The following is a 102,580-nucleotide window of genomic DNA, read 5'->3' as shown; positions in this document are numbered from 1 at the left end:
TGGGGCAGAATGAGATGGGGCTTAAAGGCTGCAGCATGAGATTCAAATAAAAGCAGTTGCGATAAGGAGCTCGTAGCTGTTGTCTCAGTCTGTTCATTACACTTGCTCGCAGCATGCTACTTTGGTGACCCTAACGAGTCTCCACGTCCTGAAGACTCGCAATAGTGGAACACGCAGCTGTAGGTGTTGTTGCATTGAAGCTACTGACTTTCTGGGTGAACAGGCCCCGCACTTGGTTCGGCCAAGCAGAGGCCCAGTTCTAGATCAAACAGATAACCTCTGAGTTAACGAGATGCTTCTACATCGTCAGCTTGCTCGACCAGGAAGCTGCCTCATGAGTCGATAACCTAATTCAAGCGCTGCTGAAGGAAGGTAAATGCATAGCTCTGAAAAACCTCATTAGCATGTACGGCTTCTCATGGCACGAGCGAGCAGCCAGGCTCCTGCACTTGGGTCACCTAGGCGATAGGACCCCCTCTGCCCTCGTGAATGAGATTCTCATGCTGGCGGAAGGGCACAAACCCTGCCTCATTTTTGAGCAAGTGTTCCTCGAACGGGTGCCTGTGGACATCAGGCTCCCCTTGGCAACCCATGCAAAGTTGTGGCGTGGGCAGATTTTATCTACCGTTTGAAACGCGAAGCCATCGACTCGATCATCCGTGTTTCGAGGACAATGCCCAAATCTAGTCCACCATGTGAGCAGGCCCCTCCCCTGTCAGAGGACGGAGAGGCCCGATCCCAAATGGTGTTTACCACCAACGTTGAGGGGCCATCTGCCCACAGATGCTGCCAGTCACGTTGGTTTCCAGGAAACGATGTGGCCAGCCACCATTAGTGGCTTTCTCCATATCTAGGACGGCATCTGAAGCTGCAAGGTCATCGTGGACATGGGGGCGGAGATTAGGATCATACCCCACTATGGCTTTTGAAACGCACATGGGACCCCATGGTCTTTCCCTTTGGGCTGGCAATAACACTGCCATCCGAACTTTTGGAAAAAGATGAATTCCTGTATGTTTTGGCAACAGCACATTCCAATGTGCAGACTTTCCCTCCATTCTGCTACCACAATTCACGGTGGCCATGCCCAAACATGGTGTCCAATGCCAAATTGGTACCACTGGTCCACCATTGCATTCACATGCCCACTCCTGGCCCCAGACAAACTCAACCTCGCCAAGAAGGAGTTTAGATGCATGGAGGAGCTGGGCATTATCTGTTCTGATTGTCCATGGGCCTCACCCCTCCACTTGGTGCCTAAGTCCAATAGCAGCTGGAGGCCCTGCAGTGATTACAGATATCTCAACGACACCTGACCTCTACCCAATTCCCCATATCCAGGATTTTGCAGCAAATTTTCACGGTGCAAAGCTTTTCTCCAAAGCTGACCTAATACGGGGATACCATAAGATCCCTATACACTTAGATGACATCCAAAAGACTGCTATCCTTACCCCGTTCGGCCTCTTCGACTAACTATGAATGCCGTTTGGTTTTTTTAAAATGTGGCACAGACTTTTCACCGCCTCATGGACGGGAGAGACTTGCCTTTCCTTTTCATCTACCTCCATGACATCCTGGTAGCCACCAGTTCGCCTGCAGAACACATGACGCACCTCTGTCAGCTAATTACTCGACTTGCACAGTTTGGCATCACCGTTAATCCAGAGAAATGCAAGTTTGGCCACACCGAGCACAAACTCCAACGGCCCAACCCGAAGGTTCAAACACGTCCATCTAGACATATTCAGACCCCTGCCTGTCTCCAGTTGATCCCGCTACCTACTCACAGTGATGGACAGATTCACTCGCTGGCCAGACAGAGGCCATACCCCACCCGGACTCCTCCACAGAAACATGCGCCAAGGTTTTCCTCTCCACCTGGGTCTCCCGTTTCAGTGTCGCGGCAGAGGTTATGACCAACTGGGGAGCACAATTCACCTCTGCCCTGTGGACACAACTCTTCAGACTCCTGGGCACCCAGCTGCTCTGTGCCACAGCTTACCACCCTCAAGCCAATGGAGCATTTCCACTGCCACCTCAAATTGGTGCTGATGGCACCCTTGATAAGCCCAACTGGGTGGACGAGCTACCCTGGGTTCTCCTGGGCATTTGCACAGCGCTCAATGATGACCTCGGGACCTCCTCAGCTGATCTAGTCTATGGAGAGACCATTGCAGTACCTAGACAATTCCTCCCCCCAGCAACCATGCTCGACACTAACACTGCTGTCATCCTTGAGCAGCTTCATGACAAACTAGGCTCCATCACACTGCCCCCGCCATCACGACACAGTCAACCGCCCTGCAACTACCCACTGGGACGTTTTCCTGTGAGTATATGTGCAGAGGACTCCCCTTCAATGGCCTTAAGAGGGTCCATAGAGGGTGCTGCACAGAAACACTTCAATGTTCACTCTTGACATTGGGGGCAAGAAGGAGGTATTCATGATGGACCATTTAAAACCAGCGCATGTGGACTTGTCTCAGCCAGTACAGTCGCCCCCATGCCTCTCCCATGATGCATCAGTGCTAGTTCCTTGGCGGGGTGGGGGGGGCAGGGGGGGAGTTGGAAGGTTGTGTGGTGACTCTCATTCTTGTGTTGGTGAATCAGCCTTGCTTGCTGCTCGTCATGTGCGGTTAGGGGGGCAGTAGCAACAAGGATGGCACCACGGGACCATCTCTTCCGGTCCAGGCTGGGTGCAAATGTCAGGATGTTGGGGGCAGAACGAGATGGAGCTTAAAGGCTGCAGCACAAGATTCAAATTAAAATAGTTGTGATACTGGAGCTCACAGCCTGTAGTCTGTCTCTTCGCTGTGTTCACTCCAACTCGCTACAATGGGATTAATTTTTTTTATTGGGTTGAAGATTTTTTCAAACTGGGAAAGAGAAATCAAGTTTGTTTCGAGTTGAGTGAAACATGAGTCTGCAGATGCTGTGAATCAGAATCAGGATTTATTGTCATAAACAAACATGAAATTTATTGTTTTACAATAAATCACCTTATAAAAAAAATAAATAAAAATAGTGCACAAAAAAATCAGTGAGGCAGTGTCTTTGGTTTGTTGATCATTCAGAAATCTGATGGCAGTGGGAAATAAGTTGTCCTTGTGCCGTTGAGTGCTTGTCTTTCAGCTCCTGTACCTTTTTCCTGATGGTAGCAGAGTGAAGAGGGCATGGCCTGGGTGGTGAGGGTCCTTGAGGATAGATGCTGCTTTCTTAAGATACCATCTCTTGTAGATGTTCTTGTTGGAGTGAAGACTGATCCCTTGATGTCACAGGCCGAGGTAAACCCTCTGGAGTGTTTCTTGTCCTGAGAGTTAGCACCTCTATACCAGACTGTGATGCAATCGGCCAGAATGCTCTCCACGGTCCACCTGCAGATGTTTTTGAGTGTCTTTGGTGACTTAATTTCCTCAAACACTTCCCGAAGTATAGCCACTGGTGAGCTTTCTTCATTATTGGAGTAAAAAGACAAAATATGCTGGAAGAGTTCAGCAACCTTACAGCACCTATCGTAGGTATATCAAACCAACATCTTGGGCCTGAGCCCTTCAATGTATGAGGAAAAGTCAGGTAGGTGCCTGGATAAAATGACTGGGGACAGAGGGGTGGGGGGGGGGGGGATAAAAGGGCAGGGAGATGGGCAAAAGGTGATAACTGAATGTGCATAGGAGGAAAGGTGAGAATTGATCTGGGAAGTGGGTGGCTCTGAATACAGAGCTGGTGGAAAGGAGACAGCGAAAGGGAGAGAGATTTTCAGAGAATGAGGGAGGGGTGCAGAGGACAAAGGTAATATCTCTGGGTAGGCAAATTGGCCTTACCATGGGAGGAACTGTTGATGTTGTCTGGTTTATTACTAATTATCTTGTCACCCATCTCACAAGGAATGTGAAATGTTTGTCAGACCTGTAGAAAATACTGTGTCAGTGCAGTGAGGAAAACTTTATTCATATTACAAATGGATAACTTGCACCAAAACAGAGAAATCGAGTTACCTGAAATGGTTGAATGCAGAAGACTGCAATATGCCCAGTTGGAAGATGTTTCGAGCTCATGATGGACATTGATGGGAGTCATAATTAATGGTATGGGCAAATTGATGCTTAGGGACATTCTTGTAGATTTTGTAGAGACCACTTTGTAGAAGACTTTCTGGTAAGTGGTCACTGCATTGACAGAGATCACATTGTGAATGCTGAAATGAAATATTCTATGAAGAAGCAGTGAACTGAGAGACCACAGCTTTAATACTGGAGGAGACCATGAGGATGGGATCAAAGAACTTGTGACCCAAAACTAGAAACTGAAAGTTGCCCCAGTGGATTTAATGGGCTGCGAAGTGGTTTATTAATTGAGGTGTTTAAGATCCCACAAAGCAAACTCGTCAAAAAAATGAAATCTTAGTTATGGAGAGATACAACATGCAAACAGACCCATTGGCCCATGGAGTCCAGGCCAACCACCCATTTACACTGATCCCCAAATACTACCCTTTGCCCACACACTGGGGACAAATTTACAGTAGGCTAATGAACCACCATCCTGCAAATCTTCGGGGAAAGATGGAAGTGTTTATCATCAAGGGATAAGGATTGTGGGATCCAAAAGGCAGGTTGGGAAATCAAGTATAACATTCCACAAATCTTCCTCGCAATGGATTTCCATGGAATTCTCCTGATTTAGACAAATTTTGCAGATGCTAATAAAAGACCATTTTTTGATGAAGAGGGTAGACGTGGCAAATTAGAACTCTATCCAGAGTATTGATCAGGTAGACAAATGAGGCAAAGGAATACACAATACAGGTAGACCCTGAGTTGCGATATTTCAAAGTTACGATGATCAGAATCAGTTTTGAATAAAGGAAAGATGGGGTCGACCTGTATCAACCTGGGGTCGACCTGTATCAACCTGGGGTCGACCTGTATCAACCTGGGGTCGACCTGTATCAACCTGGGGTCGACCTGTATCAACCTGGGGTCGACCTGTATCAACCTGGGGTCGACCTGTATCAACCTGGGGTCGACCTGTATCAACCTGGGGTCGACCTGTATCAACCTGGGGTCGACCTGTATCAACCTGGGGTCGACCTGTATCAACCTGGGGTCGACCTGTATCAACCTGGGGTCGACCTGTATCAACCTGGGGTCGACCTGTATCAACCTGGGGTCGACCTGTATCAACCTGGGGTCGACCTGTATCAACCTGGGGTCGACCTGTATCAACCTGGGGTCGACCTGTATCAACCTGGGGTCGACCTGTATCAACCTGGGGTCGACCTGTATCAACCTGGGGTCGACCTGTATCAACCTGGGGTCGACCTGTATCAACATGGTTGCTTTTCTTTCTCTGAAGGAAATGCTTCCATCCAATCAGTGCATGCAGATTACTTCCCACTGCCACCACCACCACCCCCCCCCCCCCCCACCCCCAAGATGATTTGGAATGCATGTGCAGGTTAATGGAGGGAGGTAGCAATCTACACGTGTTCCAAATCACATCAAAGGTTGTGAAGTGACACCACTGCCCCTAGTTACCAGATGCCATCTCCGCCTACCAGCAGGACCAGGTACGTCGGGTCAGCCTCCTGGCTGAAGCGGCTCAGTAAACTATCTATACAGGTAGACTCCAACTTATGATATCTTCACCTGCGACAGATTGTTATATTTTATATTGTATATAGATATATTTTAAAGGAGAAAAATTGTGGCATATTTTTTAGTGTAGGTCACACACACACACACACACACACACACACACACACACACACACACACACACACACACACACACACACACCGCAGATCTCATTTAAAATGCCAGAGCTCTGCTTAAGCCAGACAGTCTAGGCTCCGAGTGCCTTTGCAAAAACTTTAAAGAATGCCTATAGAGACCTCAGAAGTAGGTGTCAATTGGGCATGCTGTGGAGTAATGGATTTTCTCTCTCTCTCTGAGCAAACCACATGATCCTCTTAGAACAGCAAACTGCATTCAGGCAGACTGCGGCACCGGACCCAAACTTCCAAGTTCGCTCTTCTCTTTTCCGAGAGAGAGAGAGATCAGTTCTACAGATCAGCAGCAGGCTGGGACTGGAACAGGACAAGCTGGCAAACTTTGAAGACTGGTTCTTGGTTCAGCCCAGTCAAAGCCCTTGTGGTCCATACAAGAGGAGAGGACTTGCTGTATAATGTTTCACTTGAAATGAGGGAAACAAAAAGGAACTCTGGTGACCTGGATGAAAGGGGTATCATCTGGAAAACCCTGATGGAGCAAGTTTCTTCGGCAAGACACTGAAGTGTCTGATCAGAAGGAATCAGTTATGTGAGTCCAACAAGCAACAAATGTCTGAAAACCAACAAGAACCTTCCTGAGTGGTAACCATTTACCTTTCAAGCACCAAAGCCTGGTGAAGATTCATAGATGTTAAATTCTGTGCACAGTATAAGAATTAGTAAACTTGGAGGAGTGAGAAGTGAGATTGGACTGTGAATTAAAGAACTTTTCTGGACTTACACGCACATTACATACATGTGAGCTTAGAATTAGAAGGGGGTTAAGTTAATAGTAATAAGTTAAAGTTTGATCCTCTTTTCATGTTTAAAGATAATTAAAAGCAGCTTTTGTCCAAGTAAGCATTTGCCTTGGTAAATTTCTATTGCTGCTTGGTTTTGAGGTCCTCTGGGCCCATAACAAACCTTGCAATGCGAGTCATGAACTGGAGTCTACCTGTATATGGTTCAAAGTGTTGCGAGGACTAAGGTCCCAGAATTGTCTGAAGATAGCTGGCCAGAGAGATAAAATAGCTAAGGTAGCTTGTGGGATTATTTTATTGGCCAAGGGTCATAACGCAAGGAATTCAGATTGAGCCATAGTCTGCGTACAGTTCCCTTTGCCACAGAAAGAATTGTTCTGGAGCAATCAAAGAAATGTCAGCATGCAGTAAGGAGGGAGAATTTTAGTGACTAGAATGTTCAGGATATTAGAGAGGTTTAAGGGAGATTTAATAACATGGGTTTTGATAAAATTAGATGCTTCATGATTGGGAAGATCAAAAAAATTTAAATTTCAGATGATTCATATAAAGAGCGGAAGGGACATGTAGGTCTGACTCATGGGTTTCTTTTTCATAAAATGGGCAAAGATTGGATGGACACAATGGTCTTCCATAACCTTGGATCCATAGTTGCTTGTACTTGTGTGGCTCCTTTCTGCATCTCTTGAATTAGTACACCCAGACAGATCGTTCTGAGCTGCCAAATTTACTTGATTTCATTTACTGACCCACCCTCTTACATTTTCATTCTATTCACTGTGGATCCCATGCAACTTCTGAATCCAACTCCAAGTGACTTTGTCAAACATCTTACTAAAGTCCATGTACACAACATCCACTGCCCTACCCTCAATAATCTTTGTTACCTACTCAAAAAAAACAACTTAAATTGGCAAGATATGACCAGAACCTTCACAAAACTACTGCGACCAGACTGAGAATGAAAGGGAAAACCTATCCCAGGTTTTACACCATCTGTTAATTAAACATTTGTTTGGCTTGTCTAAATCTCTTTGCAGAGCCTTGTGATTCAATTTCCCATCAGAGGGTGGTGATTATATGGGATAAACTGCCAGAGGAATTGGTAGACGTAGGAAAGGTTTAGACTGAAATGGGCTGAAACACAAGCAAATGGAACCAGCCTGATTGCCATGGAGAGGTTGAGCTTGAAGGGACTGTTTCCAATAAATTCTGAACTGCTAACGCATTTACATCTTTTCTTAAATACGACTGAATAGTTGGTACTCCAGGTGTTTGAATGACTGCCCTGTACAACCGAAGCATAACTTCTCCTTTTGCAGTCGATTCCATGAGCACTTAGCAGTCTTGTTCTGTTAGGTTTTCTAATGACATATTTGCAAATCGTGCACCAGGGCATCCAGACCCCTTTTCAATCTGTTCCAAAATGTATTTAAAGCAATCTACCACCCTCTGCTTTCTACTACCTAGCCAAAGTTGTGCAAAAATTCTGATGCAGGGTCTCGATCTGAAACGTTCTCTGTCCCTTGGCCTCCATCTGCTGCCTGACCTGTTCTTTCACCAGTTCATTTTATTTGCTCCTTATTACATCTGCCCATGAGATGGGCGCTGCCAGTTTGAGGGAGATTTTAGGGTGCCCCCTCAGCCACACTTTTAGGCAACTTGTGCTGCCATGAGAAGACAGTATTGCATAAATAGCAAGCTACTTTTGTTCTCTGACTGAAAAAAACAGTTTTGACATCTTTCACAAGGCCTTTTGTGCTGCAGTCTGCCTGAATGTACTTTGCTGTTCTAAGAGGGTCATGTGGTTTGCTCAGAGAGAGAGAGAAAATCCATTACTCCACAGCATGCCCAATTGACACCTACTTCTGAGGCCTTTTGAGCACAGTGATATACAGCACAACGTTTTTGCCCATCAACATTAATACCATTTGCTTGCACGAGCACCATATCTTCCTCTGCCTTGCCTATTCAGTATCTGTCTAAATGTTCCTTAAACATAGTGAATGTATCTGACTTCACCCCTTTCTCTAGCGGTGTGTTCTGGGTATCACATCCTCTGATAAAATTCTCATTGTGTACTCTAAAACATCTTTTAACTTTTAAATCATTTTTGTTTTTGATGCTCTAATGTAGGAAAAAGATTCTATCTTTTTCTATGTCTATTTTGTATGCTGCCTGCTAGAACACCCCTCAGTACTTTGGTCCTGGAGAATGCAAAGAGTTTTTAGGCCAGAGTGGTAGAATAGAGAACCAGAGGACATGGGTTTAAGGTGAAGGGAGAACATGAGGGTGGTGTGTGTATGAAACAAGCTTGTGGTGGAGATTGTTGAGGCAGTTACGATTGCAACATTTGAGAATCCTTTGGATGGACAGACGTGTGAATAGGATAGGTTTAGAGTGAGTATTGGCCAAACCCAGGCAGGTGGGGCTAGTGTGTGTGAGAACATTGAGCTTAAGGGTTTCCATTGCTTTATGACCATGAGCCTTTGCTGGGCAATGCTGCACCTCAGCAATGGCAGATTTTCAAAGAGTGACAAAGATTTTTGCATCCCCTCTAGTGACAGGAGCTAGAAAGTAACTAATGTTTGTTCAAGATGTGGGGAAAAAAATGAAGCAGGAATTTCTAGTTCAGGAAGAATCATATCAGTTGAGGGAAATTAATGGAAAGGACACTTCAGGATAGGATTTGTACACATTCAGAAAATCATGTTCAGATAAGAGATTTATGCTCTTCCTGGCCTGTTCTGAAGCCTTTAATGTCTGGATCCTGGCGAATGATCTTGGCTAATGGCTTCATGTTCAGAACAAACAGCTGGAGAGAATGAGCACCCCTGTCAATTTGATCTTATCAGTGGGAAGGCTGGGGAAATTTGTCCATTGGTCACATCTTTAGCCTTGGGCGCATGGTAAAGTGCCCTTATCCAATTTATAAAATTTGTTCCTAGCCCCAAATTTCCCAGCACTTTAAATAAAAAGTCCCACTCCAATCTGTCAAATGCCTTTTCTGCATCCAGGGCAACAGCTCAGCCCCTCTCATCCCTGCTTTGTGCCAGAGATGACACTCAACAATCTGGCAATGTTATCTGCTGCCTGTCTTCTGTACAAAGCCTGCTTTGTATTTATTAGCTTTAGCAAATGTTCACCAATCTAGTTGCCAAGGCTTTGGCCATTATTTTGTAATCTGTCTTTAACAAAGAATGGGTCAATAAGAAGAGTATTTTGATGATTGCTGCAGAAAAAGATTCTGGGATGATTTTGGTCTCCATTGCGTTGTCCACCACCTCCATGTAAAGAGGCATCAATAAATCTTTCAATTCTTTATAGAACTTGGGTGGAAACCCATCCTATCCTGAACACTTAGTTTGCAGTGAATTCAATACTTATCTCTTCCTCTGTAAAGGGAAGATCTAACCCATCTTTTTCTTCTGGATCTAAACTTAGCAGTTCCTATTTAGATAGGAACTTACTAGTTTTATCAGGCCCTCCCGTAAGTTCTGATTTGGTTTATACAAGATCCTGCCAATCGCAGTTTGCATTGCCTGTTCTGTCCTCAGCTGCCAAGAAAGGACTTTGTGGCCTCTCTCCCCCAATTCATAATATTTTTGTTTTGACTGCGTTATGGCATTTTTCTATACTATACATATTGTACTTTCATTTTTGTAACTTGTTCTAGACCTGCAATGGTCCTCTGTACCTGGTTTTTGGAAGTCTTTTTCTAAGCAAGTAATCTCCTGTTCTAATTCATTGACCACCTTCATATTTTTTTTAACTGTTTTAGTGTCCCCAATTATCTGGTCTCTCAAGTATGCCTTGAGCATATCCCATAAAAGAAACATCTGGAGTAGAGGCACAGTTGGTCTCACAGAACATATTTATCTGCACTCTTACAAAACTACAAAACTCTGGCTTTTTTAACACCAATGTATGTATACCATATTGTGTTTGTCTGACATTTCTATTGTTAATAATAGGTGAATGGTCTGAGAGGAGCCTCACTGTTTACTCAGCTTCTATGATCCTACCCTCTATATGGGCTGGTCAGGAAAAAAATTATTCTAGACTAGGAATTATGTTGCTTTGAAAAGAAAGAATAGTCCCTCTCCCTGGGATGCTTTCGCCTCCATACATCCATCAGATTCATCTCCTTCCTACAGCCAATGTTCGCTGCTTTTGTTTTAATTATTTTCTTAGTTGATTTATCGAAGACAAGGTCCAGACAAAAGTTAAAGTCGTCCTCCCCCAACCAAAATATTCTCCTTTCCCTCTGCCAATTTTAGGAAGGTATCTTGTATGAATTTTTCGTTGTCAAAGTTAGGGGCATAAACTTTCACTAAGGTTCAGGGTTCTGAATATATCTGACAGTGTTCCATGGCCAAATGCTGCCCTCTCACCAGAACATTTCTGCCTATCAGGATTGCCACCCCTCTTGCCTTTGAACTGAACAAGGAGCCTATTACCTCACCCACCCAACATCTCTTTAGCTTTTGGGGCTCTCACTCCATCAAATGCATTTCTTGGAGAAAGGCCAGATCTGCCCCTTTTTTCTAATATGTGCTAGGACTTTCTTCCTCTTAACTGTTCCATTCAGGCCATTAACATTAAAGCTAATGTATTTTACACTCTTAGCCATCGGGACTCCCAGACTGGTGTCTCCACTGTACCTTCACCATCCCAAGTTCACCCCCTATCCAACATTTTTTATTCAGCCCGTGGTTCCTGCCCGCCAGGCCCACAACAAACCCTGGGAAAGTTAAACAAACACAAAGACAAAAACAATAATAGTAACCCATGATGTTATCCCAATCCCCAGCCTCTCACCATGTTTCCTTACCCTATCCCTCCTCCTAATTCTCCCCTTCGTGAATTTATTTCCTGCTGCCGGCATGTCCCTCCATTACTCAGTGCCTGTGATCCACGACTCTCTCATCCATCTTCCTCTCCTTCTCCACTCCAGAGTTCTCCAAGATCCCTTCTCCCATTCCCATTACACATGTATCATTTTTTTTAGTCTATATTCGTACCCAAATATTTAGTTTACAACAACTGTTTACAATGCCTTGCATTAGTCCCCATGTTTGCTCTTGCTTTTCTTTTTCTTGCCTCACCCAAGCATAGGTAGCTCTCTGGCAAACTATTGTGCCTTACTCAGCTCTGATAAAACTTTTCTTTCCCCCAAGTAATAGAACTTTCAGGGTGGCAGGTCTTGACACACTCATACCCTTTTTGCTTTACCCGTCTTTTAACTGGCTCAAACTCTTTTCTTCACTAAAAGCGCTACACTAATATCAGGGTAGAAGAATATCTTGTTTCCCTCTATTTCCATCGCGTCCTCCCCTCTTTTCCTCACTCCGGCTGCCGCTGCCCCTAAATTTTTCTCCCTTTCCTGGTAATGTACCAGTTTTATTAGAACCGAACAGGGTTTTTGTGCAGTACTGGGCCTTTAAAGGTGTGTCCTACTTGCTTGCTCCACCTCTACCTTTTCCCCCAGTGTATCCTTTCCCAGTACTTTGGGAATCCATTTCTGGAAAAAGTCTGCTGGGCTTCTCCCCTCAGCCCAACAACTTTAATACTGTTCTTGTGACTGTAATTCTCCAAAGCACCTAGCTTCCCCCAGACTCGCTCTCCTTCCCATATCAGGGCAGCTAGTTCACCTCCACCCTACTTAACATGTCTTCACTGGTCCCCACTCTGTCTTTAACCTCCATGATTCTCCCCATTGAACCTGTGAGGGTCCCTTGCATAACATTTAATTTCTGGGCCACGTCCTGTGCTCTCCTTTCCACAGCCTGAAATAATCTGCCATCCATATGTCCCAGGGCCTCCAACATGTCTCATTACTGGGTCCCCTGGCCTAGTGGCATCTGCCATTACTGCCACCTCCGTTTCCCTAGCAGATCTGTCGTTGCACCTCCCACTGCTGCTCGTCGCATCTGTGGACCTGATACTGGATCATTTTGGGCTTTCCGCCCTGCGCTTCCCAGCCTTTCGCTATTTATTTAACTCACGCAAAAATGCCCGACCTTGTGCCCTAGTCGTGGGGGTGGGGGGGGGGGGAGGTGTTCTCGAGTCTCCTCTCCCCATGCCATTTCATAGGGCTCCTACCGCCTGCTTGCTGATCTAGGCCTTGACTCTCCTGGGCATGCTCTGTTGACTGTGTAGACTGGCCAGCGTCTTCCACGGTCCTCGAGGCGGCCGCACCATTTTCTTCTTCACGAGGCTCCTCGATTCAGTCCCCTATTTTTGGAATTGAATCCTTGCTTTTTATTTGTGGCCACTTTATTTTTCTTTGTCACTTTCTTCGTAGTTTCTTCCCACACCACTAGGAAATATTTTAACTGTTTTTTCATGCACTAGGAAATATTTTAACTGTTTTTTCATGCTCTCTTTGCTATTTGATCTTAGACCCTCTGGGGTTCTTATTCCACTCGTATCATGTGATCCGCTCAAATGGCCTGTGTGTTGGAGCAATAGGTCGGGTTTCCTTGAAGGGTCCAAAATTTGCACGAAGTTGGTTCCCTTTTACTTTCTGATGCAAAAATAAGTGATGTTTCAGTAGTACATTCAGACCATTTGGTTCCAGAATTTTTTATGGTTGGGGAGGTTTAAGAGCTTGAGAGCTGGTGGGGGGGGGGGGGAAAGAACCGTTCTTGCATCTAGAGGTGCTGGACTTCAGGCTTCTGTACCTTCTGCCTAAAGGTAGCAGTGTGAAGAGATTATGACCAGGGTGCAGGCAGTGTCTTGGTTATTGATGAGGAGCTGGAATCTCAGGACAGGATCAGGTAAAGGACTGTTTCAGCTTCACCAGTGTTGGGGCCACAGATTGTTTCAGTGGTGAACTATCTTGAATCATTCTGTGTCCCTAACGTGGCACAGAGATTTCTGACAAGTTGAGTGAAAGGCCTAATATTAAAAACAAAACACTTTCTTTCTTGGCAGATTCTGCACCCTCTGTAACACAAACCAGCAGGTGCAATGCCTTCTGATCTGGCCAAAAAAAAGGCAGCTAAGAAGAAGGAAGCTGCAAAGGCTCGTCAGCGAAGGCCTAAAGCCACTGAGGAAAATGGTGACGTTGGCACAGACGAAGTGGAGAATTCTGAAAGGCCACAGATCAATGGATCTTCTAGGCATGATGCAGGTAGGGAGTCTGGTCGGAAGAGCCTCCATTATACTGGAATTAAGGTTCACAAATATTAGGAAAAGGTTTGTTTGCAGGAAATTGTTAGTAGCCAGGCTGCCATTTACTTCCCATCTCAAATTGCCCTGTATTGAACTGGCTCATTTATTTCAGTGTAATGACTCAACTGCCCTTTGGATCTGAGTTGCATACAAGTAAAGGTGACAGAATATCCTTCCCTGAAATGATTGAATCAAATGTGTCTTGGCATTTTGAAAATGTTATTAAATTTTTTTTTCCGTACATGTAATTAATAAACTTTCAAATAAACAAATATTGATTTGAATTTAAAATTGCAATGATTACATGCTCGGTTTACTCCACCCTTGCCCTCCCCTCCCTCCCTCCCTTCTTATACCCCCCACTCAGAAATACAAAAAGAAAAAAATTATATAAAATATAGAAAAGAAAGAAAAATAGTTTCCTGGATTGCACGAAGGGTCGGTTCACACACTGGAAACCCATAGTGTTTGTACAACCTTGGAGAAGAAGACTGGAAGTACAGGTCTCGAGGCTGGAAGAACATTTTTATATATCTACCCCTAAACTTTGCATCTATGGGTTCCAAATTTGTTTTACAAAAAAAGAGGGCAGGATATTTATTTATTAAATTATCTGTAATTTTTCTCCAAAGGAGTTCAACTTTCAATTTCTGCATTCCATCTCTCCATACCTCAATATGCATCGGATTTCCAAGTCACTGCAATGCACTTCCTTGCCACCGCTAATGCTATTTTAATAAATTTCACTTGATAACATGATAACTTTAACTTGGGTCTTGTTGCTTCTCTATTTCCTAATAAAAATAGGTCTAGATTTTATGGAAATATGGTACCAGTAATCTGTTCTAAAAAATTTCCGAAGTCTACCCAAAAAGACCTTACTTTGGAACATGACCAAGTCCAGTATAAAAAGATTATCTCTTCACCGCATCTAAAACATTGATCTGATAAATCTGATTTCATTTTATTCAATTTTTGCAGCATTAACTATAATTGATGCAGATAATTATTGAACTAATCTATGGGTTACATTTCTAGTATTTGTCATACAATCTTGACAAAGAATCTGATCACCTTTATTCATCAGTTGTGATATTCAGATCTGGCTCCCATTTCTGTCTAGATTTATGGACTTCCTGTTTAATAGTGCCTGCTTGTAATCAAAGGTATTGCAGAGATAAATTTCTTAGTATTACCTCTCCTGTGAAGAATTTCCAGCTCACAAGCTGGTAAGAACATTGTTGGACCTAACTTTTCCTGCAGATATCCTCTCAATTGAAGATAGCAAGAAAGTTTATTCTGGGTTATTCCATATTTATTACTTAGTTGTTCATAACAACCTTCTACATTTTTAATTCCATTATGAAATCAAATATATAAACATTTTTATCTTTACTAAAAGGTATGAGATTATTTTGAATCAAAGTGTTCTTAGGTGGAGGAGTCATGTGATGGAGTAGTGGCCGGTAGGGGAATTCCAGCCCTCTCCAGAAAAGTTTAAAAAAAAGGTAGAGAAAAAACAAAGTCACTAACATAGAAACCATAACAAAGTGAAAGTATGGAGAAAATGGCAGCAAAGAAAGAAAAACCAAAAACAACAGGAAGAAAAGAAGAAGGAAGGATGTCGGAAGAGGAAGGTGAAGGCCTTACCGGGACGAGGAAGCCCACCCTGGAGAGAGAAGCCTGCTCCCTGAGGTCAGTGGAAACCCCGAACTCAGGACTACAAAGATGGCTAATGGAGCCAAACAAAAGTGCGCAACTGAGCATACGCGAGGATTCACGCATGCGCGATGCACAAGACAAAAACAACACCGACGGGAGGGGGGACCAGCTGAGGAGTAAATCTCCACAGCCGAAACAGATGAGTATAACATGACAGCAAGACTCTCAACGGGAGAACATAGAAAATAACGGGAACAAGAAGGAAGAGAATAAAAATAGGAAATCAAAGAAACAACAAATGACCAACCCAGAGGAAGAAGACCAACACCAAGACACTTCTAATAAAAATAAGAAGAACAAAAATACCCAACAAAATAAAACAAACAACCCAACAAGAGAACCAGAAGAGACAGAGGTAAAGGACACAGATCCTGGAGTGGACTCAGAAGAAGAGGAGGGAGAAATGGAAGATGAAGGGAAGGGCAAGTACATGGATATATTTTTTTTAAAGAATATATGGAAACAGTAAAAGAATGGCAATCACAAGAATTCAGTGAAATAAAAAGAAGAATAAAAAGTACAGAAGAAAAAATGAATAGAATAGAGATGATCATGACAGATATAGGAAGAAGAGTGGACAAGGTGGAAGAACGAGAAACAGTCGTAGAAATGGAAGTAGATGACTTAAAAAAGAAATTAGAAGAATCTGATAAAAAAGTTAAAGAAACACAGGAGCTGTTAGCTCAGAAGATAAATATAATGGAAAATTATAATAGAAGAAACAATATAAAGATAGTGGGCCTTAAGGAAGATGAAGAAGGCAAAAGTATGAAAGAATTTATAAAAGAATGGATCCCCAGGGTCCAAGGAAGACCAGAATTACAGGAAGAAATGGAAATAGAAAAGGCACACAGAACATTAGCCCCTAAACCACAACCACAACAAAAACCAAGATCCATTCTAGTAAAATTCCTAAGATATACAAAAAGAGAAAATATATTGGAGAAAGCAATGAGGAAAATAAGAGAAGACAAAAAACCACTGGAATACAAGGGTCAAAAAAAATTTTTCTATCCAGATATAAGTTTTGAACTCCTGAAGAAGAGGAAGGAGTTTAATGCAGCAAAAACGACCCTATGGAAAAAAGATTATAAATTTATGTTAAAATACCCAGCAGTACTTAAAATAGTTATCCCGGGGCAGCAAAGCAAACTATTCTCGGATCCGGAAGAAGCACGAAAATTTGCAGAACAACTACAAAACAGACAGAAAGATGAAGAACAAAAATGACCACGAACTATATGTATGTGTGTATGTAGGTATATATATATATATGTGTGTGTGTGTGTGTGTGTGTGTGTGTGTGTATAAAAAAGAGTATATATAAGAACTAAGAAAGGGAAGAAAGGAAGTAAGGAGCGAATTAAGAGAGTGACCTTTGTTATATATGAAGATTAAAATCTTTTCTGGGGGGGGCTGGGTGGGGAAGAATAACAGTCACTGCAAAATCAGTTGACGCTTGCGAGCGGATTCGCAAATCCAAATGGAGAGGGGAGATGTGGTTGCCCGACAAGGGACAAAGGGCAACTCAGAAATGGGAGGGACTATTGGGGTTAAAGGAATTTTAGATAGGAGAATAGTGGAAATATTTTATGTTTTAGAAATGTTGTCTTATAATGTGTTCAAAAAAAGAAAGCAGAAATGGATAGGAAGGGAAGGTGGTGATGAGGAAACGGAAAGGAAAAATAAACAAAGTATGAAATGACTATGTTGAACTATATGAATTTAAATATTAATGGAATACATAACCAAATCAAAAGGAAGAAACTGTTAAATTTACAGAAAAAAGAAAAAATTAATATAGCATTCGTACAAGAAACACATCTAACTGAAGTGGAACACAAGAAATTAAAGAGAGATTGGATAGGACATGTAACAGCAGCGTCGTATAATTCAAAAGCCAAAGGAGTAGCTATATTAATCAATAAAAATGTACCAATCAAAATAGAAATAATAGATCCAGCAGGAGATATGTAATGATAAAATGTCAGATATATTCAGAATTTTGGAATTTACTCAATGTATATTCACCTAATGAAGAAGATCAAAAATTTATGCAAGATATCTTTTTGAAGATAGCAGATACGCAAGGGAACATACGAATAGGAGGGGATTTTAACCTTAATTTGGACTCAAACATGGATAAAACTGGAAAAAAAACTAACAGAAAGAACAAAGTAACCAAATTTATAATTAAATTGATACAAGAAATTCAACTTTTGGATATATGGAGGAAACAACACCCAGAGGAAAAGGAATATTCATATTATTCGGGTAGACATAAAACATACTCAAGGATAGACCTATTCCTGTTATCAGCTCGCATGCAAGACAGTTAGAAAAACAGAATATAAAGGTAGAATATTATCGGACCACTCACCCCTGATATTGACAATAGAGTTAGAGGACTTCCCACCAAGAATGTATAGATGGAGATTAAACTCCATGCTACTTAAAAGGCAGGATTTTAGAGAATTCATTGAATGACAAATTAAAATGTAGTTTGAAATAAATACGGAATCAGTGAAAGATAAGTTTATACTATGGGATGCAATGAAAGCGTTCATCAGAGGGCAAATAATAAGTTATGTAACTAAGATGAAGAAGGACTACAATCGGGAAACAGAACAGTTGGAAAGGGAAATAACAAATACAGAAAAAGAATTAGCAGTGAAGGAAGATACAACTAAAAGAAGAGAATTGGCAGATAAAAAAATAAAATATGAAACACTACAAACATATAAGGTGGAGAAGAACATAATGAAGACAAAACAAATATTATGAGCTAGGAGAAAAAACGCACAAAATTCTAGCGTGGCAGCTTAAGACAGAACAAACTAAAAGAATGGTATTGGCATTAAGGAAAAAGGACAAACAAATTACATATAATCCAACGGAGATCAATGAAAAATTCAGGGAATTCTATGAGCAACTATATCAAACTGAAAACGAAGGGAAAGAAGACAAAATAGATGAATTTCTAACTAAAATTGAACTACCAAAATTACAAACAGAGGAGCAAAATAAATTAATAAAACCATTTGAAATAGAAGAATTACAGGAGATATTAAAAAAACTACAGAACAATAACACCAGGAGAGGATGGATTCCCAATAGAATTCCATAAAACATTTAAAGACTTATTAATTCCTCCCCTCCTGGAAGTAATCAACCAGATTGATAAAACACAAAGCATACCAGATTCATGCAAAACAGCAATAATTACAATAATACCAAAGACAGGGAAAGATCCACTAACACCAGCGTCATATAGACCATTATCTCTACTTAACACAGATTATAAGATAATAGCTAAACTATTAGCAAACAGATTGGCCGACTATGTACCAAAAATAGTAAAACTAGATCAAACTGGATTTATTATAAAAAGACGAACAACGGACAATATCTGTAAATTTATTAACTTAATTCAAGCAGTAGAAGGAAACAAAACTCCAACAGTAGCGGTTGCTTTAGACGCAGAGAAGGCCTTTGACAGAGTAGGATGGAATTATTTATTCAAAGTACTACAAAAATTCAGCCTACCAGAGAAATATATTAATTGGATTAAAGCATTATATAAGGGGCCATTGGCAAAAGTGACAGTAAATGGATATATATCAAAACAATTTAACTTAAGCAGATCAACAAGGCAGGGATGTCCACTATCTCCCTCACTGTTCGCGTTAGCTATAGAACCACTAGCAGAACTGATAAATACAGAAAATAAAATAAGAGGGATAAAAATAAAAGAGAAGTAATATAAAATCAGTCTATTTGCAGATGACCTTATAATCTTCTTTGGCTTGGCTTTGCGGACGAAGATTTATGGAGGGGGTAAATGTCCACGTCAATTACATAGGAAATTGAAGGAATATGGAGAAGTATCGGGGAACAAGATCAGCGCAAATAAAAGTGAAGCAATGCCAATGAATAATGTGGATTTCAGAAAGTTTAAGAAAGAATCACCATTTTGATGGCAAACACAAGCAATGCGATACCTAGGTATACAACTAAATAAAAATCTCGGCCATCTATATAAACTCAATTATCATCCATTAATGAAAAAATTCCAAGACGACTTAGAGCATTGGAAAGACTTACCACTAACACTGATAGGAAGGATAAACTGTATTAAAATGAACATTTTCCCAAGGATACAATACCTATTTCAGTCATTACCAATTCACCTAACAGAGAAATTCTTCAAGGACCTAAAGAAAATAATAAGGAAATTCTTATGGAAAGGGGGGAACCGAGGATAGCACTAGATAAATTAACAGAATGGTACAAACAAGGAGGCTTACAACTACCAAACTTTAAGAATTATTGTAGAGTCGCACAATTAAGATACCTATCAGATTTTTATCAAACAAGGGAAAAAACCAGATTGGACGAGATTAGAACTAGATAAAATAGGGGAGAAGATACCTGAACATATGCTATATAAATGGGATGAAAAATTGGTGCAACGTAGGAATTCACCAGTATTGCATCATCTGCTCAACATTCGGAAGAAGATTCACGTAGAAAGGAATAAAACAAATTACCAACTACCAAAACTAATATTGACGCAAAATCAACTAATCCCTTTCACAATAGATAACCTTTCCTTCAGAGAATGGGAGAGAAAAGGGATCAAAAGAATAGAAAATTGTTTTTCGGGAAATAAATTATTATCCTTTGAACAAATGAAGGATAAATATATAGCTCACGATACAATGTTTGCAAACCACCAACTGAAAACCTACTTGAAGGACAAATTGGGAAACAGTCTGAGGTTACCAGAAGGAAGCAATTTTGAATATGTGATTACAGACACAATGATAATTAAAAAATTTGTAACAAACATGTACATCAAACTGCAAGAAAAGGAGAACGAGGAAACAAACGGTAAACCTAAACAAAAATGGGAACAAGATCTAAACATAAAGATAAAGAATGAAACGTGGGAGAAGCTATGCTCTGGAACTATGAGAAATACAATAAACATGAGGTTACGCATGATACAATATAACTGGATACACAGGCTATACACCACACCTCAAAAGTTAAATAAATGGGACCCAACAGTATCAGACAGATGTTTTCGCTGTAAAAAGGAAACGGGAACAACAATTCATGCAATTTGGACATGTTAGAAAGTGAAAAAATTTTGGGAAGATCTAAACCAGATATTAAATAAAATCACAAAAAGCAATATACCAAAAAACCCAGAGATCTTCCTCCTAAGTAATATAAAAAACAAAGAATTTGGACTCGATTTGTATGGAGCACAAAAAAGATTTGTTAGGATAGCCCTAGCTGTAGCAAAAAAATGTATTATGTCAGCCTGGAAATTAGAAGATAACTTTTAGAATACAACAATGGTACATAGAAATGAATAAATGTATTAAATTAGAAAAAAAATAACATAATTTAAGAAATAATATTATAATATTTGAACAAATATGGGAGCCATACATGAAACACAATAGAGAAATCCTACCATGAACCTCCATCACCTAAAATGACAGAAGGAGAAGACAACGAACAGATGTGACTCAGTAAAATTTCTTGTTTATTTTTATTGAGTGACAACATTGTTTAACGGGTTTAATGTATCTTATAGATTGAACTTCAAATAAATGGGGAGGGGGATGAGGGAGGGAGGGGGGAAAAGGGGGAGAAAATGATACTATATATTCAAGAGAAAAAATGTCTGTATGTATCTTGGTCAATATGGTTTATAGTGTGGAAAAAAAAATTAATTAAAAAAAGTGTTCTTAGGTGATATACTTTCTGTTCCAATTTTGTTCTTTATTTTATTTCAAGTAATAATCAAATGTTTTAACAATGTGCTTCTTCTGTGCCAGTTATTAACTTTGAATCCCATTTGTGTATAAATTCCTCTGCTATTTTCCCTATTTTATCCAACTCTATTTTGACCCATGCCGATTTTCCTGATCCCTCAAAAAAGAAGCAAGTAATAGCATTTGAGCCACTTGATAATAATTCTTAAAGTTAGGAAGTTGTAAACATCCTGATTCATATTTCCACATTAATCTTTCTATAGAAAATCTTGACATTTTACCTTTTCTTGTATGTTTATTTAATTCTTGAAAAAACTTTTGTGGTAATAGTATTGGTGAGGTTTAAAAAATATATTGTGTTTGTGGGAAAAATATTCATCTTCATCCTACTAACATTATTGGGAGGTTGTCCATTTTAAAAAAAAAATCGTTTTCAACTTTTTTAAGTAATGATGAGAAATTCCGTTTATGTAAATTGTTTATATTATTATATATCGGGATCCTTAAATATTTAATTACCTCTTTTGGCCAACAAAGGCTATAATTTCCTTGTGTAAGGGGCATAATTTCACTTTTGTCCCAAGTTATTTTATAACCTGAAATCTTACCATATTCTTACAGATTTGGATGTAATTTCCGTAATGAAGTCTCCGGTTCTGTCAGATATATTAATACGCCATCTGCAAATAAACTCATTTTATTCTCTTCCTGACAGACCTTCAACCCCTTAATTTCTAAATCACTTCTAATTACCTCTGCTAGTGGGTCTATAGCTAAAATAAACAGCTAGGGATTAGGGACAGCCTTGTCTGCTAAACCTTGCCAATTGAAATGGAGCAGACATTTGTCCATCAGTTTCTACGGGGCACTTTCGCTTTAGAATTATTATATAGGGCCTTGATCTAGTGTATAAAAGTTTGACCAAACCCAAATTTATTTAGGATTTTAAACAATAAGTCCCACTCAGATCTATCAAATGCTTCTTCTGCATTTAGGGCTATTCCTACCCTCATCTTTCCTTTTTTTTGTGCTAAATGTATAATACTAATGAATATAGATAGCCATGTTGTCTGTCAATTGTTTCTTTTTCACAAATCCTGTATGATCCATGTTTATTAATTTGGGCTATAATTTAGTAATTCTATTCATCAATATTTTGGCAAGTATTTTGTAAAATACGATGAAGGTTTTAAAGGATCTCTATCTTCTGGTATCACAATAATTATTGCTGTTGAAAATGAGTCTGGAAGAGTATGAGTTGTTGATGCTTGGTCTAATGTTTCCATAAAAATAGGAATCCATCCATCTTTCAGCATGTGCAATATTTTCCTTTTGGATATTCTGTGGTACTTTGGGTCACTTCATTTGGAACATAGCAGCAATTCATAAATTTATATTTCAAAAATTAAAAATATACTTCCAGCTGCTTAATTCTAGATTAATTTCAGTGCAGCAATTCCACATTTTCCACGTTGGATTTGAACCTGTCTCTGGCTGTGGCTACATGCAGTAATGTAACCACCGAGCTACTTCACAGCAGCCAGAACACCCTTTTTGAAAAGATGAATGGATTTTAAAGTTTGAAGGGTGTTGAGGGATCCTAAAGATTTCAAACTTTAATTTTTTTTTAGACATAATTCACAGTAACAGGCCATTTTGGCCCATGAACCCATCCCGCCCAATTAACCTACAATCCCGGTATGTTTCAAACGGTGGGAGGAAACTGGGGTCCCCGAGGGAAAACCCACGTAGACTCTGGGATAACGTGCAAATTCTTTACAGTCAGTGCAGGATTTGAACTCTGGTCCTGATTGTTAGCGCTGTAATTGTATTGTGCTAACCGCTACGCCATCTGCGCTGCCCTTTTGCAATGGTCTGAACTAAGAGTCTTCAATGTTATCACAAATTCCAATACGCAATTCATCAGAGCTTAAATCCAGAGTACTGGGAAAGTGGCACTTGCTACTGTGGGAACTGGTGGTGAAGCTGGTTCAGAGAGAAAGAAGTTGAGGGATATGTTAAGGGGGAAAGAAGAGCAAGGGGGCATAGACCTGTTGAACTCGATGGCTACTCAAAAATCTAACATGATGCCATTTTAAAACGTGCAAGTGCCCAATTCTTTAAGAATTAACTGCCAACTCATCAACCAGTTTTGAATCCTCCAGGAGCTTTAGGCCTTAACCTTCCTTGGTTAACAGCACTCCTCCATGTCTTGTAATGCAACTTCTCTTTTTACAGATTTGGCGCAGATTATCAATGAGTTGGATGAGTTTGAGCTGAAGAAAGCAGCAGCTCGGGCAGTCACAGGGGTACTGGCCTCTCATCCTAACAGTACAGACATTCATATTATTAACCTATCGCTTACGTTCCATGGTCAGGAGCTACTGAGTGACACCAAACTGGAGCTGAATACTGGCCGCCGTTATGGACTGATTGGTCTCAATGGCACAGGTAAGATCATAGTTGGTCAGAAAGTTGGGACAAGTTCCTGGAAAGTTTTTGTAAGTCTGAAGCTCAATAGCATTGCTGAATTCAAGGTTGCTCATCTCTATTTTATAGAGTTTTCAAATCCAGCAGTTTCCAAGTTGGTTTGTTACAGGGTCTTTGCTGCAATGTGTCAACAACCTTTTGGGAAAAGGCTGTGGTCTTTTCCATAATGGACTCCACTATGTGCCTGGCTACAATGGTGCAGCATGTATGTGATTTGTAGGAACCTCCAAAGTCATTGAATCAAGTCTTTGGCCATGCTGGGGGTGAAATATGTAATAATTGAGACGTCGGCATCTGAAACTTGTCAATTGAAACTGAAACCCAATAAATAAAGCTAGAGTTACTTTTTCAGATCTCCCAGAGCTTGTGAACCTTGTTCCCAAAGGGAGCGACAGATTTGCCAGTTTAGGATAGGACATCACAACACCGTACAGGCCCTTCAGCCCACGGTATTGTGCCGACCTATGTAAAACTACTTCACAACTATCTAATCCTTCCCCACCTCTATCACATACGTGTACCTGTCAGTCTTTTGAATGTCACTTATGTAGCAGTCTCCATCACTACCCCATGCAATGCACTGCAGGGACTTGTCTGTCTATGCCCCTCAATCTTGTATCCCTCTAAGTTACCTCTTGTCTTTTGTTGCTCCAAAGAAAAAACCCTTAGCTCAATCAACCTTGCTTCATGACACATTCTTCAATCCAGTCAACATCCTTCTACATCTCCACTGCTCCCTCTCTGAGACTCCTACATTCTTCCTATAATGGGGCAACCAGAACTGAATGCAATGCTCTAGGTATGCTCCAACCACATTTTTATAGACCTCCAACATTAACTTCATGACTAACACTTTCCTCTAACTATAATCAACACCAATATACCATATGGCTTCTTATCCACCCTACTTGTGTAGCAACCTTGAAGGATCTGTGGACCTGGACCCCAAGATCTCTGTTCTTCCACACTGTTACGAATCCTGCCTTAACCGCTTGCTCCACATTCACGTTCCACTTTCCAAAGTGCATCACTTCATACTTAACTGGATTGAACTCCATCTGCCACTTTTTTGTATCCTGGACAATACCCTGATGTGACCAATGACAAATTTGCTATCAACAACCCCTCTAACCTTTGTATCATCTGCAAACTTCTTTCTCCAAGTCATTTATACAAAGCAGATTTTGCACTTTGCTAATGTTGACCTCTCTCTCCCTTGCAGGCAAATCCATGCTGCTATCTGCTCTGGGTCAACGGGAGTTGCCAATACCAGAACACATCGACATTTACCACCTGACACGAGAAATGCCGCCAAGTGACAAAACTCCGCTGGATTGTGTGATTGAGGTTGATAAGGAGCGTGTCCAGTTGGAGAAAGAGGCAGAGCGCCTGGCCCATGAAGATTGTAACTACCTTTTGGCTTTTGCTCCAAATTTTGTGTTGGTTATGATAAAAGTTGAATCAAAGAAATCTAAAATGGGCAGAACAGTTAGCGTAGCAGTGCAACGCTGTTATAGTGCAGCAATTTGGGTTCAAACCTGGCACTGTCTGTAAGGAGTTTGTACATTCGCCTGTTATTGGTGTAGGTTTGCTCCAGGCGCTCAAGTTTTCTCCCAACGTTCAAAACGTACCAGGGTAAATAAGGTGAATTTGAGCAGCATGGGGTTGTGAGCCCGAAGGGCCTGTTGTAGCGCTGTATGTCTAAAACAAATTGTTGACTGCACTCAGCAGGTCACATGGCATCTGTAGGGAAAAATGTTGACCTGACATTAATGTAGGACTTGACAGCAAAGTGGCACAGCAGATAATGCTGCTGTCTCTTTAGCTGCAGTGAACTGGGTTCAGTCCTGACATTGGATACTGCCTTGTGCAGAGCATGCTCTGTCATTACACCTGGAACCATAGAAATCTATAGCAATATAACAGTCCCTTTGGCCCATCGAGACAGTTCTGAACTGTTATTTTTATGGTCCCAATCCTTTATACCTCTCCCAACCCTGTATCCAAATTTTTCTTAAATGCCAAATTGGAGTCCACATTCACCACTTCATCTGGCAACTCATTCCACAAGTATCCCTTAGATGCTCTGGCTTCCTTTTGCAACCCAAAGTTATGCTGATAAGTTAATTGGATACAGCAAGTTGCCTCTATATTGTGGAAGAAAGAATCTTGGGGAGTTGATGGCCATGAGGCAGTAAATTTCATGTGGCTTCAGTGCTGGGCAGGTACAGAAGTGTAACATGTTCAGCCAGGGCAAATATTTTCAAACCGTTTTTAAGTCTTTGTGACTGTCAGCAACACCGGACGTTGGCAGTTACCACTCAGAACTTTTCTGCATAGACTGGCCACCTGTTTAAACAAATTCCATGACCCGAATCCAAGCTCCAAGAGCTCCCTGGCATAGTGATATAGTCATCATGTTGTGGTGAGACGAGTTCATGTGCTATGCAGCCTTGACATAGCCGCTAACATTCAGAAGGTATCAGTCTGTCAGATGATTAGCCTTTTGCTGTGCATGTTTAAATACCAACTCGTCGGTTATCCCAAAATATAAAATTAAAATTTTATTTATGACATGAATACATGTTATAATGCTTGAAATTGGTGTCATAGATAATCAGGGTTATAAAGAAAGCTTTTGGCATCTTAGCCTTCATAAATCAAAGTATTGAGTACAGGAGTCAATTGTTTTAAGATATTGGTGAGGCCAAATTTGAAGTATTGTGTGGAGTTCTGGTTGCCAAACTACAGGAAGGATGTCAGTAAGATCAAAGGAGTGCAGAGAAAATTTACTGGGTCTCAGGAGTTGAGGTACAGGGAAAGATTAGGACTTTACATAGAATAAGGGGAGATTTGATAGAGGTTTACAAAATTGAGGGGGTCTAGAGTAAATATGAGTAGGCTCCTTCTACTTAGATTAGGTACCTTTAGAGTGAAAGGTTTAGGGTTTAAGAAACCCATTAGGTTTCTTGGTGAATATCTATTGCTGCTGGGTTTTGGGGTCCTCTGGGCTTGTAACAGTACAAACTTCCTTACAACACCGGATTTGAACCTGGGTTGCTGGCATTACAATAGTATCGTGCTAACCCTAGTGGGATCATAATTGGGATTACTTGTCATCCAGTGTGACTTTTTGAGATTCAATGTTTCTTTCCTTTCCCGACCTATCCAGCTGAATGTGAGAAGCTTCTACAAATCTACGAGCGCCTGGAAGAATTAGATGCAGACAAGGCAGAAGTGCGAGCATCGCGGATTCTGCACGGTCTTGGGTTTTCGCCCGCCATGCAGCGGAAGAAGATGAAGGATTTCAGTGGAGGCTGGAGAATGAGAGTGGCACTTGCCAGGTAAAGGAAAGGAGGGATTGAGACTTGGTGCCTCAAAGGCTCGGGTAGCCCATCTAAGATAGATGAGGCATAAATCTTTCTCTAACGGTCGTGTGGCTCTGGTCTTCCTCAACCTTGTGGAAACAATGGCAGAGGTAGGTTTTTTGATGAGGAGAGGGAAAGGCCACTGACATTAGATGAGAACGAGGTTGCAGTTGGTGAGGGGCACATTGCTCCATGTGTGTGTTGATTAACTGTCATTGAATCCAGGCTTTCCAGTTGTGAAAGATCCTTTAACATCCCAGACTGGTGTTGTGGCTAGTGTTCCTCCCTCAGTCATGAAGTTCAAAAGCATATAAACTGCTTGTTCAATTCAAAACAATTTGTGATGTGTTAATTTTTAAAAAAAAAAGTTGGTTCCACTCAACTCTAAAGCGCTTGTTGGAATTTGAATTGATGTGTAATGGGGATGGGCAGCATTTGACCGTTGGAAGCCTATGCTCCAGTCTTGTGCAGTTTCTCCTAATTGAGTTTAGAATTACATCACCTTTCATCTTATTAAACAACAGAGTTGAGGGGCCAGGTAACCTTATCCAGCTCCTGATTTTTAATTGACAACCCTTTGTTCATGTCGATAAAAGGCCATAAGATTTTGGCCTAGAAGTAGGCTCTTTGACCTGTGGAGTCTGCCCTGCTATTCCATCAGGAGCTGATCCATTTCCCACTCAGCCCCACTCTCCTGCCTTCTCCCTATAATCTTTGATACCTTGACTATTAAGATACCTATCAATCTCTGCCCGAAACACACACAACAACCTGGCCTGAGGCAGCAAATTTGAAGTTCACTACCTTCTTGTTAAAGAAATTCCTCTGCATCTCTGTTCTAAGTGGACACCCTTCAATTTTTAAGTTTTGCTCTCTTGTCCTGGACTCCACGGCCATGGGAAACAACTTTGCCACATCTATTCTGTCCAGGCTTTTTAGCATAGGAAATGCTTCTTTGAAGTTCCTCCTTTTGAATGCCAAGGAGTACATAAGAACATAAGAAATAGGAACAGGAATTGGCCACCCGGCCCATCGAGGCTGCTCCGCCATTCAATGAGATCACGGCTGATCTGATCATTGACTCAACTCTGCCTTTTCCCCATATCCATTAATTCCTTTTTTATGTAAAAATCTATCTGAACCTTAAATATGTTTAATGAAGTTGCCTCAACTGCTTCCCTGGGTTGAGAATTCCATAGATTCACTACTTTGGGAAAAAGTTTTTCCTCATCTCAGTTTTGAATCTACTCCCCTAAATCTTGAGGCTGTGTCCCCTAGTTCTGGTCTCGCCTACCAGAGGAAACCATTTTCTTGTTTCCATCTTATCTTTCCTTTTCATAATTTTATATGCTCCTATAAGATTTCCTCTCATTCTTCTGAATTCAAATGAGTATAATCCCTGACGATTTAGTCTCTCCTCATAGGTCAACCCCCTCATCTCTGGAATCAACCTGGCCTCCAAGGCCAGTCTATCCTTCAAGTATGGAGATGAGAAGTGCACGCAGTACTCCAGGTGCAGCCTCACCAGTACCTTGTACAGTTGCAGCATGGACCCCCCCCCACTTCTGCTCTTGAATTTAATTCCTCTAGTGATGAAGGCCAGCATTTCATTTGCTTTCTTAATAACCTGTTGAACCTGCAACCCAATTTTTTGTGATTCATGCACAAATCCTTCTGCACTATAGCATGCTGCAGTTTTTCACCATTTAAATAATAATCGGCTCTTCTATTTTTCCTGCCAAAGTGGATGATCTTGCATTTACTAACGTTGTACTCCATCTACCAGACCTTTCCCCACTCACCTAACTTAACTATAACCTTCTGCAGCCTCTCCACATCCTCTGTCCAATTTGCTTTTCCACTCAGTTTAGTATCATCCGCAAACTTGGCTACACGACCCTCTGTCCCCTCTTCCACATCATCACTGTGAATGGTGAACAGCTGTGGGCCCAGCACTGACCCCTGCGCCCCCCCCCCCCCCCACTTACCACTGTCTGTCAATCAGAAAAACACCCATTTATCCCAACTCTGCCTTCTGTCAGTTAACCAATCCTCAATCCATGCCCATATACTCCCCCCCCCCCCCCCCACTCCATTCATCTGTATCTTATTGATGTCTTTTGTGCGGCACCTTATCCAATGCCTTCTGGAAATCCAAATATACATCATCAACCTGTTCCCTCTATCTATAGCACCCATTATATCCTCAAAGACAGCAAGTTTGTCAAACAAGACCTGTCCTTTCTGAATCCATGCTGCAACTCACTGCTGTTCTAAATGTTCTTTGTTCTAAATGTCTCACTATTTCATAACCGCTTCAAGCATCTTCCCAACTACAGACGTTTAACTGGCCAATAGTTACCTGTCTTCTGCCTACATTCCTTTCTAAAAAATGGCATGACATTTGCTGTCTTCCAATCTGCTGGGACCAGCCCAGAATGCAGAGAATCTTGGTAAATGACTACAATGCATCGACTATAACTCCTGCCATTTCCTTCAGTACCCTGGGATGCATCCCATCAGGACCAGGGGATTTGTCCGCTTTCAGTTTTATTAGTTTGCTTATCGCTATCTCTTTTGTAACAATTATTTTATCGAGGACTTCGCATCCCTATCACCACTCTTTGGCAGGCTGGATGTGTCTTCCACCATGAAGACTGACAAAAAATATTTGTTCAATGCCTTGGCCATTTCCTCATTACTCAATATCAATCTCCCTTTCTCATCTTCCAAGCGACTTGTGTTGACTCTAGCCACTCTCTTCTGCTTTTTATATTTATAAAATGTTTCGTATCTGTTTTTATTTTTGTGCTAATTTACCTTCAGAATCCTTCTTTCCTTTCCTTATTTCTTGTTTAATTGTCCTTTGATGCCTTTTAAAGTTTTCCCATTCCTTTATTTTCCCACAGTACAACTGAGAGCCGTCAAACATTCCTCATATACTAATCCATTCATTCCAGGTGTTGGGAAGAATCCTGCCCTCTGCTGGACATCATGACACCCACGTCATGATGTCACTCTTCCATATTTAGTCCTGTGTGTCAGTAGCCATGTTAGTCTAATAGAAGTAAAGGATGAGAAAGCTTCATGTCTCCGAGTCTTAATTGTGTGAGTGCATACAGAACAGCAGGAAGGAAACAAACTACACATACTACTTGCACCAAGTGTAAGAAGGAAAACAACAGAATAAAGGTAGAAAGTGATTACCTAACAACCCCAACAAATTTCCACCAACAGATCAAGGCAAAAGCACGCTAAGATGGTGGAGAGAAAGTGTAGGGAATTCAGTGAAGTAGAAGAAAGTTGGGATAATGACATAGAACAGTTTAACCACTACTGCGTAGCCCACAATATTGTGGAGGTCTGCAGCTCTGAAATGGCAGAAGAATTGTTCCAAGCACTAAAACGGAGGGCAAAAATTCACAAAATTAGATTTGTCACGAGCATATCAACAGATAGGAATTGGACAAAAAAAATCAAGGGAATATGTGACAATCAATCCCCATCTGGGACTATTCACCAATACACAGATGCTTTTACTGAATTTCAACACCACCTGTTTTTTTTTCAAGCAACAATGACCCAAATGACTACATGTTACCTAGATGATATCATCATCACGGTCCGAAACGGCAGTGAATACGTACAAAACCTTCAAAAGGTTTAACCAGACTACAGCAGGCTAATATATGATTATGAAAGGACAAATCTTCATGCACCCCTCAGTAACATACCTTGGGTTTGCAATCGACAACAAAGGGGTGTGAATTAATTCCAAAAAATCAGAATTACCGCCCTTTCTAGGACTTGCTCATCACTACTGAAAACATATCCCTAATATGTCTACACTACGCAGCCCGCCGTACCAATTACACCAGAAAGATCAAACATGGTATTGGAACACCGAAACTAAAAACACAGTGGATCAACTAAAGGAAATACTAACGTCAACAAATAAGGTGCTGATCCACTATGACCCTAGTAAAGAAGTAACACTCGCCATGGATTCTTCACCAGTGGGACTAGGAGCGGTACTATCCCAAATCACAGAAAAAGGTCGCGAACATTAACCACAAGCGAACACAATTACGCCCGACCAGAAAAAGGATTGACAATTTTTGCAGTTTTTTTAAAAAGAAAAATCCATCAATATCTTTATGGAAGAAAATTCACCTTGATCACAGACAACAAGCCTCTTAGTTTAATTCTGGGGCCACACAAAGGTAGACCAGTATTAGCTGCAGCCACAATTCAAAGATGGTCCATGCTACTAGTGGCGTATAAACCAAGAACACTCAACAGCCAGACAGATGCCTTATCACGCATACCGCTACCGAGACATAACAACGAGAAGAAATTATTAAATGGACAGCAGAGTCGGCAACCATCAACTTCAACAATTGCCTGTTACAGCCCAGATGATCAGAAAGGCAACCCAAAAAGAGGCAACATTAAGCAAAATCCTATACTTCACCCTTAATGGGTGGCCTGAATCTGAAGTCATCCCAGAAGATCTAAAGCCTTACCACACACACCACTATGAACTATCAGTTGAAGAAGGATGTTTACTATGGGTTACCCGTACAATTATTCCAGCCAAATGCCAAACTACCATGTTATCAGAACTGCACCACAACCATCCGGGAATGGTCCGAATGAAGGCACTGGCCTGGATGCATGTTTGGTGGCCCTCCATAGACAGAGACATTGAAACAACAGTGAGAGAATGCAAAATATGTCAGTCAATGCAGCCAAAAATGCTGCAAGCCGAAGTAAACCCACGGAAATGACCATCCAAACCCTGGGCATCAGATATATGTAGACTTCACTGGAGCATTCATGGGTGCAACTTTCCTAACAGCTGTGGACGCACACTCCAAATTGCGAGTAGTTTCACAGCTGAATAACACGAAAGCAGATCCCACGATTGACTGTCTACGAGCTATCTTTGCCACTTACGGGTTGCTTCATGAATTACTTATGGACAATGGGCCTCAATTTACATTTGAACATTAAAAAAAAATATTATGGGTGACAACAATATGAGATATTTTGTCTGTACCCTATCACCTATCACACAAAATTGCAGATTTCCTATTGGGGTACAGAAACACGCCGCATTCTACCACAAAGTGCACCCCAGTAGAACTAATGTTTGGCCGCAACCTGCGGACCAGGCTGCCCACAGTTCATCCAGATCTGGGTCTCTGATTGTTTTAAAAAAAAAACCAAAAAACAAACAAAGAAAACAAAACAGCATCATCACAAACCTCAGCTAGAAGATTGGAAGTGGGCAAGACAGTTCTGGTACAAGATTATAGACATTACAAAGATCCATGGGAAGAACATTGGAAGTGGGCAAGACAGTTCTGGTACAAGATTATAGAGAATACAAAGATCCATGGGAAGAACATTGGAAGTGGGCAAGACAGTTCTGGTACAAGATTATAGAGAATACAAAGATCCGTGGGAAGAACATTGGAAGTGGGCAAGACAGTTCTGGTACAAGATTATAGAGAATACAAAGATCCGTGGAAAGAACATTGGAAATGGGCAAGACAGTTCTGGTACAAGATTATAGAGAATACAAAGATCCGTGGGAAGAACATTGGAAGTGGGCAAGACAGTTCTGGTACAAGATTATAGAGAATACAAAGATCCGTGGGAAGTACATTGGAAGTGGGCAAGACAGTTCTGGTACAAGATTATAGACAATGCAAAGATCCATGGGAAGAACATTGGAAGTGGGCAAGACAGTTCTGGTACAAGATTATAGAGAATACAAAGATCCATGGGAAGAACATTGGAAGTGGGCAAGACAGTTCTGGTACAAGATTATAGACAATGCAAAGATCCATGGGAAGAACATTGGAAGTGGGCAAGACAGTTCTGGTACAAGATTATAGACAATACAAAGATCCATGGGTGGTAAAGGTAATCTTACAAAAATTGAGCCCCTGTTCTAGTAGGGGACAGATTGTAGAAGCAACACATGGACCATTTACATGCATTAACTGACACTAAGGTCCATGAACTTCCTCATGAACTGGAGGAAGTGGAACCAGACCTGCTGTGGCCTCCCCTGACTACCCCACCCCTCAGACCGGGGTGGGGGGGTGGGTGGGGGCAGAGATGGCCACGGAGCTGAGGAGTCCAGTATCTGAGGCAGCCAGGAGGCAACAAAGGCGGGCAGTTGCCGCCGACTTGACCGCTGACCCGACTACAGGTCCCAAGCAAAGACCCACACAGCAAACCACACCAAGACGGTCCAAAAGAGAAAGACCACCACCTTTTAAGGATTGTGTCCTGATTATTATTAAATACTTTACCTTTTATAATTACTGATGAGTGTATGATGTCACCTTCCATATATAACCTTGTGTGTCAGTAGCCATGTTAGTCTAATAGAAGTAAAGGATGAGAAAGCAGCATGTCTCCGAGTCTTAATTGTGTGAGTGCATACAGAACAGCAGGAATCATTCTTGTGACTCTTCTCTGACCCCTCTCCAATGCTAGCACATCCTTCCTTAAATAAGGAGCCCAAAACTGTACCTGGGCTCCAAGTGAAGTCTCACCAGTGCCTTCTAAGCTCTCACATCACATCCCTGGTCTTGTATCCTATTCCTATAGAAATGAATGTCAACATTGCATTCAATGTTAAATCAACCTAGAGGGTCGTGTGAATTACAATGTTTATTCCAGTACCATTAATTTGAATTTAGAAAGGATGTGGGAATGATATTACCATGGACCTCAGTGTCTCCTCTTCTCACACCACCTGAATGGTATGGTGTGAAGGTGGTGTAACCATGGTGCAAGTTGAAAACACTGAACCATTTGTTAGTTCACTATCTGCAATCCATCATTGCTAATTGCTATGCTTTTTACCATGTTCCAGGGCGTTGTTCATTAAACCCTTCATGCTGCTGTTGGATGAGCCCACCAATCATCTTGATCTGGATGCGTGTGTGTGGCTGGAGGAAGAACTGAAATCGTAAGTTGAGTTTGTTATTTCCCTGCAGATCTTGTGTGAAGGTGCTTCAATGAAAGATGATGCAGGTTGCATTAGTGACAATGTGTAATGCTGGGCAGACTTGGAGTAAATACTTACCAGGCAGAGGCGAGACCGTGAACATAAGATGCGGTTCTCCCAGGACAGGGCTATCCCATTGCATTTCAAGTGTGCTGATGCCTGCAGTGTCCAAAGTATGGGATACCCAACTGCAAGGAAAAAAAATTTGGGAAAATAAATAGGGATCAGATGTTCTTGGGAAAACGCATAGAAGTGATATGGAAAGTGTTTAGGGACCTCTTGCGTGAGGTTATGGATAGGTTTGTCCGTCTGAGACTGGGTAAATAGAGTAGAATACGGGAACGGGAATCGTGGTTGACAAGAGGTGCCGTCTAGTTCTAAGGTTCTCGTGAGGGAGTGTTGGAAAGGACAAATGTCTGATAGGTTAGAGCCTAATGAAAAAGTATAGGTTACAAGTTGGAGAGGGTACTGAAGGCTTCTTAATAGCCGCTTTCAGGTGCATTCTCTGCCAAGAATGCGGCTGCAGAAGCAGATTCAGACCTGTGGAATGTTCGTTCAGGTGGCAGGGCTAAAAGTGCAGCGCTGGCCACCTGAAAAGGACAGCTGCACGGGAGGCGCCTCGGAGTGCACTCTGGCTCCTGTCCCTTTGGGATGTCAGGGTTGGGGCAGCTGGCGCGGGGCGGCCGACGCCGGACGTCCCGCCCTTGACATCCTGCGGGGGGGGGGGGTAGGGGGCTGTCAGGCGGTCACCAGCTGATTGTCATCCCCTTAGTAGCCGCTTTTAGGTGGCTGCATTCAGGTGCCTAGGGGGACTTCAGTGCTCCAGCGATTATCCCTCTTATAGGAGGGTTGGAAAGTGCATCTCAGAGGCACCTCCTGCTCTTTCAGATGGTCTCCCGACAGCCGCATGGGGGTAGTACATGTGGCTTTACGTCGGGGTATTTTGGCCACCTGAACGTGCCCTATGACTCCTGATTTGTCCTTGGAGGTGGTGTTTCAGTCCATAAATTTACCGTGTGAAAACAGTTCCTTTGGCCCAACTCAGCAATGCTGATCAAGTTGTTCACCAGAACTTAATTGCATTTGGCCCATATCCCTCTGCATTTGCCTTTTAAACTATAACCATCCTCTCCAAACACTTCATGATGAAGGGCATTTAGCCCCATTATTAATGCTTTTTAGTACTGGTATGAAGATGACCTTGCTGAGCAAGTGGAGACTTTAGCTTGTTGTACAGAGAGATAAAAGTTGTCTGACTCCATCCACTAGTTATCTGTGCGGGCACTCTGCTCGGGTTACGGTAGTCACTTACTTCAGGTTCACCTGCTGGCAGGCCACCTTGACTTAGCAGGGTGTGACATCGTTTGTAGTATTTGATATGAATGTTGCCTCATTGCTGGTTCCCTCTTTGAAGTGAGCATACAACGTTTAACTCATTACAGTGAGTTGCACTCCTTCAGACTTTGCTTTCCACTCTTAGTGTGCATGCCCTGCCATAGTTGCTGTGTTGGTGAGGGCCTAGACTTAGTGTTGTATCATTTCTGACCTTGCAGAGATTGTATTTGGATTTCTTGTGGAAGGTCAGGTCTCCTGAGTTGAATGCCCCTAACCGAGGTAGTATAGTTTGGGAGATTTTTTCCATTTTGAAAGATAAAGCAAGAACACACACATTTAAGATGAGGATAAAGAGATTTAGAGGGAGAGAGTGTGAATACGTGGAATATGCTGCTTGAGAGAGAGGTGGGAGCAAGGTCAGTGACAGTATTTGTGTATTGGTGAGCATAGAGGGCTGGGATCAACAGATGGAATTAATGTGCATGGATGCCCATTGTGAATTTGTGGGATGAATGGCCTGTTACCGTGCTTTATGACTGTCCAATGTAGTAGGCAGAGCTGATAATGTTTGGTAGCCAAGACATCGAGGATTGCAGACTCGATGGGAACAGTGAACCAGTGCAGGGCGATAGATGGAGAGAACACCCCCTCCACCGAAGAGAAACTGGAAGAAAAGAGAAGCAGTGAACTGGCATGGTTGAACGCTTCACACCAGGCCTTGGATGCAGAATTAGCTTGAGGGTAGGAGTGAGTGATGGTAAAGGGCTGTTATTCAGACTGGAGGCCTGTGACCAGTGGTGTCCTGCAGGAATGTTGGATCCACTGTTTGCCATTTTTGTTAACATCTTGGATGACAACGTCATGAGCATTGTTAATAAATTTGCAGATGAGACTAAAATTGTTGGTATAGTGGAAAAAAGTTATTGGGGTTTGCAACAGGATCCTGATCAACTGGGTAAATATGCTAAGGAACAGCATCTGAATTTAACTTGGACAGGTGTAGGGTATTGCACTTTGGCAGGTTAAATCAGGACAGGGCTTGCACAGCAAACTCCTAAGGCATGGAGAGACTTGCAGGTTGCAAGCCATGGCCTTTTAAATGAAGCAACACTTCAATTGTGTATTCGCAGGACTGACTTATTGCATTCGGTGCTCCCATTGGGCCTTCTCGACATCAGAGAGACTGGGCCCAGATTGGGAGATCGCTTCGCTGAGCACCTTCGCTCCATCTGCACCAATGACAGAAACCTCCCAACATTTCGGTTCTATGTCACACCCCCACACTAAATGTCTGTCTTTGGTGTTGTGTACTATCCCACCAAGACCACCCACAAATTCAAGGAACAATACTTGATTTTCTGTTTGGGCACTCTCCAACCAGATGGCATTAACTTCGACTTTCTGCTAACCTGCTCTCCTCTTCCTTCCCCCCCCCTTCCCCTTTCCAGTTCTCCTTTCTCCCTTCCCTTAGACACCCCTCCTCCTCTTGATTGCTGCAGTCCCCTCCCTCCCTTCTTCGCCTATCACCTCTTCCCTTTGCAACTGTCTACTCTTTTATTCGGACGCCTGCTCTCATTTTTCCATACCTTGATGAAGGGCGCAGACCCAAAATGTTGATTATGTATTTTTACCTTTGCTATATAAAGGACACTGTTTGACCTGCTGAGTTTCACCAGCTTTGTGTTTTTACTCTAAGCACATAGATCCTTGAAAGTGGTGGCAATTTAAAACGGAGATTTGTAGGTACTTGTGATGGTAGTGAATCTCTGGAATTCTCCACCATAAAGTGTTGTAGAGACTAGATCACTGGGGGATTTGAAGTAGTTACATTTTGAAAAATAAAGGAATTGAGTGCTGTGGTGAATGGCCCCAGAAAAGGTAATGAAGCCTGGGATAGATCAGGTGTGATCACAGGTACCGAGAAGCTGCCTTGTGTTTGTGTGACAATTCTTGCAAAATGGGAAGCCGATGAACTTGCTAGTGGATGTCTGAATGCTCAGGTTTTGGGAATTGGGGAAAAGAATTAACTCTTTTTAAAATATTTTTATTGGGTTTAATAAAGAACCTAACACACAATAATCTAGTAAATGGTATAAGATACAGAAATTGTAAATCGAAAACACGACCATAATTCTTAATTTAATCTTATCCAAAGCCTTAAATCTAGGATTGGATTGAATTAACAGTTAACACATTTTTCATAATGTATCTAAAGATAATATTGAAAAGAAAAAGAAGAGGGGGAGAGTAAATAACCCAATAAAACATGAGACAAAGATATACTAAATGTAAGTTATAAATAAGATTTTTAAGAGAAATTATCTAAGTCGAAGATAATGTTTACAATTCTCAATCAAACACACACTTAGATAATTTCTCTTAAAAAAGACCCTCCCCCTTAATAATCAAACCCCTCCCTCTGTACTAACTCTTTTGGAATGAAATTTTGGTGTCTTGTTTTGCCTTCAGGTTCACCAGGATACTCGTGTTAATATCGCATTCACAAGATTTTCTCAACGGAGTTTGCAATAATATAATTCATCTGCATAACAGAAAGCTCAAATATTACACAGTGAGTCTTTGAAGATATTTTTAAATTAAGGTTCGCCTATTCATATTGGGCGGATTTGTCACATTGTACCTTGTACAGTGAGAATTGTTCTAGAAGATTACACTAAACCTGGCTAAATGGAGATGGTGAAGGGGTAGCTGTACTCTGAATCTAGTAAAAACACAAATGCTGGAGGAACTCGGATGCTGCGAGACGAAATGTGTTAATTCAATCCGGTCTTAGATTTAGGTAAAGATATATAACTGGTGATTCAAGAAGGGCTCAGTCCCAAAACATCGGTTCTATACCTTTACCACCTGTCGATGCTGTGAGACCTGCTGAGTCCCCCAGCATTTGTCTTTTAACTGCAGTCACAGTGTCTGGTTCACTTTACTCTGCATTTACCGATAACAACTCCTGATGAGAGTGAAAGTGGACAGGACTGAGTACCGGAAAAGAAAAATGCTTTCTCTCCCCCCACCCAGCGTTGATACCATCACTTTGAGAATGGGATTTTTAAAATGGGAAATGTGACCTGTGATTTTAAAATGGAGGCACATTCATTTTGCCATGGATGGCAGGTAGACCTATTTTCAAGAAAGTTGTGCTGAGCTACGCTCTTTTGAATGACTACAGTTTGGGAGATGAAGGTGCTCCCTCAATGCGAGTTGGGAAATTTGAGTCGTGTATAATTTTGTTTCAGGGTAACTATGACCAGTATGTAAAGACCAGGCTGGAAATGGAAGAAAATCAGATGAAACGATTTAATTGGGAGCAAGATCAAATCACTCACATGAAGGTGAGTCTTGGGAGAGGTGGGAGTGGTTCTGTCACCATTGGACTAGAGGAGATGATAAAAATGAAGTCACTCAGAAAATGCACGAGTTGGATTGGGCTTCCTTTCCTGTAATTACCCACATTACTTCAAGAGATTCAAGATTCAATTTATTGTGTAATAAAAAAGTGTCCTATTACATGAAATTGCCTTAGACAAAAGGCAGATTTGTCATCGACATTCAGTGACAGTCCGTGGATTCGCTTCTGATACTCCCGCAACCACGCAGAGTCCAGGCCAAACCATTGGCAACCTGAGCGCCAGATTCGAACCTCTGATACGATTAGGAACCCTTCAGCTTCCTCAGCATCCTGTTTCTGATACCTGGTACCCCTTCAGCCAGTCTCTAGCAGACTGCAGCCTGCATGGGTTCCTCACCTCGTCACCAATAGCCCACTACCTGTGTGGATCCTTCAGCCGCAGAACCCCTTAGTGGTTCACTGTTCTGTGGGTTGTCTCTTCTGCTTCTCCTTCTCTGAATGGGGGTGGGTGGTCTCCCTGTTTTTTGGTGCCCTGCACTAATCGTCTGCTCCCCTGGAGTCTGCAACCCCTTGTGGCCACAACAGATCATTAAGCACCACCGTGGTTGTGGTATTTTAAATAAAACTAATGTCAGCTCCTTTAACAGGACGTTCAAAGCCTGTGTGGAGCTAACAGCACTCAGCCTGGGCGGTTGAACCCAGCTCTCTGCTGGTCTGCACCAGTGGCAGCTCCAGCGGTGCCACCATTTTTAGTGATTTCACTTCGTGTCTTCAAACTACCTCAATTGCTAATTCTGGTGATGTATCTTCCAGACTTCAAAATTATTTGTGTCCAAAATCACACTTATAAATAACTTGAGCAAAGGAACAGACCAAATTTTTTTTTTCTGTTCTATCCGACTTAAAAAACTTAACAAATTACGCTACATGTACAGAAAAACCCCTGGTATCCAGCACTGACAGGAATTGGTAGATGCCAGATGAGCGAGTTTTCCGGCTGCTTGAAACTCGTTCTTACAATGCCTAACAAATACACCTGCATTAAGAATAAATATTTTAAGACTTGTAGGTATACAGACATAATTTTCATCCCTTCAGAATGAAGGAAATGAAGTAACCCATCCCAGCAGGGAAATGATCAGGATTAAAGAAGTGGGATGTGGCGCAGACAACGGGCTCTTGTTTTTTCTTTCTCTTTGTATTTGTATAATTTGTATAACTTTATTCTTGGTTGTATTGGGTCATGGGGTGGGGAGGGGGAAAACAGACTGTATGTAATACATGAGTGTTGTAAGAAAGTTGTCTGAATTTGAGTCTTTGAAAATCAAAAATAAAATATTCCAAAAAATCAGTTTAAAAGACAAAGCTACTAAATTGTACTTGCATTAAACAAACTTAACTTGCGTGAATATATAAACCTTAAAAAGCATTTTATTTCATTTTCAGTCACATTCTCTGAAAACATTTAATCGTTGCTGCAGATTCCTTCCCCTCCACGGAGCCACCCGAAAGACTAAGAAATCATATATAATTAACCCCCCCCCCCCCAAGTTTACTGATAAAGCCTAACTTATATACTTAATAATATACTAATAAAGACTCTTACTAAGCAGGGATAAGGATACACTTTAAGAAAGTCACCCCAACGATGAGTGGCATCAACCAGCTCTTTATCCTGGGCGCCACCATTTTATTCAAACACAGCTTTATTCAAACAGCTGCTACAAGCTAAGTATGACCAAAGCACTCCACTGGCTGAATATTTGCTCCCATCTTCACCAAAGGTTTATATGTTACTTCAGAGAATATTTATTTTTACAATTTTAAACTTTAATTTTTAAAATTTATTCTTATCTATTTATTTATTTTCAGCAATTTGTTTTGCTGGTTGAGTTGTGGACAACAGGGATTTTACAGGATTTGTTAAACGTGATTTGGCACGAGGTGTTTAATCTCCAGTCTGTCACACGGCTGATTTGCCAGTTGAAGTTACCTGCTGACCTGTTCAATTTCATTTTTGTTTTTTATTTCTTCCCCCAACCCCAGAACTACATTGCACGATTTGGGCATGGCAGTGCCAAGTTGGCAAGACAGGCCCAGAGCAAAGAGAAAACCCTGCAGAAGATGATGGCTTCTGGGCTGACTGAGAAAGTTATCAGTGACAAGGTCTGTACAAGGTCTGGTTGTTCGTCAGCTCATTCTAATCTATTTTGTTTAAAATGTTGTGGTCTTCTGTGAGATTAATGGCACCTTGAAGAGCTCTGTTAAAGACTAGATTTGTTTTTTGCATTTGTGGAAGTGAAGCTTGTCGAGTAAAAACATTCTACCAGGCATGAGGTATCTCAGACATGTAGGGAGAAACATAGAAACATGGAAGATAGGAGCAGGAGTAGGTCATTCGACCCTTCGAGCCTGCTCCGCCATTCAACGAGAACATGGCTGATCTTAAAGTTCAGTACCCCGTCCCCGCCTTCTCTCCTTAACCTTTAATACCCTTATACTGAAGAAATAGATCTAATTCCCTCTTAAATAGATTTAAGAGGGGCAAGCAGTGAACAAACTTTGCCAAAGGAAACGATTTCATCTGTGCAAGAAGGTAGTTTTATTCTAGGGGAGGAGTCAAATAAAATGTCAGTGATCACTACTCTTTACTGAGGATGGGAGTTGGTTTTAATGATCTCCTAGAAGAAATTACTTGCTCCAAGGTGATGTAACAGGTTTTTAAATGTGTTTCCGTCATGAATTCCAGGAAATTGAGTTCATAAGCAGAATGAGCTCCAGCTTTGATTATAAACACAATGTTGGAGAAACTCAGCAGGTCAAACATATTACTGGTACTTTACATCGCAACGGTAAAGATACATCAACAACATTTCGGGCTTGAGCCCTTCATCAAGATATGAGCAAAATGTAGGCAGGTGCCCAAACTATAGCAAAAATAAAGAAATATTATCAACGTTTCAGGTGTGAGCTTGGGCCTGCGCTTGCCTACGTTTTGCTCATACCTTGATGAAGGGCTCAAAAAGTTGGTTTTGTGTCTTAATCTTTGCTTATATAAAGGATACTGACTGGCTGAGTTTCTCCAGCATTTTTTACTTCATTCACAGTGATTGCAGACTTTTGTGCTTTACTTCTGCTTTGATTGCATCAAAGTTGAATATCTTGGGAGAAAATGGACAATCTCCAGTTCATGCGGAGTTCCACAGATGAAACTTTCTGGTTTTTTTGAATGTCTAATCTCAAGTTGTGCATAGTAATGGGATTCTGTTTATTTAATGAGGGAGTTTATTCTAGCAAGGGTGTACGTCCACAGGATTGGGAATTAGTTGTTTTAAGCGGTGAAAAGTGTGGTGAACTTTTCTTATTTTGAGAATCATTGCTATCAATGTTTTATTACCTGGGATTCTATTCCGTTCTTTGGCTGTTGTTCATCCAAGGTTGGAATGACATTTGGATCCAAGTATTAAAGTAAAATTTGAACTAGACATGGGTGAAAATTACCCAAGTGCCATGAAAGCACTATGAATGGGACCTTCCATTCTTTGCAAATGGAGACTAAATTGAGAGGTAATGGGCGAGATTAAATTGTGCTGCAGTTATGGATAGAACATGTTGGGCAAGTTTTCAAGTTGCCAGTCTTGTTTGGAGGTGTGGGGAACTGTTTTAACTATATTCTGGGATGTTAACCTTGATGCATCCATGCTCTCAGCTGTTCCTTGGTATTGCATGGAATGAATTTACTTGTTTGGAAGCTGTTTAGTGATGGTGGGAACCTCAGAAGGTGGATCTGGCAGTCCTGGCTGAAGCTTGTGTAAGCTTTAACCTTGGTACTGGTGTGCTAGAGCCTAGCATCATGGATGGTGGGAATATTGGTGCACCTTCCATGTTGAATTGTCCTCTACTGTTCATGCCCAGATGAGGTGTAATGAATCTGTTAGTTGTAGGACTGTTGGCTTTATCAATGCATGGAGTTTAAAGATGTATGTAATCTGTGCAGTTTTTTGTTGAGATCTTGTGCTTGGGTATGCCTGGTATTGAATCTAACCTGCCTTTCTGTAGTACCTATTGAAGCAGGATTGAGCCCCTGGCTTTATTGTAATGGTAGAGTGGATCACCATGCAGTTACACATTGGCTCTCATCATGTTAAATTTATTCTTTTAAAAACATTGCAGCCCAGTAGAAGCTGATCCTGGTGTTGTGGGTTATGTTATATATTATATATAAATATGTCTTTAAAAGAGATTGTGGGGGGTTTAGTGTAGGTCACTTCACAAACAGATACTTACTTACACTTCACATCTCATTTAAAATTCAAGAGCTTTGCTGAAGCCAGACATTCAGGCACCAGTGGCTTTGGAAAAGAAAATGGAACTGCTTTGGAGGGAACTTCAGAAGTAGGTGCAAATGGAACAATGTACAGGCAGAGGCTGATAAGATCTTTCAAGGATTGGATTTGGAGTCCTGCAAGGAGGTTTGGTTTTTACAAGGAGAGAGAGAGAGATCTGCAGTAGCTTTTGAGGCTGGAACATGACAAGCTGGCAGGCTTGTTGAAAACCCCATTTTGAAGACTGGTTGTGAGTTCTGAGTTCAGCCTGTTGAAACCCCTTGTAGTCCTTACAAGAGGAAATGGTTGGCTAGAGCGTTTCTCCTGAAATAAGGGAAATGAGAGGAACTCTGTGGTGACCTGGAAGAAGAGGTTATCATTTGGAAAATGCATGATAGGGCAAGTTTCTTCAGCAAGACACTAAAGTGACTGATTGGAGGAAATAACTTTGTGTGTGGCCAACGAGTAACAAATATCTCTCTGAAACCAACAAGAATCTTCCTGAGCGGCAACCATTTGTCTTTAAGCACCAAAGCCTGGTGAAAATTCATAAATGTTAAATTCTGTGCACAGTATAAGAATTGCCTGATGCTGGTAAACTTGGAGAAGTGAATGATTGGATTGTATCTCCAAAAGCTCTCCACACCTCAAGTACCGCAGCAGTTCAAGAAAGCAAAGCCCCATCTTCTCGAGGGTGAAAAGGGATGGGTAATTAAATGCTGATTTAGCTGTAACTTCCGGGGGGGGTTGGGTGAGGAATAAAAGTCCAAAAACTATGTCAGTGCACCATCAAAATCAAAATCAGAATTCGAATATCATGTCTAACCGTGACCTCAAAGTAAACTTTTATTTCCTTGTTCCAAATATTCAAAACAGCAGTGAATGGTGTGGATTGTGTATGCAAGTCATTCTTGTGTTGCTAGTCAGTGCACTGACAGGGACAGTCGTTTCGTTTGACATGGGTTTTTTTTTTTGCCTTTTATTTGCCAAATATTCACCAGAAAGCATTAGCATGTGGGAAATTTCCTTACCACCCTGTGTCAGCAGGTGGCTGTAGGTATTTTCTACATTTGCCATGCAAACCCTTAACCTTGTTTCCTGGGTAAATACCAACATTGAACTTAATGTAATCTTGTTGAGTTGTACAACCTGCTTTGATGTCGGTGGTGTACTGCATGGCACGATGTTGCCAGGGAAGGAAAGCTGCCCAGTTTCCCTTGGGTTCTCTTCTTGAACTTGCTTGGAGGCCACAGGACCTGTTTCCATGCTGAATCTTTGGCAGACTCCCCAAGGTCTTGTGATTCCCATGGTTGAGAACACCCCATTGATGGGATGAGGCTTGCTTTTTGCTGGAGAGGAGAGTCCAGAATACTTGTACTATGAGCCTTATGGACTTCAATTTGAGCAGTGTTATAAATGGAAACAGTTCCCTCTGGACTCGTGCTGTTCAAATTGTAGATGATTTTCCTTTTCATCTGGCAGTCATTTATACTTTAAATCTCTGTCCCACAAAATCTGATAAGTAGGAGTTGGCCATGTACACCTGCACTGCCACTCAAGATCCTGCTGGTTTTTGTCCTCTGCCATTTTCCTGCCTGATCTCCAGAAACGTATCAATCTTTATTTCAATTGCACTCAGTGATTGAGCCTCTGGAGTGGAAAATGTCACATCTTTGAACAAATGACTCATTTCCTTCTAATATGGTCACACCTTCCTTTGAATAAAACCCCTAGTTTGAGAGTCAGCAGGTTGAAATATCCTTCCTGGTCATATACTGTGTAGAATAAAGAGGAGGAGGTGCTTGTTGCTTTAAAGTGAATAAAGGTGGATAAATTCCCAGGGCCTGACAATGTATTCCCTCTGAGGGGGAGGAGGATAGTACAGAAATTGCAGGGGCCCTAGCAGATGTATATAAAATGTCCTTGGACCCAGATGAGGTGCTGAAGGTTTGGAGGGCGAGTTGTATTGTTCCATTGTTGTAAAGAGTGTCCAAAAATAAATGAGGAAATTGTAGGCCAACATAAGTAGTAAATTATTGGAAGGTGTTTTTTAAAGGACCAGATAGCATATTTGGATAGTCAGGGACTGATTAGTCAACATGGATTCGTGCTTAATAGGTCATGTTTAATAAATCTTGCAGTTTTTCGAGCAGGTAACCAGGAAAGTTGAGGGAGAAGCTGTGAATGTTGTCTATGTGGACTTTAGTGAGGACTTTGACAAGGTCCCACATGGGAGGTTAGTCAGGAAGGTTCAGGTGCTAGGTATTAATGGTAATGTAGTGAACTGGATTTGACATTGGCTTTACAGATGAAGCCAGAGTGGTAGTGGATGTTTGCCTCTCTAACTGGAGGCCTGTGCCTAGTGGTGAGCCTCCAGAATTGGTGCATGGGCCATTAATGTTTGACATCTATATCAATGATCTGGATGATAATGTGGTAATTTGGATCAGTAAGTTTGTAGATGACACTAAGATTGAAGGCATTGTGGACAGCAAAGGTTTCCAAAGCTTGCTGAGGGATCGAGATCAGCTGGGAAAATGGGCTGTAAAATGGCAGATGGAATTTAATGTAGACCATTGTGAGGTGTCGCATTTTGGAAGGACAAACCAAGAAGGGAGATGCCTGGTGAATGGTCGGGCACTGAGGAGTTGGGTAGAACAGAGGGATCTGGGAATACAGATACAGAATTCCCTGAAAGTGGTGTCACAGGTGGATAAGGTTGGAAAGAGAGCTTTTGGCCTTCATATATCAAAATATTGAGTGCAGGAGTCGGGATGCTATGGTAAAAATGTATAAGACATTGGTGAGACCAAACTTGGAGCATTGTGTGCAGTTTTGGTCACAGAACTACAGAAAAAATATCAATAATTTAGAAAGATTGCAGAGATATATGAGGATGTTGCCCAGGGAAAGGTTAAACAGGTTAGGACTTTATTCTCTAGATTGTAGAAGAATGAGGGGAGATTTGTCAGAGGTATTTAAAATTATGAGGGGGAGAGAGACCGAGTGAATGTAGGTGTTTTTTTTCCACTGAGGGTAGGTGAGATACAAACCAGTGGACATGGGTTAAGGGTGAAGGGGGAAAAGTTTTGGAGGTGGAGGATTTTACAGTATTGGGAGTATAGAATGAGCTGAAGTGGGGATTGTGGGCTCAGTTTTTTTTACATTTAATAAGAATTTGAACAGTACGTGTATGGGAGGGGTCTGGAGGGAGATGGATGGTGCAGGACAGTGGGACGAGCAGAATAATAGTTTGGCACAGACTAGAATGGCTTACAGAGCCTGTTTTCTTGTGCTGCAATGTTCTATAGTTATCTCTGCTTGGAGCCCTTGCGGTGTCTTGAAAATAACTGCTTACTGGAGTAAAACAAAAGTCTGCAGGCACTGTGATTGAAGTAAAAACCATGCTGGAGAAACTCAGCAGGTCGAGCAGTGTACTTTATATAGCCGAGTTGGATACAGCGGCTGGTTGGGTATGAGATGAGGATAAGAGGAATCCAGTTTTTGTTGCGTTTGGGCGCAGAGGGGGGCAGGATAGATCACAAGTTAAAGGAACAGAAGCAGGCCCCTAGGCCCATCATCTGTTCTTGACTCTACACTAAGGTGAACTATGCTCACACCTATTTCCAATTTCCAGCCTTTTCCTCATATCCCTCGATACCCTTACTAATGAGACACTTATCTATTTCCGGTTTAAGTACTCCCAGTGATCTGGCCTCCATTGCTTTGTGCGGCAGTGAGTTCCACAGATCCACGACTCTCTGACTAAAGTTCTTCCTCCTGTCTGTTTAAATTGGATAACTTTTAATTTTAAGATTAGACCCTTTGTCCTCGATTCACCCATCAAGGGAAACATCTTATCCCCATTCACTCTGTCAAAACCTTTCAATGTTCAAAATGTCTCTGAGATTCCCCCCTCATTCTTCTATACTCCAACGAATACAACCCAAGAGCTGCCAAACGCTCCCCATATGCTAGCCCTTGCATTTCGGGAATCATCCTAGTAAATCTCCTCTGCACCCTCTCCAACAACATCACATCCTTTCTAAGATAGGGGGCCCAAAACTGTACACAGTTCTCCAAATGGGGTCTCACCAGTGCCCAGAGAGTCTCATTAACACCTGTTCTCTTATACACTATTCCCCTTGAAATGAATGCCAGCATAGCATTCACCTTCTTCACGACCAATCCCACCTGGGCATTAACTTTTAGATGCCCAGTTCCCTTTGCACCTCCGAAGATTGAATTTTCTCCCCATCCAGATAATTCTCTGCCTGTTTATTTCCACTGCCAAAACGTAGAACTGAACACTTCTCAAAGTTGAAAGAGCCTACTTACATTTATTCTGTCTATACCCCTCATAATTTTCTTCTTCCAGATGAGAACCCTGCTGTCAGGCATCTCTCAGCTGGTCACGCTGTGTTAGTTCGCTCCTCAGCTGGGCCCCCATCCCGTCGGTGTTTTCTTTTTTCCTTAGTGTGCGCAGTTGCGCACTTCTGTTTGGCTCAGAGAGCTATTTTTGCAGTCCAGCGGTTGGGAGGTCGCAACCCTGCAGGGTCGTCACCAACCTTGGGGAGCGGGCTCTTTTCTCCACCGCGGCCCCCTGTTCATGCAGGTAAGGACTTTCCTTTCTCTTCCAGCATCTTTTCTTTTTTTTCCCCATTGTTTTTACTTTTTCCTCCTTGGGTGCCATTTTTTCTTTATCTTTTATTTTTTGTGATTTGTGTTTCTTGAACTTTGTATTTTCTTCACTTTATTTCCTCTTTTCTGGAGAGGGCTGGTATTCTGCTACCGGCCGCTACTCCATGACGTGACTCCCTCCAGTCTTCACTCTTTTCAGGGCATCTTTTAGAGGCATTGTCTCAAGAAAGCAGATTTTATTATCAAGGACTCTCACCACCCAGACCATACTCTTTATTACTGCTACCATCAAGAAGGAGGTACAGGAGCCTGAAGACGAGCACCCAATGGTACAAAACCATTTCTTTTCCCTCTGCCATCAGATTTCTGAATGTACAATGAACTTCTTCTCTTTTTGCACTTTTTTAAAAAAAAGAATATTTATGGAACTGTAATTTTAAGCAATTTTGCCCTTGTAATGCAAAATATTCCTACCTCAAAATGAATAGGTTGAGGAAAGTGCCATGGCATTCTTCACCTGTGTGAAGAACAGAAGGGTGATAGGAGTGAAGGTAGGACAGATTAGACATAAAGGTGGGAAGTTGTGCCTGGAGACAGGAATTGGGTGAGGTCCTCAATGAATACTTCTCTTCAGTATTCACCAAGGAGAGGGACCTTGATGACGGTGACAACAATATGAGTGGGGAAATGCTCTGAAGCATGTGGATATTAAGTTGGAGCAGTTGAAATGCATTAAGATGGACAAAGTCCCCGAGGCCTGAGGGAATATTCTCCAGGTTACTCCACAAGGCAAGGGAGGAGGTTGCTGAGCCTCTGGCTAGGATCTTTTGTCCTTGTCATCCAAGGGAATGGTACTGGAGAATTGGTCAGTAGCAAATGAAACTCCAGGTAAGTATAGACCAGCGAGCCTTGCATCTGTGATGGACAAACTGTTGGAAAGGTTTCTTAGAGATAGGATCTGTAGGCATTTAGAGAATCATGGTTTGCTCAGGGACAGTCAGCGTGGCTTTGTGAAGGGCAGATCATGGCTCACAAGCCTGATGGATTTTTTTCCGAAGGCGACCAGGCATTTTAGTGAGAGTAGTGCGGTAGATGTAGTCTCCATGGATTTTAGTAAGGCATGGGATCCAGGGAAACTTGGCCATGTGGATTCAGAATTGTCTTGCCTTTAGAAAGCAGAGGATTGTGGTGGAGGGAGTACATTCATATTGGAGGGCTGTGAGTAATGATGTCTCACAAGGACTGGTCTTGGGACCTCTGCTTTTTGTGATTTTTATTTAAGATTTGGATGTGGGGGTAGAAGGGTGGGTTGGCAAGTTTGCAGATGACACAAAGGTTGGTGGTGTTGTGGATAGTGTAGAGAGAGGAGTGTAGAAAGTTTGCAGAAGGACATTAACAGGATGCAGAGCTGGGCTGAAAAGTGGCAGATGGAGTTCAATCTGGAGAAGTGTGAGGTGGTTCATTTTGGAAGGACAAACTCCAAGGCAGAGTACAAAATTAATGGCAGATTTTTGGTCATGTGGAAGAGCAGAGGGACCTGGGGGGTCTATGACCACAGATCCCTGAAAGTTGCCTCACAGGTAGAGTAGTTAAAAAAGCTTATAGAGTGTTATCTTTCATGAATTGAGGGATTGAGTTTGAGCTGTGAGGTAATGATGCAACTCTACAAAACTCTGGTTAGACCACTCTTGGAGAACTGTGTCCAGTTCTGGTCGCTTCATTATAGGAAAGACGTGAAAGTGTTGGAAAGGGTATAATAGAGATTCACCAGGATCTTACCTGGTTTAAGAGAGTATGCATTATGAGCAGAGATTACTCTTTGGAGAGGAAGATGAGAGGAGATGTAATAGAGGTGGACAAGATATTAAGAGGAATAGATGAGTGGGCAGCCACCACCTCCTTCCCAGGGCACCACTGCTCCATGCAAGAGGGCATGGCTTTAAGCTCAATGGTGGGAAGTTCAAGGGAGATATTAGAACACTTTCTTTCACCCAGAGAGTGATTGGAGCGTGGAATGCACGACCTGGGTCAGTGGTGGAAGCAGATACATTGGTGAAATACAAGAGATGACCAGACAAGCATATGGAGGAATTTAAAGTGGAGAGTTATGTGGGAGGCAGGGTCTAAAGGTCGGCACAACATTTTGGGCCTAAGGGCCCGTACTGTGCTGTTCTGTTCTAAAACAACAAATTTCATCCCTTTGGAGGATATTGCCAGAGTTGGTTTCCAATTTGTACTATTTTAATTCCCTTTTGTCTCCTTGCAGACGTTATCATTCTGTTTCCCTTCATGTGGGAAGATTCCTCCTCCAGTTATTATGGTGCAGAATGTGAGCTTCAAATACACAAATGATGGGGTAAGTTTGAACAGGAAGGTTGCCTGTGGATCATGTGTGTGGTGCCTGCATGAGATTTGTACCTGTTCACTCATTCCACAGCTATAAGTGGTTTCCTGAGTCTCGGCTTTGTTTGACTAGGGAATCCCAAATTTGATTTGTTTTGTCATTCCAATTAACCACTCTTGTCAGTTTATTAAGAGCTCTTTCTATATACCAACTGTTTTGTTCACCCACATCCATTGTTCCTGGCTTGGTTTCTGCTGGTGAAGTCTCAACAAGCCTGTTTAATTGATGTTTCCCACAGAGTAGCATAGCGGTTAGCGCACTGCCGTTACAGCGCCAGCGATTGGGATCGGGGTTCGAATCCAGCGCTGTGTGTAAGGAGTTTGTATGTTCTCCCCGTGTCTACGTAGGTTTTTCCCCAGGGGCTCTGGTTTCCTCCCACCTTCCAAAAGCATACCAGGGGTTGTAGTTAATTGGGTGGCATGGGCTTGTGGGCTGAAATGGCCTGTTACTGTGCTGTATGTCTAAATTTAAACTTGTAAATCCTGGTACCAGGAGTGCCTTGTTTAAAATTCTCATCCAGTACACAAGGGACTAAAATCAAACATGTTAACTACTTGAGGTGGATGGTGTGGGTTAAAGAAATAATGTAACAATATCAATTCAGTTTTTTCCTTTCCTAATGTTCCTAGACCTGCTGAGTTCCTCCAGCAGATTGATTTTTGCATGGTGTGGTGAAATGTTGATTGAGCTGAAAATTCAATCCTGGATCCACAAGCAGAGATGAGCATTTTTGGCACAAAAGGGTGTACTGATGGTGTTTAATTCTCTTTCAGCCATTGATCTACAAGAACCTGGAATTTGGTATTGATTTGGATACCAGGGTGGCTCTGGTTGGGCCCAATGGAGCAGGGAAGTCAACGTTACTCAAACTGCTGGCAGGCGATGTAAGTATGATTTAAGGACAAGTACTTGGCACATAGGATGCTAGTGATCGGTACCCTCTGGAGCAAAATGGCCAACTTATTAAGACTCTTGCTTGCAGACTGAGTCTCCTGGTTCCAGATGCAGATACCAGCTCTGCACAAAATTCTCAAGGAGTTTTGTATTTCAATAAACTCACTGCTTTATCAGAACCTAAAAGGTCTGGTGCTATAATCATCTCCAATAGTTCAGACCTCCAAAGCTCGATCCAATGAGCTTGTTCAAGTGTTTAACTCCTTCCTTGGGTCTGGAGATGAAGCAGCATGTTCAAAGACCATTCCAGCCCATGAAACCTGTGCCACCCAATTAACCCCCGTCTGTTTTTTGGAGGATGGGAGGGACCAGGAGGAAACCCCCACGGCCACAGGGAGAGCGTGCAAACTCCTTACAGGCAGTGCAATATTCTGGACGTGCTTTTACCAGTATAATTGAAGGAAACTAATACGAAGGCACTTGGGTTCCCCCTAACTAGCAACGTTTAAATATTCTGCTTTTTTGCTTTTCCTGCCAAAGAGATGATCTCACATTTTCCTACACCATCTCACCTGTTGTGTCCTTTAGTTTGTCTGCTTGAGGCTCCTCTCGCTTTGTGTGGTAAGTCAACCTGGGGATGTAACCTGCCTAATGCCCTTGTGCAAGTGGAATCCCAGCAATGCTTGTGCAAGTGGAATCCCAGCAATACTTTCATTGTGTGTTCTCCCCATGTCTCTCCAGGGGCTCTGGTTTCCTCCCACCATTCAAAACAGATTGGGTGGTGTCGGTCAATTGGGTGTAATTAGGTTGCACAGGCTTGTGAGCCGAAAAGGCCTATTACCGTGGTGTATTGCCTACATTTATTTTTAATTTAAAATCCATGCTGAGTCACCCATCCTATTAGTATTTCTCACGTGTCATGTTGTCAATTGATGGTGTATTTTCCTGTCTGCTGACCTCAGGCTTGACTGGTCTAGAAGTGTTTTCCGTAATGGCTCCTTAATTAGTGGAGTTGTATTTGGGATCTTCTGTCCTCAACCCTGTGTAATGGCCACTAATCCAGTCAACTCCTTCAGAATAATTTTTGCTCCTCTACTTTTCTGTTCATTAACCACCCTCTGATTCCATCATCGTGCCCTTAAGTGTTAGGGTTAGTTGCTGTAAATTTGTGATGATACAAAATTATTGGCTATTAATAAACATTAGAGCATAAGAGATAGGAGCAGGAGTCGACCATCCGGCCCATCGGGCCTGCTCTCCCACCCGATGTGATCATGGCTGATTTGTGGTAGGCTCATCTCCACCTACCTGCCGACTCCTCATATTCCCTAACTGTGAGGAAATCTTTCCAGCCTTGTCTTAAATATATTGACTGAGGTCAACTCCACTGCTTCAATAAAGCTTTTCTTGACATTAATTTGCTCATTTCTCATGGGTGTATAGTTGATTGGAATAGCCTTGGTGGAGCGTGAGATTTAGTAAAGTGAAAGAAATCTGCACCGATTGTCAAATCGTCGAGTTATCTGCCAAGGGTAAAGAGACCTCGTGTATTTGCTGTTTCTCAACCAATTCATTAACTAACAGATGGAGTTGGTTTGATTTGGCATCGTGGTAGACACAGACATGGTGGGCTGAAGGGCCTGTTCCTGTGCTGCTTTTTTTTTAAACTTATTTTGGTTCAGGTTCTCCCTGATCTCTTCTTCATTTAGAGGAGAAACTCCAGGTGGTCAATCCCAAGCTTCTGGATCATTGTCCATTCAGTGCCAGTGTAGTGCAGGTTGATCAGTCGGCACATATCTGCCCCCTTCCATCAATGGACCTGGTATAGTTACAATTTGAGGGCCTGGAACCTCCAGTGGGATTGCAGCAGCGTTAACTGGTGGGTTGGTGGGAGGTTTGCCAGAAGTTGGGTAGCTGGCCAATGTTTTTCTTACTTTATCTTGCATACGAACTGATAACAGAAATAGGTCTATTCTTGAGTATGTTTTATGTCTACCCGAATAATATGAATATTCCTTTTCCTTTGGGTGTTGTTTCCTCCATATATCCAAAAGTTGCATTTCTTGCATCGATTTAATTATAAATTTGGTTACTTTGTTCTTTCTGTTAATTTTTTCCCCAGTTTTATCCATATTTGAATCCAAATTAAGGTTGAAATCCCCTCCTATTAATATGTTCCCTTGCGTGTCTGCTATCTTCAAAAAAAATATCTTGCATAAATTTTTGATCTTCTTCGTTAGGTGAATATACATTGAGTAAATTCCAAAACTCCGAATATATCTGACATTTTATCATTACATACCTCCCTGCTGGATCTATTATTTTGTCTTCTATTTTAATTGGCACATTTTTACTGATTAATATAGCTACTCCTCTTGCTTTTGAATTATACGACGCTGCTGTTACGTGTCCTACCCAATCTCTCTTTAATTTCTTGTGCTCCACTTCAGTTAAGTGTGATTCTTGCACAAATGCTATATCAATTTTTTCTTTTTTCAGTAAATTTAGCAGTTTCTTCCTTTTGATTTGGTTATGTATTCCGTTAATATTTAAAGTCATATAGTTCAACGTAGCCATTTCATACTTTGTTTATCTTCCCTTTCTGTTTCTCCATCATCACCTTTCCTTCTTATCCATTTCTGCTTTCTTGTTTTGAACACTTTATAAGACAACATTTCTAAAACATCAAACATTTTCCTTATTCTCCTATTTAAAACTTCTTTAACCCCATTCTCCCCTCCCCCTCCTGAGTTGCCCTTTATCTCTTGTCGGGCAACCACATCTCCCCTCTCCATTTGGATTTGCGAATTCACTCGCAAGCGTCAACTGATTTTGCAGTGACCGTAACTCCTCCCCACCCAGCCCCCCACAGAAAAGATTTCAATTTTCATATGTAACAAAGGTCACTCTTTTAATTCCCTCCTTTTTCCCTCTATTCCCTTTCATTCCCTTATTAATTCTTATCTATACTCTATATATTTTCCTCTAAATACGGATACACTCATGTATACACATATATCTTTCTTTGGCTTGGCTTCGCGGACGAAGATTTATGGAGGGGGTAAAAAGTCCACATCAGCTGCAGGCTCGTTTGTGGCTGACAAGTCCGATGCGGGACAGGCAGACACGATTGCAGCGGTTGCAGGGGAAAATTGGTGGGTTGGGGTTGGGTGTTGGGTTTTTCCTCCTTTGCCTTTTGTCAGTGAGGTGGGCTCTGCGGTCTTCTTCAAAGGAGGTTGCTGCCCGCCAAACTGTGAGGCGCCAAGATGCACGGTTTGAGGCGTTATCAGCCCACTGGCGGTGGTCAATGTGGCAGGCACCAAGAGATTTCTTTAGGCAGTCCTTGTACCTTTTCTTTGGTGCACCTCTGTCACGGTGGCCAGTGGAGAGCTCGCCATATAACACGATCTTGGGAAGGCGATGGTCCTCCATTCTGGAGACGTGACCCATCCAGCGCAGCTGGATCTTCAGCAGCGTGGACTCGATGCTGTCGACCTCTGCCATCTCGAGTACTTCGACGTTAGGGATGTAAGCGCTCCAATGGATGTTGAGGATGGAGCGGAGACAACGCTGGTGGAAGCGTTCTAGGAGCCGTAGGTGGTGCCGGCAGAGGACCCATGATTCGGAGCCGAACAGGAGTGTGGGTATGACAACGGCTCTGTATACACTTATCTTTGTGAGGTTTTTCAGTTGGTTGTTTTTCCAGACTCTTTTGTGTAGTCTTCCAAAGGCGCTATTTGCCTTGGCGAGTCTGTTGTCTATCTCACGATATATATATATATATACATATACACACATACATATAGTTCGTGGTCATTTTTACTCTCATTACATGTCTTCATCTCTCTGCTTGTTTTGTAGTTGTTCTGTAAATTTTCGTGCTTCCTCTGGATCCGAGAATAGTCTGTTTTGTTGCCTGGGAATAACTATTTTAAGTACTGCTGGGTACTTTAACATAAATTTATATCCTTTTTTCCATAGGATCGTTTTTGCTGTATTGAACTCCTTCCTCTTCTTCAGGAATTCAAAACTTATGTCTGGATAGAAAAAAAATTTTTGACCTTTGTATTCCAGTGGCTTTTTGTCTTCTCTTATTTTCTTCATTGCTTTCTCCAATATATTTTCTCTTGTTGTATATCTTAAAAATTTTACTAAAATGGATCTTGGTTTTTGCTGCGGTTGTGGTTTCTGGGCTAATGTTCTATGTGCCCTCTCTATTTCCATTTCTTCCTGTAATTCAGGTCTTCCTAGGACCCTGGGGATCCAATCTTTTATAAATTCTCTCATATTCTTGCCTTCTTCATCTTCCTTAAGGCCCACTATCTTTATATTATTTCTTCTATTATAGTTTTCCATTATATCTATCTTCTGAGCTAACAGCTCATGTGCCTCTTTAACTTTTTTATTAGATTCTTCTAATTTCTCTTTTAAGTCCTCTACTTCCATTTCTACGATTATTTCTCGTTCTTCCACATTATCCACTCTTTTTCCTATCTCTGATGACCATTTCTATTTTATTCATTTTTTCTTCTGCATTCTTAATTCTTTTTATCTCATTAAATTCTTGTAATTGCCATTCTTTCACTGATTCCATATATTCTTTAAAAAAAAGATATATCCATTGTCTTGCCTTTCTCTTCTTCTTCCATTTCTCTGTTCTTCTTCTTCTTCTGGGTTGACCATCTGTTGTTTCCTTGTTTTCTTTTTGCTCTCTTCTTTCTTGTTGTCGTTATTTTCTATGTTCTGCTCCTGTTGCTATGTTGCAGGTGTCTCTCTCAGGTGTGGAGATCGACTCCGCAGCTGTTCCCCCCTCCCGTCAGTGTGTTTTTTTTTCATGAGCGGTTGCGCACTTTTACTCGGCTCCGCGAGCCATTTTTGTAGTCCCGAACTCGGGACTTCCACTGACCTTAGGGAGCGGGCTTCGCTCTCCACGGTGGGCCTCCTCGGACAGGTAAGGCCTTCACCACCTTCTTCCGACGTTCTTTCATCTTCTCTTCTTCCTGTTGTTTTCGACTTTTCTCTCTTTGCTGCCATTTTCTTCTCATCTTTACTTTTACATTGCTTTAATTTTTGTTCTTGTACCTTTGTGTTTTGTGCTTTTTTTTTCAACTTTTCCGGAGAGGGCTGGAATTCCCTGACCGGCCACTACCCCATCACGTGACTCCTCCGGTAGCTGGCCAATGTGATGAGTGAATTGTGCTTTGTAGGAACATTGTGGTTCTAGAAAATCAATTTTTTTTTTGTAAGCTGGTTAATATTTTGATCATGAAACATTGGACAAAACTTGCATGTTGCCATCTTGTACAACTACGAGGCTGGCAGACAGTGAACTTGTATGGATCTTGAGCTTTTCTGTCCCCAACTGGTAAAGCAAGAGAACGCCGGCTGCTCGTTGAAGTTAATAACAACCCGAGCAATTCAATGGAGTGGACAACGAGTATTTGATGCTTCTCTTAAAAATAAATCCTCACAGCAACTTGTTTATAACTGCATTACTGATTGATATGGCCTGTGATACGGATTTTAAACCCCCCCCACTTTCCCCTGCAGTTAAATGCTGAAGAAAGACTCTGGTTGTAAGTTTTCTCTTTTCTTGGTTCACCCCTGTTTTCTCTCCCCACTTTGCTGGGCAATCATGATCTCTTGCTCCTCATTTCAATTATGTGAGTCTAGGCTCCGTTAAGTTATTTGAACTGGGGATAGAGGCACCTTCAGTTCTAGCAATCTCTTTCTCTTCGTAATTTCTGTCCTGACTGGTGAATGACCAAGTTCACAGAGCTCCACAGATTGAATTGCTTCTGATCATGGGTACAGCAAAGCCCTTGGATGAAGAAACTTCTTTCCATCTGTCCTCAAAGGCTGATCCATGTCTGGTACACCCTGCCCCCACCCCTCCTTCCCAACAAAATTAATTCTGTCTTGCTGGCTCTCTTACTCATGCCTGCCTTGAATTGTTTCAGTGAGATCATTCTGGTGCCTATTCATGAGGATTATTCTTGTAACCACCCTCAATCGCAGTAAACATTTCCAACTCGAGATAAACTATACACAGACCTTTACTATAAACCAGTGGTTCTCAACCTTTTTCTTTCCACTCACATGCCACCTTAAGTAGTCCCTTACTAATCACAGAGCACCTATGACATCTGGTGCCCCAGCTACTCTGTGGTTAGTAAAGAATTACTTGTGGTATGTGAGTGGGGGAAAGAATAGGTTAAGAACCACTGCTAGAAACCTACCAACTCTCACAGCTACCTTGATTATACCTCCTACCTAGTTCTCGCAAGGACTCCATCCTTTACTCAGTTTGTCTGTCTCTGCTGCACCTGTTCTCAAGTGAGCGTTTCTGTTCCACCAGTATATTAGAAATGTCCTGATTCAGGAAGAGTGGCTTCCCCTCTGTGGTTCACGAAATTCCCAATTTCATTTCCTGGACTTGTGCCCTCTTTTTTTCCTCCCCTCCCCAAAAATCTCTCACAAGCGATAGACAAGGCGATGTTGTACTTTGCCCGTGACGACCATCTCATGCTGCTGGCTGTCTGCTGTTTCAACGTTCCTTCCCATTCCCACACTAACCTGTCATCAGAACCTAAGAAATAGTAGGAGTCGGCCATGCGGCCCAACAAGCCTGCTCCGCCATTCAGTCAGATCATCCCTGCTTTCTCCATTGACAGAATGAGGCTAAAGACAAGAACATACCAGTAACTTCGGATTCCAACTGGGTAGTCTACAAACTAAATGGTGCAGAGACTAACATAACCACCACCACCAACCCCACCCCCCGCTTTACTCCCTTCTTCCCCCAGTTCCTCAAATGTCACCCAGCTTCATCCCTTTTATGCTCTTTTTATCACACCCCAGCAAGTGCAGCCTCTGTCTCTACCTTCGCCCATCTGGTTGAACCTGCCTCCACTTTTTTCTCCTTGTCTTGTTATGGGCCCAGAGGACCCCAAAACCCAGCGGCAATAGAAATTCACCAAGACAAATGGTTTCTTAAACAAAAGTTGCTTTTGATTAAGTTTTTTCAAAGGGCTCCCGGAGCCTGGATTTCCTGGCATTTTAAACGACATCTGTTGTGAAGTGCTTGTATGTGACCTACACTTAAAAAAACCTGCCACAATTTATCTCCTTTAAAACCTATCGATATACAATATAAAATATAACAATCTGACACAGTCTGTCTTTACCTTTTACCCATCAGCTACTCTGTCCCTCCCCACACAAACCACTGGTGAGACCTCACTTGTACTGAATAGTTTTGAGAAAAGACATGCTGGCGTTGGAGAGGATTCAGAAAAAAATGAACTGGAATGATACAAGGGTTAGCATATGAGGAGCACTTGTTGGCTCTTGAACCTGCTCACTTTGGAGTACAGAAAGATGAGGGGGTTCTCATAGAGGCATTTTGAATGCTAAAGACTTGGCCAAAGTAGATGTGACAAGGATGTTTCCCATGGAGGGCGAGTCCAGGACAAGAGGGCATCATTTTGGGATAAAAGAGGGTCAATTTAAAACAGAAGCAGAAAATTTTATTTTGTCAGAGGGTCATGAGTCTGTGGAACAAATTGCCACAGGCGGCTGTGGAAGCAAGGTCGTAGGGTGTATTTCAGGCAGAAATTGACAGGAATTTGATTAGTCAGGAACATCAAGGGTTCCAGGGAGAAGGCCAGGCAGTGGGGCTCAGTTGGGAGGATGAATTGACTCGTGATTAGAATGGCAAACCAGACTCAGTGGGCCGTTGAGTCTTCTTCTGCTCCTGTATATTTTCATCTTCTGGTTCCACCTGCCAGTCCTTGCCTCATTCTCAACCCTGATGGTGGAATGTCGGCCATCCCATTCACACAAGTTCTGTTTGACAAGTTGAGCTTTGCCAGAAGCTTTTTTTTGCTCCAAATAACAGCATCCACAATCTCTTGTCTCGTTCCCAGGAACAATTATTCATTCAGAGGAATTCTGATTTCACCCAGCAACCTGCTGAAGGTTTTTGTGTGATGCATCCAATGGTTTGTGAAGTTTTATTGGCTGTGGCGGGGTAGTAAAATACAAATGGAGTTTTGGAATGGGATATTGTAGAGCATTTGGGTGCTATTTTCTTTATCATTTCTGGCCCAAGGGGACTGCAAAAGTTGAAAGTGTCCCCATTCCTTGTGCTTGATTGGCTCCAGATTGAATCGGTCTTGGCAATGGTGAGAATCCTGTCCCATGTCGCATTGGGCCCTTGATGCCTTCGAAACTTGCACAGCAATTGCAGTGGACAAAGGTATCATCAGTTCTGTAGGAGGTGTAATTATTGCTATTCCAGCAACACCAACCTTGCACCTTGTGAGGTGCTTATGACTGAACTTCTGCCTTGTGCAATCCTCGATCTACTGACCATGTTATGTGCTCTTCCTGTAGCTTTTGCCTTGTGATGGAATGATCCGAAAGCACTCTCATGTCAAGATCGGACGATATCATCAGGTAACGTGCCAACCTCCTTGAATCCTGCAACTTCCATGGTAAAAGGTGGGCAATGAAGGGAGCCTCCACTATGCAAACCTACTTGCAGGGTGTTGGTCTATGACTGGTCAGTTGAAGGGAACATATTATTACTGCATGATTAATGCTTTGGAGTTGACACTCGTGCTGGAAGGATGTAGTGAGCTGGGATGGAACGCAGTGGGTCGACCCTGCACCGCGATCATGTGACAGTCAGAACTTTCTTCAGTGAACCAAGTGTGATCCAAGGAGAGGTTTGTATCCCTCTTGACTGAGATGGGTCAATTCACATAATTCCCATGGCTACAAGAGGGGATCTGGCTGCCCAGCGTGGGGTCAGAGGGGAAAGGGGTCTGGCTACCCAGCACATGCTCAAGGAGGCGGGGGGAGAGGAAAGGATCTGGATGCCTGGCAGGGGGTCGGGAGGGAAGGGGAAAGGGGCATGGCTGCCTGGTGTGGGGAGGAGGTGTGGGGAAAGGGAAGGGGTCCAGTTGCCCATCGGTGGAGGAGGGGGTCTGGCTACCCATGGGGGGGTGGGGAAAGAGGCATGGCTGCCCAGCGGGGGGTCGGGGTTGAAGGGGAATGGGTCTGGCTGTCTAGTGTGGATGGTGGGGAAAGGGGAAGGGTCCTGGCTGTCCAGGGTGGGGAGAGGAAGGGGAATGAGTCCAGCTACCTGGCAACAGTTTGTGGGGGGGGAGGAAGAAGAAGGGATCCGGTTGCCCAAGGTGGGGGGTGGCCTGGCTGCCCAGTGACGATTGGGGGGGAGAAGGGGGCATGGATCTGGCAGCCTGGTGGGAGCAAGAGGGGTCTGGCTTCCTCCTGGTACCACCAAATCTTTCCCACCTAGACCAAGAAATGCTGGCAATTTGCCTGGATGGTACAGTGCCAACAACATCTAGGAAGCATAATCACTCAAGAGGGAGGACTATGCTTAATTGGTAGTGCAGCCCAAAGATTTATTTCTCTGTCACTGGGTGGTCCATGTTGTGTGTACTTTTACAAAATGGATGGATGGCTAGGCTTGCCTACTTTAACCTGACTCTCCCATTGAGTAGGGCATTGAGTCTAAGAGCAAGGAGATCACGTTACACCGAGATACAACTCTGGTTAGGTTGCACTTGGAATACTGTGTGTAATTCTGGTTGCCTCATTACAGAAAGGGTGCAGAGCCTTTGGAATGGTACAGGAGAGTTACCAGGATACTGTCTGGATTAGAGGGTCAAAGGCAGACTGGACACTTTAGATTTCTAAAATTGAGAATTGAGAGATATTGTTAGGGTGGACCTACAAGTCTTTTTCCCAGGCGAGAGAGATTTGAAAATGCAGCCAAGACTCTGATGAGGGGGTTGGAGTATGATGGGTGATTTCTTAGATGTATATAAAATCAAGAGAGGAATAGATTGGGTGAACAAAGTTTTGCCCAGAATGGGGAAATCAGTTACCAGAGGACACAGTTTAAGGTGGGGGGGAGATTTCACTGGAACCTGATGGGTAACATTTTTGAAGAGGCTGGTATAGTACAGGCTGCTAGAGGAGGTGGTTAAGGCAGGTAATATTGTAACGTTAAGAAACATTTAGATACATGGAGAGGATGGGTTGAGAGAGATGGGCCAAACACAGGCTGGTGGAGCTAGTTGCAGTTGATGTTGGGAAAGTTGGGCCAAAGGGCCTGTTTCCACACTGGATGACTGGCCACTGCACCTTACACTTTCAGGGGTGGGTATCAGGATATCAGTGATACTTTTGCACATCAGTAGTTCCCAGTTTATCAGTTTTTCACACTTTGTGCACCAAATTGAGTGACCCATTTCCATCTTCCCTGTTCACTACTCACTCAGCTTTTACATACACATTTTAAGCCTGTCTTTCTGTGTTTGCAAACAAACCCATTTGTGTCAAGAAGTTTGGAATCTGTTGTCTCTTGCTTTTCTTTTTGAAAGAAATTACCTTTGGCTTAGTTTTTTGTGACCTTTGGATCTGGAATCTGTATTGAACTGTTAAGACTTGTGCAGAATGGATTGGAATCCCAGCAAGGGTACCAGGGATGAGTGCTGAATCAATCATTTGTCGTTGAATGGCATTTGCAAGTTTTTTTTTTGCAGGAGTGACCTTGTTTTTGAAAACTAAATGTTGTTTCGTGTTGGGTGGAGGGAAGGAAGTGTGTGACGATAATGTGACGCTATGGTGAGTGATTTTCATGGTGGTTGAGTTCAAATGGTCAGAGAAGGGTCACATCATCTATGGATCAGATGGACTGGAGCCAGAGGGGAGGGGAATCTTTCCACATGGGGTTACTTCATCCTACTGCTGTAGTCTACTGCAAGCTCTGACAGGATTGGCCAAGGCTCCCATTCCTTGTCTTTTGTCACTCATAAGAGGGAGCGGGTGGTTTTCAGTGTAGATCCTGCATGGGTGACTGTGGGGGCTGGTGCTCTCTGTCTGAACTGTGTTTGGGCCAATCAAATCACTAGAGAGGCAGGTGCAACTTTCATTTAAATGTGGGGGTGGACAGGTGGAAGGGCAATCCCAGCTGGGAGAAATCCAGAGGAAGTGACAGGAATGGATTATCAAGTTGTTGGGACGAGTGCACAAAGTTGGATGCCGGAAAGAAAAACTGGTGGTAAGATGTGGGATGGTGCCATGATAGAAATGCAGGCACAGATCTACTGGAATGTTGTCAGGACTGACTGGCTTGAATTATAAGGTTAGTCTTGATAGGCCGGGACCTTTTCCCCTGGAGCTGAGGAGGATGAGTTATGTTGGAGGTTTATAAAATCTTCAGGGGATTAGAGAAGGTAAATCAGGCTTTTTTTCCCCCAAGGGTAGGAGAATCAAAAACTAGAAGGCATTGATTTAAGGTGAGGGGGGGAAAGATTTAGAGAGGACTTGAAGGGGTACATTCGCACAGAGGGTGGTGATGACTGAAATGCTTAAAACACATTTAGATGGGTACATGGATAGGAAAAGTTCAGAGATGTGGTCAGCACAGATAAGATGGGTCAATGGGCCTGTGTTTCTGTGGGGAATGGCATTAAGATTGCTAAGTCCCCGGGCCTGGGCCTGTTGCTGTGCTCAGACTACATGCTACGATGTCTAACGGACAAATTTAGATGTGCTGTTTGAAAGTCAAAAACATTTCTAAGTATGAAGTAGTGATGTGTCAGCAGTGCGACACTGCTGCAGGTTCAATCGAAGAGTATTTTAAAGAACATAGAACACTACAGTGCAATGTAGTGCCGACCCATATATTCCTTCCTTATAAAAAAAATGAAATCATCCCTCCCCATAACCCTCTATTTTTCTTTCATCTGAAAAGTCTCTTAAATGCCCCCGATGTTTCAGCCTCCACCACCATTCCCAGCAAGGCATTCCAGGCCCCCACAACTCTGTGTAAAAGAGTTAAGAGCAAGATGATAGACAGGCAGAGCAGGGTTCTCCAGTGGGCATCCATCTGAAGAACAGGTATGTATACCACTTTGGCTACTGTTGAGGAGGTTGACGGACTGGGCTCGGAGTCTGATCCTATGACTAAGAAGGGAAGGGATAAGAGGAAGCACGGGATTGTGGTAGGGGATTCTATAGTTAGGGGTACAGATAGAAAGTTCTGTGGAGATCCGATAACTTGCGTGGTATGTTGCCTCCCTGGTGTAAGGGTACGGGATATGACAGACTGAGTCCATGATATACTGAGAGGTGGGGAGAAACCAGCCAGATTCATGGTCCATGTGGGGAGGAAGGGTATGGAGGTCATGCAGGGGGAGCTTAGGGAGCGAGGTTAAAGGACAGGACCTCCAGGAGGGAGGGCTTTGGATTTGTAGATAATTGGGCTACATTCCAGGGAAGGTGAGAACTGTTCCTGGATGGGGGGGGGGGGAGAATGGTTTACATCTTAACTGGAAAGGGACAAATATTCTTGCAGGTAATTTTGTTAGTGTGGCTCCAGTGGGTTTAAACAAGACATGAAGAGTGAAAGAATAGGTGTCGGGGAGAAGGATGAAATTGAAGACATGTATGCACCATTAGTCATCAACGGAGAGGAGATTTTCTTAAATGTATTCATTTCAAAGCTAGGAACATTGTGAGAAAAATAGCTGAGTTTAGAGCAGTGGTTCTCAACCTTTTTCTTCCCACTCACATCCCACCTGAAGTAATCCCGATACCTTCGGTGCTCTGTGATTAGTGAGGGATTGCTTCAGGTGGGATGTGAGTGAGTGGGAAGGGAAGGTAGAGAACCACTGCTCTAGGCCCAACTGTTACTGAAATATTTGGCTTGAGAAAAATTGTCATTGGCCCATAATGACAGAGCACCAATGGCATCAGGTGGGATGTGAGTGGGAGAACCACTGGCTTAACTTGGAATTATGATGTGGTAGCCATTACTGAAATATGGCTACTGGAGTGGTGTGAATGGCAACTAAACATACCAGATTTTGATGCTTCAGGTGTGATAGAATAGGGGGAACAAGAAGGGGAGGTGTTGCATTGCTTGTTAGAGAAAGTATAGCAGTGCTTTGGAAGGATAGATTAGAGGGCTCGTCTAGAGAAGCACTATGGGTGGAACTGAGGAGGTGGAAAGAAATGGTAATACTTATGGGAGTGTATTATAAGGCACCTAATGTGGAGAGAGAACTGGAGGAACTGAAGCACTGGGTTGTGATTGTGGGAGATTTTAACTTTCTACACATTGGCTGGGGTGCCCATTCTGTAAATGGGCTTGACAGTTTGGAGTTTGTTAAATATGTGCAGGCTAGTTTTCTAGATAAATATATAGAGGTAGCAACTAGAGAAGGGGCAGATTTGGATCTGCTATTAGGAGATGAGATAGGTCAGGTGACAGGGGTGTGTGTTGGGGAGCACTTTGGGTCCAGTGATCACAATACTATTGGTTTCAAAATAATTATGGAGAAAGATAGGTCTGGACCCAGGGTTGAGATTTTTGATTGGAGAAAGGCAAGTTTTGAGGAGATGAGCATGAATTTGGAAGGTGTGGTCTGGTACAAATTGTTTTATGGGAAGGATGTAGAGGGAAAATAGAGGGCATTCAAGAGTGAAATTTTAAGGGTAATTAAAGAAGAGGAAGTACTTTTAAGGAAAATAAAAGTAGATAAGTCTCCAGGTCCTGACAAGATATTCCCTAGGACTTTGAGGGAGTTTAGTGTAGAAATAGTAGGGGCTTTGACAGAGATATTTAAAATTTCATTAGTAACGGGAATAGCGCCAGAGGATTGGAAGGTGGCTCATGTAGTTCCATTGTTTAAAAAAGGTGCTAGGAGTAAATCTAGTAATTATAGGCCTGTAAGTTTGACATCAGTGGTGGGTCAGTTAATGGAAAGTATTCTTAGAGATGGTGTATATAAATATTTGGATAGGCAGGGTTTGATTAGGAACAGACAACATGGATTTATCAGGGGAAGATCATGTTTGACAAACCTTATCGAACTTTTTGAGGAGGTTATTAGGAAAATTGGAGGGTAAGGCAGTGGATATTGTATATATGAACTTTAGTAAGGCCCTTGATAAGGTTCCTCAGGGAAGATTAGTTAGGAAGGTTCAATCATTAGGAATTAACATTGAAGTAGTAAAATGGATTCAACTGTGGTTGAATGGGAGATGCCAGAGAGTAGCTGTAGATAACTGACAGATTGGAAGCTGGTGTCGAGTGGTGTGTCTTCATGGTTCATTATTGGGTCCATTCTGTTTGTCATATACGTTAATTGTCTGGATGAGAGGGTGGTAAATTGGATTAGTAAATATGTGGATGATCTAAGATAGATAGAGCTGAGGATAGTGAAGGGTTTCAAAAGTTGCAGAGGGATTTAGGGCAGTTAGAAGAGTGGGCTGAAAGATGGCAGATAAATGTGAGGTGTTACATTTTGGTAGGGCTAATCAAAATAGGACATAGTGAATGATAAGGCAAAAAAGAGTGCATTAGAACAGAGAGACTTAGGAATATGGTGCATAGATTTTTGAAGATGAAGTCACATGTGGATAGGGTGGTGAAGAAAGCTTACGGTATGTTGGCCTTTATAAATCAGAGAATTGAGTATTGGAGCTGGAATGTTATGTTAAAATTGTACAGGGCATTGGTGAGGCCAAACGGAGTATTGTGTACAGTTTTGGACATCAAAGTATAGGAAAGATATCAACAAATTGGGGAGGGTGCAGAGAAGATTTTACTAGAATGTTGCTGGGGATGCAGGGCCTTCAGTTATAGGGAAAGGTTAAATAACTAGGTCTTTATTCTTTGGAGCGTGGAAGGTTGAGAGAGGATTTGATTGAGGTATTTAAAATTATTAGGGGTTTAGATAGAGTTGATGTGGAGAGGCTTTTTCCTTTAAGGGGGAGATCCAAATAAGAGGACATGAGCTGAAAGTTAGTGGGCAAAATGTTTAGTGGAAACGTGGGGGGACTTCTTTACTCAGAGAGTGGTGGGTGCATGGAACAAGCTTCCAGACAAAGTGGGAGAGCCAGGCTCAATATTTTACCTTTAAGGAGAAGTTGGATCTGTATATGGACGGGGAAAAGAATGGAGAGTTACGGGTTGAGTGTAGGTCAGTGGAGTTGGGGCGAGAAAGTGTTTGGCATGGAATAAAAGGGCCAAGTTGCCCTGTTCCTGTGCTGTAATTGTTAAATGGATATAAAAAACTTAACCCTGATGTCTCCCCTAAACTTCACTCCCTTAACTTTGTACAGATGTCCTCTGGTGTTTGCTGTTCCTGCCCTGGGAAACAGGTGCTGGCCGTCCACCCTATCTATCCCTCTCATAATTTTGTAGACCTCTATCAAATCTCCTCTTATCCTTTTATACTCCAGAGAGAAAAGTGTGACAGATTGTTATATTTTATATTGTATATAGATGTTTTAAAGGAGATAAATTGTGGTTTTATTTTTAGTTTGGTCACAAAAAGATACAAACACTTCACAACACAGATATCATTTTAAAATGTTGGAGCTCTGCTCAAGCCAGACAGTCCAGCTGTGCTAACCTTGCTTGATCCCATTCCAGGCAACATCCTGGTAAATCTCCTCTGCACCCTCTCAACTTACACATCCTTCCTGTAATGAGGTGACCAGAACTGAACACAATATTCACCAGAGATCTGTAGAGTTGTAACATGACCTCTCTACTCTTGAACTCAATCCCCCTATTAATGAATCCCAGCATCCCTTAGGCCTTAACTATCCTATCAACCTGTACAGTCTCCTTGAGAGATGTATGGATTTGAATCCCAAGGACCCTCTGTTCATCCACACTCTTAAGTAACCAATCTTTAATCCTGATCTTAGCCTTCTGGTTTGTTCTTCCAAAATGCATCATCTTGCACTTATCCAGATTGAAATCCATCTGCCACTTTTCTGCCCAACTCTGCATTCTGTCTATATCTTCGTGTAACGTTCGACAACCTTCAACTCCATCTACAACTCCTCCAACCTTTGTGTCATCTGCAAGCTTACTGACCCATCCATCCACCTCTTCATCCAGGTCATTTATAAAAATCACAAAGAGCAGGGGTCACAGAACAGGTCCCTGCAACACTCCACTAGTCACTGACGTCCATTACTACTCTCTGCTTTCTTCTTACTAGCCAATTTTTTTATCCACACAGCCAAGGTTCCACTGATCCCAGGCCTCATGACTTTCTGGATGAGTCTCTCATGGGGGACTGAGTCAAATGCCTTGCTAAACTCCAAGTGGGCCATATCTACCGCCCAATCCTTATCAATTTCTTTTGTTACCTCCTCAAAAAACTCAATTAGATTTGTTAGACGTGACCTACCCTTCACAAAGCCCTGCTGACTATCCTTGACTACTGGACTTCTCCAAATACTCAGATCCTATCCTTAAGAACCCTCCCCAATAGTTTACACACCACTGATGTAAGACTTACCTGTCTATAATTCCCAGGATTCTCCCTATTCCTTTTTTTAAACAAGGGGACTACATTTGCCATCTCCAATCCTCTGGCACCTCCCCTGCAGCCAAAGAGGCTTCAAAGATCAAAGTTACTTCCCCAGCTATCTCTTCCCTCACTTCCCACAGCAGCCTGGGGTAGATCGCGTCTGGCCCTGGGGACATTAATCTTGAAGTTTTTAAGAAGTTCCAACACTTCCACTTCCTTAATCTCCTCATCGTCCACCACACAGGCCTGTTCAATTCCCACCTCACCATGATCAAGGACCTTTTCTCTTTAGGACCTCCTATGCTTCCAGGCACATGTTGCCTCTATCACATGGGAAAAGGATTTGGGTGTCAGCAAACTGTGGGCTTTAGTGAGAAAGGATGCAGGCACATCAAATGAAGATTGGATGCAATTAGAAGCTGATAGGGCAGAAAACAGTGTCTCTCCAGATACTGGAGGTGAATATCAGGAGTGACGCTGCCCAGGAAACTGGAGGTGCATGTAACAAGGGCACCACAGGAGCCATGGGTGACTTTGAACATACCAATGGTATCGTGAAGAAAGCACAACAGCGTCTCTACTTCCTCAGGAGTTTGTGGAGGTTTGCTAATACACTAGAAACCTGGCAAATTTCTAGAGTTGTGGTGCAAAGTGTGCTGACCGGCTACATCACGGTCTGGTATGGGGACACCAATACCCCTGAGTGAAAAGCCCTCCAAAAGGTAGTGGATGCCGCCCAGTCAAAACCCTCCCCACTATTGAGAACATCTACAGGGAACACTGCCATCAGAAGGAGGTCTAGGTACCACAAGACTTTCATCACCAGGTTGAGGAACAGTTGCTACCCCTCCACCATCAGACTCCTCAATGACAAAGTCAATCAGAGACTCATTTAAAGACTTTTACTTGAGCACTTTATTGATTTTCTTTGTTCTCTCCGTATAAGCCTAATAGCCTGAATGCACCTGAGATTGTCTGATCTCGGAAGCTAAGCAGGATCAGGCCTGGTCAGTACCTGCAGGAGAGACTGCCAAGGAACTGCAGGTTTCTGTAAGGGGCACTGGGCAAAGAGATGACTCTGTCTTGGTGGACAATCACGTAACATTCTAAATGTAGTTACTAAGTGACACGAATGGAACCTTTAACCTTTATTGCACAGTCAGATTGTTTACATCCATTTACAGTTATTTGTCCACATGTTTACGCTGTGTACAGTTTATTTTTGCACTACCAATTAGTGGTAATTCTGCCTCACCCACAGGAAAAAAGAATCTCAGGGTTGTATGTGATGTATGTAGCCTGACAATAAATCTGAAATCTTGGTTGTAATACCATGGAAAACTGGAGTGTTTGTGATGGCCTTTTAGACCACTATGTTGAGGGGCTGTCTAGTTCAAGGCCCTCTCAATTGGGTTTGATGGAATGAGAAAAGTCAAATTAATGATTTTGTGAGAGATCCTTGGGGTAAATGGGTGATGGAATTTTTCATTAAGATGGAAAGTGAAGGAGGAAGTCACGTGATGGAGTAGTGGCCGGACGGTGAACTCCAGCCCTCTCCAGAAAAGTTGAAAAAAATAAAGGAAAGCACAAAGGCACAAAAATAAAAATTAAAGTAAAGTGAATATAAAGGTGGAAAGAAGATGGCGACGAAAAAAGAAAAGTCGAAACCAACGGTAAGAAGAGAGGAAGAGAAGACAACGGAAAAAGAAGGAGAAGGCCTTACCTGTTCGAAGAGGCCCGCGGTGGAGAGAGAAGCCCGCTCCCTCAGGTCGGTAGAAAGTGGACTACAAAAATGGCTCGCTGAGCCAAGTAAAAGTGCGCAACCGCGCATGCGCGATGCGCATGCAAAAAAACACACCAACGGGAGGGGGGACCAGCTGGGGAGTCGATCTCCCCAGCTGGCAATGACAGCTACAGAACAGCAGCAGCAAGAGGAGAACATAGAAGACAACGAAAACAAGAAAGAAGAGAAGAAAAAGAAAACAAAGAAACAACAGATGGCCAACCCAGAGGAAGAGGAAGAGGAAGAATACAGTGAAATGGAAGAAGAAGGGAAAGGCAAGACAATGGATATATTTTCTCTTATTAAAGAATACATGGATTCATTTAAAGAATGGCAAGCGCAAGAATTTAGTGATTTAAGAAGAAGAATAAACAGTACAGAAGAGAAAGTGAATAAAGTAGATATGACCATATCAGAAATAGGAAAAAGAATGGACAAGATGGAAGAGCGGGAAGCAGCAGCAGAAATGGAGGTAGAAGACTTAAAAAAAGAAATTGGAGGAATCTAATAAAAAAGTTAAAGAGACACAAGAGCTGTTAGCTCAGAAAATAGATATAATGGAAAATTATAACAGAACAAATAATATAAAGATAGTGGGCCTTAAGGAAGATGAAGAAGGCAAGAATATGAGAGAGTTTATAAAAGATTGGATCCCCAGGATCTTAGGATGTCCAGAACTACAGCAAGAAATGGAAATAGAAAGGGCACATAGAGCATTAGCCTTTAAACCACAACCACAACAAAAGCCAAGATCCATTTTAGTAAAATTCCTAAGATATACTTCAAGAGAAAAGGTACTGGAGAAAACAATGGAGAAAGTAAGAGAGGACAACAAGCCACTGGAGTACAAAGGGCAAAAAAATTTTATTTATCCAGATATAAGTTTTGAACTCCTGAAGAAGAGAAAGGAGTTCAATACAGCAAAGGCAATTTTATGGAAGAAAGGGTATAAATTTATACTAAAGCATCCAGCGGTATTGAAAATATTTATTCCAGGACAGCAAAACAGACTATTCTCGGATCCAGAGGAAGCACGAAAATTTGCAAAACAATTTCAAAATAGACTGAGAGATGAAGACGTGTAACGAGAGTACAAAAGACTGCGAACTAAAAAGATGTGTGTATAGGACTATATACATATATAATACATATATTACATAAGTGTATGTGCATTTAAAAGAAAATATATAGTGTATAGAGAAGAATTGATGAGGGAAAAAAAGGGAAAGAGAGGAGTAAAGAGGGAATTTAGAGAGTGACCTTTGTTGTATATAAAAATTGAAATCTTTTCTGGGGGGGACTGGGTAGGGAGAAATTACAGTCACTGCAAAATCAGTTGACACTTGCGAGTGAATTCACAAATCCAAATGGAGAGGGGAGATGTGGTTGCCCGACAAGGGATAATGGGCAACTCAGGAAGGGGAGGGGACAATGGGGTTAAAGAAATATTAGGTAGGAGAATAAGGGGAATGTTTGATGTGTTAAAAATGTTGTCTTATAAAATGTTCAAAGAAAGAAAGCAGAAATGGATGAGAAGGAAAGGTGATGATGAGGAAACGGAAGGGAAAGATAAACAAAGTATAAAATGGCTACATTAAACTATATGACTTTAAATATTAATGGAATACATAACCAAATCAAAAGGAAGAAACTGCTAAATTTACTGAAAAAAGAAAAAATTGATATTGCATTTGTGCAAGAAACACACTTAACTGAAGTGGAGCACAAGAAATTAAAGAGAGATTGGATAGGACATGTAACGGCAGCGTCATATAACTCAAAAGCTAGAGGAGTGGCTATATTAATCAGTAAAAATGTACCAATTAAAATAGAAGAGGAAATAATGGATCCAGCAGGAAGATATGTAATGATAAAATGTCAGATATATTCCGAGTTTTGGAATTTACTTAATATATATTCGCCTAATGAAGAAGATCAAAAATTTATGCAGGATATTTTTCTGAAGATAGCAGATTCGCAAGGGAATATACTAATAGGAGGGGATTTCAACCAAAGTTATAATTAAATCGATGCAAGAAATGCAACTTTTGGATATATGGAGGAAACAACACCCAAAGGAAAAGGAATATTCATATTATTCGGATAGACATAAAACATTTTCAAGAATAGATTTATTCCTGTTATCAGCTTGTATACAAGATAGAGTTAGGAAAACAGAATATAAAGCTAGAATATTATCGGACCATTCACCCTTGATATTGACAATAGAGTTAGAGGATATCCCTCCAAAAATGTATAGATGGAGATTAAACCCCATGCTACTTAAAAGACAGGATTTTAGAGAATTCATAGAAAGACAAATTAAAATGTATTTTGAAATAAATACGGAATCAGTGAAGGATAAGTTTATATTATGGGACGCAATGAAAGCGTTCATCAGAGGGCAAATAATAAGTTACGTAACTAAGATGAAGAAGGATTACAATCAGGAAACAGAACAGTTGGAAAAGGAAATAGCAGATATAGAGAAAGAATTAGCAAGGAAGGAAGACACTACTAAAAGAAGGGAATTGGTAGATAAAAAAATAAAATATGAAACACTACAAACATATAAGGTGGAGAAAAATATAATGAAGACAAAGCAGAAATATTACGAACTAGGAGAAAAAACGCACAAAATTCTAGCGTGGCAGCTTAAGACAGAACAAACTAAAAGAATGGTATTGGCATCAAGGAAAAAAGACAAACAGATCACATATAATCCAATGGAAATTAATGAAAATTTCAGAGAATTCTACGAACAATTAAACCAAACTGAAAACGAAGGGAAAGAAGGCAAAATAGATGAATTCTTAACTAAAATTGAACTACCGAAATTACAAACAGAGGAACAAAATAAATTAATAGAACCATTTGAAATAGTAGAAATACAAGAGACAATAAAAAATCTGCCGAATAATAAAACACCAGGAGAGGATGGTTTCCCAATAGAATTCTATAAAACATTTAAAGATTTATTAATTCCACCCCTCCTGGAAGTAATCAACCAGATTGATAAAACACAAAGCTTACCAGATTCATGCAAAACAGCAATAATTACAGTAATACCAAAGGCAGGGAAAGATCCACTCGCACCAGCGTCATATAGACCAATATCTCTACTTAACACAGATTACAAGATAATAGCTAAACTATTAGCAAACAGATTAGCTGATTATGTACCAAAAATAGTAAGTCTAGACCAAACTGGATTCATAAAAAAAAGACGAACAACAGATACTATTTGTAAGTTTATTAACTTAATTCATGCAGTAGAAGGAAATAAAACTCCAACAGTAGCAGTTGCTTTAGACGCAGAGAAGGCCTTCGACAGAGTAGAATGGAATTATTTATTCAAAGTACTACAAAAATTTAGTTTACCAGAGAAATATATTAATTGGATTAAAGCATTATATTGGCAAGAGTGACAATAAATGGATATGTATCAAAACAATTTAACTTAAGCAGATCAACAAGGCAGGGATGTCCACTATCACCCTTATTGTTCGCGTTAGCCATAGAACCACTTGCAGAACTGATAAGAACAGAAAATAAAATAAAAGGGATAAAAATAAAAGGCAAGGAATACAAAATCAGTTTATTTGCAGATGATGTTATAGTATACCTAACGGAACCAGAAACATCAATAAAAGAATTACATAAGAAATTGAAGGAGTATGGAGAAGTGTCGGGATACAAGATTAATGCAAATAAAAGTGAAGCAATGCCAATGAATAATGCGGATTTCTCAAAATTCAAGAAAGAATCACCGTTTAGATGGCAAATGCAAACAATACGATACCTAGGTATACAAATAAATAAAAACCTCAGCTTTTATTATCCACTAATGAAAAAAATACAGGACGATTTAGAGCATTGGAAAGATTTACCACTAACACTAGTAGGAAGGATAAACTGTATTAAAATGAACATTTTTCCAAGGATACAATACCTATTTCAGGCACTGCCAATACACTTGACAGAAAAATTCTTTAAGGAGTTAAAGAAAATAATAAGGAAATTTTTATGGAAAGGGGGGAAACCGAGGATAGCACTAGATAAATTAACAGAATGGTATAGACAAGGAGGCTTACAACTGCCAAATTTTAAAAAATTATTATAGAGCCGCACAATTAAGATATCTATCAGATTTTTACCAAACAAAAGAAAAGCCAGATTGGACTCGATTAGAGCTAGACAAAATGGGGGAGAAGATACCTGAACATATATAAATGGGATGAAAAATTGGTAAAACATAGGAATTCTCCAGTATTGCACCATTTGCTTAATATTTGGAAGAAGATTCATATAGAAAGAAATAAAACGAACTACCAATTATCAAAACTAATACTGACGCAAAATCAGCTAATCCCTTTTACGGTAGATATGCTGTCTTTTGGAGAATGGGAGAAAAAAGGGATTAAAAGAATAGAAAATTGTTTTTCGGGGAATAAATTATTATCCTTTGAACAAATGAAGGATAAATATAATATAACTCAAGATACAGTGCTGGCATATTACCAATTGAAATCCTATTTAAAGGATAAATTTGGAAGTAGTCTGAAGTTACCAGAAGAAAGCAATTTTGAATATCTGATTACAGACACAATGATAATTTAAAAATTTATAACAAACATGTATATCAAATTACAAGAAAAGGAGAATGAGGAAATAAATGATAAAACTAAACAAAAGTGGGAACAAGATCTAAACATAAAGATAAAAAAGGAAACATGGGAGAAGTTATGTTTAGGAACTATGAGAAATACAATAAATACGAGATTACGTATGATACAATATAATTGGATACATAGGTTATATATCACTCCTCAAAAGTTAAATAAGTGGGATCCAACAGTATCTGACAGATGTTTTCGTTGTAAAAAAGAAATAGGAACAACAATTCATGCAATCTGGACATGTGAGAAAGTAGAAAAATTTTGGGAAGATCTAAACCAGATATTAAATAAAATTTCAGAAAGCAATATACCAAAAAACCCAGAGATCTTCCTCCTAAGTAACATAAAAAATAAAGAATTTGGACTTGATTTGGAGGGTGTACAAAAAAGATTTGTTAAGATAGCCCTAGCTGTAGCAAAAAAATGTATTATGTCAAACTGGAAATTAGAAGATAATTTGAAAATACAGCAATGGTATATAGAAATGAATAAATGTATTCCATTAGAAAAAATAACATATAGTTTAAGAAATAATATAACATTATTTGAACAAATATGGAGCTGTACATGGAATATAATAGAGAAAACCTACTGGGACATCTATCACCTAAAATGACAAAAGGAAAAGAGAATGGAAAGAATTGACTCAGTGGAAGTTTTTGTTCGTTAATGTTGAGTGACAACATTGTTTGATGGGTTTGATGTATCTTGGACTCAGAGTTTTGAATGGATGGAGGGGGAGGTGGGGGGAGGAGGGAGGGGGGGAGAAAACGACACTGTATATATTTGTAAGGGAGAAATGTGTATATCTTGAATAATGTGATCTATAGTGTGAAAAATAAAAAATTTAAAAAAAAAGATGGAAAATGAAGCAGTTCATAGAACAGGGCAGCACTGTGAAGGCCCTTCAGTCCCAGGATATTGTGCTGGCCTTATAAACCCCCTCAATATCAATCTAACCCTTCTGTCCCTTACAGCCGATAACCCTCCGTGTTTCTTGCATCCATGTGCCCATCTAAGAGTATTTTCAATGCCCCTATTGTATCAGCCTCCATCACCACCCTGACCATGCATCTCCATCTCCATCGAAGATATTTCTGTATATTTTTTTAAAACCAGTAGGATTGCAGAACATATCCCTATGGAGCTCCACCGGTCACTGACCCTAGAACCATAGGAAATTAGAGCACAGAAATCTGGCCCTTCTACTCTGTGCTGAACTATTGTTGTGTCTCGTCCCACTGACCTGCACCAAGTCCATTACCCTTTCCCATTACCCTTTCCCATTACCCTTTCCCATTACCCTTTCCCATTACCCTTTCCCATTACCCTTTCCCATTACCCTTTCCCATTACCCTTTCCCATTACCCTTTCCCATTACCCTTTCCCATTACCCTTTCCCATTACCCTTTCCCATTACCCTTTCCCATTACCCTTTCCCATTACCCTTTCCCATTACCCTTTCCCATTACCCTTTCCCATTACCCTTTCCCATTAACCTTTCCCATTACCCTTTCCCATTACCCTTTCCCATTACCCTTTCCCATTACCCTTTCCCATTACCCTTTCCCATTACCCTTTCCCATTACCCTTTCCCATTACCCTTTCCCATTACCCTTTCCCATTACCCTTTCCCATTACCCTTTCCCATTACCCTTTCCCATTACCCTTTCCCATAACCCTTTCCCATAACCCTTTCCCATAACCCTTTCCCATAACCCTTTCCCATAACCCTTTCCCATAACCCTTTCCCATAACCCTTTCCCATAACCCTTTCCCATAACCCTTTCCCATAACCCTTTCCCATAACCCTTTCCCATAACCCTTTCCCATAACAATTTCCCATAACCCTTTCCCATTACCTTTCCCATTACCCTTTCCCATAACCCTTTCCCATAACCCTTTCCCATAACCCTTTCCCATAACCCTTTCCCATAACCCTTTCCCATAACCCTTTCCCATAACCCTTTCCCATAACCCTTTCCCATAACCCTTTCCCATAACCCTTTCCCATAACCCTTTCCCATTACCCTTTCCCATTACCCTTTCCCATAACAATTTCCCATAACCCTTTCCCATAACCCTTTCCCATTACCCTTTCCCATAACCCTTTCCCATAACCCTTTCCCATAACCCTTTCCCATAACCCTTTCCCATAACCCTTTCCCATAACCCTTTCCCATAACCCTTTCCCATTACCCTTTCCCATAACAATTTCCCATAACCCTTTCCCATAACCCTTTCCCATTACCCTTTCCCATTACCCTTTCCCATTACCCTTTCCCATAACCCTTTCCCATAACCCTTTCCCATAACCCTTTCCCATAACCCTTTCCCATAACCCTTTCCCATAACCCTTTCCCATAACCCTTTCCCATAACCCTTTCCCATAACCCTTTCCCATAACCCTTTCCCATAACCCTTTCCCATAACCCTTTCCCATAACCCTTTCCCATAACCCTTTCCCATAACCCTTTCCCATAACCCTTTCCCATAACCCTTTCCCATTACCCTTTCCCATTACCCTTTCCCATTACCCTTTCCCATTACCCTTTCCCATTACCCTTTCCCATTACCCTTTCCCATTACCCTTTCCCATTACCCTTTCCCATTACCCTTTCCCATTACCTTTCCCATTACCCTTTCCCATAACCCTTTCCCATAACCCTTTCCCATAACCCTTTCCCAGTACCCTTTCCCAGTACCCTTTCCCAGTACCCTTTCCCAGTACCCTTTCCCAGTACCCTTTCCCAGTACCCTTTCCCAGTACCCTTTCCCAGTACCCTTTCCCAGTACCCTTTCCCAGTACCCTTTCCCAGTACCCTTTCCCAGTACCCTTTCCCAGTACCCTTTCCCAGTACCCTTTCCCAGTACCCTTTCCCAGTACCCTTTCCCAGTACCCTTTCCCAGTACCCTTTCCCAGTACCCTTTCCCAGTACCCTTTCCCAGTACCCTTTCCCAGTACCCTTTCCCAGTACCCTTTCCCAGTACCCTTTCCCAGTACCCTTTCCCAGTACCCTTTCCCAGTACCCTTTCCCAGTACCCTTTCCCAGTACCCTTTCCCAGTACCCTTTCCCAGTACCCTTTCCCAGTACCCTTTCCCAGTACCCTTTCCCAGTACCCTTTCCCAGTACCCTTTCCCAGTACCCTTTCCCAGTACCCTTTCCCAGTACCCTTTCCCAGTACCCTTTCCCAGTACCCTTTCCCAGTACCCTTTCCCAGTACCCTTTCCCAGTACCCTTTCCCAGTACCCTTTCCCAGTACCCTTTCCCAGTACCCTTTCCCAGTACCCTTTCCCAGTACCCTTTCCCAGTACCCTTTCCCAGTACCCTTTCCCAGTACCCTTTCCCAGTACCCTTTCCCATTACCCTTTCCCATCCATGTACCTGTCCAAATTCTTCAATGTCAAAATTGAGTCCACACTTACCACTTCCAGCTGGCAGCTCATTTCATACTCCCACTGCTATACAGAGGATGAATTTGTTCCTAAACCTCTCCCCTTTCACCCTGAAGCCGTGTCCTCTGGTTTGTATCATGCCTAACCTCAGTGGAAAAAGCCTACTTCATACTTACTCTGTCAGTACCCATCGTAATTTTAAGTGCCTCTATCAAATCTCCCCTCATTCTTCTCCGCTCCAAGGAATAAAGTCCTAACTTGTTTAACCTTTCCCTGTAACTCGGTTCCTGAAGTCTGGGCAACATCCTAGTAAATCTTCTCTGCATTCCTTCTATCTGATTGATATTTTTCCTATCATATGTATCACACAAAATGCTTTCCACAATATCTCAGTAGAATAAGGCACAGTTCCATCTCAGTTTCACCCTTTGACTCCATAGATGTTTGACCCACTGAGTTCCTCCAGCAGTTTAGTTTTGTTACAAATTCCAGCATCTGGAGTTTCTTGTTTCACTTCCTGTTGGAGGTGTTCCTATAACAAGATCTGTCCATCTCCTAGCACTTGCAAGATCAATTGGACTTGGACCTCTCACCATTGGATTACATGATGAACTGTTATCCAGAAGTCAAGGAAAAAGAGGAGATGCGGAAAATCATTGGGCGCTATGGCCTCTCAGGGAAGCAGCAGGTATGTTTGTCTGTGGTTGAGTGAGCCCTGTGAGTGGGTGGGCAGTTGCCCTGTGCAGCACCTCTCTGTTTAGATTGTTTGCTCCACTCTGATTTCCTAAGCTGAAGGGTTTGGGCTGCAAACACCCACTCCCTTTGCCCCACGACCGGAGGACTACTAGCTGTTTCCACCGCCTTGCCTGTTGCGGTGGCCCTGGGCAGGACTGTGGAGAAGCTAAAATTGAAATCTGTTACCTTCCCTCAAAGTGAATAGTCATGGTCTGAATTGCTGGGTCTTCTCTTCCCTCTGTTGACAGTCACCAGCCTTTGAAAGTAAATTTTCCTGCTGAAAGCCCAAACTAGGTGGCCTGGACGTGTGTCAAAACGCCAGACAGCTGATTGCCTAAGCAGCTGCTGTACGGAGAACTGAGTCAGGGCAAGCACTCAGTCGGGGGCAGAAGAAACGTTACAAAGACTGCCTCAAAGCTTCCCTCAAAGGCCTGGGTGTCGACATCAACACGTGGGAGACCCTTGCCCTTGATTCTCCAGCTTGGCACAGCAAGGTCACCACAGGAACCCATGCAGCTGAAGTCAGGCGCATCATTGAGGCGCAACAAAAGTGTGCTGTGTGCAAGGCCCGAGCAGCATCCATTGCCACGACAGCTCCCACCCACTTGTGTCCTACATGTGAGCGGGCCTTCAGGGCCCGGATTGGCCTCAGCAGTCACCTCCGGACGCACAGTCACCAATCTCCAATTTGGCTTTGAAGCCATGGTCATCTTCGACTATGAAGGTTGAACAACAGCAACAACAAAGTTAATTTTTAAATTTAGACATACGGCACAGTGACAGGCTCTGTCAGCCCACAAACCTGTGCTACCCAATTAACTTACAACCCCATACATTTTGAAGGGTGGGAGGAAACCGGAGCCCCTGGGGAAAACTCACGCAGACATGGGGAGAACGTACAAACTCCCTACAGAGAGTGGGATTCAAACCCCGGTCCCGCTCACTTGTGCTGTGTCAACATTATGCTAACCTTGCCACCCTTTGGGGAGGAAATAGGGTTAGTTTGCTGGTTGAGATCTGTATCCTTGTAAAAGAAGTGACGTGGTGGGACATCTGCCTGCACTAGGATGCTACTCGCCAATGCTTCTCCCATTTAAATGTCTGTCTAAATGCCTCTTAAACAGTCATTCGATCTGATTCCACCACCTTCCTTGATCTCAGATCTCCTTTAAACCTGTGCCCACTTATTTTTCAGACATTTTTTCAGTGGAAAAAGATTCTTTTTGTGCCTCTTGTAATCTTGTATTGGCCTCTCCGAGCACTCCTCGGCCTCCTTAATACCAGGTTTTTAAAAAAGTGTCCAATCTCTCTCCCTTAAACTCTGCCAATCCAGCGAGCATCCTGGTGAATCTCCTCCGCACCCACTCCCACACAACCATCGATGAGTGGATGTTTATTTACGATCACATCACACTGTATCTTCGGTTACCACCAGCAGGGAGTGCAGAGAGGAATCCCGTGACTAGTTACTGGGCATTCTTTGGAAGGATGAGGGGAGATCTCTCAACCTCTTGCAGGGCTTAACTAAATTTTGGGAGGATTCCCCCACCCCCGACTCAGTAGTTGTTTCCCTGCTCCAAAGTTTGAAACAGGATGGAGAATTTCAGGCTGAAACGAGGCAATACCCACTGAGGGTGATCGTACATCTTTGGCATTCAATTCCCCAAATAGCTGTGAAAGCTTGATTTGTGTTTTCAATTGTTTTGGGTTAGATAATCTATTATATATTAATATGTCTTTAAAAGAGGGAGATTGTGGGGGTTTAATGTAGGTCACTTTGCAAACAGATACTTATATTTCACGTCTCATTTAAAATGCAAGAGCTTGATTGAAGCCAGTCATGCAGACACCAGTGGCTTTGCAAATGGCATCATGAAGAAAGCACGTCAGAGCCTCTATCCTCAGGAGTTTGCAGGGGTTTGGTATGACAGCAAATGTCTATAGAGTGTTGACTGGCTGCATTACGGTCTGGTGTGGAAACACCAATTACCCCTGGCGTAAATCCCTCCGAAAGGTAGTGGACACATCCCGGGACATTACCTGGAAACCCCCCCCCCAACTATCGAGAACATGTACAGGGAACGCTGCCATTGGAGAGCAGCAGCAATCGTCAAGGATCCACACCACGCAGCACATGCTCTGTTTTCATTGCTGCCATCAAGAAAGAGGTACAGGTGCCACCAGACTCACACAGGTTCAGGAACAGCTGCTCCCCCTCCACCATCAGACTCCTCAATGACAAATTCAATCAAGGGCTTGTTTTAACTTTTGCACTTTATTGATAATTTTTCTCTCTCTCTCTGTATTGCACAGTCAGTTTGTTTACATGTTGTTTGTGTACATTGAGTCAGTTTTTCTTTGCAATGCCAATAAGTGGTAATTCCGCCTCGCCAGCAGGCAAAAGTGTCTCAGGGTTGTGTGTGATGTCATGTCTGTCTCTGACAATAAATGTGAATCTGAGAATGGGGTGCTCTGGAGCTGATCCTGCTCTGATTGTGTCTGAATGAGTTCCATCCCTACAGACGTTGTGGGCCAGTTGCTGACCTTCACTTTGTGTTCCAGGTGAGCCCGATCCGGAACCTGTCAGATGGGCAGAGGTGTCGCGTGTGCTTTGCCTGGCTGGCTTGGCAGTCACCTCACATGCTGTTTCTTGATGAGCCCACGAACCATCTGGATATCGAGACCATCGATGCCCTTGCTGATGCAATCAACGAGTTTGAGGGTGGGATGATGCTGGTCAGTCATGACTTCAGGCTCATTCAGCAGGTTAGCACATTGTTTTTTGCTTTCTGTCCAAGGCTGATTCACAAGATCAGCTGTTGATTAGTATTTTTGTGCAGAGCTCCCCAATGAATGAATGTTCACCATCGTTACCTGGTGGCCTTCCCTGGCTGAGCAACATGTAGAGAGGTACGAATGAGAAAGAGTGCAATACTGGGTCTCCTTTTAGGGAACGAGGCAGGACAGGAGACAGAAGTAAGTGTAGGGGAACATTTTGGGACCAGTGATCTTAATGCCATTAGTTTCAAGATAATTATGGACAAGGACAAATCTGGGCCTTGGGTTGAGATTCTAAATTGGAGAAAGGCCAATTTTGAGGAAATGAGAAAGGATCTAGATTGGGACAGGTTGTTTACTGGCAATTAAGTGCTTTTGGTCAGTGAGAGACCTTCAGATTTTGAGAGTACAGCGTTTGTTCCTGTCAAGATTAAAGGCAAAGGGAACCTTGGTTTTTGAGGGATATTGGGGATCCAATTAAGAAGAGAGAGAGAGGTGTATAGTGGGTAAAGGCAACAAGAAGCAAATGAGGTAATTGAAGAGAAAAAAATTACAAGAAAAACTTCGAGGCCCAAAAGAAGACATGAGGTTGCTTTGGCAGACAAGGTGAAAAAAAAATCCTATAGGTTTCTACAGATATATTAAGAGCATATGGATAATAAGAGACAAAATTAGTCCTTGAAGATCAGAGTGGTCTGCTTTGTATGGAGCTAAAAGATTTTAAATAGATTTTTTGCATTGGTATTCACTCAGAAAACTGGCACAGAATCTAGGGAAGTGAAGCAAACAAGTAATTAAACCTATACAGACTAAAGAGGAAGTGCTTGCTGTCTTAAAGCAAATATGGGTGGATCAATCCCCAGGACCCGACAAGATATTCGTATGTGCCTTGAGGGAGGCTGGTGTAGAAATTGCAGGGGCTTTGGTAGAAATATTTAAAATCTCCTTGGCCACAGGTATGGGTGCCAGAGGATTGGAGGGTAGCTCACATTATTCGGTTGTTTAAAAATGGCTCTAAAAATAATCTTGGAAATTATAGGCTGGTGGGTGTGACAGTAGTGGGTAAATTATTGGAAGGTGTTCTCAGAGATCAGGTATTCAACTCTTTGGACAGACAGGTACTGACGTACAAGTCAACATGGGCTTTGTGTGTGGGTTACTTGTATTTTACCAATTTTGTGGACTTTTTTTTGAGGCCATTACCAGGAAAGTTGACGAAGGAAAGGCTGTCGTTGTTGTTAGCTTCGATTTTAGTGAGTCCATTGTCAAGGATGTTAGAAAGATATGGTGAGGTAGTAAACTGGATTCTATATTAGGTATATGGGAGAAGCCAAAGTTAGTGAGAGGTTTGCAACACAGAAGATGGCTGTTTGTCCCCCTTTTTTTCCCTTGGGCCCCAAATTGTTCCTTCAAATTTTATATTTTCCTTCAAGTCGCTTTTTTTTCTTGAACCATTCCTTGGCAGATTATTCCATGTTCCTAACAGGACTGAAAGAACTTTTCCAAGTCCCTGTTCTGAGTTTGGGATGGACTCTTTGCCCAGTGCTTCTCAATATTTTCCACTCACATCCCACCTCAAAGCATCCCTTAGGATGTCATAGGTGCTCTGTGGTTGGTAAGGAATGACTTGAGGGAAGAAAAGGATTGGGAGCCACTATCTTGGCCCCTTGTTATTCCAGTCTTGAAAGGGTGGCGACCTGAATTGACTCCATGGATGCCTGCCTGACCTGCTGAGGTCCCCAGCTTCTCCCATCAAACCTGGTGTCGACAGTGTTTGGTTTCTCTTGCTGTTCACCACTGACCACTTCAACCCACTTGGCAGAGCTTTCTGCTTCAATTACCTTTTTAAAAGCCACCTTCAATTGACTCTACTCTGTTTATAAATTATAAAATGTACCTGTAATCTCACATTTTAAAGCACCTCATCTACATATCGAGCTGATAACAAGCCCCAGAGCAAAGTAATCCTGCTGCTCCCATGTGAGATGCAGGTCAAGGCTGTAACCAAGGGTGAAATTACACTTAACATCTGTGTCATGGCAACATGATTATAAACATTGTCAATTTATTAACATTATGATATAAAATGTGCATTAAACATCAATAGCTCACATTAAAGTCTTAAAATATTAATTTTGTAACGGGTGCACAACGCGGTATTGCGAACTGCCACCGCCAGTTCACAGGCTTACCTGACACGTCGCGGGCTAGCAGTGCGGGGCGCCAAAGTACAGCGAGTGGATCAGATGAAGCCCCTGCCTAAAGGCGTGGGGCACTAATGGCTCATAGCTTTAAGCTGTTCACTAACGAGTTCATTAACAGGCAGGGAATAAAAGGTCTGCATTAAACCAGTCTTGAGTTGACTACCTTTGTATGTGTTTGCCTTTATTTAGTAGCATCTACCGTAGTAGCCGCTATAATCTTGCCAAAGATAACGAGTGCATGGTTCAGTGAAGGTCATCATTACCTTTATCCCTTGCATCAAGCACACAATGAAGGAACAACAACTATCTTGTCCTGATCCTCTGACTGCAGATGAGCCTCTGTACCTCCTCTCACCGTGTAGCTCTGAGCGAGCTGTTGGTGCCTTCGAGCTATGCTGTGATGTCGATCTAAAAAGCACGTTAGGTATCCAAACTTTTGGATCTCCTTGTAAGCTCTGTAAAGGCACCCAGACCATACTGCTACACTAACTAGCATCAAAAATCCTCTCATAACGTTTGATTCTCTAACAGCTGGCCAACCACCAGCCTACAGTGTTTGCCACCCCATTGGCTAGACTTGGTTTCAGTGGTAATTCTTCCTTGCTTGCAGGAAAAATAATATCAGTGTTGTCTGTGATGTCATGTATGTACTCTGACAATAAATCTGAAATCTGTATTGACTCGCCAAATTCAGTCATTCAAGCAGACGTCAGAACGTTAAAATGGTCTCTGCCAGCAGCGTGGACCACCCCAACCTCCGACCATTTCCTGATCTTCACGGATCTATCATCTCCACCATTTTCATAGGTCTGTCAACAATATAATCTTAACTCAGATGTTTCTAATTCCTAACCGTACCAAATGCCCAGAAGGCCCGTTCTTGCGAATTGAAAAGACTGCGAGACAAACTAATCCTTTGTCTGATTAAACCTTTTTAATATTCAATAATTACTAAAGGAATTCTGTCACACCTGCAGGAAAAAGATCTCAGGGTTGTATGTGATGTCATGTATTCAGACAATAAATCTGAAGTTGGATTTTATTTTCCTTTTTTAAATATTTTTATTCAGTTTAACATATAAACAAATACAACATTTTAAGGAAAACACATAATAAATTGTCTCAAATTAATACCAAGTACAAAATAAAATGGATGGAACTACATTGGACAGTTCCTTAATCCACATGAGAAACAATAATTTGTACTTTAAACTGCAACAGCCCTAAACCAGCTTCCTCGTGTAAAACCAAACTCCTTTCCAAGTACACAATACATTTTGTGAAATTGGGCATTAATGCGATGTGGACTTTGTGTGAACACCATATTATATACTTAGCAAAGCTATATGGGATACTGTAATGTACCTGTAAACTTACATGTAAGTAGGGATCAGTGTGGGGACCGACGCAGGGCAGTGGGATCAGTGTGGGGACCGACGCGGGGCAGTGGGATCAGTGTGGGGACCGATGCGGGGCAGTGGGAACAGTGTGGGGATACAGTATACAATTTCCTATAGCTAGCGATCGCTTTTTCTAAATTGCTGTGGACTTGCTCGTTGTAACTGAATAATTATGGAACCATGGGTGTATGTGTGGTCGGACGCTGTCCAAATGAATGTACAGTTCAGTGAAGGAAATATGATTTTCTGTATTCCTAATAAACAGCACATCTCCGTGGATCTCTTGTGCTTCCATTTCTGCGTCAGCCTCTCACGAGTGACTTCAAAAGCCTTACTGAAGTTCATGAAGACATCCACTGCCTACTCTCGTGAATCATCTTTGTTACTCAAGTTTCAGTCAGACGTGACTCCCCTCCACAAACCTCTCCAGATGTGAGCAGATCCCTATCCTTAAGAAATTTCAATAATTTCCCGATGACTGATATAAGCCTTGCCTGCCTTGACTCTCTTGCACTTAAATTTTACATTTAATTTTAAAAACAATTAGTCATACATCACAGTAACAGGCATATTTGGCCCATGAATTCCACGCTGTGTAAGAAGTTTATATTCCATGTCTATGTGGATTTTCAAAGAACATCCTGGGAATTGTACGTTGATTGCGTGCAATTTACCCCCTCCATAAATCTTCGTCCGCGAAGCCAAGCCAAAGAAAAAGAAGGATGGCATCGGTTCATAGACCAAGATGGCCTTTTACCATGCTGTACGTAGGTCTAAATTTACATTGAGTTGAAATTTAATTTAAAATTAGACGATGTATGCTTTTTCTTTAAAGACTAAATTTGCTATGTCCCTCGTCCCAAGATTTCTGAACCTTGCCTTTCTTCCTCAGTCCTGAACTCTGCCTAGATGACCCGTGAACTTTTCCCACATCAGTTGCGAACTTCAATAAGTTGCACATCAGGTGCGCTCTCCCAACTCCTGCCTGACACTAGTGGAGAAATGATGGAGGGAAGCCATAGTGAGCTGAGAGAAATGACTGAAACATTTTGGGTAGCTGTTTCCAGTGGGTGCTGGGTGGGAGAGTCTTGGTCTTCTTGGTGTTTGATGATCTGTCACTAACCTCTGGTTTCAGGTTGCTCATGAGATCTGGGTGTGTGAGAAGCAGACGATCAGGAAGTGGCAAGGAGGCATCCTGTCCTACAAGGAGCATTTGAAGTCGAAGATGGGTGACAACCCTCAGGGCAGCAAGAAGACTCCCAGTGCCTGAAGTATCAATGTTAAGAAAAGTTCTCTAAAAGTCACAGATCATCCTTTGAGCCCAGGGGCTTGACACAGCAGCGTGGGTGTGGCTGAGCTTTAGACAATCAAAATCCAGCACAGAAATTGCTGTTCTTTAGTTTCTGTAGTTCTCATCTGGACTGGGAGGGCTACGGTCTATTCTATCCTCCACTGGAGGGATGTGCAGACTTGGCGTGCACTGTCCGACTTGACCTTCATCTTGCTGCATTCTTGGAAAATCAACCCCTTGCCAAATGTTTTGAGCCATACTCCAGGACGTGCCCCTCATCACACTTTGGAAGGTTGAGTTGGTTTGTCCTTAAAACACTTTCCTAAATGAAGCCTGTGAACCAATTGCTTTTGACAGCGTGAAAGGTGGGGTGTCACGCATGAATGCTTTGGTCCCTGAGATCATCTGCCCTTATTGGGCAGGGTGCCCATTTTCTCAGAAAAGAAAGATTCCTTTGCTGTGACAGTTCTAACCACAGTCTTGTGATCGTGTCAGAGCCCTGGAGCTGTGCGTGCTCTGTTCCTCTCCCAGCTGTCAAGGTGGACGGTGGGGGTTGTGCATTTGCTGAAGTGAATGTCTGCGCTGTTGTATGGATACTGCAAAGTTTAGATTCACACTTCCACTTTGTGTAGCATCCCTCAGGAAAAAAAACCCACTGGTTTCTGGTGGCCAACTCCCATGCAAATCTCTCAACGTAATAATGGTTGAAGAAGTTGCACTGTCATGCTGCCTTTCCCTGCAGCCCAAGTGCTGGGCTCTTGAAAGTTTGAGAACCCCCCCCCCTCCCCCTATCAGGATGACATATAGGAAGGATTTGTTTCAAAAATCATAACCACCTCCCCTTGGAGTAATCTCGTTTCCTCGACTGTTCAAGGGAGGACACCTTCTTTGGAGATGAGAACCCACAAAGTTTAGTTGTGGGTTGTGCTCTGTTCCAGTTCTGGCCTGGAAGAGAAATACCAGTGCTGAGGTTTCCATTTAACCGTCCAGGAATCTGTTTCACATCCCCTCTAAACTTCTATGACAGAATTTGTTTAAAATATCCATTTGTATTTGGCACTGTGTGATCTCTGCCTTGGTATATCCCTCACTATAAAATGAAGGATTCTGGAAAAAGAGTGTTGAGGACTTCCACGATATTAACAACAGGGTGGTCCCTGTCAACCTGATTACTTGAACAATTCTATTGGATCTCAACAGATCTGTAGCTTCCCTTTTCTGCCAACCTGATGTCCACCACTACTCTGGTGTCCCTAACCCTAAATGTTTTCTTTGCAAAAGGCTTCTAATGTCCAGTGCACTCGAGGACAGAGGTGAAACTGGGGAGCCTTACTCTGGATGTAAAGCAGTAATGAACAATAACATGCTCCCTTTCCTCCCTGACACCCCAAGAAAAATTCTGATCCAATAACACATTTGTTGTAGATAAATTATTGTCCTACCGGGACCCCCTCAAGATGACATGTAGCTTTTGAAGGATTTGTTTCAAAAATCATAACCTCCTGTCCTTGGAGTAATGTCGCTTCCTCAACTGTCCAAGGGAGATGAGAGCAGATTCAATGCTTTTCATCATTTGTCAGGTGTTGTGGATCTTGGTTAGTTCCCTCCCTCCTCTCCCCTCTTCCCCATGCTCTTCATTCAATTTTTTTTAAAGCAAACTTTGACGTGGGACCCTCACACTCGATTTAACTCTGACCAGGAGTAGTAGGATGTCCTTTCCCACAAATAACCTTCAAATACTGCTCCCTCGTGTTGATAAGCCTGGCCCCTCCAGTACTCCAGCCTAATGCTACATAACGTAATGCTTTCTCCAGCAACGATTGGTTTGGAAGGAGTTTCCAGATAGGTATTGCTCACGAGGTCGATGTGGCATCCGCGGGACTCTTTGTGGATTGTGATGTTTGCAGGAATGATCCTTTCTTGTTTTAAAATGCATTGAACATCTTTATCCCTTGCAGTAAAAGCACCTGATTATCTGGAGACAGTGATTGCAGATTGATTCCAATGTTATATTTTAGGGAAAAATAAAGTTCACTGGAGAATGCTCCTGCTGTGGTGCAACTTTTTTTTAAATGTTGTAATGGATAAATATTGGGAGGAATTTGGTAAGATAGTAGGTTACAGACATCTTAAAACAGATCTTGTGTGAAAGACTGAAGAATTTCAATAACATTGCAGGATCTCTGGAGAAAGTGATGCACGTTTCACAATTAGGTGCTAATGAAAAGACCATTGTTTTGGAGGAGACAAATTGGCTACAAGTACCTTTCAGCAAAGTGCTCACAGAAAGGTCACTCCTGGGTTTTGTTGATCCAAGACAACATCTTGACCAAGGAGAAGATCTCCTGTTGTTTGCTGAAGAAGGTGGGGGTTTTTGCAAGTGAGAGAGTCACATGGGCTTTCTGGCAGTCTCAGGTGGAGAGAGAGAGAGAGAAGAAAAGTTCAACAAACTCTCTCAGCTCGTGTGGGTGACACTGAAAGCAGCTGAACAGGGCAAGCCAGGAAGCCGGTTGAAACTGATGAAAAGCTCCAGAGCGGTGGATGGCTGGAAGTGCTATCTGCTTGATGGTTCTCTTGGAACAAGTGGAAGAGAAAGGAATTCTGTGATAGCCTGAAGAAAGAGGTTACCATCTGAAAAACCCTGATGGGGCAAGTTCCATCAGCGGGACATTGAGGTGACTAATGGTGGTACCTCAGTTGTGGAAATCCTGGAACAACAAATCTCTCTGCAAACCCTACAAGAACTTCCTGAGCGGTAAATATTTACCTTTTAAGCACCAAAGCCTGGTGAAGATTCATAAATGTTAAATTCTGTGCACGGTATAAGAATTGCCTGATACCGGTGAACTTGGAGAAGTGAGATTGGACTGTAAATTAAATTACTTTTATGAACTTATACACACATTACATACATGTGCGCTTAGAATTAGAAGGGGGTTAATTTGGGTTAGTTAAGTATAGAGATAAGTTAAAGTTTGATTCTGTTTTCATGTTTAAAGTTGATTAAAAATAACTTTTTGTTTTAAAAAACACGTCTTGATGAATGTCTTGCTGCTGGGTTTTGGGGTCCTTTGGGCTCGTAACAATGTGCTTAAGGAATTTGCAGCCTGCAGGGCCCTGAGCACCAAATCCATCTGATAGAAGATTCCTAGTTGAAAAGTCTGAAGGGTTTTACTCCCCTGCATTAGCCTTTCCCTGATATTTTTTTTAATTCAAATGATCTTGCCTGCCACAACATTGTTGCTGGGTCAATAGAGGTCCTAACCAAAGCAAGAAACCAAAACCATGAAAGACTGGGGAGCTTCGGGGATAAAGATCTTGGGGCTTCCGCTTCATCTCAGGGTATAGCCTGGAATGGGCCAGTGGTGGTCCTGAGGGCGCAGGCATTCTTGAACACGTAGCGAGTGGAGCAGCTGTGTTGAGGCAGTTGTAATTAAAATAGGGGTCAGGAAAGCGGTAGACATGAGTTTGAGTGAAGTCAGTAGTTCAGAATGACAAGCAGTCAAAGATTAGGCCCCTGATGTTTTGCAACAAATCAACAAGTTTTTTTTTCCCCTGGGGCAGGTGCAGAAGAGGTGAGAGCTGAAAGGCAAATGATTAATACAAGGAAGCAAGTTGGGTTGGCTGGCAGGATCTGGGATGTTTGAGCACAGACCTCAGGCAAGACAGTGAGTAGGTTGGTGGGGAATGAGTATGGCATCTACCAAACAGAAATAGGTAGCTGCCACGGAAAAAGACCCACTAAGACCAGAGCTAGATCCGTCATCAGTCAAAAGGTGGAGCAGTTTTACACACTTGCTCAGCTCTGATCCCCAGAACCTTTGAAATTTTGAACGCTATTGTTGATGGTGACATTGAGTATAGAGTGACTGTTCACATGCCCGGAAGCAAGGATGTTAGAAATGTCGTCGTTCTTTGGATGGGAGAGAATGGTGGAACGAGATGGGATGCTTGGAGCTGGAGCATATCACGGTCGTGCTCAGTAGATGCGTGGGAAATGGTGCAGTAGGTCAACTAATCAATGGCCACCAGCCGTGTGTCTCACAGCCCTGCCGTGAGCCCTTTAAGCTGAGAACTGCTATAGCCTTGAGCTGTAATGAGCAGATGCCACTTCTAGTTGGCAATCTGCTGCTTGCAATTATCCTCGTGCTAAAAGAAAATCCCTGACAAACCCATTCTCGGCAAGATGGCAGTGCACCTCAGCATATCAGTTGTGACAACACTACTAATTCGTAAATTATCCCTGGCAACCCTAAGAGTCGTCCTTGAATAGTTTGGGCGGAGTGGTAATTGAAAGGGGAGGTGAAATAAAGGTTTGGATCTTGGTTTAAATCTATTCAATGACCTGATTCTTGATCAGATGGATCACAAGAAATGAAAATGGGGCCACTAAAGGATAAAGGAGGCAACATGTGTTGGAGCCGTTTGTGGAGATTCTAAATGAATACTTTGCGTCAGTCTTGTTAGGTAAAAACATCATGAGCTGGGAATGAAGAAGGAGTCACCCAGTGCTGGGCCGTAACAAGATGCAGTTGTGACCTTGTACTCTCAAGATAAGAGTGGTAATGACAAATTGATGTGCAGGAAACTAGCAGAGAAGGATAGCAACAGTTTATTCATTGGACAATGTCATGGTATGATAATTTACTAAGTACGTATCCTGAGGTATAAAAAAACACCCCTTGCTGATAACGGCAGAATGCGCCTTCTCCAACTAACACTGTTAGTTGCAAGTGTTACAATCTGGTAATAAAGAACAAAGAACCTTGATTTCGACTCAGTCTGGTGTCTGACTCACTCATTCATGAACAAAGCAGACCTAACAGTCTTCACAAGGGAACATTGATCAGCGTGAGGTCGAAATAGAACAGGCCTGTATACTGGACAATGTAAAGATAAAGGTACCATTATTGTCATGTAACAGTACAATTAGAATGTAGCATGCCATAAGGCAGGCAGAGAGTTGCCACCTTACCAGTGCCCCTCATTGTGGAGACTAAGGAACAGGATCTTCTTAAAAACGTCAAGAATGACGTCCCCAGGGTCAGACATGATATACCCAAGGCTGCTGTGGGCAGTGAGGGAAGAGAGAACTGGGGCAATAGCTATGATCTTTGAATCCTCTTTGGCTGCAGGGGAGGTGTCAGAGGATTGGAGAATGATAAATGTAGTCCCCTTGTTTAAAAAAGGTCATGGGAAATCCAGGAACTCCAGACCAGTGAGTAATGAGAGGATTCTTAAGGATAGGATTTGAGTATTTGGAGAAGTCCAGTAGTCAAGGATAGTCAGCAGGGCTTTGTGAAGGGAAGGTCATGCCTCATGAGTCTAATTGAGTTTTCTTTAAGGAGGTAACAAAAGAAATTGAGGGTCGGGTGGTAGATGTGTTCTTATATGGATTTTTAGCAAGGCATTTGACAAGGTCCCCCATGAGAGACTCATCCAGAAAGTCATGAGGCCCGGGATCAGTGGAACCTTGGCCATGTGGATAAAAAATTGTCTTGTAGGAAGAAAGCAGAGAGTAGAAGTGGAAGGAAATTATTCTGCCTGGAGGTCAGTGAATAGTGGAGTGTCGCAGGGATCTGTTCTGGGACCCCCTGCTCTTTGATTTGTATAAATGACCTGGATGAAGAGGCGGAAGATGGGTCAGTAAGTTTGAAGATGACATGAAGTTTGGAGGAGTTCTAGATGGAACTGAAAGTTATCGAAGGTTACATGAGGATATAGACAGGATGCAGAGTTGGGGAGAAAATTCACAGATGGAGTTCAACCCAGATAAATGTGAGATGATGCATTTTGGAAGGACAAACCAGATCCCTGAGTACAGGGTTTATGATTGTTTACTGAAGAGTGTGGATGAACAGAGGAACCTTGGGGTCCTTAGGCAGTGCTGCCCACTGTCCCCAGCATTGTTTATATTAGTTTTTGAACCGCTGGCAGAAGCCATCCGACAGGATCCAGAAATAAAGGAGTTCAAAGTGGACCAGGAAGAGCACAAAATCAATTTATTGGTGGATGATGTGCCAGTATATTTGACTGACCCGGGGGGAACGTTGGCCAGGCTGAAGATCACACTGGAAGATTATGGCAAGATCTCTGGGAAAAGATAAATTTGGATAAAAGTGAAATCATGCCCTTGACAAAGGGGTTTACAAACAGATCAGCAAGGGTTTAAATGGCTGCAAGAGGGCATCAAATATTTGGGGATAAAAGTGGATAAGAATTTACATAATTTATACAAACACAATTATCTCTCTTTGCTCTGGAAGATTGAGGAGGACCTTGGTAGATGGAGAATCCTGCCCATAACTTTGGTGGGCAGGGTTAACTGTATTAAAATTAAAGTGATGACAAGACTACAATATCTATTTCAGTCCTTGCCCATCCCATTGCCCCAGTGCTTCATTAAGATGCTCAGTGGATGAGTCAAGAAATTCTTGTGGAACGGTAAGGTGGCTAGGGTCTCTATGGAAAAATTAACTTGGGTTACAATTGGGAGCTCTGAAATTACCAGTCTTTTAAAAAAAATACAATTGGGCAGCCCGTTTATCACTTCTCTCTCTGATGGAGGTGGTACCTCCCTCCTGTGCACAAATTGGACTGCACACTGTAGGAGAAAAGATAGCAAGAGAGTTCATATATAAGTCGGACACTAATTGATATCAAGGGAAACAGAACCCCCCCCCCCCCCCATATTAAAACATGCAATTCAGACATGGCAAAAAAAATCAATGTATTGGGCAAAAGATGGGGATGTCTGCTAAAGCGTCCTTGTCCCAGAACACATGAATCTGGCTAATAAGATCCTGGACACCTGGTGATCAGGTGTATCGAAGATTGTTATGAATGAGGGTGGCTCATGTTATTCAAACAGCTGAGGAATAAGTATGATTTGTTGAACAAAACCTTCTGGTATCTTCAGTTAAGATCTTTCTTAAGGGATAACTTGGTGCCGACTATGGCCCTACCCATATGTAGAGATTCTAATTCAAAAGGGAATACGCATAAGCTTATTTTTATGATGTATCTCCTGTTCCAACGTGAGGGCCTGAAGCCGGGCTTACATAAGGCAAGGGAAAGATGGGAGTTGGACCTGGGCACAACAATCCATGAACAGTGCTGGTCAGACCTGTAATGGGACAGTATGACAGCATTTATTTTTTTTTAATTTTTTTTTATTTTTCACACTATAAACCATATTGACCAAGATACATACAGACATTTTTCTTCTTAAATATATAGTGTCGTTTTCTCCCCCTTCCCCCCCCTCCCTCCCTCATTCCCCTCCCCATTTATTTGAAGTTCAATCTGTAAGATACATTAAACCCATTAAACAATGTTGTCACTTAATAAAATAAACAAGAAATTTTACTGAGTCAGTTCTTTTCGTTGTCTTCTCCTTCTGTCATTTTAAGTGATGGAAGTCCACAGTAGGATTTCTCTATTGTGTTTCATGTATGGCTCCCATATTTGTTCAAATATTATAATATTATTTCTTAAATTATGTTATTTTTTTTCTAATTTAATACATTTATTCATTTCTATATACCATTTTTGTATTCTAAAAGTTATCTTCTAATTTCCAGGCTGACATAATACATTTTTTTTGCTACAGCTAGGGCTATCCTAACAAATCTTTTTTGTGCTCCATCCAAATCAAGTCCAAATTCTTTGTTTTTTATATTACTTAGGAGAAAGATCTCTGGGTTTTTTGGTATATTGCTTTTTGTGATTTTATTTCATATCCATTTATTTAACTTTTGAGGTGTAATGTATAGCCTGTGTATCCAGTTATATTGTATCATGTGTAACCTCGTGTTTATTGTATTTCTCAGAGTTCCGGAGCATAACTTCTCCCATGTTTCCTTCTTTATCTTTATGTTTAGATCTTGTTCCCATTTTTGTTTAGGTTTACCGTTTGTTTCCTCATTCTCCTTTTCTTGCAGTTTGATGTACATGTTTGTTACAAACTTTTTAATTATCATTGTGTCTGTAATCACATATTCAAAATTTGGTAACCTCAGACAGTTTCCCAATTTGTCCTACAAGTAGGTTTTCAGTTGGTAGTATGCCAACACTGTATCGTGAGTTATATTATATTTATCCTTCATTTGTTCAAAGGATAATAATTTATTTCCCGAAAAACAATTTTCTATTCTTTTGATCCCTTTTCTCTCCCATTCTCTAAAGGAAAGGTTATCTATTGTGAAAGGGTTTAGCTGATTTTGCGTTTTGGTAGTTGGTAATTTGTTTTATTCCTTTCTACATGAATCTTCTTTCAAATGTTGAACAGATGATGCAATACCGGTGAATTCCTACGTTGCACCAATTTTTCACCCCATTTATATAGTATATGTTCTGGTATCTTCTCCCCTATTTTATCTAGTTCTAATCTGGTCCAATCTGGTTTTTCCCTTGTTTGATAAAAATCTGATAGGTATCTTAATTGTGCGGCTCTATAATAATTTTTAAAGTTTGGTAGTTGTAAGCCTCCTTGTTTGTACCATTCTGTTAATTTATCTAGTGCTATCCTCAGTTTCCCCCCTTTCCATAAGAATTTCCTTATTATTTTCTTTAACTCCTTGAAGAATTTCTCTGTTAGATGTATTGGTAATGTCTGAAATAGGTATTGTATCCTTGGGAAAATATTCATTTTAATACAGTTTATCCTTCCTATCAGTGTTAGTGGTAAGTCTTTCCAATGCTCTAAGTCGACTTGGAATTGTTTCATTAATGGATGGTAATTGAGTTTGTATAGATGGCTGAGGTTTTTATTTAGTTGTATACCTAGGTATCGCATTGCTTGTGTTTGCCATCTAAATGGCGATTCTTTCTTAAACTTTGTGAAATCCGCATTATTCATTGGCATTGCTTCACTTTTATTTGCGTTGATCTTGTACCCCGATACTTCTCCATATTCCTTCAATTTCCTATGTAATCCTTTTATTGATATTTCTGGTTCTGCTAAGTATATTATAACGTCATCTGCAAATAGACTGATTTTATATTCCTTCTCTTTTATTTTTATCCCTCTTATTTTATTTTCTGTTCTTATCAGTTCTGCTAGTGGTTCTATAGCTAACGCGAACAGTGAGGGAGATAGTGGACATCCCTGCCTTGTTGATCTGTTTAAGTTAAATTGTTTTGATATATATCCATTTACTATCACTTTCACCAATGGCCCCTTATGTAATGCTTTAATCCAATTAATATATTTCTCTGGTAGGCTGAATTTTTGTAGTACTTTGAATAAATAATTCCATTTTACTCTGTCAAAGGCCTTCTCTGCATCTAAAGCAACCGCTACTGTTTGGAGTTTTATTTCCTTCTACTGCATGAATTAAGTTAATAAATTTACAAATATTGTCTGTTGTTTGTCTTTTTTTAATAAATCCAGTTTGGTCTAGATTTACTATTTTTGGTACATAGTCGGCCAATCTGTTTGCTAATAGTTTAGCTATTATCTTATAATCTGTGTTAAGTAGAGATATTGGTCTATATGACGCTGGTGTTAGTGGATTTTTCCCTGCCTTTGGTATTACTGTAATTATTGCTGTTTTGCATGAATCTGGTATGCTTTGTGTTTTATCAATCTGGTTGATTACTTCCAGGAGGGGAGGAATTCTTCTTTGGCTTGGCTTCGCGGACGAAGATTTATGGAGGGGGTAAAAGTCCACGTCAGCTGCAGGCTCGTTTGTGGCTGACAAGTCCGATGCGGGACAGGCAGACACGGTTGCAGTGGCTGCAGGGGAAAATTGGTTGGTTGGGGTTGGGTGTTGGGTTTTTCCTCCTTTGCCTTTTGTCAGTGAGGTGGGCTCTGCGGTCTTCTTCAAAGGAGGTTGGTGCCCGCCAAACTGTGAGGCGCCAAGATGCACAGTTTGAGGCGATATCAGCCCACTGGCGGTGGTCAATGGGGAGGAATTAATAAGTCTTTAAATGTTGTGTAGAATTCTATTGGGAATCCATCCTCTCCTGGTGTTTTATTGTTCAGTAGTTTTTTAATATCTCCTGTAATTCTTCTATTTCAAATGGTTTTATTAATTTGCTGCTCTGTTTGTAATTTTGGTAGTTCAGTTTTAGTTAGAAATTCATCTATTTTGTCTTCTTTCCCTTTGTTTTCAGTTTGATATAGTTGCTCGTAGAATTCCCTGAAGTTTTCATTGATCTCCGTTGGATTATATGTCCTTTTTCCTTGATGTCAATACCATTTTCTTAGCTTGTTCTGTCTTAAGCTGCCACGCTAGAATTTTGTGCATTTTTCCCCGAGTTCATAATATTTCTGTTTTGTCTTCATTATGTTCTTCTCCACCTTATATGTTTGCAGTGTTTCATATTTTATTTTTTTATCTGCCAATTCTCTTCTTTTAGTTGTATCTTCCTTCATTGCTAATTCTTTTTCTATATTTACTATTTCCCTTTCCAACTGCTCTGTTTCCTGATTATAGTCCTTCTTCATCTTAGTTACATAATTTATTATTTGCCCTCTGATGAACGCTTTCATTGCATCCCATAGTATAAACTTATCTTTCACTGATTCCGTATTTATTTCAAATTACATTTTAATTTGTCGTTCAATGAATTCTCTAAAATCCTGTCTTTTAAGTAGCATGGAGTTTAATCTCCATCTATACATTCTTGGTGGGATGTCCTCTAGCTCTATTGCCAATAACAGGGGTGAGTGGTCCGATAATAGTCTAGCTTTATTCCGTTTTCCTAACTCTCCCTTGAATGTGGGCTGATAACAGGAATAGGTCTATCCTTGAGTATGTTTTATGTCTGCCCGAAAAATATGAATATTCCTTTTCCATTAGGTGTTCTTTCCTCCATATATCCAAAAGTTGCATTTCATGCATCAATTTAATTATAAATTTGGTTACTTTGTTCTTTCTGTTAGTTTTTTTCCCAGTTTTATCCATGTTTGAGTCCAAATTAAGGTTAAAATCCCCTCCTATTCGTATGTTCCCTTGCGTATCTGCTATCTTCAAAAAGATATCTTGCATAAATTTTTGATCTTCTTCATTAGGTGAATATACATTGAGTAAATTCCAAAATTCTGAATATATCTGACATTTTATCATTACATATCTCCCTGCTGGATCTATTATTTCCTCTTCTATTTTGATTGGTACATTTTTATTGATTAATAGAGCTACTCCTCTGGCTTTTGAATTATATGACGCTGCTGTTACATGTCCTATCCAATCTCTCTTTAATTTCTTGTGTTCTACTTCAGTTAGATGTGTTTCTTGTACGAATGCTATATCAATTTTTTCTTTTTTCAGGAAATTTAACAGTTTTTTTCTTTTGATTTGGTTATGTATTCCATTAATATTTAAAGTCATATAGTTCAACGTAGCCATTTCATACTTTGTTTATCTTTCCTTTCTGTTTCCTCATCACCACCTTCCCTTCTTATCCATTTCTGCTTTCATTTTTTGAACACATTATAAGACAACATTTCTAAAACATAAAATATTTCCACTATTCTCCTATCTAAAATTCCTTTCACCCCAATAGTCCCTCCCCTTTCTGAGTTGCCCTTTGTCCCTTGTCGGGCAACCACATCTCCCCTCTCCATTTGGATTTGCGAATCCGCTCGCAAGCGTCAACTGATTTTGCAGTGACTGTTATTCTTCCCCACCCAGCCCCCCCCCCAGAAAAGATTTTAATCTTCATATATAACAAAGGTCACTCTCTTAATTCGCTCCTTACTTCCTTTCTTCCCTTTCTTTCCCTTCTTAGTTCTTACCTATAGTCTATTTTTATATATACACACACACATATATATATATATATATATATACATACACACATATACATACATACATACATATATATATATATATATATATACCTACATACACACATACATATAGTTTGTTGTCATTTTTGTTCTCGTAACATGTCTTCATCTCTCTGTCTGTTTTGTAGTTGTTCTGCAAATTTTCGTGCTTTTTCCGGATCCGAGAATAGTTTGCTTTGCTGCCCCGGAATAACTATTTTAAGTATCGCTGGGTATTTTAACATGAATTTATAACCTTTTTTCCATAGGGTCGTTTTTGCTGCATTGAACTCCTTCCTCTTCTTCAGGAGTTCAAAACTTATATCTGAATAGAAAAAAAAATTTTGACCCTTGTATTCCAGTGGTTTTTTGTCTTCTCTTATTTTCCTCATTGCTTTCTCCAATATATTTTCTCTTGTTGTATATCTTAAGAATTTTACTGAAATGGATCTTGGTTTTTGTTGTGGTTGTGGTTTCGGGGCTAATGTTCTATGTGCCCTTTCTATTTCCATTTCTTCCTGTAATTCTGGTCTTCCTAGGACCCTGGGGATTCATTCTTTTATAAATTCTCTCATATTCTTGCCTTCTTCATCTTCCTTAAGGCCCACTATCTTTATATTGTTTCTTCGATTATAATTTTCCATTATATTTATCTTCTGAGCTAACAGCTCCTGTGTCTCTTTAACTCTTTTATCAGATTCTTCTAATTTCTTTTTTAAGTCATCTACCTCCATTTCTACGGCTGTTTCTCGTTCTTCCACCTTGTCTACTCTTTTTCCTATATCTGACATGATCATCTCTAATCTATTCATTTTTTCTTCTGTACTTTTTATTCTTTTTATTTCACTGAATTCTTGTGACTGCCATTCATTTACTGTTTCCATATATTCTTTAAAAAATATATCCATGTACTTGCCCTTCCCTTCATCTTCCATTTCTCTGTGTTCTCCCTCCTCTTCTTCTGAGTCCACTCCAGGATCTGTGTCCTTTCCCTCTGTCTCTTCTGGTTTTCTTGTTGGGTTGTTTGTTTTATTTTGTTGGGTATTTTTGGTCTTCTTATTTTTATTAGAAGTGTCTTGGTGTTGGTCTTCTTCCTCTGGGTTGGTCATCTGTTGTTTCTTTGATTTCTTATTTTTATTCTCTTCCTTCTTGCTCTCGTTATTTTCTGTGTTTTTCTCTTGGTGTTGTGTTGTAGTTTTCTGTTTCAGCTGTGGAGATCGACTCCTCAGCTGGTCCCCCCTCCCATCAGTATTATTTTTGTCTTGTGCATCGCGCATGCGCGAATCCTCGCGCATGCGCGGTTGTGCACTTTTGTTTGGCTCCGTGAGTTCGGGGCTTTGACTGACCTCAGGGTGCGGGCCTCTCTCTCCACGGCAGGCCTCCTCGTACCGGTAAGGCCTTCACCTTCTTCTTCTGACGTCCTTCCTTCTTCTTTTCTTCCCGTTGTTTTTGGTTTTTCTTTCTTTGCTGCCATTTTCTCCACACTTTCACTTTCACTTTGTTATGGTTTTTATGTTTGTGCCTTTGCTTTTTCTCTATCTTTTTCAACTTTTCTGGAGAGGGCTGGAGTTCCCCGACCGGCCACTACTCCATCACGTGACTCCTCCCCGACAGCATTTATTAATGCCAGGTACAGGTTGGTGCAGTATAATTTCCTGCATTAACTGTACCTCACACCACAAAAATTACATAAATCTGAACCAGAAATCTCAGAAATGTGCTTTAGGTGTGGTGTGGAGATCGGAACCTTTATCCATTCAACCTAGCTGTGCACAAAAATGAGATCCTTCTGGGAGGACCTGGGAGACATTCTGAAAAAAATTTACAAAGGTGGATTTTCCACAGGATCTGGAATTGTACCTTCAGGGAAACATCATGGACACTAGTTTTAAACTGTAGAAGTACAAAATTCAGTTTGTGAAAGTCGCCTTATCGGTCGCTAACAAATGTATAACAATCACATTGAAGTCTGACTCCCAACTAAATATTACACGATGGATTATTGAAATGCATTCCCCTGGAGAAAATCGCGTACAATTTAAGGAGGAAATATGGCACATACGTTAGAGTGTGGTGACAATATCTAAAACACAGGTACACAGATGTATCTGCACCCCTTCTACAGAGAAGAAAAGTTACTTGTAGTGGAATGACAGATAAATGAAATAAGTCATGGCACAGACGACGTCCTCTTGTTTTCATGTCTTTTTCATTTTACTTTGTTACTCTGTGTTTCTATTTGGTTCCTTTAAGGGTTGGTGACTTGATAGATTTTTGGTTCTTTATGTTTGTTTAACTTGCATCTTTTCTTGTGGTATTAGGGTCTAGGAGGGAATGAAGAGGCTGGGTGGGGTGGAATGGACTCTGAATGTACTATCTCCTTGTTGAGAAGGTTGTATGTACTGTCTTGGATTTGTGTGAGTCTTGGAAAATCAAAAATAAAATATTAAATAAAGCCTATGGGATGCTGGGATTCATTCATGGGGAATTGAGTTCAGGAGGAGAGAGGTCATGTTACAACTCTACAGATCTCTGGTGAGACCACACTGTGTTCAGTTCTGCTCACCTCATTATAGGACGGATGTGGAAGCTGTGGAGAGGGTCAGAAATTTACCGGCATGTTGCCTGGGTTAGGAAACAAGTCTCATGAGGCAAGATAGAGGTCGACAAGATTCTGAGAGGCGTCGATAGGGTGGACGGCCAGCACCTGTTTCCCAGGGCAGGATCAGCAAACACCAGATGTCATCTGTACAAAGTGAAGGGAGAAAAATTTAGAGGAGACATCTTGGGTAAGTTTTTTACAAAGTTGTGGGTGCCTGGAATGCCTTGCCAGGAATGGTGGTGGAGGGTGAAACATTGGGGGCATTTAAGAAACTCTTTGACAGGATGGGGAGGGTTTAGTACTTTTTTAAGGCATGACATCGAGGGCCAAAGGGCCTGTAGTGTTCTATGTTCTATTGCCTGTATGCAGCCCATTCTGGGGATTTGCTCTTGTAGAGATAAAGGAGTATTGCTTGACAGCCTACAGGCTTGGGTGCATGCGAGGACTTGCCTGTATTGTGGCTGGTTCTCCGTGTGAAGTTAGTTGGTGAACATGGACAACCCAGCCATTGCTTCCACAACCATTCCATGTCGGTGCTTCTGCATTTTTCAGTGGAGGCTACTCCCCTTCAAGCTTGGAACATCTGTTAGAGCTTTGAATTAGTGAGGTGCATCCAGCTGCAGCTCCTTACAAATCGTATTATGGAATTGGAACTGGAGTGATGAACTCTGGATCTGTGGGAGGCAGAGGGGGGGTGATAGACAGGGGCACAACTACATGAAGGAGGCAGGAAGAAGGTACCTGGGTGACGGTCAGGAGAGGGAAAAGGAGCAGACAGTCAGTGTAGGATAGATACCCTGGAACCTACCAGGGACAAGTCACAGCAATAAGGTCTCTGGCATGGAGTTTGGTCCTGTGGCTAAGGGGGGGAAGGGGGGAGAAGAGGTGAGCTGCAGTGATAGGGAATCTCATAGTTATGAGAGGTTCTGTGGAAGAGATCAAGAACCCGGATGGTCTGTTGCCTCCCTGGGGCCAGGGTCCGAGATATCTCGGGAGAGAGGGTGAGCAGCCAGATGTAGTGGTCCATGAAGGGACCAATGACGTGGGTAGGAAGGGTGAGGAGGTCCTGCAAGGAGAGTTCAGGGAGTTGGGCGCTAGGTTGAAGAACAGGGCCACCAGGGTAGTGATCTCAGGATTGATGCCTGTGCCAAGTGCTGGTGAGGATAGAAATAGGAGGATAAAGCAGTTTAACACGTGGCTAAAGACCTGGTGCAGGAGGGAGGGTTTCAGGTTTCTGGATCATTGGGCTCCCTTCCAGGGAAGGTGGGACCTGTTCCGACAGGACGGTTTGCATCTGAACTGGAAAGGGACTAATATCCTTCTGGGAAGGTTTGCTGGTGCTGCTCCGGAGGGTTAAAACTAGATTTGCAGGGGGAGGGGAACCAGAGGAAAAAGGCAAAGAATTGAGCAGATGGCGGGTGGAAAGGTTGAGGCAAAGTTTAGTGAGTGTGAAGAGGGGCAGTGGGAATATAAATGTAGTCAGAGGGTTTGAAATGTGTTTATTTCAATCCAAAAAGTATTAGGAATAAGGGAGATGAACTTGGAGCATGGAACTACGATGTTGTGGATGGTACAAACTTAGCTGATACAGGTCCTGGGGTTTAAATATTTTAAAAAGGATAGGATGGGAGGTAAAAGAGGGGGTTCGGGGAGTTTCATTACAGCTGCAAAATGGGAAGGCGCTGTGGAAGGAGTGTCTACTGAGTCATTTTGACCGTGACCCAATTTGACGTGCACTTGGCTGTAGCTCCCAGCTTCTCAGAACATAAGATTTTTCACTCCATTTGGCTCAGGTCAGAGCAAGGCAGGATTGCACTGGAGAGAGAGACTGGAATGTTGCCTGGCCTGGTTTCAGGTTCATTGACAGATTCATACATGACACCACGAACAATCCTGGGATTCTTTACTCCTGCAAGTGCGGGAGAATTACCACTAATTGGTAGTGCAAAAATAAACTGTCGACAGCATAAACATGTAGACAAAAAATTGTGAATTGATAAAGAAAGTAAGCAAACTAACTGTGCAATTCAGAGTGAACAAAACAAAATCAATAAAGGGCACAAGTACGAGTCCTTAAATGAGTCCCTGATTGAATTTGTTGTCGAGGAGTCTGATGGTGGAGGGTAGCAGCTATTCCTGAACCTGCTGGTGCGAGTGTGGTGGCACTGACACCTCTTTCCTGATGGCAGCAGCGAGAATAGAGCGCGTGCTGGGTGGTGTGGATCCTTTTTTTTAAAAATATTTTTTTATTTTTCACACTGTGAACCATAGCAACCAAAATATGTGCAAACGTATCTCATTAAATTTACACAGTGGTCTTTTCTCCCCTATTTCCCCTACTTCCCTCCCTCCCCTCTACCCACCCCCTCCAAAACCCATAAATATTCAACATATACAATACAATAAACCATAAAACAATATTTTTACACAAAGGAAAATAAACAAGAAAAATGCATCATCTATTTATTA

At 41.9% G+C, this 102,580-nt stretch overlaps 1 protein-coding gene across 2 annotated transcripts; it reads left to right on the top strand.

Moving 5' to 3' along the window:
- The first annotated feature begins 13,451 nt into the window (after nucleotides 1-13,451).
- LOC138755883 (ATP-binding cassette sub-family F member 2) lies at nucleotides 13,452-87,774 on the top strand. 2 transcript variants are annotated; one of them, XM_069922640.1, is made up of 15 exons: nucleotides 13,452-13,672; nucleotides 23,466-23,678; nucleotides 24,940-25,122; nucleotides 26,890-27,061; nucleotides 33,984-34,079; nucleotides 37,923-38,025; nucleotides 38,708-38,803; nucleotides 40,867-40,986; nucleotides 50,053-50,142; nucleotides 50,964-51,074; nucleotides 59,482-59,544; nucleotides 77,882-78,010; nucleotides 80,620-80,823; nucleotides 84,705-84,871; nucleotides 85,575-87,774. In XM_069922640.1, the coding sequence occupies exons 1-15, from the start codon at nucleotides 13,510-13,512 to the stop codon at nucleotides 85,654-85,656; spliced, it is 1,992 nt and encodes a 663-aa protein (XP_069778741.1). In that variant the 5' UTR covers nucleotides 13,452-13,509; the 3' UTR covers nucleotides 85,657-87,774. The 2 variants fall into 2 exon arrangements, with proteins under 2 accessions (XP_069778741.1, XP_069778742.1); XM_069922641.1 differs by lacking the exon at nucleotides 84,705-84,871.
- The last annotated feature ends 14,806 nt before the right edge of the window (nucleotides 87,775-102,580 follow it).

The sequence above is a fragment of the Narcine bancroftii genome, chromosome 2, assembly GCF_036971445.1.
Source record: "Narcine bancroftii isolate sNarBan1 chromosome 2, sNarBan1.hap1, whole genome shotgun sequence".
NCBI lineage: Eukaryota > Metazoa > Chordata > Chondrichthyes > Torpediniformes > Narcinidae > Narcine > Narcine bancroftii.
This window is presented reverse-complemented; position numbering and strand designations above follow the sequence as displayed.

What these genes read in the sequence shown, in the direction of transcription:
- LOC138755883 (XM_069922640.1), top strand. Translation starts at nt 13,510, where the DNA reads ATGCCTTCTGATCTGGCCAAAAAAAAGGCAGCTAAGAAGAAGGAAGCT. An exon ending in ATCAAATCACTCACATGAAG is followed by an intron (nt 38,804 to 40,866) that starts GTGAGTCTTGGG and finishes CCCCAACCCCAG; the next exon opens with AACTACATTGCACGATTTGG. An exon ending in GCCTCTCAGGGAAGCAGCAG is followed by an intron (nt 78,011 to 80,619) that starts GTATGTTTGTCT and finishes TTTGTGTTCCAG; the next exon opens with GTGAGCCCGATCCGGAACCT.